This window comes from Sus scrofa, chromosome 3 (genome assembly GCF_000003025.6).
Source record: "Sus scrofa isolate TJ Tabasco breed Duroc chromosome 3, Sscrofa11.1, whole genome shotgun sequence".
Taxonomy (NCBI): domain Eukaryota; kingdom Metazoa; phylum Chordata; class Mammalia; order Artiodactyla; family Suidae; genus Sus; species Sus scrofa.
Window position 1 is genome coordinate 7,710,969 of NC_010445.4, and position 144,179 is coordinate 7,855,147.

The 144,179-nt window shown below is 43.4% G+C and overlaps 8 protein-coding genes, 1 long non-coding RNA gene and 1 pseudogene across 9 annotated transcripts; 5 read left to right on the plus strand and 5 right to left on the minus strand.

Annotated features, from left to right (window-relative positions):
- LOC100524140 (olfactory receptor 2AE1-like) lies at nucleotides 2,926-3,888 on the plus strand. The gene has a single exon (XM_003124329.2). The coding sequence runs from the start codon at nucleotides 2,926-2,928 to the stop codon at nucleotides 3,886-3,888; it is 963 nt and encodes a 320-aa protein (XP_003124377.2).
- On the plus strand, nucleotides 21,978-22,940 carry LOC100524490 (olfactory receptor 2AE1-like). The gene has a single exon (XM_003124330.2). It carries the CDS (start codon nucleotides 21,978-21,980, stop codon nucleotides 22,938-22,940), a length of 963 nt encoding a protein of 320 aa, XP_003124378.2.
- Nucleotides 27,191-54,853, minus strand: LOC102164877 (vomeronasal type-2 receptor 116-like). The gene is given in 10 exon segments (XM_021087971.1): nucleotides 27,191-27,294; nucleotides 30,022-30,370; nucleotides 30,373-30,917; nucleotides 35,763-35,765; nucleotides 39,008-39,163; nucleotides 53,094-53,143; nucleotides 53,454-53,497; nucleotides 53,662-53,754; nucleotides 53,875-53,928; nucleotides 54,674-54,853. Coding segments are annotated over 10 exon segments (1,578 nt in total).
- Nucleotides 57,296-58,292, plus strand: LOC100524855 (olfactory receptor 2AE1-like). Its single transcript, XM_003124331.2, has one exon. The coding sequence runs from the start codon at nucleotides 57,330-57,332 to the stop codon at nucleotides 58,290-58,292; it is 963 nt and encodes a 320-aa protein (XP_003124379.1). The 5' UTR covers nucleotides 57,296-57,329.
- LOC102165130 lies at nucleotides 63,984-64,891 on the minus strand (annotated as a pseudogene).
- Nucleotides 71,409-81,636, plus strand: LOC102165242 (vomeronasal type-2 receptor 116-like). Its single transcript, XM_013995403.1, is given in 5 exon segments — nucleotides 71,409-71,438; nucleotides 72,407-72,530; nucleotides 80,725-80,787; nucleotides 80,790-81,404; nucleotides 81,407-81,636. Coding segments are annotated over 5 exon segments (1,062 nt in total).
- Nucleotides 91,444-95,260, minus strand: LOC110259866 (olfactory receptor 2AE1-like). Its single transcript, XM_021086184.1, has one exon. It carries the CDS (start codon nucleotides 93,433-93,435, stop codon nucleotides 92,407-92,409), a length of 1,029 nt encoding a protein of 342 aa, XP_020941843.1. The 5' UTR covers nucleotides 93,436-95,260; the 3' UTR covers nucleotides 91,444-92,406.
- Nucleotides 104,220-126,619, minus strand: TRIM4 (tripartite motif containing 4). The gene is made up of 6 exons (XM_003124333.5): nucleotides 125,995-126,619; nucleotides 120,164-120,259; nucleotides 118,740-118,970; nucleotides 116,416-116,438; nucleotides 116,075-116,172; nucleotides 104,220-110,795 (listed from the first exon to the last, which is right to left on the minus strand). The coding sequence occupies exons 1-6, from the start codon at nucleotides 126,511-126,513 to the stop codon at nucleotides 110,212-110,214; spliced, it is 1,551 nt and encodes a 516-aa protein (XP_003124381.1). The 5' UTR covers nucleotides 126,514-126,619; the 3' UTR covers nucleotides 104,220-110,211.
- Nucleotides 126,686-128,686, plus strand: LOC110259868. Its single transcript, XR_002342269.1, has 2 exons — nucleotides 126,686-126,827; nucleotides 128,200-128,686. It is a non-coding gene; the product is annotated as an uncharacterized LOC110259868 (long non-coding RNA).
- On the minus strand, nucleotides 132,430-138,896 carry GJC3 (gap junction protein gamma 3). The gene is made up of 2 exons (XM_005674550.3): nucleotides 137,750-138,896; nucleotides 132,430-133,384 (listed from the first exon to the last, which is right to left on the minus strand). Exon 2 carries the CDS (start codon nucleotides 133,256-133,258, stop codon nucleotides 132,434-132,436), a length of 825 nt encoding a protein of 274 aa, XP_005674607.2. The 5' UTR covers nucleotides 133,259-133,384; nucleotides 137,750-138,896; the 3' UTR covers nucleotides 132,430-132,433.

A 144,179-nucleotide genomic window follows, 5' to 3' on the forward strand; every position in this document is an offset into this window, starting at 1 on the left:
GTCATGTCCTTTGGGTGGGAATTCCTGATGCCATATATTTAGTGTCCTCAACTGCCTTGGTTGACCTGGGTCCCCTGGGCTGGGGGCTGTTTTATCTCTCATGGATGATTCCTCTCTTCCCTCAGGATTGGCTCAGCTCAGGCCCAGTCTGTCCTCATTCGAGCCCCTTTATTCTTCCTGAGGAAACATTTGTGCTGTCAGGAAGGTGCTTATTCGAAAACCATCAGGGCCAGAACCAAATTCTTATTTTACCAAGTGGGAAAGTAGGAATGAAACTAAGAAGAATGTTCCCTCAAGTGACAGATAGAGCAGAAAATCCCCAACAGATTCTCCTTTGATTCTGGACTCAAGAGGATTCAGCAGGGATTAAATGGAGCTTCTTAACCAGGGAACATTAATGCAAAGGGTTCTGGCCCAAGCTCTCATCACTATTGTGGATGGAGAAGCAGCTGGATCTATGGTTAGAGGCAGAGGAGGCATAGGCAGGATTCAAAGACCCTCCAGTTAGAGGCTAAAGAAGTTCAATGAGTTAATCTGTCCTGAGGCATGCTGAGGGAGTGCAAACTCTGAACCTGCACACAAGAGCATCCCAGAATTCCATGCCTGGTTGCTCCTGGTGATGCTGTCAGGACAGAACGAGTGGAAAGAGTGGTGACTGGGTGGGACCCTCTGCTTCTCCACAGTAAATGGAGATTCCCAGGGTGAGGAAGGACGTCTGGTGAGCCCTCAGAAAAGCCCTGTTTGGATGTCCAGTAGCCAGGGTGTGAGGCAGTGGGGCTCTGTCCTGCCCTCTCTCTTCACGTCTATGCTTGTTCTCCCCACAAGCCTCTGCAGAGAAGGTTCCAGGTAAGGCACTGTTGGGGCTTGGGCCATTCCAGAGCCTTTTATTAGGGACAAGGGCATCCTCTGACAAGGTCAGCTTGCTCCTCAACCTTCACGTCACGGGTAATGTCAGGTTGCTCCTTGAGGGAAGCTGCCTGAGGAAACAGAGGAAAAAGTCCCTTGAGCGACACAACTCAGAATGGGATGTGAATAGTGGGAGGAAGGGAGATGGGACTCAGGTGATGGATAAATGTATGTTATGGAGAGTTCCAGAGAAAGATGGAGACTAATGAGAGAAGTGCCATTCCTTAATGGCAGCCATCAATCAAATGCATCTACCACCCAGTATCTGGCTGATTCTGCTGGGGATGGTGCCACAGCAGGGATCTGTGTTGGTCTCTGGGCTTGGCAGATGGGGCCCCAGCAGTGGCTGAGTGTAGACTGAGTGGACACCCATGGTCAGTGGAAGGTTCTGGTCCCACATAGAGCCTCCACCCATGCTGCCTGGTCACTGTGTTTGTGAGTCTATCAGCATCAATAGGAGTGACTGAGAAAGCGAGCACTTGATGTCCACAGATGGGTCAACACTTGGAAAGGGTGACTCATTCCATGGACAATAGTCAAGAGTAATTTCTTCCCTGTTTTTCTAACACTGTGTACATGTGCTTGGTTGTATGCTGGATAGTTCTAGTAGGCAGAAGGATGACTCTGTTGTGTTCATTGCGGGATCATGTGTGTTTTAAGGGGATGAGTACATGTGCCACCTTGACAGGAGATCATATTTGGTGGTGTTGTGATGTGTCACCTGGGCTAGGATGCCCATCATTTACCAGAACCCCTCTCTTGTGAGTGTCAGGTTAAAGTGGGCTCAGGGGAGATGCTCTGGAGTACTTCCAGGCAAGAATAGGTGCAGCCGTTCTTATCATTGATGACACTGCTGCTGATCTGCTTCTGATCTGCTGACTCACTTCCCTAGTGGGAGGTGGCTATGGGCCTGCAGTTACTCTACCTTTCCCTGGATCCTGCCGTAGATGCTCTGATTTCTGGGCCAGGAGTGTATGTTTAGACTCATTAAGCAGGGCCTCAGGGTGTGCAAGAGAACCCTGTCCCCAAGTCCAGAGGTAAGAAGGCACCTGGGTTTCAGTCTGCCTTGTGGGATTACCGGGCATGTCTGTGGGTTCCAGCCTGACCTTGATCCATCATCTCATTTTTCTTTTTAGCTGCACCCACTGCCTGTGGACGTTCCCAGGAGGGATCAAATCTGCTCCACTCCAACAACCAGAGCCACTGCGCTGACAATGCCTATTACTTAACCCTCTGAGCCACAAGGGAACTGTCTCACTGCACTTAATATCCATCTTTCCTGACTGGCTGCTTGCCCCATGGACTGCAAGTTCCAGCATCAGACACAAAGCTGACAGCCTTACACAGACCTGCTTAACCTGTTTTCACAGTCAAGTAAGGACAACTTTCTGCGCAAACCATTAAATGTGCATATATATAAATCTTTCAGTGGTTCAGCTTCTCTGGTTAAGCCCTGACTGATATATGAAATAATCTGAAAGATTACATTGATATTATATATAAAATTTAGAGTATGCATGCAAAGCATATGCATATTATGTACACTTATTAAAGACAATGATATATATACATGTGTGTCTATATAATTCTTCCTTAGTGAGGAGAGACTCTGTTTAGAAGTTTGGCTCTACATATTTTGGAACATCAGAGTGAACAGTGAGCAGAGAGAACATATACATGAACCGATATATGAAGTTCTACATTTTAAAGAACAATTATTTCAACAATTAGAGCTGTTGAATAATTAGTAATGGAAGAAAAATTTAAACCTTCTTTCAAAAATAAAGTCCTACTGTATAGCACAGTGATAAACGATAATAGAAAAGTTATGAAAAAGCACTTGAATCACTTTGCTATACAGGAGAAATAACACAACATTGTACATCAACTATAATGCAAGAAATTTAAAAGAATTCTTTCCTGCACCAAAAGATGCTTCTGTCAGGTTGGATGAACCCAGTATTTCCAATAGCACTTTGGTCCCCACTTCCTCTTTCCCCAGGGGCAGAGAAAGGAGAGATGGGGCAGAGGAATCAGACCTCCTCTCTGGCTGATTTCATCCTGGAAGGGCTCTTTGATGACTCCCCGGCCCACGCTTTCCTCTTCTCCTTGACCATGGTGGTCTTCCTGGTTGCGGTGAGTGGAAACACCCTCACCATCCTCCTCATCTGTGCCGACCCCCGGCTTCACACCCCCATGTACGTCCTGCTCAGCCAGCTCTCCCTCATGGATCTGATGCATGTCTCCACCACCATCCCCAAGATGGCCATCAACCACCTCTCTGGCACCAAGTCCATCTCCTTTGTGGGCTGTGCCACTCAGTACTTCCTCTTTTTGTCTCTGGGTGGAGCTGAGTGTCTTCTCCTAACTTTCATGTCCTATGACCGCTATGTGGCCATCTGTCACCCACTGCGTTATGCTGTTCTCATGAACAGAAAGGTGGGACAGATGATGGCTGTTATGTCTTGGTTGGGAGCATCAGTAAACTCCCTCATTCACACAGTGATCTTGATGCACTTCCCTTTCTGTGGGCACCGAAACATCCACCACTTCTACTGTGAGTTTCCAGCAGTTGTGCAGTTGGTATGTGGAGACATCACTGTGTATGAAATCGCCGTGTACATTGGTGACATCGTCCTGCTCCTTCTCCCCATCGTCCTGATTTCTGCATCCTACGTCTTCATCCTCCACAGTGTTATTCATATGCATTCAGCTGGGGGTAAGAGGAATGCCTTTGCCACCTGTAGCTCTCACCTCACTGTGGTTTCCCTCTGGTTTGGCGCCTGCATCTTCTCCTACATGAGGCCCAGGTCCCAGCGCACCCCATTGCAAGACAAAGTGGGTTCCGTGTTCTACACTATCATTACTCCCACCCTGAATCCTCTGATCTACACTCTCCGAAATAAGGATATAGCTAAGGCTCTGAAGAGGGTGCTGGGGAGAGAGATGATCACTCAAAACCCAAAAGTGCGGTTGCCCTGAGTGTGCAACAAATGGTTAAAGCTCCTTAAATTGTCCTCATTAAATTTCAAAGATTTTTCTAGGTACCCCACCCCTGATGACTACTGCAAACATGAAACGTTTAACAGACATTTCCAGTATTCAATCTTGGTCTCAGGGGTATTGAGAGCGTAGAGTACTAGAGTACCATAGAGAACTACCTTAGTTCATTTGAGCTGCCCTAACAAAAATACCATAGAATGGGATGGCTTAAACACCAAACACTCAGTTCTCACAGTTCTGGAGACAAAGAGGAAGGTCAAGTCATGAATGGTCTTGACACACTATAGTTTCTTTTGGATCTCATTTTGAAAGTGACCTTCTCCAAACATGGCTCCTTATGATCCTATTTAAAGCAGTATCTTCATTCTGTGTCCCCTGTTTGTACTTTGTGAACCTCATTTGCATGATTTGCACAATGTTTTATACTGTACTCCACTTACTGTTGGCTGAATTTGAATGAGAGTTTCAAGAGGGCAAGGGCCCTGCTATGATTGCTATTTCTCACTCAAGCCGGGAACCAACATGACATGACTTAATTGTGCACTATTTACTGCATGGATTAATAAGGGAAAATGGCCAAGCCTCCTTGCTATCTCAATTGACATGAATGATATTCAGTTGAGGGGAAACTGATTATATAAATAAACATTACAACAGATCCCTTAGTAAGAGTCATTTTCTACGATAGCCATGTATTACTCCCCTGTGAACTCAGGGATCTGACATCTCAGTGAACCGTCCTGGAGTCTAATGGGCTCAGGGATGCCAAAGTGATGGACAGATTTCTATTCCTATTTCTTGCTTCTTCTAGCTGTTAAACGCTTTGTTCAGCTTAGTGACCATCTTCAGAGGAGTAACACAATGTTTGGGAGCAAGGTTATGCTTTCTTTGACAGGCAGGTATTTTCCCTTTGAGAAAGAGCCTTTTGGCATCCTCAAGATGATGAGCTAAGATGGGCTGTTCATCATGAGCTGGGGCCATATTCACCACTAGCCCTCAGGTTGTATTTGCCTTGTAACACAGCACAATCAAGGAGAATTGATTTTTACAGAAACGATGCCTGGCTTGTTTTGGAAGGCGTAAGCGTGTTGACTAAACGGCTAGGTCTCCATCCCAGTCAGCAAGAGTTGGTCTTAGAGTTCCTGTTGTGGCTCATCAAAAATGAATATGACTCGTGTCCACGAGGATACAGGCTCTATCCCTGGCCTCGCTCAGTGGGTTAAGGATCTGGCATTGCCATGAGCGGTGGTGTAGGTCACAGCCAAGGCTCAGATCTGGCATTGCTGTGTCTGTGGCATAGGACACTGCCTACAGCTCCAATTCAAACCCTAGCCTGGGAACCTCCATGTTCTGGGAGTGCAGCCCTAAAGGGACACACACACACAAAGAGTTGGTCTTTACTCTGCTACCTCTCTCTCTAGTCAGACAAATATGGCCTTGTCAGGAATGCTATTAAGTTATTATAGAATGAAAGAGCCTAAGCTAAGTGGATGGGTGGCTATTCATGTATTATTTGCCAAAAATAAAAGAGGACAGTGTTATATCCCCCTGCCCTCTTGAGAAGAGATATAACTCTACATAATTGTAATCATTTTGATATATTCTGGATATTAATCTCCTATCCCTTTTTTTTTCTTTCTTTCTTTGGATGACTTGAGGCATATGGGTTTCCCTGGCCAGGGATCAGATCCAAGCCAATCTTTCACCTATGCCTCAGCTGTGCAAAGCCAGATCCTTTAACCCACTGTACTGGACAGGCATGGAACCTCTCAACCTGCATGCTAGTGAGGCAGAGACCCCGCTGATCCCACTCTACCACAACAGGAACTCCTATTAACCCCTTCTTTGACACAGGGATTACAAATATTTTCTGTCATTCCATAGGTTGCCTTTCACTCTGTTGATTCTGTCATTTAATAAAGGCAAGTTTTACAATTCTGCTACCTTCTCATTCATGTAGTTTTCGTTTAGTTGTCTGTGGTTTAGGTGTCATAGCCAAGAAATCTTTGTGAATGCACTGCCATGAAGGTTCCCCCTAGATTTTCTTCTAAGAGTTTTATAGTTTGAGCTCTTACATTAGGTTCTTGGTACATTTTTCGTTAAATGTTGTATATTGTGTAAGGTGAGGGTTCAACTTCATTCCACTTTCCATAGAAATCAAGTGGAATAACAGAAATAATTTATCTAAGGACGTGAAAGATTTGCACACTGAAAACTACAAAACTGCTGAAATAAATTAAAGGGATCTAAATGAATGGAAAGATACCCTGTGTTCATACATTAGAAGACTTAATATTGCTATATGTACACACACACATATAAACACACACATTATGTACAATGGAATATTATTTAATGATAAAAAAATTAGGATTTCTTTCCATTTGTGACAGGATGTAAAGAGCTTGAGGGCATAATGGTAAGAGTCAGACAGAGAAAGACTAATACTCTATGATATCACTTATATGTGGAACCAAAGAAAAAGTTTCTCAAATTTTATTTGTGTATTTATTTGGGCTGCACTTGTAGCATGTGTAAGAACATATGTCACAGCAGGGACCGAAGCTGCTGCTGTGAAAAGGCCAGATCCTTAACCTGCTGTGCCATAAGAGAATTCCAAAAACTCTCAACTTTCAGATACAGAGAACAGATTAGTGACGCCAGGGTTGGTGCTCAGGGTAGAAGAAATGGGTGAAGGTGATCAAGATTAAAACCTCCAGTTGTAAGGTAAATGGGTTTGAAGGATTTAATGTAGGGCATGGTGACTATAGTTAATCATGTAGAATTGTGTATTTGAAAGCTGCCAAGACAAAGGACTTTAGAAGTTCTTATAACAAGAAAAATATTCTATGTGAGGTGAATTAACTAAACTTAGTGTGGCAATCATTTTGAAATACACACACATAGCAAATCACTATGCTGTGCACCTGGAGGAATATAATGTTCTATGTCATTTATAACTATTAAGATAAGAAAACTAAGTCTCACTCTTTAACAAAAACAAACATCTGTTAACACAATCAGCTGCCACCACAAGCTTATTGAGATGACTATTCTTTAAAAAGCAGAGATTAGTAAGTGTTGGGAGAGATGCACAGACACTGCACTACTTGTGCACTCTTGGTGGGAATGTAAACTGGTACAGCCATCAGAGCAAACGTTTTGGTGGTACCCCAAAAAATGAATAATAGAATTACCTCGTGATCCAGAAATTGCACTTCTGGGTATATGCCCCAGAGAATTAAAAGCAGCATTTCCAAGAGCTATTTGCACACCTTTGTTCACAGAAGTGTAATTCACAACAGCCTAGAAGTGGGAGCAACTCAAGTGCCTGGTGATCGATGAATGCATAAACAAAACGTGGTACATGGACAAACAAAGGAATATGATTAAGCCTGAAAAAGGAAGAAAATTCTGACATATGCTACACATGGATGAACCTTAAGGAAATTATTTTAAGTGAAATGAAGTCTTCATCAAAAGACACATTCTGCTTTGTTTCTCACAGAGAAAGAAAGTAGAATGGTGGAGCCAGGGGATGGGGAGTTGTCCCATTCTTATAGACTTTTATTTTGAGAAGATCAAAAGGGTTCTGGAATTTGGTTGCACCATCGTATGAATGTACTTACTATGGAACTGTGCACTTAAATATGGTTAAGACGGTAAATTTTATATTATGTATCTTTGACCACAATATGAAACATTTATGTAAAATCTTAACGGGTTGAATACAGGTCACTCTCCTCATTAATGAGATATTTATTTCAATTAAAAAAAGATATAATCTGTTGGTGGGAATGTAAACTGGTACAGCCACTAGGGAGAACAGTTTGGACATACCTCAGAAACCTATACATAGAACTTCCATATGATACGCAATCCCACTCTTGGGCAACTATCTGGACAAAACTCTACTTAAAAGAGACACGTGCACCTGCATGTTCATTGCAGCACTATTCACAATAGCCAGGACATGGAAACAACCCAAATGTCCATCGACAGATGATTGGATTCGGAAGAGGTGGTATATATACACAATGGAATACTACTCAGCCATAAAAAAGAATGACATAATGCCATTTGCAGCAACATGGATGGAACTAGAGAATGTCATACTGAGTGAAATGAGCCAGAAAGGCAAAGACAAATACCATCATATGATATCACTTATAACTGGAATCTAATGTCCAGCACAAATGAACATCTCCTCAGAAAAGAAAATCGTGGACTTGGAGAAGAGACTTGTGGCTGCCTGATGGGAGGGGGAGGGAGTGGGAGGGATGGGGAGCTTGGGCTTATCAGACACAACTTAGAATAGATTTACAAGGAGATCCTGCTGAATAGCATTGAGAACTATGTCTAGATACTCATGTTGCAACAGAAGAAAAGGTGGGGGAAAAACTGTAATTGTAATGTATACATGAAAGGATAACCTGACCCCCTTGCTGTACAGTGGGAAAATTAAAAAATTATTAAAAAAAAAGATATAATCAAAACCCACCAACATACATTTTAGTGGAAAAAAAGAGATACTAGAAACATTTCCATCAAATCCAAGAATGCAAAGCTCACACTTTCTACTACTAGTAAGCATTATGTTAAAGACTCCCATTAATACAACTGTGAAGAAATAAGTATCTGGAGCAGGAAGAAACCTGTTATTATTTGGTATACCTTAGAATTCAAAATAATCAATCTAGAACTCATAGGAGAAAACCAGTAAGCTCAAAAAAGAACAACACCCAATACATTACTTAACAACGCAAATAACTACAGATGACTCATTAATATAATATATATAATAAAGTGTTAAAAAATAAAATGAAAAGGCTAGGATAAATGGAGAGTTAACCTGCATTCCTGAGTGGGAACTTTTACCACAGAGAAGTCAGTCCTTCTTCAAATTCATCTATGAAATCAAAACAATTCCAACCAAATGTTTTACTGTGTATTATGGACCTTACCAAGACCCTTCAAAAATTTTAGAAATTTATTATGAAAAACAAAATAACCACAAAGCAGCAGTACCAAAATACAGCTGTTATCAGCAGTCAGGACATACTATGAAATCTAGGAAGTAAAAAGAAAAGGCTATTCATTCAAGAAAAGAATCGATGAAAGAAGAGTTAGTGCAGAACAGAGATTTATATCCAGGGATGTAATGAACAGAACCAGGGCATTCCAAATCAAGGGAAAAAATGATGCCAGAACAGACAGGTACCCATGGCAAGGTGTGGGGACACAACTCTTCAAGGTTTTCTTTAATTTTCAGGCTTTCTAATTGTCTTAGGTAATACACACACACACCCCTCCTAGAATATTTATTTTCCCCCAGAGAGGTTTGCTCCTTAGTCTTTGGAGGATATTCCTCTCTGACCTGAGGAGGATATGATAGTACTTGGGGGCAAAGATGCACCCCAGTAACCCAGCACTGGAAGCCAAGGGGCAAAAGACCTCCACCGCCACTGTGACCTTCCCCTTGGAGCTATTGTACACAGGGAGGAATGTGATCCAGACACTACAGAACACCAGCATGCTGGATGTCAGTCAAGTGGTTTCATTGAAAGTGTTGGGCAGGTTCCTGGCCGGGAAAGCCAGGGTGAAGCTCAAGAGGGCCAATGAAACCCAGTATCCTAAGGAAAGATACAACATCATGGCAGAGCCCTTGTTGCACATGACAATCAGGGGGGCAGGCTCCGAATGTGCATCTATGTTCATGAAAGGGGGAGAGGTCCCCAACCAGACTGCACAGAAAGTCCCTTGAATCAGGGAGCAGATGGCAATGAGGGCACTGGGGGCCCCTGAGAGCAACCACTGCCACATCGTTCTCCCTGGGGTTGTGACCTTGAAAGCCAGGACCACAGTGATGGTTTTAGCCAAAGTGGTGGAAATGGCCACAGTGAAGATGACCCCAAAGGGCATTTGCTGGAGGATGCAGGTGGCAGTGTTGGGATGGCCAAGGAAGAGGAAGGAGCAGAGACAGCACAGGATGAGGGAGATGAGCAGGATGTAGCTGAGAGCCCAGTTATTAGCTTTGACTATGGGGGTGTCCCTGTGCTTCACAAAGACCCCAAGAGCCCCAGCTGTGAGCACAGGCAGACCAAGGGCTGTGCAGGCCAGGACCATCCCCAGAGGATCTCCACAGGCCAGGAAGGTCACCACCTTTGAGAGGCAATGGTCTTGGTCACTATTAGGGTACTGATCCTCTGCACACATTGCCTCATATCTGGCAAGAGAAGTGACGTGCCATTACCGTGGGTTCAGCGATTCTCATGAGCTCTTCACATACTCACATTTACCCAGATGACTCTAATTCAACAACAAATAAAGCATCAAATTTTTCGCAAAGAGAAAAATTCCAAGTTCATGATGTCTAGGTTCGCTTCGTATATCAAAGGCCAAGGAGCCCTAACAGCATCTGTTTTGTTGATATTCATCTGCCAGAGAACAGTTTTATTTTCTTTGAAATTGAAATGACAGGAATTCTCTTGTGGCTCACCTGGGTAAGAATCTGGTGTTTTCAGGGCAGTGGCTTGGGTCACCGCTGTGGTCCCGGTTTGGTCTCTGGCCCAGGAACTTCCATGTGCCATGGGGGTGATTAAAAAAAACTTAAATACAACCAAACATTTCACTTAAATATGAGCAGAGCAGGACATCCTCTGGGTTCATTCACTCAAAAGCAACCATCTATTGTCCACCTGCTATGACCCTGCTAATATCCCCGGTTTTGCAGGACCAAGATACACACTAAGAAGCTGCCCAATGACAGTATTTCTGCTATATCCACACCACTGAAAACCTCTGTCCTAGGCATGATCACTTTCACTATTGTTGTTCACTTTTGGGTAACTGAACAGTTACTTTAAAGGAATATCTTCCTAATGAGGCTCCCTGCCTTCTGCCTTGAATCCCTGTCATTATCATTTATTCGGTCACAGCTCTGAACACTGCTCTCATTTAAATACTTTGATGCTACTTTCTTGATTCAAATGCCACAATTATTCTCAAGTTCTTCTACAACATGATTCTCCACCATGAGCACCCATCAGAATCCTATGGAGGGCTCATTAAAACAGTTTGCTTAATCCTGACCCCTACCAGAATTTCTGACTGGGAAACCCAGAATTTACATTTATTTATTTATTTATTTTTGTCTTTTTAGGGTGTTACCTGCAGCACACGAGGTTCCCAGGCTAGGGGTCGAATCAGAACTGCAGCTGCCAGCCTACACCACAGCCACAGCAATGCCGGATCCTTAACCCACTGAGCGAGGCCAGGATCGAACCTGCATCCTCATGGATGCTAGTCAGATTTGTTTCCACTGAGCCATGAGGGGAACTCCAAGAATTTCCATTTCTAACACACTCCCAGGTCATGCTGATGCTCTTGGGATATGTAGGACACTGTGAGAACCAGTGTTCTAGATTGAGCCCAAACACCTATCCATGCAAAAAGTTCGGTAATTATCTACCTTCTAACTACTTCTCCTGCAGCATCTTTTTGTGGGGGGTGGGGAGGGGCTGCAGGGTAGAATCCAGAGGGTAAAGAAACAAACTTTAATGTGCACCTGTGATACTCCAGGAAATATGCTCACTAGAATATATCTACTCAATTTTCAAAGAACCTTGGGAGACAGGTGAATAGAAGCAATCTCTTTGCAGAAGAAAATAATTGAGGTTAAAGTTAAAGGGCTGAAGTAACTCATCTGAGATTGTGGGAGTAGTGGGAGCAGGGCTGGTATCTAGACTCATGACCAAGAGGCTGCATGAGGCTGAGGCAGATAGGTCACCAAAGGAGCAAAATTGAAGCCAGATTCTCTTGCAGGTGCCAGCCCTGCCCCAGCCTGACCCCAGGCACCTCCGTGAAGTTGTACCTCCAGCCCCTCACCTCCCTTACTGAAGTCCTGGCCCCACTCACGTTTGTCAGGTTCCAAAGCCTATGATCCTTCCCTCCCACACCTTGTCCTAGTTTTCATGTTCATCACAGCATTTGCTCATTAAAAAAACTCTCATTCCCTTAGAGTTACAGGGTTCAGAGAAATTTCTGTATTTCGATACGTTTTCTTGAGAGGAATTTCTCAAGATTTAATTTCAGAAATGTATCATGAAAATGAAAAACATAGGTCAATCTTATTTATGATACTCACAAATAAAAGTTAAGTAAAATCTTAGAACAGGTTAATCAAGTTCAGTAAAGAAAGAGCACATCACAGTCAATTAGCGCTTCTTAAATATTTTCAAACTGACAAACTTCAAAGAATATTCAACTTGGAGTCAGGCAGACTGAGTATACAATAGTCCAAATACTGCCAAGATATTTATAGTCCATCATACTAAACAAAACCAAACAATAAAATTCCAGAGCTTTCCTCTTAAAGATAGATGTGGTAATTCAAAGTGAGTGAAACGTACCTGGTTCCTGAAGGTTTCCTGGAATCCTCAGGTCTTGTCTGCACCTCGAGTCCTTTTGGGTGAGCAGCTTTTTGAGCCCCTTCCTGACTCCCAAGACCTTAAGAGACATCTCCCTTCAGCTCAACATGCTCCTGGATCGTGATACCTGTGTGTATCACAGGGGCATTCGCTTCTTCCTGGGACGTCACTTCCTCCCTTTCCACATGTGACTAATTATAAACCCCTGTCTCTAGATGCAGCTGGATTCATCTCACCTGAGTAGCATTCCTTGCCTGTGTAAGGCTTATGGATACCATAATGTCCCAGCACACCCCATGTTTATAATCTTGTTTTACACTTAATTGCCCTGTTTCTTTACATTCTGCTGATCTCATTGGGCCAGGGATGTTCAGGAACAGTGTGGTTTATTTGCAGGAGAATACGATAAGATTTGGAGATAGAAGTACTCAAATTTGGGCTCTTCAGCTTTTTAAGCATCTGATCTTATTAATTTGTTAAAAACGTATTCAATACCTGGAACTCATGCAAGAGGATGACAAAAGGCTTTCCATGGCATATTGCAGCATCATGTACCAAGCCACCTCAAGGCTTATTTATTTATCCAGCCAAAGGCTCCGGTTTGACTTTGGGATTTCCTATATCATTAGAGTTCAAACATGGTGAAGTTGAAGGTTAATCTATGCATCAGATGAACCAGTAGAAAGAGAATCCCCAAGAGCTGGTTTTATTGTAGCATATTACTCATTTTTCTCTCTGACATATGGCTTTTGTTGTAACATTCTTTCACTGATGTTCTATTGTCAAAAATGCTTTTACTGATGAACCATATACACTGTTTCACCAAAAGCCTTAGAAGGAGTTGTTTCAACATTAATGTATTGATTTTGCAAAAATCTTTGAGACATGTTGATTCCATATTTTTGGGAGTCATGTATTTACCTTTCCGGTATACTCACGGCAAAATGATAACGATGACAACAGCTAATCCCACAGGATTTTTTAAATGTAAAAAAGTGGGTATGTGGGCATATGTCTGCAACACAGTCTCGCCATCAATGGTACATACATTTCCCATTACTTACCTGGATGTGGCTACCGCATCTAATAGACACTCTACAAATGTATATTTGTGGAATACATTTACTATTGAATAGAAAGGCATTTCTTTGTTGAACAAGACTAAATCGTCAACAATGAGATGGGACAAAATAACCACATTTTTACCTTCAATAAGCCTGAATGTCTAGGGCTTGACACTGAAAAAGCTGTGTTTCAGTCCGTTTTTCTAACGCTGAGCTATGTAACTTTCTTTTGGCCTCACTCGTGGTGTGTGGAAATTCCTTGGCCAGGGATTGAACCCATGCCACAGCAGCCACCCAAGCCACTGCAGTGACAACATGGGATCCTTAATCCTCTGTGCCAAAAGGGAACTCCTCAACTATGAACTTTTTAAATTAAACTTTTTCTAAATTAAACTTTTAAAAAGTAAACTTCGAGGTAGTCGTAGTTGACATGCAGTGGTTGGCAAGATACAGGGAGATGCCGTGCAGCCCTCACCCACTTTTCCCTGGTAGTAACGTCTTGCAAAAAACTGTTTAACATGGGAGCTCCTGTAGTGGCTCAGCTGAAATGAATTGGACTGCTATCAATGGGGATTCAGGTTCGATCCCTGGTCTTGCTCAGTGGGTTAAGTATCTGGTATTGCCGAGAGCTGCAGTGTAGCTCGCAGACACAGCTCAGATCTGGTATTGCTGTGGCTGTGGTATAGGCCATTAGCTGTCTAGCCTAATTTACAATATGCCATAGGTGTACACCCCCCCAAAAAAAAAACAAAGGAAAAAAAACCACACAAAACTGTTCTGCATCAAAACTGGGATATTGACATCGTTATTAACTCACTGCTATAAACTCTATTTCTTTGCTGAAATTTTTTTCATTTGTTACAAACATGTTCATAATTACTCATTACACCTTTTTATGAAAGTGATGGTTGCTTTAAAATATTTCTTAGATAATTCTGACATCCCTGTGAGCTCACTGTCCCTGTCTATTGGTGACTTTACGTTTGGCTTGAGATCTTCCAGGTTCTTGTTATGGTGAGAGCTATTTGATGAAAACCAGAACATGTTGGCTATTTCGTCATCAGGCTCTGGATTTGATTGGAACTCCTGTTTTGTGTGGCTTCCTCTGACATTGCCCTGGCTGGAAAAGGGTGGGGACAAAAGAGGGGAGACCTCCTCACTTCTGAGGAGCTATGGGAGTGGTCTCCCCTCTAGGCCTCCAGGGACACCTCCCCTGCTTCCCTGTGGCTCTCAAGATACCAAGGGTGTGGTCTGGTATCTCTGGGGACAGCCCAGAGTCTCCATGTGGGGGAGGGGCAGCGTGCCTCCTTATGGCCCAGGAGGGGCAGAGCTCTAGTCACCCACCTGAAGGAGGGGCCTGGTTACTGCCCTTGCTGAGGACGACCCCACCTCCCCACTGGACCTGCTCGCACACCCCTAGGTAGGGGCCTCCATGGCGGGTCTGGCTGCAGCCTGGAGAGCCTGGGAGTCCAAGCTCCCTTCTGGCCCTTTCCTGGTGGGAGGCGTCAGGAATCTTCTGTGATGCTGGAGTAGAGCAGTGATCATCTAAAAGTTTTCTGTCCTGCCATGCTGTCCCTTTCCTTACTTGAGTTTTCCTATAAAATATAACGGGATCCCTTTGCTGGTAATGAATTTGTTTAGACTTACATTTTAGAATTTTTCTTTAGAGCAGACTTGTGTCCTTCTTGTAGTTTGTGAAACAAACAGCTTATACAGCTCAATAGTAGAAAAGAACAAATAACCCAATCAAAACCTTGTCAGAAGTTCCAAATAGACGTTTCTTTAAAGAAGACATTGAGATGTATAGGAGGCACATGAAAAGATGCTCAACATCTTAATCAGATTACTAGAGAAATGCCCATCAAAACTACAATGAGGTACAACCTCACACTGGTCAGGAAGGACGCCATCCAAAAAACTCCAAATAAAAAGTGCTGGTGAGGATGTGGAGAAAAGGGAACCCTCCCACACTTTTGGTGGGAATGTAAGTTGGTACAACTACCATGGAGAACAACACAGAGGTTCCTTAAGAAACTAAAAATAGAGCTAACCTGTGACACTGCAGTCCCACTCCTGGGAGAATAGCTGGAGAACGTCATATAAATCAAAAAGACACATGCAGAGCAATGTTCTATGAGGCACTATTTACAGTAGCCAAGACAAGGAAGCAAACTAAATGTATACCAACAGTAATGGATAAAGAAGATGTGGTATCGAAAGGAAAGAAATAACAGCATTTGCAGCAACATGGATGGACCTGGAAATTATCATGCTAAGTGAAGTTAGCCAGACAGTGAGACACCAACATCATATGCTATCACTTACATGTAGAATCTGAAAAAAGCACACAATGAACTTCTTTGCAGAACAGAAACTGACTCACAGACTTTGAAAAAATTATGGTTTCCAAAACAGACAGGTGGGGGGTTGGAAGGATGCACTGGGGGTCTGGGATGGAAATGCTATAAAATTGCAGAACAGAAACTGACTCACAGACTTTGAAAAAATTATGGTTTCCAAAACAGACAGTTGATGCAACTGACAAGGGCTTAATCTCTAGAATATACAAGCAACTTATACAACTCAACAGCAAAAAAACCAATCAATCAATGGAAAAATGGGCAAAAGACCTGAATAGACATTTCTCCAAAGAAGATATACAGATGGCCAACAAACACATGAAAAAATGCTCAACACTGCTGATTATAAGAGAAATGCAAATCAAAACTACCATGAGATATCAATTCACACCAGTCAGAATGGCCATCATTAATAAATCCACAAATAACAAGTGCTGGAGGGGCTGTGGAGAAAAGGGAACCCTCCTGCACTGTTGGTGGGAATGTAAACTGGTACAGCCACTATGGAGAACAGTTTGGAGATACCTTAGAAATCTATACATAGAACTTCCATATGACCCTGCAATCCCACTCTTGGGCATCTATCCGGACAAAGCTCTACTTAAAAGAGACACATGCACCCGCATGTTCATTGCAGCACTATTCACAATAGCCAGGACATGGAAACAATCCAAATGTCCATCGACAGAGGATTGGATTCGGAAGATGTGGTATATATACACGATGGAATACTACTCAGCCATTAAAAAGGATGACATCATGCCATTTGCAGCAACATGGATGGAACTAGAGAATCTCATACTGAGTGAAATGAGCCAGAAAGACAAAGACAAATACCATATGACATCACTTATAACTGGAATCTAATATCCAGCACAAATGAACATCTCCTCAGAAAAGAAAATCAATCATGGACTTGGAGAAGAGACTTGTGGTTGCCTGATGGGAGGGGGAGGGAGTGGGAGGGATCGGGAGCTTGGGCTTATCAGTCACAACGTAGAATAGATTTACAAGGAGATCCCGCTGAATAGCATTGAGAACTATGTCTAGATACTCATGTTGCAACAGAAGAAATGGTGGGGGGAAAAACTGTAATTGTAATGTATACATGTAAGGATAACCTGACCCCCTTGCTGTACAGTGGGAAAATAAAATAAAATTTAATATAAAAAAAAAAAAATAAAAAATAAAAAAAAAAAAAAAAAAAAAGAAGATGTGGTATCGAAAGGAAAGAAATAACAGTATTTGCAGCAACATGGATGGTCCTGGAAATTATCATGCTAAGTGAAGTTAGCCAGACAGTGAGACACCAACATCCTATGCTATCACTTACGTGTGGAATCTGAAAAAAGCACACAATGAACTTCTTTGCAGAACAGAAACTGACTCACAGACTTTGAAAAAATTATGGTTTCCAAAAGAGACAGGTGGGGGGTTGGAAGGATGCACTGAGGGTCTGGGATGGAAATGCTATAAAATTCTGTTGTGAAGATCATTGTACAACTATAAATGTCATAAAATTCACTGAGTGATTAAAAAAAAGAAGCTGCAAAAAAATGAAAATGTGGTATATTTAAACAGTGGACCATTACTCAGCCATTCAAAAGAATGAAAAAATTCCATTTGCAGGAACATGAATAGACCTAGAGATTAGCAGACTAAGGGAAATAAGCCAGACAAAGACAAATATCATATGATATAGCTTAAATGGGGAACTCTAATGAAAATAATACAAATAAACTTGTATACAAAACAGAAATAGACTCACAGACAGAAAAGAAAGTTATAGGTACCCAAGGGGAAAGGCGACAGGCAGGGATAACTTGGGCATTTGGGATTTGAATATACACACTACTGCATATAAAATAGATAATAAAGAAGGACCTACAGCATAGCACAGGGAACCCTCAGTATTCTATAACAACCTATATGGGAAAATAGTCTGAAAAAAAAGTATAGAACATTGAATCATCTTGCTGTACACCTGAAACTAACACATTTCATATCACTCTACTTCAATAAAAAAAACACATTTTTTAAAAGTAAGGAATAAAAGAAACATAGAAAATCAAGCTGGGACACCTAGAATTGTTTCTCTCCATGTTAAATGGCCCTTGCAGAAGATATTCCCATGTATTCTTCTCAGCCACCCTCCTCAAAACCACTCACTCCCCGGAGCCTACACTCAACCTTCAAGCGAAGCCCTTGGGGACATTTATCTCATGCACACAGCAAGTCTAATGGGCATCTCGAGGCATGGTTTCCAGAAGACATTCAGGATGTATCCCTTGCATAGGAATCCCCAATGCCATATATTTAGTGTCCTAAACTGCCTTGGCTGACATTGGTCCCCTGGGTTTGTGGCTGTTTTCTCTCTCATGGGGGAGTCCACTCTTTCCTTAGGAGTGGCTCAGCTCAGGCCCAGTCTGTCCTCATTTGAGACCTTTCATTCCTACTGAGGAAACATCCATGCAGTCAGGAAGGGACTGATTTGAAAAGCCAGTGCTAGAGCCCAATTCTTATTTTACAAAGTGGGAAAGGAGGACGAAAGCTAAGAAGAGGGTTCCTTGAGGGACCCAATACAGCAGAAAATGCCAAACAGATTTACTTTTGATTCTGGACCCATGAGGATTAAGCAGAGATTAAAAGGAGCTTCCTAAGCAGGGACAGTAAAGCAAAGAGTTCTAGTCCAAGCTCTCAAAGCTATTGTGGTTGGAGAAGCATCTGGATCTATGGTTAGAGGCAGAGAAGGCATAAGCATCATTCAAAGTCCCTCCATTTAGAGGCTAAAGAAGTTCAATGAGTTAATCTGTCCTGAGGCATGCTGAGGGAATGCAAAATCTGAACCTGCACACAAGAGCATCCCAGAATTCCATGCCCGGTTGCTCCTGGTGATGCTGTCAGGACAGAACGAGTGGAAACAGTGATGACTGGGTGGGACCCTCTGCTTATCCACAGTAAACAGAGATTCCCAGGGTGAGGAAGGACGTCTGGTGAGCCCTCAGAAAAGCCCTGTTTGGATGTCCAGTAGCCAGGGTGTGAGGCAGTGGGGCTCTGTCCTGCCCTCTCTCTTCACGTCTATGCTAGTTCTCCCCACAAGCCTCTGCAGAGGAAGTTCCAGGTAAGGCACTGTTGGGGCTTGGGCCATTCCAGAGCCCTTTATTAGGGACAAGGGCATCCTCTGACACTGCCAGCTTGCTCCTCAACCCTCGCGTCAGGGGTGATGTCAGGTTGCTCCTTGACGGAGCTGCCTGAGAAGACAGAGGAAAAAGTCCCTTGAGCGACACAACTCAGAATGGGATGTGAATAGGTAGATTGGCTGAGGGAGGAAGGGAGATGGGACTCAGGTGATGGATCAATGTATGCTATGGACATTTCCAGGGAAAGATGGAGACTAATGAGAGAAATGTGTGTGTTGGGGGGAAAGGATACAGGTGCCCGAGTAAAGGGAAAGGTGTGGAGTGTTGCCTGGGCTGCAGGGAACAGATGGAGTGTGGGGAATGTGGGCTCTTAGTCCACAGGGAGCTGAGTGTGAAATGACCGTGTGAGGTGACAGCCCAGAGGATGACCTGGGCTGCTTACATGTGGAGCAAGGTAAGGGATCATGCCTGCTCTCTTACTGGTCCAATGATACTCAAAAATTAACTCAAAAATTAAGTTATCTGGAGAGCTTCCATTCAGGCTTAGTGGAAATGAATCTGACTAGCATCCATGATGATGCAGGTTCAACCCCTGGCCTGCTCAGTGGGTTAAGGATCTGGCGCTGCCATGAGCTGTGGTGAGGGTTGGAGACATGGCTCCAATCTGGCTTTGCTGTGGCTCTGGTGTAGGCCAGTGCCTAAAGCTCTGGCTTGACCCCCAGCCTGGGAAACTCCATATGCCATGGGTGTGGCCCTAAAAAGACCAAAAAGAAAAAACTTACCTGGATGCAAGATGATCTAGACCAATGTTTTTGTAGAAAAATACAGAAGGATAGGCTGGTTATTTGGGGATCACTTTCCATTTATTTCCTAAGTTCAGTTTTGTCATAGAGATCAAGCTCGCATTCTGATCAGTGTTCTTGGGAGAATGTGATAAAGGGGAGACTGGCTGAGTAAATGTTATAATCCTAGTTGAAACACCCTGGCCCATAAATGGTAGGCTCCCAGTTACACCCAGGACGCATATCACATTCGTTCTCACGTTTGGTTTAGTATGTGTCTACTTGGCTCCCATGAACACCTCTATAATTCCACTTCAGGCCACTAGTTTCAGGGTTAGTGAGCGCTGGTTAGACTAGTGGATTCCCTGGGCAAGGGGCCCATCCCCACACGTGATGTGCTATGAAAGAAGCTCCTTAGTCAAAGCAGCTCTGTCTACACCATGAGGCTGAATCCAGGGTTCTGTATGTCCACAGGGGGTTGTTTGGCAGCAGAGCTGAAGGAAAGGGAGGCAAATTCATGTTCAGAGTGTGCAATCCATTGAGAATAAAGTAATTTCCCTTCCGTAATGGAAGCCATCAATCAAATGCATCTACCACCCAGTATTTGGCTGATTCCCCTGGGGATGGTGCCTCAGCAGGAACTCTGTGTTGGCCTCTGGGGTTGACAGATGGGGCCCCAGCAGTGGCTGAGTGTAGACTGAGTGGACACCCATGGTCCGTGGAAGTTGCTGGGCCCACGTAGAGCCTCCACCCATGCTGCCTGGTCACTGTGTTTGTGAGTCTATCAGCATCAACAGGAGTTACTGAGAAAGTGAGCACCTGACCTCCACAGATGGGTAGCTCTTGGAAAGGGGAACTCAGTCCATGGACAATGGTAATTTCTTCCCTGTTTTTCTTGACGGCTTGCATGTGTTTGGTTGTATGCAGGATTGTTCTATTAGGCAGAAGGATGACTTTGTTATGTTCATTGTGGGATCACGTGTGTTTTAAGGAGATGTGCACATGTGCCACCTTGACAGGAGATCCAGTCTGGTGGTGTTGTGATAACACCTCTCTTGCGAGTGTCAGATTAAGGTGGGCCCAGGAGAGACGCTCGAGAGTACTTCCAGGCAAGAAGGGGAGCAGCCGTTCTTATCATTGACAACACTGCTGCTCTTCTGCTGACTCACCTCCCTTGTGGGAGGTGGCTGTAGGCCTGCAGTTACTCTACCTTCCCCTGGATCCTGCCTTAGATGCTCCGATTTCTGGGACAGGAGTGTGTGTGTGTGTGTGTGTGTGTGTGTGTGTGTGTGTGTGTGTGTGTGTGTGTGTGTGTGTGTGTCTGTCTGTCTGTGTGTGTGTGTAGCCTCATGATCTAGGGCCTCAGGTTGTGCAAGAGAACCTGCCACCTAGTCCAGAAGCAAGAGGGGACCTGGGTTTCAGCCTGCCCTTGTGGGATTACCTGTCATGTTTGTGGTTCCAGCCTGACCTTCATCCATCACATTTTATTTTCAGCTGCAGCCACTGCCTGGGGATGTTCCCAGGCCAGGGATTGAACACGCATCACTCCAATAACCAGAGTCACTGCAGTCACATCGCTGGATACTTAACCCACTGGGCCACAAGAGAACTGTCTCACTACACCTTATATCCATCTTTTCTGACTGATGGCTTGCCCCAAGGACTGCAATTTCCCACACCAGTCCATTAGCCTTCCATAGACAGCTTACGTAGCCGAGAGTCAAGAAATGCCAACTTTCTGTACAATCCATTAAACGTGTACATAGATGTTTTCTACCTGTCCCAGTGGTTCGGCTCCTCTGGTTAAAATTTGACTGACATATATAAATATATTTACAATATTTATCTTCTCTCTTTTTTTTTGTCTTTTTGCCATTGCTTGGGCCACTCCTGTGCATATGTGGGTTCCAAGGTTAGGGGTCCAATTGGAGCTGTAGCTGCCGGCCAGTGCAAGAGCCACAGCAACATGGGATATGAGCTGTGACTGCAACCTACACCACAGCTCATGGCAATGCCAGATCCTTAACCCACTGAGCAAGGCCAGGGATCGAACCCGCAACATCATGATTCCTAGTCGGATTCGTTAACCACTGAGCCACGACGGGAACTCCTACAATAGTTTTCATGTAAAACTTCAAGTATACATGAAAAACATGTACACATATTTATACTTATAAAAGACAATGAGTATATACATATATGTGTGTGTCTACATAATTATTCCTTAATGAGGAAACTCTTTCCATTAGGACTTTGGTTGCAATGCCTATTTCCCATGGCAGAGAAAGGAGAGATGGGGCAGAGGAATCAGACCTCCTCTCTGGCTGACTTCATCCTGGAAGGGCTCTTTGATGACTCCCCGGCCCACGCTTTCCTCTTCTCCTTGACCATGGTGGTCTTCCTGATTGCGGTGAGTGGAAACACCCTCACCATCCTCCTCATCTGTGCCGACCCCTGGCTTCACACCCCCATGTACATCCTGCTCAGCCAGCTCTCCCTCATGGATCTGATGCATGTCTCCACCACCATCCCCAAGATGGCCATCAACCACCTCTCTGGCACCAAGTCCATCTCCTTTGTGGGCTGTGCCACTCAGTACTTCCTCTTTTTGTCTCTGGGTGGAGCTGAGTGTCTTCTCCTAACTTTCATGTCCTATGACCGCTATGTGGCCATCTGTCACCCACTGTGTTATGCTGTTCTCATGAACAGAAAGGTAGGACAGATGATGGCTGTTATGTCTTGGTTGGGAGCATCAGTAAACTCTCTCATTCACACAGTGATCTTGATGCACTTCCCTTTCTGTGGGCCCCGGAACATCCACCACTTCTACTGTGAGTTTCCAGCAGTTGTGCAGTTGGTGTGTGGAGACATCACTGTGTATGAATCCACAGTGTACATCAGCAGCATCCTCCTGCTCCTGCTCCCCATCGTCCTGATTTCTGCATCTTACGTCTTCATCCTCCACAGTGTCATTCACATGCACTCAGCTGGGGGTAAGAGGAATGCCTTTGCCACCTGTAGCTCTCACCTCACTGTGGTTTCCCTCTGGTATGGCGCCTGCATCTTCTCCTACATGAGGCCCAGGTCCCAGCGCACCCCATTGCAAGACAAAGTGGGTTCCGTGTTCTACAGCATCGTTACCCCAACCCTGAATCCTTTGATCTACACTCTCCGAAATAAGGACGTGGCAAATGCTCTGAGGAGAGTGCTGGGGAGAGAGATGATCACTCAAAACCCAAAAGTGCGGTTGCCCTGAGTGTGCATCAAATGGTTAAAGCTCCCTAAATTGCCCTTAGTAAATTTCAAAGATTTTTCTAGGGACCCCATCCCTGATGATTACTGCAAAAAGTTAGTGATGAACAAACATTTCCAGTATTCTAACCTCTCTCAGGTGGCTAGGCACTATAGAGAACTACCTTTGTCCATTCCAGCTGCCCTAACAAAAATACCATGGACTGGGTGGCTTTATTCATTTCTCACAGTTCTGGCAACTGAGAAGACCAAAGTCAAGTCTTGAGCGTTCTAATTTCTTTTGGATCTCATTTTAAAAGTGTCTTTGTCCAAACATGCCCTATGTAAAGCAGCATCTTCATTCTGTGTCCCCTGATTCTACCTTGTACTTTTATTTCCATGATTTGCATAATAGATTCTACTCACTGTCTGCTTTATTAGAATGAGCATTTCAGGAGGGCAAGGGCTCCACTTTGTTTGCAGTTTCTCATTCAAGCCAGGAACCAACATGACATGAAATAATTACACTTTGTTGCGTGGATTAATAAAAGAAAAGGGCCAAGACCTGTCTCACTATCTCACCTGACATTAAGGATATTCAAATAAGAGAGGGAAGAAATTACACAAATAAATAATAGATTGCTTGATAAGATTCATTTTCTGAGATAATCTGATATGCATCCCATGTAAATAAAGTGATCTGACATCTCCGTGAGTTGTCCTGGAGTCTGGTGGGCTGAGGGATGCCCAAGTGATGGGCACATATCTCCATCTTGTGTCTTCTATCACCTGAAAGTTTTGTTCAGCCCAGACACCATCTTCAGAAGAATAACACAGTGGTTGCAAGCAAGGTCATGCTTTCTTCGACAAGAAGGTATTTTCCCTTTGAGAAAGACCCTTTTGGCATCCTCAAGATGATGGGCTAGGACGGGCTGTTCGTCATGAGCTGGTGCTCTCTTTCCCACATAGCTCTCAGGTTCTGTTTGCCTTGACACATGCCGCAATCAAGGAGACTTCATTTTCACAGAAATGATGCCCGCCCTGTTTCTGAAGGCATAAGTGTGTTGTACAAACTGCTAGGTGCTCCAATCCCACTTAGAGAGAGTTGGTTTTTCCTCTGCTACCTCTCTCTCTCCACACACAACTAGGGCCTTGTCAGCAATGATATAAGATTAGTTCAGAATGAAACCACATAAGCTAAACAAATGGGTGCTTACTTATGTAATGCTGTTATCTGCCAAAAAGAAAGAGGACAGTGTTATATCCCACTGCCCTCTTGAGAAGAGATATAACTCTACATAGTTGTAATCATTTGATCTATTCTGGACAGTAACCCCTTACATATTTTCTCTTTTTTTTTGGACACCCCAAGGAATATGGGGTTCCTGGACCAGGGAAGAGACCTGAACTGCAGTTGCAATCGATGCCAAAGCTGGGGGTGGCCAAAACCTTTAACTCACTGTGCTTGGGTGGATTGAACCTATGAACCTGCCACCTGGCCCTAGAGAGACACCACCCATCATGCTGCACCACAGCAGGAACTCCTATTCACCCTTTATTTTATATAGCAGTTACAAATATTCTCTGTCATCCCTCAGGCTGCCTTTCACTCTGTTGATTCTGTCATTTAATGAACCCAAATTTTAAAGTTCTGATATATTCCCATTTATGTATCTTTAGTTTAGTTGCCTGTGGTTTTGGGGTCATATCCAAGAAGTGATGGCAAGTGCAGTGTTATGAAGCTTCCCTCTATATTTTCTTCTAAGACTTTTATACTTTGAGCTCTTACATTAAGTTGTTGATACATTTTCCGCTAAATTTTGTGTATGGTGTAAGGTAAGGGTACAATTGCATTCTACCATAGGAATCAAATGGAATGAAATATTTAGGAATGAACTTATCCAAGGAAGTGAAAGAGTTGCACACCACAAACTACAAAAGTGGTGAAATAATTTAAAGGGATATAAATAAATGGAAAGATCTCCTGTGTTCATAGATTAGAAGACTTATTATTGCTAAGACTGCGTTATTACCCAAAGTGATCTCCAGAGTCAATACAATCACTGTCTAAATCTCAATGGCATTTTTTTCAGAAATAGAAAAACCTATCTTAAAATTCACATGGAAATCAAGGGATCTAAGTAGCCAACACAATTCTGGAAATACTAAAACCAGAAGACTCCCGCATACTTATTTTGAAACTTATTACAAAGTTACGGGAATCCAAACAGTGTGATACCACCGTAAGTATGGATGTATAGAGCAATGGAGTAGAATAGAGACCTCAGAAGAAAAACGTCGCATGTATGTCCAGATAATTATCATCGAGGATACCCAAGATCATTCAATGGGAAAAGGACAGTTTGTTCAATAAATTGTGCTAGGAAAACCAGAAAGCCACATACAAAACAAAGAAGTTGGACCCTTACCTTATGCCATCCAACCAATAAGTTAAAATGTATCGAAAGCCTAAATGTAAGAGGTAAAACTATAAAACCCTTAGTAGAAAACACAGGGGAAACTTTATGAAAAGAGAGGAATATCCAGATTATGTAAAGAATGCATACAATTCAAAGACAATGGCAATAATTTAATTATTCCCAATGAAAAATGGTCAAAGGGAGTTCGCTTTGGACCCTAGCAGAAGTGAACTCGACTAGTATCCATGAGGATGTGGGGTGTATCCTTGGCCTCGCTCAGTGGGTTAAGGATCCGGCATTGCCATGAGCTCTGATGTAGGTCACAGACATGGCTCAGATCTGGCAGTGCTGTGGCTGCTGCATAGGCCAGCATCTGCAGCTCTGGTTCAACCCCTAGCCTGGGAAATTCCATATGCCACACTTGAAGTCCATCCCTCCCCCCTACCAAAAAAAGGCAAAGGACTTGCACAGACATTTTCCCAAACATGTTATACAAATGGCCAACAAGCAAATGAAAATGATGCTCAATGTCATTAATCATCTGAGGTATTATTTAAGAAAAATCATCTCACATTGACTTAATGTATTGAAAGTAAGACCCATAATGATAAACTTCTAGAAGAAAATATGTGGGATAAGCTCCGTGACATCAGTCTTGGCACTATGTTTTGAATAAGACATGAAAAAGAAGAAACAATGAAAGCAAGCATAAGTAAGTGGGACTACATCAAACTAAAAAGCAGAAGCTTTCCACAGCAAAGGAAACCATAAAAAAAGAGGGCATTCCCATCATTGTTCAGTAGAAATGAACCCGACTAGTATCCATGAGGATACACAGGTTCAATCCATGGTCTCCCTCAGTGAATTAAGGATCGACTGTTGTCGTCAACTGTGGTGTATGTTGCAGACAGGGCTTGGATCCTGTGTTGCTGTGGCTGTGGTGTAGGCCGACAGCTATGGCACTGATTTGACCCCTAGCCTGGGAACTTCCATACACTGTGAGTGTAGCTTTAAAGAAAAAAAAAAAAAAAAGAACAACCTAGAGCATGAGAGAAATATTTGTAAATCATATATCTGATATAGGTTTCATATCAAAAATATATGAGAAACACATAGAACTCAATCATAAAAAAGCAAACAATCAGAGTTAATATTGGACAGTGGACGTGACTAGACATTTTTCCAAAGACACCCATGCAGCCATGAGAAATGTGAAAATGTGCTCAACATTACTAATCATCGGGGAAATACAAGACAAAACCACAATGATATATCACCTCACATCTGTTAGAATGGCTCTTATCAAAGGGAAAAGAGATAAGTGCTGGGGTGGGGGGATGTGGGGAAAAGGGAACACTTGTGCACTCTTGGTGGGATTTCAATTGGTAAAGCTACTATTGAAAAGAGTCTGAGTATTCCTCAACTGAAAATAGACCCACAATATGACCTAGCAATTCCATCCCTCCGTATGTATTCAAGGAAGTGAAATCACTGTCTTGAAAAATGTATCTGCTGCCCATGTTGATAGCAGTATTATTTGTAACATCCAAGACAGGGAAACAACCTATGTATCTATCTACTGATGACTGGATAAAAAAATGTGGCACATATACCCAGTGGAATATTATTTAACCATAAAAAATTAGCAACTGTTGTCACATGTGGCAACATGGATGGACTGTGAAGGCATTATGGTGAGTGAAATAAGTCAGATGGAGAAAGACAGATATTCCATGATATCACATGTATGGAACCAAAAAATCCCTCTCAGCTTTTATCTTTTTTATTTCTCTGGCTGCACTTGTGGCATGTGTAAGTTCCCAAGCGAGGGTAGAACCCTTGCCCCAGCAGTGAACTAAGCCACCACAGTGACAAGGCTGGATTCCAAAGCTGCTGCACTACAAGAGCACTCTTGACTTTTACATACAGAGAACAGATCAGTGACTGCCAGAGTTGGCCCTGGGGGTGAGGGCAATGGGTGACAGTGATCACAAGGCAAAAACCTCCAGCTGCAAGGTCAATGAGTTTGAAGCATTTAATGTACGGCATGGCAACCATAGTTAATAATAGAGAACTGTATATTCAAAAGTTGCTAAGAGAATAGATTTCAGAAGTTCTTACAGTAAGAAAAATATTGTAAATATATGAGGTGAATTAAATAAACTTATCATGGTAATCATGGTGGATTATACACACATAGCAAATCATGTTCTATACTTGGAATGATACAATGTTGTGTGTCATTTCTATCTATTAAAACAAGAAAACTAAATCTCACTCCTTAATCAAAACGAACCGCTGTTAACACAATTAGATGCCACCACATGCTTATCGAGATGAATTTTCTCAAAAAAGCCGAGAGGAGCAAGTGTGGGTAGGGATGTGGAGAAACTGCAAAGCTTCTGCACTGTTGGTGGGAATGTAAAATGGTGCGGCCATCAGAGCAGACACTTTGGTGGTTCCTCAAAAACTTAAAAAGAGAATTATCCTGTGATCCAGAAATTCCACTTCTGGGTATGTGCCCAAAAGAATTGAAAGCAGGACTTCAAAGACATATTTGTACAGGTTTGTTCATAGCAGCATAATTCACAAGAGCCTAAAAGTGGAAGCAACTCAAGTGCCCATTGATGAATTAATGGATAAACAAAAGGTGGTTCATATATGTACAAAGGAATATCATTCAGCCTGAAAAGGGAAGAAAATTCTGACACCTGTGACATGTGGATGAACCTGACGGACATTATTCCAAGTGAAATAAACTATTCATCAAAAGACAGAGAGTTTATGATTCTACTTCTATGAGGTACCTCGAGGAATTCCTAGAGAAAGAAAGTAGAATGATGGAGGCAGGGGATGGGGAGGTGTTTCATGTTTACAGTTTTATTTTGAGATGATGAAAAGGGTTCTGGGATTTGTTTGCACTATCTTGCGAATATACTTACTACTGCTCTGTACACTTTAAAATGGTTAAGATGGGAATTTTATGTATATTTTATCACAACTTAAATAATTATGTAAAAACAATGTGCATTGAAGAAAGGGCACCCACGTCATTAATGAGGTACTTATTTCCATTAAAAAGAAGATGTGATCAAAAACCACAAATATATACCTTAGTGGAAAAAAAATAAGGAGTATTTCCACCAATCCAAGAACACAAAGCTCACAGTTATGACTACTATTAAGCAGAGTGTCAAAGGCTCTCATCAATGTAATTGGAATGAAATAAGTATCTAGAGTAGAAAAAACCTTGTATTATTATCCACATCTTAGAATCCTAAGAATCCTAGGATCTTTCGAATCAACTTAACAATTAATAGGAGTCCACTAGTAAGCTCAAAAAAGAACAAATTATACATTACTTAACAACCAAAATAACTAGAGATGACTCATTAATATAATAAGTATAATAAAGCATTAATAAATAAAATGAAAAGGCTAGGATAAATGGAGAGTTAACATGCATTCCTGAGAGGGAAACTTTTTTTTATTTTTTTTTTATTTTTTTTTTATTTTTTTTTTTAAATTTTATTTTCCCACTGTACAGCAAGGGGGTCTGGTTATCCTTACATGTATACATTACAATTACAGTTTTTCCCCCACCATTTCTTCTGTTGCAACCTGAGTATCTAGACATAGTTCTCAATGCTATTCAGCGGGATCTCCTTGTAAATCTATTCTACGTTGTGTCTGATAAGCCCAAGCTCCCGATCCCTCCCTCTCCCTCCCCCTCCCATCAGGCAACCACAAGTCTCTTCTCCAAGTCCATGATTTTCTTTTCTGAGGAGATGTTCATTTGTGCTGGATATTAGATTCCAGTTATAAGTGATATCATATGGTATTTGTCTTTGTCTTTCTGGCTCATTTCACTCAGTATGAGATTCTCTAGTTCCATCCATGTTGCTGCAAATGGCATGATGTCATCCTTTTTTATGGCTGAGTAGTATTCCATCGTGTATATATACCACATCTTCCGAATCCAATCCTCTGTCGATGGACATTTGGATTGTTTCCATGTCCTGGCTATTGTGAATAGTGCTGCAATGAACATGCGGGTGCATGTGTCTCTTTTAAGTAGAGCTTTGTCCGGATAGATGCCCAAGAGTGGGATTGCAGGGTCATATGGAAGGTCTATGTATAGATTTCTAAGGTATCTCCAAACTGTTCTCCATAGTGGCTGTACCATTTTACATTCCCTGAGTGGGAAACTTTACCACAAAGAAGTCAGTCCTTCTTCAAATTCATCTACGAAATCAAAACAATTCCAACCCAAATGCTATACTGGGTATTATGGAACTTGCCAAGACCTTTCAAAAATTTAAGAGGAAATTATTATGAGTAAACAAACTAACTGCAAAACAGCAACACCAAAATATAGCTGTTATCAGCTGTCAGGACATGCTATGAAATCTAGGAAGTGAAAAGAAAAGGGTATTCATTCAAGGAAAGAATCAGTGAAAGAAGAGTTAGTGCAGAACAGAGATTTATATCCAGGGATGTAATGAACATGACCAGGGCATTCCAAATCAAGGGGGAAAATGATGCCAGAACAGACAGGTACCCATGGCAAGCTGTGGGGAGACAACTCTTCAGGGTTTTCTTTAATTTTCAGGCTTTCTAATTGTCTTAGGTAACACACACATGCACCTCCTAGAATATTTATTTTCCCCCAGAGTTGGTTTTTACCCCTTAGTTTAGTCAGGGTATTTCTCTCTGACTTGAGGAGAATATGGCAGCACCTGGGAACAAAGATGGACCCCAGTAACCCAGCACTGGAAGCCAAGATGCAAAAGACCTCCACCACCACCGTGACCTTCCCTTTGGAGCAATTGTACAAAGGGAGGAATGCGATCCAGACACTACAGAACACCAGCATGCTGGATGTCAGCCACCTGGCTTCTTTGAAAGTGTCATGCAGGCTCCTGGTCAGGAAAGCCAAGGAAAAGCTCAATAGAGCCAAGAAAACCCAGTATCCTAAGGAAAGATACAACATCATGGCAGAGCCCTTGTTGCATATGACAGTCGGGGAGGGGTGGGGGCAGGCTCCGAATGTGCATCTATGTCCATGAAAGGGGGAGAGGTCCCCAACCAGACTGCACAGAAAGTCCCTTGAATCAGGGAGCAGATGGCAATGAGGGCACTGGGGGCCCCTGAGAGCAACCACTGCTGCATCATTCTCCCTGGGGTTGTGACCTTGAAAGCTAGGACCACAGTGATGGTTTTAGCCAAAGTGGTGGAAAAGGCCACAGTAAAGATGACCCCAAAGGGCATTTGCTGGAGGAGGCAGGTGGCAGTGTTGGGACGGCCAAGGAAGAGGAAGGAGCAGAGGCAGCACAGGATGAGGGAGATGAGCAGGATGTAGCTGAGAGCCCGGTTATTAGCTTTGACTCTGGGGGTGTCCCTGTGCTTCACAAAGACCCCAAGAGCCCCAGCTGTGAGCACAGGCAGACCAAGGGCTGTGCAGGCCAGGACCATCCCCAGAGGATCTCCACAGGCCAGGAAGGTCACCACCTTTGAGAGGCAATGGTCATGGTCACTATTAGGGTACTGATCCTCTGCACACCTCACACATTGCTTCATATCTGGCAAGAGAAGCAACGTGCCATTACCGTGGGTTCAATGATTCTCATGAACTCTTCACATATTCATATTTACCCAGATGACTCTAATTCAACAGCAAAAAAAGGAACAGCACAGAGAGAAAAATTCCAAGGTCACGATGTCCAGGTTCGCTTGGTCTATCAAAGACCAAGGAGCCCTAACATCTTTTACTGATGTTCATCTGCCAGAGAACAAGTTTTTTTTTTCTTTGAAATTGTGGGAGAGAGGACAAGATGGCAGAGGAGTAGGGGGACACGCTCGCCCTCTCCCACAAACACAACAAAAAAAGCACATCTACAGAATAAATGACTCGCACAGAACAGCAACCAATCGCTGGCAGAGGAACCTAAACTCCAATAACGGCAAGAGTTCGTGACATTATTGGGCATAACGGGAGAAAAGAGGAGAGTGAGAGAAGGTGAATCCAAGCGGGATGGGGGCTCCCGAAAGGGAACTGCAGAGGAGAAAGGGATCCCGCACCCTGGAAAGTCACCTACCGGCCAAAGATCAAACGAACCGGAGGAATCTCCAGATGCAGAGAAGAGTGTAGCAGTAAGTTGGAGTACGGAAAAACCGATCAAGAACCCAACGGACCATCTGAACACGGGCACAGTCACCAAAAATTGAGACGCCTGGGTGAGGGCTGGGCACCGAATCCTCGGCTCCAGAGGTTAGTCCCCGGGAAAGGGCCGGGGGACGCCTGGGTGGGGGCTGGGCACTGAGACCTCGGCTCCAGAGGTTAGTCCCCGGGCTGGGGGGGCGGGGCAGAGCGGAAACTGCTTGGGAGGTCTAGAAACCATTTGACAGGGCAGAGACTGCCTGGGAGACTAGAAAACAAAGCTGTCACAGAGGAAGGGAACAATACTCTAGGAGCGGGGAAGTGGAAAGCCACATCAGAGGGAACCTGGGAGAAGAGCCTGGTCTGCGCCCGTGCTGGGGAGGAGAGAGAAGAAGGGGTGGGTCCCCATAGAATACCCCCCACGCCACAGCAAGCTTACAGGCCTGCTAGCTAGCTGAAAGCTGTGCTTCCCAGTGCATCCCCTCCCCCCACCCCCGCCACCCCCTACGCTCTCACCGGACCTGGGGCTGCCTGCCATCCAGGAGGGCTGGCCTCAACAATTGCCTGAAGCCTACCACCACAGGGGCTTTCCCTGCACAAGCCTGCTTGCCCTTTGGAGGGGCTACACTTCTGCAGAGCAGCACCAAACACCACCAGCCCCCGAGAAAAGGCCTGCAGCCCAGAAAAGCTAGAACAAGCTTAGCCAGGCTGTGAATAGATCGACCTAATTCTCGGACGGTTTTTCTGAGTCAGGTTGCCCCGGGGAGAAGCCTCTTGGGTTTCCAACGGCCCTGCTACCTGCCCAAGCCCCCAGGGGATGCTCTAGTGGACCAGCTGCATAGGACTGCCAGCTCCAGGCAGGACCCCCTGCAGCCCAGAAAAGCTGCAACAAGCCTGGCCAAGTCGGGAAAAGATCTCAGACGGTTTTTCTGAGTCGGGCTGCCCTGGGGAGGAGCCTCTTGGGTCTCCAATGGCCCTACTACCCACCCAAGCCCCCAGGGGGTGCCCCACTCCTGTGAAATAACTGCTCAGCACCACCAGCACCCTGGAAGAGCCCCTGCAGCCCAGAAAAGCTGCAACAAGCTCGGCCAGACTGTGAAAAGATCCGCCTACATTCTCAGGCTATCCTTCTGAGTTGGGCTGCCCTAGGGAAGAGCCTCTTAGGTTCTCAGTGACCCAGATAGCTGCTCCAGCCCCCAGTGGGTGATGCACTCCTGAGGAGCAGCTGCCCAACACCGCCAACCCCCTGCAAGAACCCCACAGCCTAAAAACACCAGCGCAAGCTCTGCATGACCAAGTGAAATCTGCTACCATCGCGGTGTGGACCTCCCAGTCCTGTCTGCCCTCAGGAAGTCCTCCTTTGCTTCAAAGAAACACTGTTAGCCCCATCAACACTCCAGAAAAGCCACACTGCCTCAAAAAAGATTGACCAACAACGCCAGCCCTCAGGAAATATTCCACGGCAGTGACAAGGCAAACACTGCCCGATCACGGAGAGTACAACTCCCTCAGGAGAAAGAAAACAACAAGCAAGATGAAGAAGCTGAGAAACCACCCCCAGTCAAACCAACAGGAGAACTCACCTAAAACAGTCAACAATGAAACAGATCTCTGCAGTCTGACAGACCTGGAGTTCAAAAGAGAAATAGTGAGAATACTGAAGGAATTAAGAGACGATATGAACAGTAATGCAGATACCCTCAGAAAGGAACTAGAAAATATAAGGAGGAGCCAAGAAAAACTAGAACATTCATTTGCAGAGATGCAAACTGAACTAGGGGCAGTAAAAACCAGAATGAATAATGCAGAAGAACGAATCAGTGATATGGAAGATAGAATAATGGAAATCACTCAATCCGGTCAACAGACAGAAAACCCAAATCAAAAACTGGAAAGCAATATAAGAGACCTATGGGATAATATAAAGCGGGCCAATCTACGCATAATAGGAATTCCAGAAGGTGTAGAAAAAGATAAGGGAATGGAAAATATATTTGAAGAAATCATCGCTGGAAACTTCCCAATCTAAAGGATACTGGATTCAAGATACAAGAAGCACAGAGAGACCCAAACAAACTGAACCCAAACAGACCCACACCAAGACACATCATAATAAAAATGGCAAAAGTTAGTGATAAAGAGAGGATCCTAAAGGCAGCAAGAGAAAACCAGAATGTTACCTACCGGGGAACCCCCATAAGAATATCAGCTGATTTCTCTACAGAAACACTACAGGCCAGGAGGGAAAGGCAAGAGATATTTCAAGTGCTAAAAGGAAAAAATATGCAACCTAGAATACTTTATCCAGCAAGAATATCATTTAAAATAGAAGGGGAAATAAAAATTTTTCCCAACAAACAAAAACTTAAAGAATACAGCAACACAAAACCCAGGTTAAAGGAAATATGGAAAGGGCTTCTCTAAACCAAAATGAAAGGAAGGAAAGGGAAGAAAAAAGAAAAGAAAAAAAAAAGAAGAAGAAGAAGAGGAAGAACTAGGACTGAGGAAACCGCAATCAGAGAGCAGTCACTCAAATAAGCCAGCATACAGATTTAATCATGAACATGCTTCAAACAAAATAAAATTAAAAAGAAAAAAATAAAAGAGTCATCAAATCCATAAAATGTGGGCAAGGGATGTTAGGAGGTAAATAACCCTTTTTGTTTATATGTATGTCTCTCTTCTTAATTTTAATATAGTAATGAAGTGTTTGAACTTACAGGACCATCAGGCTAAAACACACAATTATGGGAAGGGGTTAGCATACTTAAAAAACAGGGCAACCACAAGCCAAAACCAAATATTGCATTTGCAAAAAATGAAAAAAAATACACTCAAGCAGATAATAACAGGAGACCATCCAACAAAAAAAAAAAAAAAAGAAAGGAAGAATGGAGAACCATAGAATCAACTGGAACACGAGGATCAAATGGCAATAAATAATCATCTATCAATTATCACCTTAAATGTCAATGGACTGAATGCCCCAATCAAAAGACACAGAGTGGCTGAGTGGATAAAAAGGCAAAAACCTTCAATATGCTGCCTACAAGAAACTCACCTTAGGACAAAAGATACATATAGATTGAAAGTGAAAGGGTGGGGAAAAATATTTCACCCCAATAGACATGACAGAAAAGCAGGAGTCGCAACGCTCATATCAGACAAAATAGACTTTAAAACAAAAAACATAAAGAAAGACAAAGAAGGACACTATTTAATGATTAAGGGATCCATCCAAGGAGAGGATGTTTCTATCATCAACATATATGCCCCAAACATAGGAGCACCCAGATACATACAACAAATATTAACAGACATAAAGGGAGATATTGATGAGAATACAATCATAGTAGGAGACCTAAATACCCCCCTCACATCAATGGACAGATCCTCTAGACAGAAAACCAATAAAGCAACAGAGATCCTAAAGGAAACAATAGAAAAGTTAGACTTCATTGATATCTTCAGGACACTACATCCAAAAAAAGCAGAATACACATTCTTCTCAAATGCTCATGGAACATTCTCAAGAATCGACCACATATTGGGACATAAAGCGAATCTCAATAAATTTAGGAGCGTAGACATTATCTCAAGTATCTTCTCTGACCACAATGCCATGAAATTAGAAATCAACCATGGGAAAAGAAATGAGAAAAAACCTACTACATGGAGACTAAACAACATGCTACTAAAAAACCAATGGGTCAATGAGGAAATCAAGAAGGAAATTAAAAACTACCTTGAGACAAATGATAATGAAGACACAACCTCTCAAAATCTATGGGATGCTGTGAAAGCAGTGCTCAGAGGGAAATTTATAGCAATCCAGGCCTTTCTCAAAAAAGAAGAAAGATCCCAAATTGACAACTTAACCCTCCACCTAAACGAACTAGAAAAAGAAGAACAGAAAAGTCCTAAAGTCAGCAGAAGGAAGGAAATTATAAAGATCAAAGAAGAAATCAATAAAATAGAGACTCAAAAAACAATAGAGAAAATTAATAAAACCAAGAGCTGGTTCTTTGAAAAGGTGAACACAATTGACAAACCCCTGGACAGACTCACTAAAAAGAGGAGAGAAAGAACCCAAATAACCAAAATTATAAATGAAAAAGGAGAAATCACAACGGATACAGCAGAAATACAAAAAACCATAAGAGAATACTATGAACAACTGTATGGCAACAAGTTTGACAATCTGGAAGAAATGGACAATTTTCTAGAATCTTACAGCCTGCCAAAACTGAATCAAGTAGAAACAGACCAACTGAACAGACCGATCACTAGAAATGAAATTGAAGAGGTCATAAAATCACTCCCTACAAATAAAAGTCCAGGACCAGATGGCTTCACAGGGGAATTCTATCAAACATATAAAGAGGAATTGGTGCCCATCCTCCTTAAACTCTTTCAAAAGGTTGAAGAAGAAGGAATACTCCCAAAGACATTCTATGAGGCCACCATCACCCTCATTCCAAAACCAGACAGAGAAAATAATTGAGGCTTCAAAGGCTGATGTAAGGCACCTGAGATCATGGAGGTGGTTCGAGCAGGGCTGGGATGTAGATTCAGGACCGAGGGGCTGAATGAGGCCAAGGCAAATAGGTCACCCAAAGGGGTGAAATTGAAGCTGGATTCTCTTTCAGGCACCAGACCTGCCCCTGCCTGACCCCAGGCGCCTCTGTGAAGGTATATGTCCTGCCCCTCACCTCCCTTAGTGAAGTCCGGGCCCCACTCACTCACTGTAGTCTGATTTGAAAGCCTATGCTCATTCTCTCATGCAACCTTTTGCTAGTTTTCATGTTCATCTCAACCTTTTCTCTTGAAAAGCTCTCATTCCCGTAGGATATCAGGATTCAGAGACATTTCTGTATTGTGATACACTTTCTCCAGAGGATTTTATCAAGATTTAATTTCAGAACTATATCATGAAAAGGGAAACCATACACCAATCTCATTTACAAAATACTATTAATAAAATCGGAATAACCTTTGGAATAAGTTAATCATGTTCATTAAAGAAAGACCATATCGCAGTCAATTAGGGCTTTTAAAATATTTTCAAACCAACAAATTTGAAGGAACATTCAATTTAGAGTTGGAGAATGGAGTCCAAAATAGTCCAAATACTGGCAAGATTTTTATATTCAATTATACGAAACAAAAGCAAACAATACAATTCATAAGCTTTCCTCTTTAGGACAAATTATGGGATGGGTCACAGTGAGTGAAGATTACCTGGTTCCTGAAGGCTTCACGGAATTCTCAGGTCCTGTCTGGACCGCATGGCCTTTTGGTGAGCAGCCCTTTGAGGTCCTTCATGACTACAAAGACCTTAAGGGAGACCTCCCTTCAGCTCAACATGCCCCTGTGTCCTCACACCTGTGAACCTCACACACACGTTCTCTTCTTCCTGGGACGTCACTCCCTCCCTTTCCCACACGATTAATTGTAAACACCTGTCTCTACACTGGCCTTGACTCATCTCCCCTGAGTAGCATTCCTTGCCTGTGTAAGGCTTATTGACTCCATAGCTCCCCAACATGCCCTATTTTTTATGTCTGTAATCTCATTTTACACTTTATTTCCCTTTTCTTTACATTCTGCTGATCTCATTAGGCTGGGGATGTTCAAGTACAGTGCGGTTTATTTGCAAGAGAATAAGATTTGGAGTAAGAAGTACTCAAATTTGGGCTCTTCCACTTCCTAGGGGTCTGATCTTATTAATTTGTTAAGAAATTATTCAATACCTGGAAACAAGGCAAGAGGATGACAAGTGCTTTTGGTGGCATACCCCAGCATCATTTACCAAGCCAACGCAAGGCTTAGGTATTTCTCCAGCAAAAGGTTTCTGTTTGACTTTGGGATTTACCATTTCATTAGAGCTCAAACACTGTGAAGTTGCAGTTTGATCTATAGATCTGATGAACCAGTAGAAAGATAATCCCAAAGTTTATGGTTTTATCGTAGCTCATAGGCATTTTCTATCTGACCTATCAATTGTGTTCTAACATGGTTCTCTTCATGTCCTATTGTCAAAAGTGCTTTTACTGGCGTTTCTGTTGTGGCTCAGTTCTAGCAAACCTGACTAGTATCCATGAGGATGCAGGTTTTATCCCTGGTCTTGCTCAGTGGGTTAATGATCCTGTGTCGCTATGAGCTGAAGTGTAGGTGGCAGGTGTGGCTTGGATCCTGTGTTGCTGTGGATGTAGTGTAGGTTGGCAGCTGCAGCTCCAATTCGACCCCTAGCATGGGGCACTCCATATGCTGCAGGGGGGACCCTAATAGCAAAAAAAAGCCTTTATTGATGAACAATATAAACCCATTTTGCCACAAGCCTTGGAACAAATTATATAAATGCTAATGTATTTGTCCCATAAAAATCTTTGATACATGTTTATTCCATATTTTGGGGAGTCATGGTTTACCTATTAAAAATATTCTCACGGTAAAATGGTCATGTTGATAACATCTGCTGACACAGATTTTTTTAATGGAAAAAAGCAGGTATGCAGGTATGCATCTATAACTCACTCTCCCAATCAATGCTAATTGCAGATCACATTACATCCTTGGACATGGGCTGTGCACCTAACTGACAATATATATCTGTTGCAGGCATACATTGTTGCATACAAAGGCAGTTATTCATTTGGCTAAATTCTCAACAATGAGATGAGACAAAAGAGCCACGCTTTTGCCTTCCAATTTGCTTTTTTTTCAGCCACATTAGATTTTTTTCAAGTCCTCAAAAGGTGGTAGAAACATACCATTTTAATTATTTTCTCCAAGGAAATCTTCCTCCCTTCATTCAGCTAATAACATGCTTATGTCTTTGACAACTCAGTAATAAACTTGCATCCTTTGTGGAAAATTTTCTGAACCCCAAAGTCATGTCAACTACTCCCCACATCTCTGTATTAGGCCCCCGTTCCTCATGGTCACTCCCCCATCTACCTCCCGTCCTGCCTCTGACCTAGCAGATCTCAGGGAGGGGTGAGCAACCAGGAAACCAGAATGTGTCCTCAGGCTATTGTATATGCTGGCCCCCAGCAGGAATACACAATGTTTTCCCACTTGTGAAACCACACAATTGATTTCTGGACACTTCCTTGAGTTATGAGTGGTGCCAGGCCCTGGAGAAAGGAAGCTGCATAAGATACAATGTTTAGTGTGACTGGGGTGTGCTTGAGAGAAACACAAGAAAACCAAGCTACTAACACTAACACATATTACCTTGTACAGTCACAACAAACATAGGTCTATTTGGGGCAGTCTTTTGAAAATATGGTCTTGAGAAGGTCATGCTAAGGGTCCCAAAGATGAGTAAGAATAAAACTAAGAAAGAAACATTCTTTCCTAAGGAGGATTACTAGCTTGAAGAGTGAAATTACTGAGTAAATGAAAGAAGACCTTGGATAATACTGTCCTATTCTAGGTCCTTCCCATTTGCAGGGACAAATAGGCATAGAGTGGAGTGGGTGAGGAGGAGAGTCCCCAGATCAGTACCCGTGGCATTGGACACCTCCTTCTCTGGGGAGCACATGCAGTCAAAGCAGCAGGCAGCCTTTCCCCACTGGGGAGCTTGCCTCCATCCAGGGCCACAGCTCCTGCTGCACACACAGTGAGGAGTCTCAAGAAATCCGAGGAAAGTCTTGTTAAAACCTGCACATGTGATCTAGTCCTGGGTCCCCAGAATGTTCCAGGGACAACCAACAAGTGTGAGTTTTAAAAAAAGCAGCCCATCTATTTCCTGGCCTGGATGCTTTTCTCTCCTGCATGAAGCTAACTCTACCGAATGTTAGAGGTAAAGTCTTGATTAGATGTATTTTCCCCCCATGTGTCAGGTACTAGGAGAGGACAACTATTCAAGGTGGAGGGAGCTGAGACCATTAATCGGGTTGGAAGTGGGAGTCTGTGCTACTTCTATTGAGCACGCAGAGATCACCAAGGGCTCATGGCCAGGATGTTCTAAAGAGCTATGTATCATCAATAAACCCAATGGCCTGCTCCATCAACTCTTCATGTATGGAAACATCTGGACCACCTGGAGCCTGGGGGGAAAATTGTCCTACTTTCACCTGAAGCCAAGTCCATCAGGACAGTTCCAAAAGTTGAGAATATCATATTCTTTCCCAGGGATTCTAAGCTGATCCAAAAATACCCAATCCCCAGCACTGTTGTTAAACTGGATGCTCTTCAGAAGAGGGTGGAGCTGGAAGGGATGTAATAGAGTGGAAGACAGAATTCTCAAGGGGATACAGGTGATCTGTTAGCTGCAGGACTTCACCAAGATTTTCATTCTTCTTCAACTTTAAATTTAAAAGCAGTTACTTCATTAAAAATCAAACGAGGTAATACCTACGAAAGTAACTTAAACTACAATTACAGCATGTATATATATATATGATACACATATTTAAATATTATGTAACAATTTTCTGTGTGTGTATATATACATAAATAAATTAATGAGATATGATATTTAAATCAGGTAGTATAGTATTAAACTCAGGCTGGGCACTTTGTTGTCAGACATTCATTGAGGAGGTACCTGAGAACATGAGAACCAAAAAAAATCTAGGGACAAAATTCAGAAAATCTTGACCACAGAGTCACATTCAGCCCCACCTAGCTGTCCTTAGTAATCTCTTTGAAGTCCACTTTACTCACCCTCCTGCACTTTTGGTGGTAATGCAAGCTGGTACAGCCACTATGGAGAACAGTATGCAGGTACCGTAGAAATCTATACATAGAACTACCATATGACCCAGAAGTCCCACTCTTGGGCATCTATCCAGACAAAACTTTCCTTAAAAAAGACACATGCACCTGCATGATCTTTGCAGCACTATTTACAATAGCCAAGACATGGAAACAACCCAAATGTCCACTGATAGATGATCAGATTAGGAAGATGTGGTATATATACACAGGCATAAAAAGCAATAACATAATGCCATTTGCAGCAACATGGAGGGAACCAGAGACTCTCATACTGAGGGAAATCCGTCAGAAAAAGACAAATACCATATGATATCACTTATAATTGGAATCTAATATATAGCACAAATGAACATCTCCACAGAAAAGAAAATCATGGACTTGGAGAATGGATTTGTGGCTGCCCGGGGGGAAGCAGAGGGAGTGGTAGGGATCAGGAACTTGGGGTTAATGGATTCAAACTATTGCTTTTGGAATGGATTAACAATGAGATCCTGCTGTGTAGCACTGAGAACTATATCTAGATACTTCCAATGGAGCATGACAGTGGGAGAAAAAATATGTATACTTGCAGGTGTAACTGGCTCCCCATACTGTACAGTGGGGAAAAAATTGTGTTGGGGAAATAACAATAAAAAGAAGGCATAAGAGAAAATAAAAGATAAATAAATTAATTACTTAATTAAATGTGGGAAAAAATAAGGAAGCACCGATTTCTAATGCCTCTGAAAACACTAGTGAAAGAGAACCTAATAGGACAAAAGCCCTCTCAGGCTACGGCTTCCTCACTCTGAGCTGGCACCTAGGCAAAGAGGCTAGGGACCATGCCTAATGCAATAGTAACAAGTGTGGATATTTCACCAAGGAAGGTGATAGTTAGACAAAATGAGGTATCTGCATGTATGACAGAGACCTCCTCCACAGGGATACTGTCCGTGAGCATCCTCAGCATTAACAGATGTCGGACTCTGCAGGAGAACATTTTCTGTAGCCTCTTAGCACTGCCCTCTGGACAGCGGCTGCAGTTCTGAGGATGCCACACATCCACACTGCTAGAACCGCCAGGGCAGGATGCGGGAGGGCAGAGGGTGACTGGGATCCCCATTCTCACCTGTGTCCTGGCCAAGAAGCAAGAGAAGAGGCATGGGGAGAGTTCTAATATGAGGTACCAAGGGAGGTGTGAGGGGCCAGAAGGGAAGAAGGGCTGAAGGAAGAACGATGGATTTCTGCCTCCACCTTGAAAGGAAAATCAGTCCATGGAAGGAGAATAAGTGAGAGGAGGATGAACAGTGGACACAGGCAGAAGGGGGAACGTGAACTCAGAGCACATTTGTTTCACTACCTGAAGCTTCAAGAGAGATCCTTCCTCACAATCACAGAAAATGAAACTATGGAAACTTGAAAGAGGAAAGAGAAGGAAAGGAAAAACACTTCACTGGAAAAGATACCCATCTCTGCCAGGAAGGTGTTGAAACATTCCAAAAATATTCTGGATCTTGAAAAAGTGAATAAAGTGAGGAAAAGCCACCAATGATCACATCTCCCTCCCTGCAAACACTGGGCTTCATTTTGGATAAGCAGCAGGGATCGTGTGAGCTGCACACAGACAGTGGAAAGAAAGTGCAGGATCAGAAAGCACCACATCAGAGAGATCATCGCGGAAACGTCCTGCAATGGACAACCCTCCTTCTTAGTCTGTGGTTAGGGAACAGGCAGAGCTTGGGGGAAGAACCCTGGGAAACAGAAGCCAAGGTTAAACCCCCCACTGTTCTGAGGAAATGCATTGGCAGGGGTGTCTTGGCCCATATGTAAGGCCAGGGTGAACACAAGGGCACCAAGACTACATACACGTCTCAAGGTCATAGGGGACACTGTCTAGGCCCCTGTTGTGATCAGAGACACAGCATCCCCTCCCATCAGCTGTAGGGCCTGGGGACCTCCTCTGTCCGGAGGCTGCACATCTGAGGCCTGGCTCAAGAGACAAACACCTGAAAAAATACATGTTTATGTCACCTACTCCAGCCCTAGTCCCTGTGATTTCATCAGAGCCCCTAGAGAGCATCTCCTAGGACTACCTCCTCTCCTTTTTTTTTTTTTTTTTTGAAGTGTGATTTTAAGAGTTTATTTCCACAAATTATCATTATTCCATACACAAGTGATCAATTTTTATTTTGAGCCCTGGAAATATGAAGTCATAGACATGTCAAGTTAGAAAACTACCACAAAGGACCATCCTTTCTGACACAAAGGGTCCTTTCATTGTGTCCAATGGCCAAGTCCACACAGAGATGGGTAGAGATTTCATGTCAGTGTTGGTGCTCATCTAAGGCAGTCCTCATTTCAAGCTCCCCAAATGCCAGGATAGAGGGGACCGTGGGGCTCTGCAGCCCTCTCATACTCAGGGCCCACAGCATCCTGACTGCACCCTCCAAGGCCTCCAAAATCCCCTTATCTTCCCTGTACTTTATGGTCACAGGCAAGAAGGATCACTCACCTTTTTTCTGTCTTTTGCCTTTTTAGGGCCACATCCACTGCATATGGAAGTGCCCAGGCTAGGGGTTGAATCAGAGCTGTAGCTGCCAGACTTTGCCACAGCTGCACAGGATCCGAGTCATGTCTGTGACCTATAGCACACCTCACAGCAACACTGGATTCTTAATCCACTGAGCAAGGCCAGGGATTGAACCTGATACTGGTCAGGTTCATTAAACCACTTAGCCATGACAGGAACACCAAAGACCATACAACTTTTCCTGTGGACATGGCTGAAGTCAGCTGAGTGTCATTCAACCTGACAAAGGATGAAAATTCTGAGACAACTGCAACTGCATGAAATGCCCCCACAGATTCACAAAGCAAAACTCTCCTCAGAATCCTGACTCCCCATTTAAAGATACGGCACTCCCAAACCTATGAGATGCAGCAAAAGCCATTCTAAGAGGAACATTTATAGCAATACAAGCCTACCCCAGCCCAATTTCACTGATGAACATCGATGCAAAAATCCTCAACAAAATACTAGCAAACCGCATCCAACAATACATTAAAAGGATTGTACATCATGATCAAGTGGGATTTATCCCAGGGATGCAAGGGTTCTTCAATATCCACAAATCCATCAGTGTGATACACCACGTTAACAAACTGAAGGATAAAAACCATAGGCTTCACGGGCTACAGGTGTGAAAGGCTACTTTCTTTGACCATAGAATACCAGACACTATCTGTGCAGGCTACTGGTGGCTGGGCACCTCTGGTATGGGCTAAGAGCAGGGACCTAAGTACAACATGGTGCCTTTTGTGTAGTCTACAGGCAGCGGGGACAAAACACCATAGCTGTCATCTCAGAAACCAGAGGGAGGCATGGCCTGCCACCACTAGGGGTCTGTGAACAGGCTCCACGTGCAGCCCCAGTCACCTCAGAGGTTGGCAAAAAAAGCACTGAAACAAAGCACCACCTGTTGTTGCTCTCACTACCCTGGGAATACGCCCAACCTGCAGATTCCACTGCCAAATGGTCCAGGCAGCACCCACACATGCTTCATCACTGTCCCTTCCCAGGGACCTGCCACCAGGAGCAGCCTGTGTAGCACCTCCTGTGTGGGCTCTGCAGGACAGGGTGCTTCTTGTGTGGTCTATAGCTGGTGGGGGCAAACCACCACAGTTATCACTGACTCCAGAGGTGGACATGGCCCACCACCACTAGAGGTCCATCAGCAGGCACCACTTACAGCCCTCGTCCCCTCAGAGGGCACCACAGAGGAGGGCATTGCAACCGAATGCCACCAGTTGTTGCTCTCACTCCTCTGGAAACCCACACACCTTGCAACCACCACTGTCAAATGTTCTGGGCACCATCTCAATTGGCCTGAGCCTCATTACCGCTTCCCAGAGCCCTGCAGCTAGGAGTAGCCTGTGCCACCTTCCTGCAGGTCCTTGCTACTGTCAAGAGCCCAGCAACCAGGCACTCACTACTAGCCCTACGCTTTCCCTCATTCTCCGTGCACACACATTCAGCACCCTGGGGATAACAGCCTCTTCACACTGAAGAAACAGACAGCAAATATCCCAACTGCAAAGCCAAAAATAAAGAGTAACCCCCTATAAAATACAGAGGGGCACTCTTGCATAGAAATAGCCCTCCAAGACTACAGCTTGGTTTCCCTAACCTCACAGAAAAAGAAAAAAAAAAAAAAAACAAGCAAAATGAAGAAGCTCAAAACCATTCCCAGTTAAAAGAACAGCCAAATTCACCTGAAGCAGTAAACAATGAAACACACCCCTGCAGTCTAATAGACTCTGAGTTCAAACGGGAGATGGTGAAAATACTGAAGGAATTCAGGGTGAATATGAAGGAATTAAGAACGGATATAGGCAGTGATGCAGATTACTTTAGAAAGGGACTAGAAAATACAAGGAGAAGCCAAGATAAACTAGAAAATTCCTTGGCAGAGACACAAACTGAGAGCTAAAGGCACTGAAGGGCAGATTGAATAATGCAGAGGAGCTAATTAGTGACTTGGAAGGTAGAATAATGGAAATCACCCCATCAGGACAGCAGACAGAAAACCAAATGAAAAAAACATGAGAGCAATATAAGAGATCTATGGGATAATATAAAGTGGGCCAATCTATGCATAATAGGGATTCCAGAAGGAGAAGGAACAAAAAGGGGATCAAAAATATATTTGAAGAAGTTATGGCTGAAAACATTGCAAATCTAACGAAAACAGACACCAATCTACAATAGGACAGAAGGTCCCAAACAAGTTGAACCCAAACAGACCCACACCAAGACCTATTATAACAAAAATGGCAAAAGTGAAAGAGAGGATTCTAAGGCAGCAAGAGCAACACAAAGCATTCATTATAAGGGAACCTCCATACGGCCATCAGCTGATTTCTCTACAGAAACACTACAGGCCAGAAGAGAGGGGCAAGATATATGCAAAGTTCTAAAAGAAAAAAAATTGCATCCTAGAATACTCTATCCAGCAAGAATATCATTTGAAATAGAAGGAGGAATAAATAATTTCTCCAACAAACAAAAGCCCAAAGAGTACAACAATACTAAGGAAGATGTGGTATATATTTACACAATGGAAAACTACTCGGCCATAAAAAAGAACCAAATAATGCCATTTGCAGCAACATGGATGGAACTAGGGACTCTCATACTGAGTGAAGTGAGTCAGAAAGACAAAGATGAATACCATAGGATATCACTTATAACTGGAATCTAATATCCAGCACAAATGAACCTTTCCACAGACAAGAAAATCATGGACTTGGAGAATAGACTTGTGGCTTCCTGGGGGGAGAGGGAGGGAGTGGGAGGGATCGGGAGCTTGGGATTATCAGATACAACTTGGAATGGATTTACAAGAAGATCCTGCTGAGTAGCATCGACAACTATGTCTAGATACTTATATTGCAACAGAAAAAATGGTGGGAAAAAATGTATACATGTAAGAGTAACTTGGTCCCCGTGCTGTACAGCGGGAAAAAAAAATTAAAATTAAAAAAAAAGAAAAAATGCTGGCGTTGATCATTTTGGACACTAAAATCACTAAAAGAGAAGCTAGATAGAATTGTCACATGTAGTCCATAGTGCATTTGTAGGTGTTCTTCTGTAACTTGTTTGGATCTAGGCAATGTTTATACTTTGTATCATTTAGTAATAAAAAAAAGTTAAGAAACTCAAAAAAAACCCCACAAGGAACAGAAAAACATGAAGATGTTAAAAAGGACTTCAAAATCATGGAACATGGGGATAGAATGTAAGAAAATCTAGACGCTTCTATTTAAGAATGTTTTTGAGCCAATATGACTATCAGGCTACAGCAAGCAGTTATAGGAAGGGGTTGACATGCTTACAAAACAGGGTAACCACAAATCAAAACCAAACATTACATTCACAAACACTGAAAAGTACACAAGAATAAAATAAATGGAAATCATCCAACTACAAAAAGAAAGGAACAAAGAAGACACATAGAAGCAACTGGAAAACAAGGTTTAACATGGCAATAAATGCATATTTATCAACAATGACTTAAATGTCAATGGACTGAATGCTCCAATCAAAAGACACAGAGTGGCAGACTGCATGAAAAAGCAAGAGCCTACAATATGCTGTCTACAAGAGACTCACCTTAGGTCAAAGGACAGATATAGATTGAAAGTGAGGGGACAGAGTTCCCGTCATGACCCAGTGGTTAACGAATCTGACTAAGAACCATGCGGTTGCGGAATCGATCCCTGCCCTTGCTCAGTGGGTTAACGATCCGGCATTGCCGTGAGCTGTGGTGTAGGTTGCAGACATGGCTCGGATCCCGTGTTGCTGTGGCTCTGCTGCAGGCCAGCAGCTACAGCTCTGATTAGACCCCTAGCGTGGGAACCTCCATGTGCCACAGGAGCGGCCCAAGAAATGGCAAAAAGACAAAAAAAAGAAAGAAACAAAGAAAGTGAGGGGATGGGAAAAGATATTTCATGCCAATGGAATACAAAAAAAAAAAGCAGGAGTTGCCATACAGACAAAATAGATGTTTTTATTACTCAATGAATTTATCACATTTATAGTCGTACCATGATCATCACAATCCAAAATCCTACAAAATAGACTGTAAAGGGAAGGCTATCCAAAAAGACAAAGAAGGACATAATTTAATGATAAAAGGATGCATTCAAGAAGAGGATAGTACAATCATTAACAAACAAGCCCCTGATGCAGGAGCACCCAGATACACACAGCAAATACTAACAGACATAAAAGGAGAAATTGACAGGAATACAGTACTACTAGGAGACTTTAACACCCCACTCACAGCAAGGGACAGATCCTCCAGGAAGAAAATCAGTAAGGCAAGAGAGATCCTAAATGACAACAGAAAACTTAGACTTGGCATTTTCAGGATCGTACATCCAAAAAAGTCAGAATATGCACTCTTTTCACGTGCACATGGAACATTCTCAAGGACTGACCACATACTGGGGCACAAAACGAACCTCAACAAATTTAAGAAATTATTTGGAAACTATTGCAAGTGTCTTCTCTGACCACAATGGCATAAAACTAGAAATCAGCCACAGAAAGAGAAATGAGAAAAAACCGAATTCATGGAGACTAAACAACATGCTACTAAAAAACCAATGGGTCAGTGAGGAAATCAAAAATGAAATTTAAAAATTCCTCAAGACAAATGATCATGAAGACAGGACAATGATCATGAAGAGTCAAAATCTATGGGATGTCAAACAAGCAGTGCTCAGAGGGAAGTTCATAGCAATACAGGCCTTCCTCAAAAAAGAAGACAAATCTCAAATCAACAACTTAACCTACCACCTAAAGCAAGTAGTAAAAGAATGAACAAAACCTAAAGTCAGCAAAAGGACAGAAATCATAAAGATCAGAGAGGAAAGCAATAAAATAGAGATTCAAAAAACAAAAGCATAGGCCCATATCTTTGATGAATATAGACTCTTGAAATTGAATATAGACTCTATAAATTCTCAACAAAATTTTCTCCAACTGAAACCAACAACATATCAAAAATATCATGCACCACGACCAAGTGGGATTCATCCCAGGTTCACATGCATGGTGCAACATACAGAAATCAATCAATGGCATATACCACATTAACGAAAGAAAGGTCAAAAACCACATGATCATCTCAAGAGATGCAGAAAAAAAGCATTTGACAAAGTTCAACATCCATTCATGATAGAAATTTTACCAAAGTGGGTCTAGAAGGAACATACCTTAATATAATAAAAGCCATTTATGACAGACTCACAGAAAATACACTATTCAATGGAGAAAAGCTGAACGCCTTCCTACTAACATCTGGAACAAGACAAGGATGCCCACTCTTACCACTTCTATTCAACATAGTATTGGAAGTCCTAGCCACAGCCATCAGACAAACAGCAGAAACAAATGGTATTCAAGTTGGAAGAAAAGAGGGAAAATTGTCACTGTATGCGGATGACATGATACTCCATGGAGAAAACCCTAAGGACTCCCTGCAAAAACTCCTTGAACTGATCAACAAATTCAGCAAAGTAGCAAGCTACAAGATTAATATTCAGAAGTCAGCTGCATTTCTGTATACTAGTAATGAAAGATTAGGAAAGGAATACAAAAATACAATACCTATTGAAATGAATTACCTAGGAATAAACTTGACCAAGGAGGTGAAAGAACAATAAAACATTAATCAAGGAAAATCAAGAGGATTCAAAGACATGGAAAGATAGTCCATGCTCCTGGGTTGGAAAAGTTGATATTGTAAACATGGCATACTACCCAAAGCAATCTACAGATTCAATGCAATCCCTACCAAATGACCCTTGACATTTTCCTCAGAACTATAACAAACAATCCAAACTTATATGGAACAACAAAAGACCCAGAATTGCCAAAGAAATGCTGAGGAACAAAAACCAAGCAGGAGCCATAACTCTCCCAGACTTCAGGCAATATGACAAAGCCACAGTCATCAAGACAGTGTGGTGCTGGTGCGAAAACAGACACGCAGACCAAAGGAACAGAGTGGAGAACCCAGAAACAAACCCAGACACCTACAGTCATTTAATCTTCAGCAAAGGAGGCAAGAATATAAAATGGGAAAAAGACAGGCTTTTCAGCAAGTGGTGTCGGCAAAACTGGACAGCTGCACGTAAATCAATGAAACTAGAACACACCCTCACGCCATGCAGAAAAGTAAACTCGAAATGGCTTAAAGACTTAAACCTAAGACAAGATTCCATCAAACTCCTGGAAGAGAACACAAGCAAAACATTCTCTGACATCAATCTTACAAATGTTTTCTTAGGTCAGTCGTCAAAGGCAACAGAAATAAAATAAAAAATAAACCAATTGGATGTGATCAAACTGAGCAGTTTGCACAGCAAAGGAAACTACATTTAAAAAAAGACAACTTATGGAATGGAAGAAAATAGTTTCAAATGATGCAACTGACAAGGACCTAATCTCTAAAACACACAAACAACGTTTACAATTCAACAGCAAAAAATCAAATAAGCCCAATTGAAAGAAAGCAAAAGACCAGAATAGACATTTCTCCAGAGACTGTATACAGATGGCCAACAAGCACATTTAAAAAATGCTCAACATCACTGATTATTAGAGAAATACACATCAAAACCACTATGAGTTACCATCTCACACCAATCAGAATGGCCATCATTAATAAATCCACATAAACTAATGCTGGAGATGGTGTGGAGAAAAGGTGGGGGACACTTTCGGTGGGAATGTAAATTGGTACAACCACTATGGAAAACAGCATAGAGGTGCATCAGAAAACTATAGAAATACCATATGACGCAGCAAGACCACTCTTGGGCAAATATCCAGACAAAACTTTCCTTAAAAAAGACACATGTGCCCACATGATCATTGCTGCACTATTTGCAATAGCCAAGACATGGAAACAACCTAAATATCCATAGACAGATGAATGGATTAAGAGATGTGGTATATATACACAATGGAATACTACTCAACCACAAGAAAGGAAAAAAATAATGCCATTTGCAGCAACAAAGGTGGAACTAGAGATTCTCATACTAAGTGAAGTAAGTCAGAAAGAGAAAGACAAACACCATACGCTATCACTCATATCTGGAATCTAACATATGGCACAAAGGAACCTTTCCACGGAAGAGGAACTCATGGACTTGGAGAACAGGCTTATGGTTGCCAAGGGGGAGGTGGAGGGAGTTGGATGGACTGGGAATCTGGGGTTAATAGATGCAAACTATAGCCTTTGGAATGGATAAGCAATGATACGCTCCTGTATAGCACTGGGAACTATATCTAGTCACTTGTGATGGAGCAAGATCGAGCATAATATCAGAAAAAGAATGTATATGTGTGTGTGTGTGTGTGTGTGTGTGTGTAGGTGTGTGAGAGAGAGAGAGGGAGACTGGGTCACTTTGCTGTATGGTGGAAAATTGACCAAACACTGTAGACCAACTATAATAAAAAAATAAAAATCATTATACAAATAAATAAAAATAAACATCATTTTTAAAAAATAAATCCAGTTCAAATCTTGTACTGTGAATTATGGAACTTGCCAAGGCCGTTCAAACAGACAGGTCTAAGAACAAACAGAAAATAACTGGAAAAGAGCAATACTGAAGAACAAGAAATGGTGTTGGGAAAACTGGACTCAGCTACACGTAAAAGAATGAAATTAGAACTTTCACTACCACCAGACACACAAATAAACTCAAAGTGGATGAAAGACCTAAATGTAAAACCAGATGCTATAAAACTCCTAGAGGAAACATCGGCAGAACACTCTTTGACATAAACTGCAGCAATATCCTTCGTGATCCACCTCCTACAGCAAAGGGAAGAAAAGCAAAAACAAAGCAAACTGGGACCTAGTAAAACTTCAAAGCTTTTGCACAGGAAAGGAAACCATAAGGGAAACAACAAGGTAACCTGCAAAATGGGAGAAAACATTTGCAAATGATGCAAACGACAGAAGATTAATCTCCAGAATATACAAACAGCTCATACAGCTCAATATTAAAATACCCAACAATCCAACCAAAAAATGGTCAGAAGAGCTAAATAAATAAATCTGTAATTTCTCTCAAGAAGTATACAGGAGTTCCCATTACGGTTCAGTGGGTTAGGAACCCCACGAGTATCCACGAGGATGTGGGTTCCATCCCTGGCCTCACTCAGTGGCTTAAGGATCTGGCATTGCCTTGAGCTGTGGCATAGGCTGCAGACACAGCCTGGATCCCACGGTGCTGTGGCTGTGGTATATGCTGGCAGCTTCAGCTCTGACTCAACCCCTAACTTGGGAACATGCATATGTTGCAGATGCAATCCTAAAAAACAAAACAAAACAAACAAAGAAAAGAAAGACATACAAATGGCTCGTAGGCATATGAAAAGGTGCTCAACATCCCTAATTTTGAGAGAAAGGCAAATTAAATCCACAATAAGGTATCACTTCACACAGGTCCGAAAAGACATCATCAAAAAGTCTACAAATACTACATACTACAGAGGAGGCAGAGAAAAGGAACCCTCCTACACTATTGGTGGCAATGTAAGTTGCTTCAGCCTCTGTGGAGAACAGTATGGAGGTTCCCTAAAAAACTGAAAAATAGAGCTACCATATGGTCCTGCAGTCCCGCTCCTGGGCACGTATCTGGAGAAAACCCTAAAAATCAAAAGAGACACGTACCCAAACATTCACTGCAGCACTGTTTACAAATCCCAAGACATGGAAGCAAATGTCTGACCCAAATGTGGGTCAGCAGATCAATAGATAAAGAAGATGTGGTGTATTTCAACAATGGAAACTTAGCCATAAAAAGAATGAAATAATGCCCTTTGCAGGAACATTAATGGACCTAGAAATTATCAGACTAAGTGAAATATGCCAAAGACACATATCATATGCTATCACTTATATGTGGAAGCATAATAAACATCATACAAATAAACATACACAAAATAGAAATAGAGACACAGACGCAGAAAACAGAGTTATAGTTGCCAAAGGGGTAAGATGGTGCAAAAGAATAAATTAAGAATTGGGGATTTACATATGCACCCTACCATATATAAAATAGATAATCAACAAGGACCTACTGCATAGTACAGGGAACCCTTCTCAGTATTTTATAAGAACACTTCCCATTGTGGCACAGTGGAGGCGAATATGAGTAGGGACCATGAGGTTGTGGTTTCAATCCCTGGCCTTGCCAGTGGGTTAAGGATCTGGCATTGCCGCAAGCTGTGTTGTAGGGTGCAGACTTGACTCGGATCTGGTGTTGCTGTGGCTGCGGTGAAGGCTGGAAACTACAGCTCTGATTGGACCCCTAGACTGGGAACCCCCATATGCCACAGGTATGGCCCTAAAAAGACAAATGACCAAAAAAAAAAAGAATCAAGGGGGGAAAATATGCTATATATATATATGCCATTGAATCACGTTGTTGTATACCTGAAACATAACATTGTATATCACTACACTTCATAAAGAAATTAATTCTTTTTTAAAGTGAGGAATAAATGAAAAAAAGAAAAACAAGCTAGGGCCTCCAGAAGTGCTTCTCTCCACAGTTCAGTGGCCCTTGGAGAAGATATCCCCATGTGATCTTCTGAGCCACACTCCTCAAAATCTCTCACTCCCCTGAGACTACACTCAAACTTCAAGCAAAGCCCTTGGGGACACTTACTCATGCACACAGCAAGTCTAATGGGCATCTCGAGGCATGGTTTCCAGAAGAGATTCGGGAAGTGTCCTTTGGGTGGGAATTCCTGATGCCATATATTTAGTGTCCTCAACTGCCTTGGCTGACCTGGGTCCCCTGGGCTGGGGGCTGTTTTATCTCTCATGGATGATTCCTCTCTTCCCTCAGGATTGGCACAGCTCAGGCCCAGTCTGTCCTCATTTGAGCCCCTTTATTCTTCCTGAGGAAACATTTGTGCTGTCGAGAAGGTGCTTATTCGGAAACCATCAGGGACAGAACCAAATTCTTATTTTACTAAGTGGGAAAGGAGGAGTGAAGTTCAGAAGATGTTCCTTAAATGACCACATAGAGCAGAAAATCCCTAACAGATTTCTTTTGATTCTGGACTCATGAGGATTCAGCAGGGATTAAATGGAGATTCTTAACCAGGGAGCATTAATGTAAAGGGTTCTGGCCCAAGCTCTCATCACTATTGTGGACGGAGAAGCACCGCGATCTGTCATTAGAGGCAGAGGAGGCATAGGCAGGATTCAAAGGCCCTCCAGTTAGAGGCTAAAGAAGTTCAGTGAGTTAATCTGTCCTGAGGTATGCTGAGGGAGTGCAAACTCTGAACCTGCATACAAGAGCATCCCAGAATTCAATGCCCGGTTTCTCCTGGTGATGCTGTCAGGACAGAACGAGTGGAAACAGTGGTGACTGGGTGGGACCCTCTGCTTCTCCACAGTAAACGGAGATTCCCAGGGTGAGGAAGGACGTCTGATGAGCCCTCAGAAAAGCCCTGTTTGGACGTTCAGTAGCCAGGGTGTGAGGCAGTGGGGCTCTGTTCTGCCCTCTCTCTTCACGTCTGTGCTTCTTCTCCCCACAAGCCTCTGTGGAGGAAGTTCCAGGTAAGGCACTGTTGGGGCTTGGGCCATTCCAGAGCCTTTTATTAGGGATGAAGGCAACCTCTGACATGGTCAGCTTACTCCTCTACCTCAGGTCAGGGGTGATGTCAGGTTGTTCCTTGATGAAAGCTGCCTGAGGAGACAGAGCAAAAATTCCCTTGAATGGGACTTGAACAGGACGGCTGCCTGTGGGAGGAAGGGAGATGGGACTCAGGTGATGGATCAATGTACACTATGGACATTTCCAGAGAAAGATGGAGACTAGTGAGAGAAGTGTGTGTGTTGAGGGAAGGATACAGGTGCCTGAGTAAAGGGAAATGTGTGGATTCTTTCCTGGGCTGCAGTGAACAGACGGAGTGTGGGGAATATGGGCTCTTCATCCACGGGGAGCTGAGTGTGAAATGACCGTGTGAGGTGACAGCCCAGAGGATGACCTGGGCTGCTTACATGTGGAGCAAGGTAGGGATCATGCCTGCTCTCTTACTGGTCAAATGATACTTCTAAACATACTCTCACTGGTGAGCTCTTCACTCTAAAATATAAGTTCTCTGGATGCATGATCATCTAGAAAGATATTTTCGAGAAAAACAGAAAGAAGGATAGGGTGGAAGTTTGGGGATCGATTTAGATCATTGTTTTAAGGTCTAGTGCCCCCACACAGATCAAGCTCTCATTCTGATCCGTGTTCATGGGAGAATGTGATAAAGGGCTGACTGGCTGAGTAAATGCTACAATTCAAGTTTTATTTTCCTGGCCCACAAGTTGAAGGCTCACCCATATACACAGGGCACCTACCTCATTTGCTCTCAAGTAAATGCTATGGCTGCTTTATCATGTGTTAACCTTTCTCCCACAAACATCTCTATCAGCTGCACTTAATCTCCAAAAAAAAGGCAACATCAAGTTTCCTTCCCAGTAACCTGATACAATTATTCCACGTTCAACCAAAAAACACGTCACATGCTTCCAAAAAGAACATTAAAAAAAAACCAACCCACTTCCCATAAAAAAGGTGAAGCTTGTTTCAATCCTGATTCTCCTGTCATAGCGTTTAACTTCAATGCTCAGCTATGCAGTTAACCATGTTCATATATCTTATGTTAGACAAGGGGGGACTAAGCAGAAAAAACTGGAAATATTTGGTAAATATATTTATACACAAAGTACTCATATATAAATAAGATGTGCCTATGACTGTATCTGGCTTGTTTCTGTATCTGGCTGCTCACATGGTCCTGGCTGGTGTTTCTATCTACCTTCTCTCACTGTCTATTCCATATTCCCATGGTCTGGAGTTGGTCATGGTTACTTGACCATGATTAGGGTGGGGAGGGACCCTATCTGTCATTCCTAGAGGATCTGGGCCATTGGCCGGCATGTCTGAATGGCACCTTTTTAATCCTTCATTGACGTTCACCGCAGCGCATTTGAGTAGAGCATGCAGCCTGAAGCTCTCCTGCACTCCAGGTCTGCTCGTCCTCATCCCCATTGTGCAGGAGCAACTCAGTTTCCCCTTGTGAGACAGGATCCACCACAGCAATTAGCAGAGTAACTTGCTTGGCTTGTTGAGTCAGAGATATGAGGAGCCCAGACTGGCAAGGTCTCAGTTCTCAGTGAGTGAAATCGTGCTGCCTGAGGAAGGTAACCCTTTCCTTGTAACTGAGCCCTATAAGCCAGAGCATAAAGGTGTGGAAGCAAAATTTTAACTGGTGAACCATAGTTAGACATTACAGGGAGAGAACTTGCTGCCATTGCCACTTCTTGATTCCTGATCCCGTGAACCCTTGCGACAGGAGAAACAGCACATAAAGGGAGCTAGAAACACTGAGGAGAGACCACATCCCCAGCAATGTGGGGTTTTGCCAAATATCTGCTGCTGTAACTGAGTCCTCAGAAGGCAGCCCCATTGCTCTACAAGCCACTAGTTTCAGGGTGAGGGAGCCTATGGCAAGGCCAGTGGATTCCTTGGGCAAGGGGCCCATCCCCACACTTGATGTGCTATGAAAGGAGCCCCTTAGACAGAAGCTGCTCCGTGTACAGCACGATGCTAAATAGAGCTTCTTGTATATCCACAGGGGGTTGAGTGGCAGCATAGTTCTAGGGAAGGGAGGCAAGTCCATCTCCAGAGTGTCCAATCCACTGAGAATAAAGTATTTTCCCTGCCTTAATGGCAGCCATCAATATAATGCATCTACCACCCAGTATCTGGCTGATTCTGCTGGGGATGGTGCCACAGCAGGGATCTGTGTTGGTCTCTGGGCTTGGCAGATGGGGCCCCAGCAGTGGCTGAGTGTAGACTCTGTGGACATCCATGGTCAATGGAAGGTTCTGGGCCCACATAGAGCCTCCACCCATGCTGCCTCGTCACTGTGTTTGTGAGTCTATCAGCATCAACAGGAGTGACTGAGAAAGCGAGCACTTGATATCCACAGATGGGTCAACACTTGGAAAGGGTGACTCATTCCATGGACAATAGTAAAGAGTAATTTCTTCCCTGTTTTCCTAACACTGCGTACATATGCTTGGTTGTATGCTGGATAGTTCTAGTAGGCAGAAGGATGACTTTGCTGTGTTCACTGAGGGATCACTCAAGGGGATGAGTACATGTGCCACCTTGACTGGAGATCCAGTCTGTGGCTGTTGTGATGTGTCGCCTGGGCTAGGATACCCATCATTTACCAGAACCCCTCTCTTGTGAGTGTCAGGTTAAGGTGGGTTCAGGGGAGATGCTCTGGAGTACTTCCAGGCAAGAATAGGTGCAGCCGTTCTTATCATTGACGACACTGCTGCTGATCTGCTTCTGATCTGCTGACTCACTTCCCTGGTGGGAGGTGGCTATGGGCCTGCAGTTACTCTACCTTTCCCTGGATCCTGCCGTAGATGCTCTGATGTCTGGGCCAGGAGGGTATGTTTAGACTCATTAAGCAGGGCCTCAGGGTGTGCAAGAGAACCCTGCCACCCAGTCCAGAAGGCACCTGGGTTTCATTCTGCCTTGTGGGATTACCTGGCATGTCTGTGAGTTCCAGCCTGACCTTGATCCATCATCTCATTTTTCTTTTTAGCTGCACCCACTGCCTGTGGACGTTCCCAGGAGGGATCAAATCTGCTCCACTCCAATAACCAGAGCCACTGTGCTGACAATGCCTATTACTTAACCCTCTGAGCCACAAGGGAACTGTCTCACTGCACTTAATATCCATCTTTCCTGACTGGCTGCTTGCACCATGGACTGCAAGTTCCAGCATCAGACACAAAGCTGACAGCCTTACATAGACCTGCTTAACCTGTTTTCACAGTCAAGTAAGGACAACTTCCTGCACAAACCATTAAATGTGCATATATATAAATCTTTCAGTGGTTCAGCTTCTCTGGTTAAGCCCTGACTGATATATGAAATAATCTGAAATATTACATTGATATTATATATAAAATTTAGAGTATGCATGAAAAGCATATGCATATTATGTACACTTATAAAAGAACATGACTATATACATGTGTGTCTACATAATTCTTCCTTAGTGAGGAGAGACTCTGTTTAGAAGTTTGGCTCTAGATATTTTGGAACTTCAGAGTGAACAGTGAGCAGAGAGAACATATACATGAACCGATATATGAAGTTCTACATTTTAAAGAACAATTATTTCAACAATTAGAGCTGTTGAATAATTAGTAATGGAAGAAAAATTTAAACCTTCTTTCAAAAATAAAGTCCTACTGTATAACACAGGGAACTATATTCTATATCTGGTGATAAACTATAATAAAAAATTATGAAAAAGAATCTGAATCACTTTGCTATACAGGAGAAATAACACAACATTGTACATCAACTATAAGGCAATAAATTTAGAAGAATTATTTTCTAGATCAAAAGATGCTTCTGTCAGGTTGGATGAACCCCAGTATTTCCAATAGCACTTTTGTCCCCACTTCCTCTTTCCCCAGGGGCAGAGAAAGGAGAGATGGGGCGGAGGAATCAGACCTCCTCTCTGGCTGACTTCATCCTGGAAGGGCTCTTTGATGACTCCCCGGCCCACGCTTTCCTCTTCTCCTTGACCATGGTGGTCTTCCTGATTGCGGTGAGTGGCAACACCCTCACCATCCTCCTCATCTGTGCCGACCCCCGGCTTCACACCCCCATGTACGTCCTGCTCAGCCAGCTCTCCCTCATGGATCTGATGCATGTGTCCACCACCATCCCCAAGATGGCCATCAACTACCTCTCTGGCACCAAGTCCATCTCCTTTGTGGGCTGTGCCACTCAGTACTTCCTCTTTTTGTCTCTGGGTTGTGCTGAGTGTATTCTCCTAACTTTCATGTCCTATGACCGCTATGTGGCCATCTGTCACCCACTGCGTTATACTGTTCTCATGAACAGAAAGGTGGGACAGATGATGGCTGTTACGTCTTGGTTGGGAGCATCAGTAAACTCCCTCATTCACACAGTGATCTTGATGCACTTCCCTTTCTGTGGGCACCGGAACATCCACCACTTCTACTGTGAGTTTCCAGCAGTTGTGCAGTTGGTATGTGGAGACATCACTGTGTATGAAACTGCCGTGTACATCAGTGACATCGTCCTGCTCCTTCTCCCCATCATCCTGATTTCTGCATCCTACATCTTCATCCTCCACAGTGTCATTCGCATGCACTCAGCTGGGAGTAAGAGGAATGCCTTTGCCACCTGTAGCTCTCACCTCACTGTGGTTTCCCTCTGGTTTGGCGCTTGCATCTTCTCCTACATGAGGCCCAGGTCCCAGCGCACTCCATTGCAAGACAAAGTGGGTTCCGTGTTCTACACTATCATTACTCCCACACTGAATCCTTTAATCTACACTCTCCGAAATAAGGATATAGCTAAGGCTCTGAGGAGAGTGCTGGGGAGAGAGATGATCACTCAAAACCCAAAAGTGCGGTTGCCCTGAGTGTGCGACAAATGGTTAAAGCTCATTAAATTGCCGTCAGTTAATTTTAAAGATTTTTCAAGGGACCAATCCCTGAGGACTGCTGCAAAAGTTAAATGTTTAACAGACATTTCCAGTATTCAATCTTGGTCTCAGGGGTATTGAGAGCATAGAGTACTACAACACCATAGAGAACTACCTTAGTTCATTTGAGCTGCCCTAACAAAAATACCATAGAATGGGATGGCTTAAATTCTCACAGTTCTGGAGACTAAGAGGAAGGTCAAGTCATGAATGGTCTTGACACACTATAGTTTCTTTTGGATCTCATTTTGAAAGTGACCTTGTCCAAACATGGCTCCTTATGATCCTATTTAAAGCAGTATCTTCATTCTCTGTCCCCTGTTTGTACTTTGTGAACCTCATCTGCATGATTTGCATAATATGTTATATTATAGTCCACTTACTGTTGGCTGTATTAGAATGAGAGTTTCAAGAGGGCAAGGGCCCTGCTATGATTGCTATTTCTCACTCAAGCTGGGAACCAACATGACATGACTTAAATTGTGCACTATTTATTGCATGGATTAATAAGGGAAAATGGCCAAGACTCCTTGCTATCTCAATTGACATGAATGATATTCAATTGAGGGGAAACTGATTATATAAATAAACATTACAACAGATCCCTTAGTAAGAGTCATTTTCTACGATAGCCATGTATTAATCCCCTGTGAACTCAGGGATATGACATCTCAGTGAACTGTCTTGGAGTCTAATGGGCTGAGGGATGCCAAAGTGATGGACAGATTTCTATTCCTATTTCTTGCTTCTTCTAGCTGTTAAACGCTTTGTTCAGCTTAGTGACCATCTTCAGAAGAGTAACACAATGTTTGCGAGCAAGGTTATGCTTTCCTTGACAGGCAGGTATTTTCCCTTTGAGAAAGAGCCTCAAGGGATCCTCAAGATGATGAGCTAAGATGGGCTGTTCATCATGAGCTGGGGCCATATTCACCACTAGCCCTCAGGTTGTATTTGCCTTGTAACACAGCACAATCAAGGAGAATTGATTTTTACAGAAACGACGCCTGGCTTGTTTTGGAAGGCGTAAGGGTGTTGAATAAACAGCTAGGTCTCCATCCCAGTTAGCAAGAGTTGGTCTTAGAGTTCCTGTTGCGGCTCATTTGAAATGAATCTGACTCGTGTCCATGAGGATACAGGTTCTATCCCTGGCCTCGCTCAGTGGGTTAAGAATCTGGCATTGCCATGAGCGGTGGTGTAGGTCACAGCCATGGCTCAGATCTGGCATTGCTGTGTCTGTGGCATAGGCCATTGCCTACAGCTCCAATTCAAACCCTAGCCTGGGAACCTCCGTATTCTGGGGGTGCAGCCCTAAAGGGACACACACACACAAAGAGTTGGTCTTTACTCTGCTACCTCTCTCTCTAGTCAGACAAATATGGCCTTGTCAGGAATGCTATTAAGTTATTATAGAATGAAACAACCTAAGGTAAGTCGATGGGTGGCTATTCATGTATTATTTGCCAAAAATAAAAGAGGACAGTGTTATATACCCCTGTCCTCTTGAGAAGAGATATAACTCTACATAACTGTTATCATTTTGATTTATTCTAGATATTAATCTCCTATCCTTTTTTTTCTTTCTTTGGATGACTTGAGGCATATGGGTTTCCCCAGCCAGGGATCAGATCCAAGCCACTCTTTCACCTATGCCTCAGCTGTGCAAAGACAGATCCTTTAACCCACTGTACTGGACAGGCATGGAACCTCTCAACCTGCATGCTAGTGCTGCAGAGACCCTGCTGATCCCACTCTACCACAACAGGGACTAGTATTATTCCCTTATTTTACATAGGGATTACAAATATTTTCTGTCATTCCATAGGTTGCCTTTCACTCTGTTGATTCTGTCATTTAATAAAGGCAAGTTTTACAATTCTGCTACATTCTCATTTATGTAGTTTTAGTTTAGTTGTCTGTGATTTAGGTGTCATAGCCAAGAAATCTTTGTGAATGCACTGCCATGAAGGTTCCCCCTAGATTTTCTTCTAAGAGTTTTATAGTTTGAGCTCTTACATTAGGTTCTTGGTACATTTTTAGTTAAATGCTGTATATTGTGTAAGGTGAGGGTTCAACTTCATTCCACTTTCCATAGAAATCAAATGGAATAACAGAAATAATTTATCTAAGGAAGTGGAAGATTTGCACACTGAAAACTACAAAACTGCTGAAATAAATTAAAGGGATCTAAATGAATGGAAAGATACCCTGTGTTCATAGATTAGAAGACTTAATATTGCTAAGATCACCTTCTTACCGCAATGATCTCCGAGTCAAGGCAATCACTATCTAAATCTCAACAGCATTTTTTTCAGAAATAGAAAAACCTACCCTAATATTCACATGGAATCGAGGGACCTACGTAGCCAATACAATTCTGGAAAAGGCTAAAACTGGAAGACTCACACGTCCTTATTTTGAAACTTACTACAAAATTATAGTAATCAAAAGAGTGTGACACTTCCATAATTATGGATGGATAGAACCATGGAATAGGATAGAGACCCCCAAAAAATAACCTCACAGGTGTGGCCAGATAATTAGCATCAAGGACACCAAGATCATTAAATGGGAAATGGACAGTTTTGTCACTAAATTGTGCTGGGGAAACCGGATAGCCACATGGAAAAGAAATGGTAGACCCTTACCTCACACAAACGATTGAGGGAAAAGTGTATCAAAAAGCTAAATGTAACAGGTAAAACTATAAAACTCTTAGGAGAAAACACAGGGAAAAGCTTCACAATAAGAGATTAATATCCAGAATATATAAAGAATGAATAGAATTCAAAGACGATGAAAAAAAATTAAATGGTTCCCAATTAAAAATGGGCATAGGACTTGCAAAGACATTTTCCCAAACAAGTTATACAAATGGCTTACAAGCACATGAAACGATGCTCAATCTCATTTATCCCTTGGGATGTGATTTAAGAAAAACCATCTCCTTTTGGATTAATGCATTGTAAGTAAGATCTGAAACCAAATATGTGGTATAAGCTCCTGGACGTCAGTCTGGACAATATTTTTTGAGTATGACACCAAAAGCAAAAGCAACAAAAGCAAACATAAACAGGTGGGACTGCATAAAACTAAAAAGCAGAAGCCTTTCATATCAGGGTAAACCATCAAAAAAGTCAACAACCTGGAGCATGAGAGAAATATTTGTAAATCATGTATCTGATATGGGTTTAATATCAAAAATACATTAGAAGCTCACGCAATAGCAAAAGCACAATAAGACTTAGAACTGGACAGTGGAACTGAATAGACTTTTTTTTTCCAAAGAAGACACCCACATGGCCATGAGGAATAGGAAAACGTGCTTAACATTACTAATCATCAGGGAAATACAACTCAAAACCACAAAGATATATCACCTCGCATCTCGGAGAATGGCCCTTATCAAGGAGAAAACAGGGAGTTCCACTGTGGCCCAGGATCCACGAGGATGTGGGTTTGACCCATGGACTCGCTCAGTGGGTTAAGTATCCAGTATTGCCTTGAGCTGTGGTGAAGCTCATAGACGTGGCTCAGATCCCATGTTGCTGTAGTTGTGGAGTAGGCCAGGAGCTGTAGCTCTGATTTGACCCCTAGCCTGGGAACTTCCATGTGCTACAGGTGCCACCCTAAAAATCAAAAAAAAAAAAATGTTATAAGGAAAGAAAAGAGAACACAGGTAAGTGCTGGGGAGGAGGTGGAGAAAAGGGAACACTTGTGCACTCTTGGTGGGAATATAAATTGGTAAAGCTACTACTGAACAGTGTCTGCTTATTCCTCAATAATTGCAAATAGATCTACAATGTGATCTAGCAATTCCAGTTCTCTGTGTATATTCAAGGGGGTGAAATCACTATCTTCAAAATGTGTCTGCCCACCCCCTCATGTTTACTGCAATATTATTTATAACATCCAAGACAGAGAAAACAAGTGTCTGTCTATGGATGAGTGGATAAAGAAAATGTGATATATATGTATATATATACATATATATACATATATATATACGTATATGTATATATATGTATATATATATATATGTACACACACATTATGATTAAGCCTGAAAAAGGAAGAAAATTCTGACATATGCTACACATGGATGAACCTTAAGGAAATTATTTTAAGTGAAATGAAGTCTTCATCAAAAGACACATTCTACTTTCTTTCTCACAGAGGAAGTGGACAGTGGAACTGAATAGACTTTTTTTTTCTCACAGAGAAAGAAAGTAGAATGGTGGAGCCAGGGGGTGGGGAGTTGTCCCATTCTTATAGACTTTTATTTTGAGAAGATCAAAAGGGTTCTGGAATTTGGTTGCACCATCATATGAATGTACTTACTATGGAACTGTGCACTTAAATATGGTTAAGATGGTAAATTTTATATGTATATTTTATCACAATATAAAACATTTATGACAATCTTAACGGGTGGAATACAGGACACTCCTCATTAGTGAGATATTTATTTCAATTAAAATATTTATTTCAATTAAAAAAAGATATAATCGAAAACCACCAACATACTTTTTAGTGAAAAAAAGAGATACTAGAAACATTTCCATCAAATCCAAGGACACAAAGCTCACAGTTCCTTTCTTTTTTTCTTTTCTTTCTTTTTTTTTTTTTTTTTTTTTTTTTTGTCTTTTTGCCATTTCTTAGGCTGCTCTCACGGCATATGGAGGTTCCCAGGCTAGGGGTCGAATCAGAGCTGTAGCCACCAGCCTACACCAGAGCCACAGCAACGTGGGATCTGAGCCATGTCTGCAACCTACACCACGGCTCACTGCAACACTGGATCCTCAACCCACTGAGCAAGGCCAGGAATCGAACCCACAACCTCATGGTTCCTAGTCGGACTCATTAACCACTGAGCCATGATGGGAACTCCCTCACAGTTCCTACTACTAGTAAGCATTGTGTTAAAGACTTCCATTAATACAATTGTAAAGAAAAAATTATCTGGAGCAGAAAGAAACCTGATATTATTTGCACACCTTAGAATTCAAAACAATCAACTTAGAACTAATAGGAGAAAACCAGTAAGCTCAAAAAAAACAAGAAACAATACACTACTTAACAACCCAAATAACCATTTAGAAAACATAACCAAAATTTAACCAATAAAAAGAGAAAGCTAAGATAGATCACCTGAATTTCAGAGTGGAAAACTTTATTGCAAAGAGGTCAGCCCTTCTTCAAATTAATCTTTGAAATAAAAATTATTCCAAACCAAATGTTTTACTATGCATTATGGAACTTGCCAAGACCATTCAGACAGTCAAGTCAAAGAGAAAATTGTTAAGAATAAACAGAAAATAACTGTAAAACTGCAATACCAGACAATGTTACCAGCTGTCAAAACATATTATGAAAACTAGGAAATGAGAAGAAGAGAGTATTCATTCAGGGAAAGAATCAATGAAAGAAGAGTGAGTACAGAACAGAGATTTATGTCCAGGGAAGTAGTTTACCAAAACTGGGGCTTTACAAATCAAGGGGAAAATAATGCCAGAATGGCTAGGTAACCACGTAAAGGTGCATGGAGGCAACTCCTCAACGTTTTGTATAAATTTTCAAACTTTCTAATTGTCTTAGGAAATAAACACAAACAAAATCTATCTAGAATATTTATTTTTCTCCAGAGTTGGTTTTGCCCCTTAGTCTTGTCAGGGTGTCCCTTTCTGACTTGAGGAGAATATGATAGCACTTGGGGGCAAAGATGCACCCCAGTAACCCAGCACTGGAAGCCAAGATGCAAAAGACCTCCACTGTCACTGTGACCTTCCCCTTGGTGCCATTGTACACAGGGAGGAATGTGATCCAGACACCAGCATGCTGGATGTTAGCACTTGGCTTCAGTGAAATTGTTGGGCAGGTTCCTGGCCGGGAAAGCCAAAGCGAAGCTCAAGAGGGCCAAGGAAACCCAGTATCCTAAGGAAAGATACAACATCATGGCAGAGCACTTGTTGCACATGACAGTCGGGGAGGGGCGGGGGCAGGCTCCGAATGTGCATCTTTGTCCATGAAAGGGGGAGAGGTCCCCAACCAGACTGCACAGAAAGTTCCTTGAATCAAGGAGCAGATGGCAGTGAGGGCACTGGGGGCCCCTGAGAGCAACCACTGCCACATCGTGCTCCCTGGGGTTGTGACCTTGAAAGCCAGGACCACAAAGTTGTTTTAGCCAAAATGGTGGAAACAGACACAATGAAGATGACCCCAAAGGGCATTTGCTGGAGGATGCAGGTGGCAGTGTTGGGACGGCCAAGGAAGAGGAAGGAGCAGAGGCAGCACAGGATGAGGGAGATGAGCAGGATGTAGCTGAGAGCCCGGTTATTAGCTTTGACTCTGGGGGTGTCCCTGTGCTTCACAAAGACCCCAAGAGCCCCAGCTGTGAGCACAGGCAGACCAAGGGCTGTGCAGGCCAGGACCATCCCCAGAGGATCTCCACAGGCCAGGAAGGTCTCCACCTTTGAGAGGCAATGGTCTTGGTCACTATTAGGGTACTGATCCTCTGCACACCTCACACATTGCCTCATATCTGGCAAGAGAAGTGACGTGCCATTACCGTGGGTTCAGTGATTCTCATGAGCTCCTCACATACTCACATTTGCTCAGAAGACTCTAATTCAACAGCAAAAAAAAAGGAACAAGACAGAGAGAAAAATTCCAAGTTCATGCTGTCTACTTTTTCTTGGTATATTAAAGATCATAGAGCTTTGTTAATCCTCATATGCCACAGAACAAGTTTTTTTCTTTGAAACTGGGAATTCTTTTGTGGCTCATCTGGGTAAGAATCTGGCATTGTTAGTGCAGTGGCTTGGGTCACTGCTGTGGTCCTGGTTTGATCCCTAGCCCAGTAATGTCCATATGCCACAGGTGTGAGCACAACAAAGAGGTAATTACATACAACTATTTCACTTAAATATGAGCAGAGTAGGACATCCTCTGGGTTCATTCACTCAAAAGCAACCATCTACTGACCACCGCCTGTGACCAAGCTGGTATCCCAGTTTTTGCAGATCTAGAGAGGACCAAGGCACACTCTCACTAAGAAGGTTCCCATTGACAGTATTTCTGCTATATCCACACCACTGCAAACCTCTGTCCTAGGCATCATCAATTTCACTATTCTCGTTCATATTTGGGAAACAGAATTGTTACTTTAAGGGAATATCTTCCTAATGAGGTTCTGTGCCTTCTGCCTGGAATCCCTGTCATCTTTCATTTATTCAGTCACAGCTATGAATGTTGCTATGATTTAAATACTTTGATATTACTTTCTTGATTCAAATGTCACGATCATTCTCAAGTTCTTCTACAACCTGATTTTCAATTAGCACCCATTAGAATCCTATGGAGGGCTCATTCGTTTTGCTGGAGTTTCTGACAGGGAAACCCAGAACATCCATTTCCAACACATTCCCAGGTCATGCAGATGCTGCTGGTATACGTAAGACACTGTGAGAATCACTGTTCTGGACTGAGTCCAAACTCCTAGCCATGCAAAAAGGTCTGTAATTATCTACCTTCTACCTACTTTGCCTGCAGTAGCTTTTTCGGGGGGGTGAGGGAGTAGATAGAATAGGAAGGCAAAGAAACCAACTTTAATGTGCACCTGTGATATTCCAGGCAATGCGCTTGATAGAATATATCTATTCAATTTTCACAGAATCTTTGGAGGTTGGTAGATAGAAGCAACTGCTCTGCAGAAGGAAATAATTGATGCCAAAAAGGCTGACATAATTCAATTGAGATTGTGGAGGTAGTGGGAGTAGGGCTGGTATCCAGATTCATGGCCAAGGGGCTGAATGAGGCTGAGAAACACAGGTCACCAAAGAGGCAAAATTGAAGCTAGACTCTCTTTCAGGTGCCACCCCTACCCCTGCCTGACCCCAGGCACCTCCTTGAAGTTGTACCTCCTGCATCTCACCTCCCTCACCAAAGTCCCATCTCCACTCACCTTTGTGAGATTCCAAATCCTATGATCTTTCCATCCTACACCTTTTGCTAGGTTTCGTGTTCATCACATCCCTTTCCCTTAAAAAGATCTCATTCCCTTAGAATGACAGTGTTCAGAGAAATTTCTGTATTTGATACTATTTCTTGAGAGGAATTTCTTAAGATTTTAGTTCAGAAATGTATCACGGGAGTTCCCATCGTGGCGCAGTGGTTAACAAATCCAATTAGGAACCATGAGGTTGCGGGTTCGGTCCCTGCCCTTGCTCAGTGGGTTAACGATCCGGCGTTGCCGTGAGCTGTGGTGTAGGTTGCAGACACGGCTCGGATCCCGCGTTGCTGTGGCTCTGGCGTAGGCCGGAGACTACAGCTCCAATTGGACCCCTAGCCTGGGAACCTCCGTATGCCGCGGGAGCGGCCCAAGAAATAGCAAAAAAAAAAAAAAAAAAAAAATGTATCACGAAAAAGAAAACCATGGACCATTCTCATTTATAAAATACGAATAAATAAAATTTAAGTAAAGTCTTATAAATAAGTTTATCAAGTTCAAAAGAAACAGCATATCAGAGTCAATTAGGGCTTTTAAATATTTTCAAGCTGACCAATTTCAAAGAAATTCAACTTAGAGTAGGGCAGAACTGAGTACACAATAGTCCAAATATTAGCAAGCATTTTACACTGAATTATACTAAACAAAAGCAAGCAATAAATTTCATGAGCTTTCCTCTTTAAGACAAATTATGGGATAGTTCAAAGTGAGTGAGAGTTACCTGGTTCCCAAAGGTTTCATGGAATCCTCAGGTCTTGTCTGCACCTTGTGCACTTTTGGGTGAGCAGCCCTTTGAGGTCCTTCCTGACTATCGAGACCTTAAGAGACATCTCCCTTCAGCCCAACATGCTCCTGGATTGTGATACGTGTGTGGATCACAGGTGAGGTATGCTTCTTTCTAGGACGTCACTTCCTTCCTTTCCCAGAAACACCTGTCTCTAGACTCAGCTTGATTCATCTCACCTGAGTAGCATTTCTTGCCTGTGTAAGGCTTATTGACTCCTTAGTTTCCCTACACACCCTATGTTTATATCTATAATCTCGTTTTACACTTTATTTCCCTTTTCTTTACATTCTGCTGATCGCCTTAGGCTGGGGATGTTCGGGAAGAGTGTGGCTTATTTGCAAGAGAAAAGGATAAGATTTGGAGTTAGAGGTATTCAAATTTGGGCTCTTCCACTTTTTAAGCATCTGATTTTATTAATTTGTTAAAAATTTATTCAATACCTGGAAGTCATGCAAGAGGATGACAAGCTCTTTCCATGGCATCCTGCAGCATCATTTACCAAGCCACCTCAAGGCTTATTTATTTATCCAGCAAAAGGCTTCTGTTTGACTTTGGGATTTCCTATTTGATTAGGGCTCAAACACTGTAAGGTTGCAGATTAACCTATACATCAGATGAACCAGTAGAAAGAGAAGCCCCAAGATTATGGTTTTATTGTAGCATATTACTCGTTTTTGTCTATGACTTATAAATTGTGTTCTAACACTATTTTGTTGATGTTCTATTGCCAAAAATGCTTTTACTGGTAATCAATATAAACTCATTTCACCTAAAGCCCTGGAAGCAGTTGTGTCAACACTAATGTATTCGTTCCACAAAACTCTTTAAGACATATGTTTATTCTGAATTTTGGGGAATCATGTGTTTGCCTTTCTAAAATCTATACTCACAGTAAAGTCAACTCAGGTTAAAATGATAATGATGATAACAGCTACTCCCACAGGTGTTTTTTTTTTTTAACGGAAAAAAGCAGGTATGTAGCTATGTGTCTGTAACACAGTCTCCCAATCAGTGCTATTAGCAGTTCCCATCACTTACCTGGTCGTGGCTACTCCATCAAATAAGCACCCAATATACAAATTCATGGAATACATATATCATTGAATACAAAGGCAGTTATTTGTTAAAGCTACCTAAATTATCGACAGTGAGATGGGATAAAGTAACCACAGTTTTACCATCAATAAGCCTAAATGTCCAGGGTTTAATTGACACTGAAAATGCCATGTTTTTCTAAAGCTGAGCTATGCATAATTATTTTTTTTTCCTCTTGGCCTCATTCACGGCATGTGAAAGTTCCTAGGCCAGGGATTGAACCCTTGACACAGCAGACACCCAAGCTGCTGCAGTGACAAGGGATCCTCAATCCTCTGTGCCACAAGGGAACTCCTAAGCTGTGTAATTTTTAAATAGAACTTCTATATTGAGGTTTTACATGCAGTGGTTGGCAAGATAGAGGGAGAGCCTGTGCAGCCTCCACCCACTTTTCCCCAGTGTAGCGTCTTGCAAAAACCTTTCAACATGGGAGTTCCCATGGTGGCTCAGCGGAAATGAATTGGACTAGTAACCATGAAGATACGGGTTCTCTCACTGGTCTGGCTTAAGGGCCCAGCATTGCTGTGAGCTGTGGTGCAGGTCGCAGATGCAGATCTGATCTGGCGTTGCTGTGGCTGTGGCAGTGGCTGGCATCTGTCTAACCTGGGAAATTCCACATGCCACAGGTGTGGCTCAAACCCACCCCCACCCCTGCCACCCCCCAAAAAAGAACAACAACAAAAAACCCACACAAAAGAGTTCAACATCACAGCTGGGATATTGACATAGCTATTCATTCATCACTATAAACTCTGTTTCTTTGCTGAACCTTTTTTTTTTTTCATTTGTTTCAAACATGTTCATAATTGCTCCTCCCAATTTTTTTATGATGGTTGCTTTAAAATATTTCTTAGATAACTGACATCCCTGTGATCTCCCTGTTACTGTCTTTTGGATGAATTTTTACATTTGGTTTGAGATCTTCCTGGTTCTTGTTATGATGAGTGACATTTGATGAAAACCAGAACATGTTGGCTATTGTGTCATCAGGCTCTGGATTTGATTGAAACCTTCTGTTTTGTGTGGCTTCCTTTGACATTGCCCTGGCTGGAAAAGGGTGGGGAACACTGCCGTGTTTCCGCCCGGGTGGGGACAAGTCCACATTTCCCACTCAGCCTCTGTGGGCACATGAGGAGAGAGATCTCCTCACTTCTGAGGAGCTATGGGAGGGTGACTTCCCACTAGGCCTCCAGGGACACCTCCCCTGCTTCCCTGTGGCTCCCAGGATACCAAGGGCATGGCCTGGTAACTCTGGCTCCATATGGCCCAGGAGGGGCGGAGCTCTAGTCACCCACCTGCAGGAGGGGCCTGGTTACTGCCCTTGCTGAGGAGGGTCCCACCTCCCCAATGGACCTGCTCTCATGCCCCAGGTAGGGGCCTCCATGGGGGGTCTCACTGCAGCCTGGACAGCTTGGGAGTCCAAGCTCCCTTCTGGCCCTTTCCTGGTGAGAGGGGCCACAGATATTCTGTGATGCTGGAGTAGAGCAGTGATCATCTAAAAGTTTTCTGTCCTGCCATGCTGTCCCTCTCCTTACTTGAGTTTTCCTATATAATGGGATCCCTTTACTTTTTATAAATTTGTTTTATGTTTGTACTTAAATTTTAGAATTTTTCTTTAGACCAGGCTTGTGTACTTCTTGTAGTTTATGACTAAATATTTTAAATGTGTAGCTATATTATTGGAATATTTTCTGGGGTAAAGTTAGTATTGTTATTACTTGTCTATGGAAAAGCTATGGTGTTTTGTGTACTAATTTAGATCCTTGACTTGCTACCAAATTGTAGCAAAAATGGTCATTTTTGTCTTTTTTATGTTTTATTTAGAGATATAGTTTTTCCTATTGTACAGCATGGTGACCCAGTTACACATACATGAACACCTTCTTTTTTCTCACATTACATGTTCCATCATATGTGACTAGACAGCATTCCCAGTGCTACACAGCAGGATCCCATTGCTATTTTTTTTTAAAACAAGCGTGTTTGAACCACATTGAAGAAAGTTTACTGCTTAATAACCTTCAATATCTTAAATGGGTTTTTCTCCCTAATTTCTCAGCTATGTAATTATTTTCTTTGAACCTATTTTTTGTTTTGTTTTGCTTTTTGTTTGTTTGTTTGTTTGGTCTTTTTGCCTTTTCTAGGGCCGCTCCTGCAGCATATGGAGGTTCCCAGGCTAGAGGTCTAATTGGAGCTGTAGCCACCAGCCTACACCAGAGCCACAGTAACGTGGGATCCGAGCCGTGTCTGCAACCTACACCACAGCTCACGGCAATACCAGATCCTTAACCCACTGAGCAAGGCCAGGGATCGAACCCACAACTTCATGGTTCCTAGTGGGATTCGTTAACCACTGCACTGTGACGGGAATTCCTGAACCTATTTTTTCTTATGGAGGAAATTTAGAATGAATTTGCCTGGTTTTAAATGAGGGTTCTGGCATTGTTATTTAAAATTTCGTTAAGCCTACTAATTTTTTCAGAATAGATTTTGCTATTTACAGAAATCTAAATACTTATTCTGTCAAATAAAGATAATGTTACATAGACAGGAGGAGGAGTCTGTTATATAGGAAAGAGGAAGGACCTGGAGTGTAGAAGAAATAAGAGGCATTAACTGGTGAATTCAGGAAAAATTATACTTCAGAGCCAGATGTGTGGACATAGGGAGAGTGATAGGTGTACTTTTGGTGCCAAATGTGTGAGAAGCCCTGGACATAGTAAACACTGGATCAAGCAAAGTGAAAAATCTCTTTTGTCAGGGCATGGGATCTATGGCCACCTGCTCTGTCAAAGACAACTCAGCTGGTGACAATGAAATTCTATACAGAAAAAGGCCAATAAAGCCAACACGAATTCAAAGTGAGCCAGTCAGCAGTCAAATTTGGACAGGGTCTTTGCTGAAAGGAAAGGGAGGAAAGAATTCAAGTTTCTTTAAAATGATTCACGTGCCCTCGTGTGCTCCAGAGAGCTCCTGGATCCACACCTGAGCTAACACTCAATTACCTGAGTAATAAGTCATATTTGTGCCATTTTTCTATGTCACGCTGTCATCACTGCCAGCAAGCAAACTGCAAGAGGCATGGAGTAGGAGTGAAGAACTCTGCCCATTAGCATTGTGGCTATTTGCCAGAGCTGATCACGTGAGACCAACTAATGCTTTTATTATGCACTGTGCTCTCACCATTGGCCTGAAGGTGAGTCGCCCAGAGTGTATAGAGAAGCCAAGGTTATGTTCCTTCATTTAATCAAGATATATATTATATCTCTCTGTAAGATCATTTCCACAAAGGCCACACACATGCCATTCCTCTCCATCTCTCCTCTCAAATCCCAGAAAAACTGAACCCCTTTCCTGTCTTTGGAAATGGCCAGCCACACCCAGGTCCAATCAAAGTGCAGCATCAACAAGACCATGTCAAGGGCCAGTGCAGTGTTTCTGGGGGCCACCTGATAGAGAGATGGAAACTGACTCCTGTCACTCAGGATGGGATCTAAAGAGCCATAGGTGAGCTAAAGAGGAAGAGAAATACATGATCTCACTTGAGTTGAGAGGCAGCCACATGGGGAAGGAATGAAGCATGACTACCAGCCCACCTAACGTCAGTTAACCCTTGACTTTAAGCTTGTAATGTGACTTGACTATGTCAATGCAATGTTATTGGATGTGACATAAACTTCAGGTGATAGTAGGACAATTTGTCCCCCAGGCTCCATGTGGTCCAGATGTTTCCATACATGAAGAGTTGTTAGAGTGGGCCATTGGGTTTAAAGCGGTTGGTTGGACACAGTTTCATTGCTGCATATTGATGACATGTAGCTCTTTAGAACAGCCTGGGCATGAGCCCTTGGTGACCTCCGCCTGCTCAATAGGAGAAGCACAGACCCCCCACTTCCAACCTGGGAAATGGTCTCAGCTCCCTGCACCTTGAATAGTTGTCCTCTCCTAGTGCCTGACACATGGGGGAAAATACATCTAATCAAGTCTTTACCTCTAACATTCGGTAGAGTTAGCTTCATGCAGGAGAGGAGAGCATCCAAGCTAGGAAATGGGTGGGCTGCTTTTTTAAAAATCACACTTGTTGGTTGTCCCCAAAACACTCTGGGGACCTAGGACTAGATCACATGTACGGGTTTTAACAAGACTTTCCTCGGATTTCTTGAGACTCCTCACTGTGTGTGCAGCAGGAGCTGTGGCCCTGGATGGAGGCAAGCTCCCCAGTGGGGAAAGGCTGCCTGCTGCTTTGACTGCGTGGACTGCCTGGAGAAGGAGGTGTCCAATGCCACAGGTACTGATCTGGGGACTCTCCTCCTCACCCGCTCCACTCTATGCCCATTTGTCCCCACAAATGGGAAGGACCTAGAATAGGACAGTATTATTCAAGATCTTCTTTCATTTACTCAGTAATTTCACTCTTCAAGATAATAATCCTCCCTAGGAGAACATATTCTTTCTTTTATTCCTACTCATCTTTGTGACCCTTAGCATGACCTTCTTTAATTATTATTTTTTAATAGTTATTTCCCCAATACAATTTTTTTCTACTGTACAGTATGGTGAGCCAGTTACACATACATGTACACATTCTATTTTCTCCCATTATCATGCTCCATCATAAGTGACTAGACATAGTTCCCAGTGCTACACAGCAGTATCTCATTGCTAAAAGGCAACAGTTTGTATCTATTAACCCCAAGCTCCCCAACCACTCCACTCCCTCCCCCTTGGCAACCACAAGTCTATTCTCCAAATCCATGATGATCTTTTCTGTGGAACGGTTCATTTGTGTCGTGTATTAGATTCCAGATATAAGTGATAATCATGTGGTATTTGTCTTTCTCTTTCTGACTTACTTCACTCAGGATGAGAGTCTCTAGTTCCATCCATGTTGCTGCAAACGGCATTATGTCGTTCTTTTTATGGCTGAGTAGTATTCCATTGTGTATATATGCCACATTTTCCTAATCTAGTCATCTGTTGATGGACATTTGGGTTTTTCCATGTCTTGCCTATTGTGAATAGATCTGCAATGAACATGTAGGCACATGTGTTTTTTTCAAGGAAAGTTTTGTCTGGATATATGCCCAAGAGTGGGATTGTGGGGTCATATGGAAGTTCTGTGTATAGATTTCTAAGATACCTCCATACTGTTCTCCATAATGGTTGTACCAGCTTACACTCCCACCAGCAGTGCAGGAGGGTTCCCTTTTCTCCACACTCCCTCCAGCACTTGTTATTTGTGGATTTATTAATGATGGCCATTCTGACTGGTGTGAGGTGGTATCTCATGGTAGTTTTGATTTGCATTTCTCTTATAATCAGCAGTGTTGAGCATTTTTTCATGTGTTTTCTGGCCATCTGTATATCTTCCTTGGAGAAATGTCTATTCAGGTCTTTTGCCCATTTTTCCATTGGGTGGTTGGCTTTTTTGCTGTTGAGTTGCATAAGTTGCTTGTATATTCTGGAGATTAAGCCCTTGTCCGTTGCATCATTTGAAACTATTTTCTCCCATTCTGTAAGTTGTCTTTTTGTTTTCCTTTGCTGTGCAAAAGCTTGTCAGTTTGATTAGGCCCCATTGGTTTATTTTTGCTTTGATCTCTGTTCCTTTGGGAGACTGACCCAAGAAAATATTCATAAGGTTGATGTCAGAGAATGTTTTTCCTGTGTTCTCTTCCAGGAGTTTGATGGTGTGACATAGAAAACACCAGATATGGAGTTCCCGTCGTGGCGCAGTGGTTAACGAATCCGACTAGGAACCATGAGGTTGCAGGTTCGATCCCTGCCCTTGCTCAGTGGGTTAAGGATCTGGCGTTGCCGTGAGCTGTGGTGTAGGTCACAGACACGGCTCGGATCCCGCATTGCTGTGGCTCTGGCGTAGGCTGGCGGCTACAGCTCCGATTAGACCCCTAGCCTGGGAACCTCCCATATGCCGCAGGAGCGGCCCAAGAAATGGCAAAAAGACAAAAAAAAAAAAAAAGAAAAGAAAACACCAGATATGACTTACTACTCGGTTCACTGAGTGTCAGCTCAGGTGTGGACCCAGGAGCTCCCTGAAGCACCCGAGTGCACATGAATCATTTTAGAGAAACGCAGATTCTTTCCTCCCCATCCTTTCTGCAAAGACCCTGTGTGAACTTGGCTGCTGACTGGCTCACTTTGAATTCGTGTTGGCTTTATTGTCCTATTTTCTGTTTAGAATCTCATTGTCACCAGCTGAGTTCCCTTTGTCACAGCAGCTGGCAGTAGATCCTGCACCCTGACAAAAGAGAACTTTGCTTTGCTTGATCTGATGTTTACTATGTCCAGGGCTTCTCACACATTTGGCACCAAAAGTACACTGACCACCACAGAGTTCTGCCTACTTTCTCTCCCTATATCCACAAACCTGGCTGCAAAATACAATTTCTCCTGAATTCACGTATTCACTTCTCTTATTTCTGCTACACTCCATGTCCTTCCTCTTTCCTGAGTAAAAGACTCCTCCTGTCTATGTAACATTATCTTTATTTGATAGAATAGGTATTTGGATTTCTGTAAACAGCATAATATATTCTGAAAGAATTCATAGGCTTAACGAAATTTTAAATAACAATGCCAGAACCCTCATTTAAAACCAGGCAAAATTACTCTAAATCTCCTCTGTAAGAAAAAAAAATGTTCAAAGAAAATAATTACATAGGAGAGCAATAGGGAGAAAACCCATTTAAGATACTGAAGGTTATTAAGCAGTAAACTTTCTTCAATGTGGTTCAAACACACTTGTTTAAAAAAAAAGACAAAAATGACCATTTTTTGCTACTATTTGGTAGCAAGTCCAGAATCTAAATAACTACACAAAGCACCATGGCTTTTCCATAGACAAGTAATAACAATATTAACTTTACACCAGAAAACATTCCAATAGCATAGCTACACAGTTAAAATATTTAGTCATAAACTACAAGAAGTACCCAAGTCTGCTAAAAAGAAAAATTCTAAAATTTAATTATAAATGTAAAACAAATTTACAAACAGCCGTGTCTGTGACCTACACCACAGTTCACAGCAATGCCAGATGCTTAATCCACTGAGACTGAGCGAGGCCAGGGATAGAACCTGCTTCCTTATGGATTTGTTTTGGCTGAACCACAAAGGGAACTCCCAGGACAGAAGACTTTTAGATGGTCACTGCTCTACTCCAGCATCACAGAATATCTGTGGCCCCTCTCACCAGGAAAGGGCCAGAAGCGAGCTTGGACTCCCAAGCTGTCCAGGCTGCAGTGAGACCCCCCATGGAGGCCCCTACCTGGGGCATGAGAGCAGGTCCATTGGGGAGGTGGGACCCTCCTCAGCAAGGGCAGTAACCAGGCCCCTCCTGCAGGTGGGTGACTAGAGCTCCGCCCCTCCTGGGCCATATGGAGCCAGAGTTACCAGGCCATGCCCTTGGTATCCTGGGAGCCACAGGGAAGCAGGGGAGGTGTCCCTGGAGGCCTAGTGGGAAGTCACCCTCCCATAGCTCCTCAGAAGTAACGAGGTCGCCCCTCCTCACGTGCCCACAGAGGCTGAGTGGGAAATGTGGACTTGTCCCCACCCGGGCGGAAACACGGCAGTGTTCCCCACCCTTTTCCAGCCAGGGCAATGTCAAAGGAAGCCACACAAAACAGAAGGTTTCAATCAAATCCAGAGCCTGACAACACAATACCCAATATGGTCTGGTTTTCATTAAAATATCACTCATCATAACGAAAACCAGGAAGATCTCAAACCAAATGTAAAGTCATTCAGCGCACAGTAAGAGCAAGATCACTGGGATGTCAGACTTATCTAAGAAATATTTTATTTTATTTATTTATTTTGTCTTTTTAGGGCTGCACCCATGGCATTCAGAGGTTCCCAGGCTAGAGTTCCAATCAGAGCTATAGCTGCCAGCCTACGCCAGAACCACAGCAACTCCAGATCCAAGCTGAGTCTGCGACCTACACCACAGCTCACAGCAACGCTAGATCCTTAACCCACTGAGCAAGGCCAGGGATCCAATCCACAACCTCATGGTTCCTAGTCAGATTCATTTCTGCTGCACCAAGACCAGAACTCCCTTTTTTTTTTAAAGAAATATTTTAAAGTAATTATCCTAAAAAAGCTATAAGGTGCAATTATGAACACATCTGAAACAAACAAAAAAAAAGGTTCAGGAAAGAACTGGTGTTTATAGCAGTGAATAAATAGCTGTGTGAATTTCCCAGTTGTGATGTTGAACCATTTTGTTTTCTGTGGGTTTTTTTTTTTATTTGTTTGTTTGTTGGGGTGTTTTTGGAGGGGCACTCCTGTGGCATGATCATATGGAATTTCCTAGGCTAGACAGCTAACGGCCTACACCACAGCCACAGCAACGCCAGATCTGAGCTGCTTCTGTGACCTACACCACAGCTTACCACAATGCTGGATCCTTAACTCACTAAGCAAGGACAGGGATAGAAGCCACAACTTGATGGATATTGCCCAATTCGTTTCCACTGAGCCGCCATGGGAACTCCCATGTTGAACCGTTTTTGCAAGATGTTACCGCTGGGGAAAAGTGAGTGAAGTCTGCGCCGGATCTCCCTGCATCTTGCCAACCACTGCATGTCATCTACAATTTCCTCAAAATTAGAAGTTTAAATTAAAAATTACATAGCTGAGGATGTGGTGGTGCAGAGGATTAAGGATCCCATGTGTCACTGCAGTGGCTTGGGTGGCTGCTCTGGCATGGGTTCAGTCCCTGACCCAGGAACTTCCACATGCCATGAGTGAGGCCAAAAAAAAAAAAGAAAAAGTTACATAGCTTTAGAAAAACTGACCAAAACATGGCATTTTCAGCGTCAATTAAACCCTAAGCTTATTGAAGGTAAAAGTGTGCCTATTTTGCCCCATCTCATTGTTGATAATTTAGTCAGTTTCAACAAATAACAGGCTTTGTATTCAATAATATATGTAATCCACAAATATATAGTGAGTGACTATTAGATGTGGTAGCCACGGCCAGGGAAGAATGGGAACTGCCGATAGCATTGATTGGGAGATTGTGTTACAGATACATACCCACATACCCCTATTTTTCCGTTAAAAAAAAATCCTGTGGGAGTAGCTGTTAACATCATTATCATTTTACTGTGAGCATAGGTTTTGGAAAGGTAAACCCAGGACTCCCAGAAATATGGAATAAACATGTTGCAAAGATTTTTGTGGAACAAATACATCAATACGACTGCTTCCAAGGCTTTCAGTGAAACGGGTTTATATAGATCATCAGTAAAAGCATTTCTGGGAGTTCCATCATGGTGCAGTGTTTAACTAATCTGACTAGGAACCATGAGGTTGCGGGTTCCATCCCTGGCCTTGTTCAGTGGGTTAAGGATCTGGTGTTGCCATGAGCTGTGGTGTAGGTTGCAAACGCGGCTCAGACCTGGCGTTGCTGTGGCTGTGGTGTAGGCCAGTGGCTACAGCTCCAATTAGACCCCTAGCCTGGGAACCTCCATATGCCACAAGTGCGGCCCCAGAAAAGACAATAATAATAATAATAACAATAAGGATAATAATAATAATAAAAGCATTTTTGACAATAGAACACCAACAAAAGGATGTTAGAACACAATTGATGTGTCAGAGGGAAAAACGAGTACTATGCTACAAAAAAACATAATCTTGGGGTTTTTCTTTCTACTGATTCATCTGATGTATAGATGAACCTGCACCCTCACAGTGTTTGAGCTCCAATCAAACAGGAAATTCCAAAGCCAAAGAGAAGCCTTTTGTTGGATAAATAAATAAGCCTTGAGTTGGCTTGGTAAATGATGCTGCCGGATGCCACTGACATGGCTTGACATCCTCTTGCATGGTTTCCAGGTACTGAGTAATTTTTTAGAAAAATGGGTAAGATCAGACCCTGAAAGAGTCAATAATCCCAAATTTGAATACTTTTTTTTTTTTTTTTTTTTTTGCTTTTTAGGGCCACACCTGTGGCATATGGACGTTCCCAGGCTAGGGGTGTAATCAGAGCTACAGCTGCCGGCCTACACCACAGCCAGATCCTAGCCGCATCTCCAACATACACCACAGCTCACAGCAACGCAGGATCCTTAACTCACTGAGTGAGGCCAAGGATTGAACCTGCAACCTAGTCGGATTCGTTTCCACTTCACCAAGATGAGAGCTCCAAAATTTGAATACTTCTAACTCCAAATCTTATCCTATTCTCTTGCAAATAAACCACACTCTTCCTGAACATCCCTGGCCCAATGAGATCAGCAGAATGTAAAGAAAAGGGAAAGAAAGTGTAAAACAAGATTATAAACATGGGGTGTGCTGGGAAACTATGGTATCCATAAGCCTTACACAGGCAAGGAATGCTACTCAGGTGAGATGAATCCAGCTGCGTCTAGAGACAGGGGTTTATAATTAGTCACGTGTAGCAACAGAGGACGTGACATCCCAGGAAGAAGCGAATGTCCCTGTGATACACACAGGTATCACAATCCAGGAGCATGCTGAGCTGAAGGGAGACACCTCTTAAGGTCTTGGGAGTCAGGAAGGGGCTCAAAAAGCTGCTCACTCAAAAGGACTTGAGGTGCAGACAAGACCTGAGGATTCCAGGAAACCTTCGGGAACCAGGTAAGTTTCACTCACTTTGAACTACCCCATAATTGGCCTTAATGAGGAAACCTGGAGAATTTTATTGCTTTTGTTTAGTATAATTCAGCGTAAAATGTTTGCCAGTATTTGGACCTTGTGTACTCAGTTCTGACTGACACGATGTTGAATATTCTTTCAAATGTGTCGCTTTGAAATATTTAAAAAGCCCTAATTGACTGTGATGTGCTCTTTAATGAAACGGATCAATTTTCTAAGATTTTATTTAAATTTTACTTTTTTGTATTTATAAATGAGATTGGCCTATGGTTTTCTTTTTCGTGATACATTTCTGAAATTAAATCTTAAGAAATTCCTCTCAAGAAAAAAGTATCACAAGACAGAAATTTCTCTGAACCCTGTAATTCTAAGGGAATGAGAGCTTTTTAAGAGAAAAACGTTGTGATGAACATGAAAACTAGCAAAAGGTGTGGGAGGGAATGATCATAGGCTTTGGAATCTGACAAATGTGAGTGGGGCCAGAGGTACAACTTCACAGAGGCATCTGGGGTCAGGCAGGGGCAGGGCTGGTGCATGAAGGAGAATCTGGCTTCAATATCACCCCTTTAGTGACCTATCTGCCCCTTGGTCCTGAGTCTAATACCAGCCCTGCTCCCACTACCTCCAGAATCTCAGATGACTTATGTCAGCCCTTTAAGCCTAAATTCTTTTCTTCTGCAAAGCAGTTGCTTTTATCTACCTAACTCCCAAGATTCTGTGAAAACTGAATAGTTATACTCCATCAGGCACATTGCCTGAAGTATCACACATGCAGATTAAAGTTGGATTCTTTAGCCTCCACTACGCCCACCCCGCAAAAAGGTACTGCAGGAAGGGAGGCAGAAGGTAGATAATTACAGAGCTTTTTGCATGGCTAGGAGTTTGGATTCAGTCTAGAACAGTGGTTCTCAGTGTCCTACGTATACAGCATCAGCAGGACTTTCGAACGTGTTAGAAATGGAAATGTGGGGTTTCCCAGTCAGAAACTCTGGTAGGAGGCAGGATCTAACAAACTGTTTTAAGGAGCCCTCCATAGGATGCTAATGGGTGCTCATGTTTGAGAATCACATCGTAGAAGAACTTGAGAATAATTGTGGCATTTGAATCAAGAAAGTAATATCAAAGTATTTAAACAAGAGCAATGTTCACAGCTGCCTGAATAAATGATAGATGACAGGGATTCAAGGCAGAAGGCAGGGAGCCTCACTGGGGAGATACTCTGTTAAAGTAACTGTTCGGTTACCCAAATCTGAACCATAGTGAAAGTGACCGTGCCTAGGACAGAGTTTGCAGTGGTGTGGATATAGCAGAAATACTATCAAAATACATGAAGTGAGGGTGTGTCTTGGTCCTCTCTAGATCTGCAAAGCCTGGGATATTAGCTGGGTCACAGCAGGCTGACAATAGATGCTTGCTTTTCAGTGAATGAACCCAGGGCATGTCCTACTCTGATCATATTTAAGTTAAATAGTTGGATGTAATTATTTTTTTGGTCCCACATGGCATATGAAGTACCAGGGCCACAGCAGCGACCCAAGCCACTGCACTGACAATGCCAGAGTCTTACCCTGATGAGCCACAAGAGAATCCCTGTCATTTCAATTTCAAAGAAAAAAAAACTTGTTCTCTGGCATATGAACACCAACAAAACAGATGCTGTTTGGGCTCCTTGGCCTTTGATATACCAAGCAAAACTAGTCAGCATGAATTTGGAATTTTTCTCTCTGTCATGTTCTTTATTTGCTGTTAAATTAGAGTCATCTGGGCAAATGTGAGTATGTGAAGATCTCATGAGAATCACTGAACCCACGGTAATGGCACGTCACTTCTCTTGCCAGATATGAAGCAATGTGTGAGGTGTGCAGAGGATCAGTACCCTAATAGTGACCAAGACCATTGCCTCTCAAAGGTGGTGACTTCCTGGCCTGTGGAGATCCTCTGGGGATGGTCCTGGCCTGCACAGCCCTTGGTCTGCCTGTGCTCACAGCTGGGGCTCTTGGGGTCTTTGTGAAGCACAGGGACACCCCCATAGTCAAAGCTAATAACCAGGCTCTCAGCTACATCCTGCTCATCTCCCTCATCCTGTGTTGCCTCTGCTCCTTCCTCTTCCTTGGCCGTCCCAACACTGCCACCTGCATCCTCCAGCAAATGCCCTTTGGGGTCATCTTCACTGTGGCCGTTTCCACCACTTTGGCTAAAACCATCACTGTGGTCCTGGCTTTCAAGGTCACAACCCCAGGGAGAACGATGCAGCAGTGGTTGCTCTCAGGGGCCCCCAGTGCCCTTACTGCCATCTGCTCCTTGATTCAAGGGACTTTCTGTGCAGTCTGGTTGGGGACCTCTCCCCCTTTCATGGACAAAGATGCACATTCAGAGGCTGCCCCCCTGATTGTCATGTGCAACAAGGGCTCTGCCATGATGTTGTATCTTTCCTTAGGATACTGGGTTTCCTTGGCCCTCTTGAGCTTCTCCTTGGCTTTCCTGGCCAGGATCCTCCCTGACACTTTCACTGAAGCCAAGTGCTGACATCCAGCATGCTGGTGTTCTGTGGTGTCTGGATCACATTCCTCCCTGTGTACAGTGGCACCAAGGGGAAGGTCATGGTAGTGGTGGAGGTCTTTTGCTTCTTGGCTTCCAGTGCTTGGTTACTGGAGTGCATCTTTACCCCCAAGTGCTGTCATATCCTCCTCAGGTTGAAGAGGAATATCCTGCCAAGACTAAGGGGCAGAACCAACTCTGGGGGAAAATAAATATTCTAGGATGGTGTGTGTGTGTGTGTGTGTGTGTGTGTGTGTGGTGTGTGTGTGTGTGTGTGTGTGTGTGTGTGTGTGTGTGTGTGTTTGCTAAGACAATTAGGAAGCTTAAAAATTAAACAAATCTTTGAAGAGTTGCCCATACACACCTTCCCATGGGTACCTAACTATTCTGGCATCATTTTTCCCTTGATTTGAAAGGCAGCCTCGGTTATGATAAATTACATCCCTGGATATAAATCTCTGTTCTGCGCTCACTCTTCTTTCATTGATTCTTTCTCTGAATGAATACCTCGTTCTTTTCACTCCTAGATTTCATAACATGTCTTGACAGCTGATAACAGCTGTTTTTCAGTATTGCTGTTTTGCAGTTATTTTCTGTTAATTCTTAACAATTTTCTCTTTGACTTGACTTTCTGAATGGTCTTGGCAAGTTCCATAGTGCACAGTCAAACTTTTGAATTGGAATCATTTTCATTTCATAGATTAATTCGAAGAAGGACTGTTGTCTTTGCAATAGTTTCCCACTCAGGTATGCAGGTGATCTCCATTTATCTTAGCTTTTTCATTTTATTTGTTTAAGTTTTATTTTCTGAATGGTTATTTGTGTTGCTAGGCAATGCATTGTTTCTTGTTCTTTTTTGAGCTCACACGTTGTCTCCTATTACTTGTAAGCTGATTTGTTTGGTTTTTAAGGTATGAAAAATAATAGGAGGTTTCTTTCTGCTCAAGATACTTGTTTCTTTACAATTGTTTTAATGAGAGTTTTTAACACTGTGCTTAATAGTAGTAGGAACTGTGAGCTTTCTGTTCTTGTATTTGGTGGAAATGTTTCTAATATGTTTTTCACTAAAATGTAGATTTGTGGTTTTGGATCACATCTTTTTTTGTGCTTTTTATTTTTTTTAATTTATTTTTTATTTTATTTTTTCCCGCTGTACAGCATGGGGGCCAAGTTATTCTTACATGTGTACATTTTGTTCTGTTGCAATATGAGTATCTAGACATAGTTCTCAATGCTACTCAGCAGGATCTCCTTGTAAATCTATTCTAAGTTGTGTCTGATGAGCCCAAGCTCCCGATCCCTCCCACTCCCTCCCTCTCCCATCAGGCAGCCACAAGTCTTTTCTCCAAGTCCATGATTTTCTTCTCTGTGGAAAGGATCATTTGTGCTGGATATTAGATTCCAGTTATAAGTGATATCATATGGTATTTGTCTTTGTCTTTCTGACTCATTTCACTCAGTATGAGAGTCTCTAGTTCCATCCATGTTGCTGCAAATGGCATTATGTCATTCTTTTTTATGTCTGAGTAGTATTCCATTGTGTATATATACCACATCTTCCGAATCCATTCATCTGTCGATGGACATTTGGGTTGTTTCCATGTCCTGGCTATTGTGAATAGTGCTGCAATGAACATGTGGGTGCACGTGTCTCTTTTAAGTAGAGTTTTGTCCGGATAGATGCCCAAGAGTGGGATTGTGGGGTCATATGGAAGTTCTACGTATAGATTTCTAAGGTATTTCCAAACTGTTCTCCATAGCGGCTGTATCAGTTTACATTCCCACCAACAGTGCAGGAGGGTTCCCTTTTCTCCACAGCCCCTCCAGCACTTGTTATTTGTGGACTTATTAATAATGGCCATTCCGACTGGTGTGAGGTGGTATCTCATGGTAGTTTTGATTTGCATTTCTCTTATAATTAGCAATGTTGAGAATTTTTTCATGTGTTTGCTGGCCATCTGTATATCTTCTTTGGAGAATAGTCTATTCAGGTCTTTTGCCCATTTTTCCATTGGTGGATTGGTTTTTTTGCTGTTGAATTGTATAAATTGCTTATATATTCTAGAGATTAAGCCCTTGTCAGTTGCATCATTTGAAACTATTTTCTCCCATTCTGTAAGTTGTCTTTTTGTTTTCTTTTGGGTTTCCTTTGCTGTGCAAAAGCTTTTCAGTTTGATTAGGTCCCATGGGTTTATTTTTGCTCTAATTTCTATTGATTTGGGAGACTGACCTGAGAAAATATTCATGATGTTGATGTCAGAGAGTGTTTTGCCTATGTTCTCTTCTAGGAGTTTGATGGTGTCCTGTCTTCTATTTAAGTCTTTCAGGGAGTTCCCGTCGTGGTGCAGTGGTTAACGAAACCAACTAGGAACCATGAGGTTGTGGGTTCAATCCCTGCCCTTGCTCAGTGGGTTAAGGATCCGGCGTTGCCGTGAGCTGTGGTGTAGGTTGCAGACGTGGCTTGGATCCAGCATTGCTGTGGCTCTGGCGTAGGCTGGCAGCTACAGCTCCGATTCCACCCCTAGCCTGGGAACCTCCATATGCCGCGGAAGCAGCCCAAGAAATGGCAAAAAGACCAAAAAAAAAAAAAAGTCTTTCAGCCATTTGGAGTTTATTTTTGTGCATGGTGTAAGGGTGTGTTCTGGTTTCATTGCTTTGCATGCAGCTGTCCAGGTTTCCCAGCAATGCTTGCTGAATAGACTTTCTTTTTCCCATTTTATGTTCTTGCCTCCCTTGTCAAAGATTAATTGACCATAGGTGTCAGGGTTTATTTCCGGGTTCTCTATTCTGTTCCATTGGTCTGTCTGTCTGTTTTGATACCAGTACCACACTGTTTTGATGACTATGGCTTTGTAATATTTCTTGAAGTCTGGGAGAGTTATGCCTCCTGCTTGGTTTTTGTTCCTCAGGATTGCTTTGGCGATTCTGGGTCTATTGTTGTTCCGTATAAATGTTTGGATTGTTCATTCTAGTTCTGTGAAAAATATCATGGGTAATTTGATAGGGATTGCATTGAATCTGTAGATTGCTTTGGGTAGTATGGCCATTTTTACAATATTGATTTTTCCAATCCATGAACATGGAATATCTTTCCATTTCTTTACATCTTCTTTGATTTCTTTGATTTGATTAAAGTTTTATAGTTCTCAGCATATAGGTCCTTTACCTCCTTGATCAGGTGTATTCCAAGGTACTTGATTTTGTGAGGTGCAATTTTAAAAGGTATTGTATTTTTGTATTCCTTTTCTAATATTTCATTGCTGGTATACAGAAATGCAACTGACTTCTGAATGTTAATCATATCCTGCTACTTTGCTGAATTTATTAATCAGTTCAAGCAGTTTTGGGGTTGAGTCCTTAGGGTTTTCTAGGTATAGTATCATGTCATCTGCATACAGTGACAGTTTTATCTCTTCTCTTCCTATATGGATGCCTTTTATTTCTTTTGTTTGTCTGATTGCTGTGGCTAGGACTTCCAAAACTATGTTGAAGAGCAGTGGTGAGAGTGGGCATCCCTGTCTTGTTCCAGATATGAGTGAGAAGGCTTTCAGTTTTTCTCCATTGAGTATTATATTTGCTGTGGGTTTGTCATAAATGGCTTTGATTTTGTTCAGGAATGTTCCCTCCATACCCACTTTGGCGAGGGTCTTAATCATGAATGGATGTTGGACATTGTCAAATGCTTTTTCTGCCTCTATTGAGATGGTCATATGATTTTTGACTTTTCTTTTGTTAATGTGGTGTATGATGCTGATTGATTTGCATACGTTGAACCATCCTTGTGAACCTGGGATGAACCCAACCTGGTCATGGTGTATAATTTTTTTGATATGTTGTTGGATTTGGTTGGCTAAGATTTTGTTGAGAATTTTTGCATCTATATTCATCAAAGATATTGGCTGATAGTTTTCCTTTTTGGTGTTATCTTTGTCTGGTTTTGGAATTAGGGTGATTGTCGCATCATAGAATGTCTTTGGGAGTATTCCTTCTTCTTCATCCTTTTGAAAGAGTTTAAGGAGGATGGGCACCAGATCCTCTTCATATGTTTGATAGAATTCACCTGTGAAGCCATCTTGTCCTGGACTTTTATTTGTAGGGAGTGTTTTTATGACCTCTTCAATTTCATTTCTAGTGATTGGTCTGTTCAGTTGGTCTGTTTCTACTTGATTCAGTTTTGGCAGGCTGTAAGATTCTAGAAAATTGTCCATTTCTTCCAGATTGTCAAACTTGTTGCCATATAGTTGTTCATAGTATTCTCTTATGGTTTTTTTTTTTCCCACTATACAGCAAGGGGGTCAGGTTATCCTTACATGTATACATTACAATCTTATGGTTTTTGGTATTTCTGCTGTATCCATTGTGATTTCTCCTTTTTCATTTATAATTTTGGTGATTTGGGTTCTTTTTCTCCTCTTTTTAGTGAGTCTGGCCAGGGGTTTGTCAATTTTGTTCACCTTTTCAAAGAACCAGCTCTTGGTTTTATTAATTTTCTCTATTGTTTTTGAATCTCTATTTTACTGATTTCTTATTTGATCTTCATAATTTCCTTCCTTCTGCTGACTTTAGGTCTGTTTTGTTCTTCTTTTTCTAATTCGTTTAGGTGGAGGGTTAAATTGTTCAATTTGGGATCTTTCTTCTTTTTTGAGAAAGGCCTGTATTGCTATAAATTTCCCTCTGAGCACTGCTTTCACAGCATCCCATAGATTTTGAGAGGTCGTGTCTTCATTATCATTTGTCTCAAGGTAGTTTTTGATTTCCTTCTTCATTTCCTCATTGACCCATTGGTTTTTTAGTAGCATGTTGTTTAGTCTCCATGTAGTAGGTTTTTTCTCATTTCTTTTCCCATGGTTGATTTCTAGTTTCATGGCATTGTAGTCAAAGAAGATACTTGAGATAATTTCTATGCTCCTAAATTTGTTGAGGTTAGCTTTGTGTCCCAACATGTGGTCGATTCTTGAGAATGTTCCATGAGCATTTGAGAAGAATGTGTATTCTGATTTTTTTGGATGTAGTGTCCTGAAGATATCAATTAAGTCTAACTTTTCTATTGTTTCCTTTAGGATCTCTGTTGCTTTATTGGTTTTCTGTCTAGAGGATGTGTCCATTGATGTGAGGGGGGTATTAAGGTCTCCTCTGATTGTATTCCCATCAATTTCTCCCTTTATGTCTGTTAATATTTGTTGTATGTATCTGGGTGCTCCTGTATTTGGGGCATATATGTTGACGATAGTAACATCCTCTCCTTGGATGGATCCCTCAATCATTAAATACTGTCCTTCTTTGTCTTTCTTTATGTTTTTTGTTTTAAAGTCTATTTTGTCTGATATGAGTATTGCAACTCCTGCTTTCCTGTCATGTCTATTGGAGAGAAATATTTTTTCCCACCCCTTCACTTTCAATCTGTATGTATCCTTTGTCCTTAGGTGAGTTTCTTGTAGGCAGCATATTGGAGGTTTTTGCCTTTTTATCCACTCAGCCACTCTGTGTCTTTCGATTGGAGCATTCAGTCCATTGACATTTAGGGTGATAATTGATAGATAATTATTTATTGCCACTTTGAGCCTCGTGTTCCAGTTGATTCTATGGTTCTCCATTCTTCCCTTCTTTTTTTGGTTGGATGGTCTCCGGTTATTATCTGCTTGAGTGTTTTGGTTTTTTTCTTCATTTTTTGCGAATGCAATGTTTGGTTTTGGCTTGTGGTTGCCCTGTTTTTTAAGTATGCTAACCCCTTCCTATAATTGTGTGTTTTAGCCTGATGATCCTGTAGGTTCAAACACTTCATTACTACATTAAAATTAAGAAGAGAAACAAACAAAAAATGGGTCTATTTATTTCCTAACATCCCTTGCCCACATTTTATGATTTTGATGACTCTTTTTTTTCTTTTTAATTTTATTTTATTACATCTTTTTTTAATTGAAATAAATATGCCATTAATGAGAAGAATGCCCTGTATTCAACCCAAGTTAAGTTCTTTACATAAGTGTTTTAAATTGTGATAAAATATACATAATAGAAAATTTACCGTCTTAACCATTTTTAAGTGCACAGTCCCATGGTAAGTACATTCATATGATGGTGCAACCAAATTCCAGAACTCTTTTCATCTTCTCAAAATAAAAGTCTGTAAAGATGGGATGACTCCCCAGACCCTGCCTCTACCATTCTATTTTCTTTCTCTGTGAATTACTCTAGGTACATCCTAGAAATAGAATCATAAACTACGTCTTTTGATGAATAGTTTATTTCTCTTAGAATAATTTCCTTAAGGTTCATCCATGCGTTTCAGCACATGTCAGAATTTGTTTCCTTTTTCAGGCTGAATAATATTCCTTCATTTGTCTTTGTACCATGTTTTGTTTATCCATTCATTGATCAATGGGCCCTTGAGTTGCTTCCCCTGCTAGGCTGTTGTTAATTAAACTACTGTGAACAAAGACATACACATACCTCTTTGAAATCCTGCTATTAATTTTTTAGGGCATGTCCTCAGAAGTGGAATTTCTGGCTTACAAGGTAATTCTCTTTTTAATTTTGGAGGAACCACCAAATCGTCTGCTCTAATGGCTGCACCATTTTACATTCCCACCAAGAGTGCACAAGCATTCCAGTTTCTCCACATCCCTACCAACACTTGCTAGTCTCTGCTTTTTTAATAATAGTCATCTCAATAAGCATGTGGTGGCATCTTATCATGTTAACACTTATTTGTTTTTATTAAAGAGTGAGATTTAGTTTTCTTGTTGTAATAGATATAAATGACACATAACATTTTATTACTCCAGGTGTACAGCATAATGATTTGCTATGTGTGTATAACCCAAAATGATTACCACATTACCACAGTAAGTTTAGTTCATTCACGTCACAGAGTTAGAATGTCCTTCTTGTTATAAGAACGTTAAAAATCCTTTGTCTTAGCAATTTCAAGTATAAAATTCTCTATTATTAACTACAGTTGCCATGCCATACATTAGATCCTTCAAACTCATTGACCTTACAACTGGAAGTTGTTACCTTTTGATCACCTTCACCCATTTCCCCCACCCCAGAGCCAACTCTGGCAGTCACTGATCTGTTCTCTATATCTCAGAGTTGAGAGTTTTGGGAGTGCTCTTGCTGTACAGCAAGTTAGGAATCTGGCTTTGTCACTGCTGTGGCATGGGATCAACCCTGGCCTGGGAACTTACACATGCTACAAGCGCAGTCAAAGAAATAAGAAAAATAAAAATAAAAGCTGAGAGGGTTTTTTGGCTCCATATATGTGACATCAACAGTATTTGTCTTTCTCTGTCTGACTTATTTCCCATAGCATAATGCGCTCAAGTTCCATGTTGTTGTCACATATGACAAAAATTCCTAATTTTTTATGGTTAAATAATATTCCACTGTGTATATATGCCGCATTTTCCTTATCCACTCCCTCACCCCCAGAGCCAACTCTGGCAGTCACTAATCTGTTCTCTGCATCTAAAAGTTGAGAGTTTTTAGAGTGCTCTTGCAGTACATACGTAGACACTTAGGTTGTTTCCCTGCCTTGGATGTTATAAATAAGACTGCAATAAACAGGGGTAGCAGATACATTTTCAAGATAGTGATTTCACTTCCCTGAATGTATACCCAGAAGTGGAATTGCTAGATCATCTTGTAGGTCTACTTTCATTTATTGAGGAATATTCAGATTCTTTTCAACCGTAGCTTTATCAATTTACATTCCCACCAAGAATGCACAAGTATTCCCTTTTGTCCACATCCTCTCCAGCACTTATCTCTCTCTCCTTTGGTAAGAACTATTCTAACAGACGTGAGGTGATACATCATTGTGGATTTGTCTTGTCTTCCCTGATGATTGGTAATGTTGAGCACATTTTCACATTCCTCATGGTCACATGGGTGTCTTTGGAAATACGTCTGTTCAGCTCCACTGTCCAATTTAAAATCTGATTGTTGGCTTTTTTGTGATTGAGTCCTGAGTTTTTCATATATTTTTGATATTAAACCTATATCAGATACATGATTTGCAAATATTTCTCTCATGCTCTAGATTGTTCTTTTTTTTTTTTTTCTTTAAGGCTGCACTCACAGAGTATGTAAGTTCCCAGACTAGGGGTCAAATCAGAGCCATCTCTGTCGGCCTACACTACAGCCACAGCCACAGCAACGTGGGATCTGATCTACATCTGTGACATATACCACAGTTCATGGCAACACTGGATCCTTAACCCACTAAGTGAGACCAGGGATTAAGCCCATGTATCCTCATGGATACTAGTCAGGTTCGTTTCTGCTGAGACATGATGATGGGAACTCCCTCCCTTTTTTTTTTTTTGATGGTGTCCCCTGCTGTGAAAAGCTTCTGCTTTTTAGTTTGTTGTAGTCGTAAATGTTTGCTTTTGTTGTTTTTGCTTTTCATGTCATATTCAAAAAATATTGCCAAGACTAATATAAAGGAGCTTATCCCATGTATTTTCATCTAGAAGTTTATCATTTTGGGTCTTATTTTCAATACATTAAGCCAATTTCAGATGATTTTTCTTTAATCATACCCCAGATGACTAATGACATTGAGTATCTTTTTAATTTGCTTGTTGGCCATTTGTATAACGTGTTTGGGAAAATGTCTGTGCAAGTTCTTTGCCTTTTTTTTGGTGGGTGGGGGGTGCAGGTGTGGTATATGGAAGTTTCCAGACTAGGGGTTGAATTGGAGCTGCAGCTGCTGGCCTATGCCATGTCTTCAACCTATACCACAGCTCATGGCAATTGCAGATCCTTAACCCACTGAGTGAGGCCAGGGATCCAACCCACATCCTCATGAACCTCTTAGGCAGGTTCATTTCTGCTGAGCCACAATGGGAACTCCCTTTGCCCATTTTTCTATTTCTGAAAAAAAAAATGCCATTGAGATTTAGGTAGTGATTGCTTTGATTCCGGAGATCATGTTGGTAATAAGGTGATCTTAGCAATACTAAGTTTCTAATCTATGAACACAGGAGATCTTTCCATTTATTTACATCCCTTCAATTTATTTCATCACTTTTGTAGTTTTCAGTGTGCAAAGCTTTCACTTCCTTGGATAAGTTAATTGCTAAATACTTTATTCCATTTGATTTCTATGGTAGGTGGAATGAAATTGTACCCTTACCTTATACCATACACAAAATTTAGCTGAAAATGTATCAAAAACCTAATGTAAGTGCTAAAATTATAAAACTCTTAGACGAAAATATAGGGGGAAGCTTCATGACACTGTACTTGAAATGATTTCTAGGATATGACACCAAAACCACAGGCAACTAAACTAAAAATACATAAATGAGAATGTATCAGAAATTTAAAACATGTGTTCATTAAATGACACAATCAACAGAGTGAAAGGCAACCTAGGGAATGATGGAAAATACTTGTAAACACTATACAAATAAGGGGTTAACAGGAGTTCCCTCTGTGGTGTAACACCATGGGTGGTGTCTCTCTAGGGCCAGGAGGCACGTTCACAGGTTTGATCCCTGCCTAGCACAGTGAGTTAAAGGTTTTGGCCTCCCCCCGCTTTGGCATAGATTGAAGCTGCAGTTCAGGTCTGATCCCTGGTCTGGGAACTCCATATGCCTTGGGGCGACCAAAAAAAGAAAAAATATATATAAGGGGTTAATGTCCAGAATATATCAAAATGATTAAAATTATATAGCGTTATATCTCTTCCAAGAGGTCATAGGGACATACCACTGTCCTCTTTATTTTTGGCAGATGACAGCAATACATGAATAACCACCCATCAAGGTAGCTTGGGTTGTTTCATTCAGAAATAATCTTAGAGCATTCCTAACAAGGCCCTAGTTATGTGTGGAGAGAGAGAGGTAGCAGAGGAAAAACCAGCTCTAATTGGAATTATCTAACTCTCTCTAGAAGTTTATTCAGGATATTTATGCCTTCAGAAACAAGCCAAACATCATTTCTGTGAAAATTAATTCTCCTGATAGTGGCAGGTCACAAGGCAAATACAAACTGAGGGCTGTATGGGAAAGATAGCACTCAGATCATGAGAATAGCCCATCTTAGTTCATCACCTTGAGAATGCCAAAAGGCTCTTTCTCAAAGGGAAAATACCAACTTGTCAAAGAAAGCATAACCTTGCTGGCAAACACTGTGTTATTCTTCTGAAGATGGTCCCTGGACTGAACAAAACTTTTAGCTGATAGAAGAAGCAAGGCAGAGAAATTTGTCCATCACTTGGGCATCCCTCAGCCCACCAGACTCCAGGACAGCTCACGGAGATGTCAGATCGCTTCATTTACATGGGATTCATATCAGATTATCTCAGAAAATGAGTCTTACCAAGCGATCTACTTTATTATTTATAAATTTCTTTCCTCTCTTCATTGAATAACATTCATGTCAGGTGAGATGGTAAGACAGTCTTGGCCCTTTTGTTAATCCATGCAACAAACAGTAATTATTTCATGTCATGTTGGTTCCTGGCTTGGGTGAGAAATAGTAAACAAAGTAGAATGCTTGCCCTCTTGAAATGCTCATTCTAATAAAGCAGTCAGTAAGTAGAATATATTTTGCAAATCATGCAAATTAGGGTTACAAGGTAGAATCGAGAGATGCAGAATGAAGATGCTGCTTTAAACAGGGTCATCAGGAGGCATGTTTGGACAAGGTCACTTTTTAAATGAGATCCAAAAGAAACTAGAGAGTGTCTAGAATGTTCCAAGACTTGACCTTGGTCTTCTCAGACTCCAGAACTGGGAGAAATGGATGTTTGTTGTTTAAGCCACCCAGACTATGGGTATTTTTGTTAGGGCAGCTCAAATAGACTACAATAGTTCTTTATGGTGCCTAGCTGCCTGAGACCAGGTTAGAATACTGGAATGTTTGTTAATCACTATAATTTTGCAGTAGTCATCAGGGATGGGGTCCCTTGAAAATTCTTTGAAATTTACTGAGGACAATTTAAGGAGCTTTAACCATTCAACGCACACTCAGGACAACCTCTCTTGAGGATTTTGAGTGATCATCTCTCTCCCCAGCACTTTCCTCAGAGCCTTTGCCACATCCTTATTCCGGAGAGTGTAGATCAGAGGATTCAGGGTGGGAGTAACGATGCTGTTGAACACAGAACCCACTTTGTCTTGCAATGGGGTGCGCTGGGACCTGGGCCTCATGTAGGAGAAGATGCAGGCACCAAACCAGAGGGAAACCACAGTGAGGTGAGAGCTACAGGTGGCAAAGGCATTCCTCTTACCCCCAGCTGAATGCATATGAATAACACTGTGGAGGATGAAGACGTAAGATGCAGAAATCAGGACGATGGGGAGCAGGAGCAGGAGGATGGTGCTGATGTACATGGTGGATTCATACACAGTGATGTCTCCACATACCAACTTCAAAACTGCTGGAAACTCACAGTAGAAGTGGTGGATGTTCCGGTGCCCACAGAAAGGGAAGTGCATCAAGATTGCTGTGTGAATGAGAGAGTTTACTGATGCTCCCAACCAAGACATAACAGCCATCATCTGTCCCACCTTTCTGTTCATGAGACCAGCATAACGCAGTGGGTGACAGATGGCCACATAGCGGTCATAGGACATGAAAGTTAGGAGAATACACTCGGCACAACCCAGAGACAAATAGAGGAAGTGCTGGGTGGCACAGCCCACTAAGGAGATGGACTTGGTGCCAGAGAGGTAGTTGATGGCCATCTTGGGGATGGTGGTGGAGACATGCATCAGATCCATGAGGGAGAGCTGGCTGAGCAGGACGTACATGGGGGTGTGAAGCCGGGGGTCGGCACAGATGAGGAGGATGGTGAGGGTGTTGCCACTCACCGCAATCAGGAAGACCACCATGGTCAAGGAGAAGAGGAAAGCGTGGGCCGGGGAGTCATCAAAGAGCCCTTCCAGGATGAAGTCAGCCAGAGAGGAGGTCTGATTCCTCTGCCCATCTCTCCTTTCTCTGCCCCTGGGGAAAGAGGAAGTGGGGACCCAGGTGCTGTCGGAGTCTTTCCTCATTAAGGAAAATTATATGGACACACACATATGTATGTATATACTCATCTTCTTTTATAAGTACATGCTTTTCCTGTACACTCAAGATTTTATATGAAAAAAATTATAAATACATATCAGTCAAGGTTTAAATAGAGAAGCTGAACCACTGGGAGATTTACACAACATATATGTACACATTTAATAGATTGTATGGTAACTTGGCCTTACTTGACTCTGGGGGCTGGGTAAGCAGTCTGTGGAATGCTGATGGACCAGTGTAGGAAATTGCAGTCCATGGGGTAAGCCATCAGTCAGGAAAGATGGATAGAAATGGATGGTAGTGGGAGAGTTCCCTGTGGCTCAGTGGGTTAAGTATCCAGTGATGTGGCTGCAGTGGCTCCAGTTATTGCAGTGACTCGGGTTCAGTTCCTGGCCTGGGAACATCCCCAGGCAGTGGCTGCAGCCAAAAATAAAATGATGGATCAAGGTCAGGCCGGAACCTACAGACATGACAGGTAATCCCACAAGGGCAGACTGAAACCCAGGTCACTTGCCTCTGGACTTGTTGGCAGGGTTCTCTTGCACTAGCTGGGGCCCTACTTAATGAGGCTAGACACACACTCCTAGCCCAGAAGTCAGAGCATCTAAGGCAGGATCTGGGGAAGACAGAGTAATGGCAGGCCCACGGCTGCCTCCCACCAGGTAGGTAAGTCAGCAGATCAGCAGCAGTGTCATCAGTGATAAGAATGGCCGCTCCCCTCTGGCTGAGAGATCTTCCTGAGCAACTTTCCCTGGCCCACCTTAACCTGACACTCACCAGAGAGGTGTTCTGGTAGATGAGGGGCATCCTAGCCCAGGTGACACATCACAACAACACCAGACTGGATCTCCTGTCAAGGTGGCACATGTACACATCTCCTTAAAACACACATGATCCCACAATGAACACAACAAAGTCATCCTTCTGCCTGATATGACCAAACACATGCAAGTATTCATAGAAAAACAAGGAAGAAATACCCATTACTGTTGTCCATGGACTGAGTCACCCTTTCCAAGTGATACCCATCTGTGGATGTCAGGTGCTCACTTTCTCAGTCACTCCTGTTGATGCTGATCAGGCAGCATGGATGGAGGCTCTACGTGGGCTCAGTGACATGGCCTTCCACTCACCATGGATGTCCACTCAGTCTACACTCAGCCTCTGCTGGGGCCCCATCTGCCAACCCAGAGACCAACACAGAGTCCCTGATATGGCACCATCCCCAGCAGAATCAGCCAGATACTGGAGTGGTAGATGCATTGTATTGATGGCTGCCATTAAGGCAGGGAAATTACTTTATTCTCACTGGATTGGACACTCTGGAGATGGATTTGCCTCCCTTTCCTTCAGCTCTGCTGCCAAACAACCCCCTGTGACATACAGAACCCTGTATTCAGCCTCATGGTATACACAGAGCTGCTGTGACTAAGAAGCTTCTTTCATAGCACATCAAGTGTGGGGATGGGCCCCTTGCCCAAGGAATCCACTAGTCTTACCAAGCGCTCCCTCACCCTGAAACAAGTGGCTTGAAGTATAGTTATAGAGGTGTTCATGGGAACCAAGTAGACACATAACAAACCACAGTACGTGCTTGAGAGCAAATGAGATATGCGTCCTGGGTATAACTGGGAGCCTTCCAATTATGGGCTGGGGTGTTTCAACTCCAATTATAACATTTAATCAGCCAGTCAGCCCTCTATCACATTCTCCCAAGAACACTGATCAGAATGAGAGCTTGATCTCTATGGTGAAACTGAACTTTAAAAAAAATCTAGAGTGGAGTTCCCATCGTGGAGCAGCGGAAATGAATCTGACTAGGAACCATGAGATTGCGGGATCGATCCCTGGCCTCTATCAATGGGTTAAGGATCCAGCATTTCTGTGAGCTGTGGTGTAGGTCACAGACGCGGCTTGGATCCCGAGTTGCTATGGCTCTGGCATAGGCCAGTGGCTACAGCTCCGATTGGACCCCTAGCCTGAGAACCTCCATATGGGGCAAGAGCGGCCCTAGAAAAGACTAAAAAAAAAAAAAAAAAAAAAAAGACAAATTAATTAATTAATTAATTAAAATAAAATAAACCTAAAGTGATCCCCAAATGCCTCCCTATCCTTCTGGGATTTTTCTCCAAAACATCTTTCTAGATGATCATGCATCCAGATAACTTATATTTTAGAGTGAAGAGCTCACCACTGAGAGTATGTTTAGAAGTATCATTTGAGGAGTTCCCATTGTGGCTCGGTGGTTAACGAATCCAACTAGGAACCATGAGGTTGCGGGTTTGGTCCCTGCCCTTGCTCAGTGGGTTAACGATCCGGAGTTGCCCTCAGCTGTGGTGTAGGTTGCCGACTCGGCTCGGATTCCCCCGTTGCTGTGGCTCTGGCATAGGCCGGTGGCTACAGCTCCGATTTGACCCCTAGCCTGGGAACCTCTATGTGCCGCAGCAGCGGCCCAAGAAATAGCAAAAAAGACAAAAAAAAAAAAAAAAAAAGGAAGAAGTATCATTTGACCAGTAAGAGAGCAGGCATGATCCCTACCTTGCTCCACATGTAAGCAGCCCAGTTCATCCTCTGGGCTGTCACCTCACACGGTCATTTCACACTCAGCTCCCTGTGGATGAAGAGCCCACATTCCCCACACTCCCTCTGTTCACTGCAGCCCAGGAAAGACCCCACACATTTCCCTTTACTTGGGCACCTGTATCCTTCCCTCAACACACACACTTCTCTCACTAGTCTCCATCTTTCTCTGGAAATGTCCATAGCGTACATTGATCCATCACCTGAGTCCCATCTCCCTTCCTCCCACAGGCAGCCTTCCTGTTCACATCCCATTCTGAGCTGTGCCCCTCAAGGGACTTTTTCCTCTGTCTCCTCAGGCAGCTTTCATCAAGGAACAACCTGACATCACCCCTGACCTGAGGTAGAGGAGTAAGCTGACCATGTCAGAGATTGCCTTCATCCCTAATAAAAGGCTCTGGAATGGCCCAAGCCCCAACAGTGCCTTACCTGGAACCTTCTCTGCAGAGGCTTGTGGGGAGAACAAGCATAGACGTGAAGAGAGAGGGCAGGACAGGGTCCCACTGCCTCACACCCTGGCTACTGAACGTCCAAACAGGGCTTTTCTGAGGGCTCACCAGACGTCCTTCCTCACCCTGGGAATCTCTGTTTACTGTGGAGAAGCAGAGGGTCCCACCCAGTCACCTCTCTTTACACTCGTTCTGTCCTGACAGCATCACCAGGAGCAACCATCTGCATGGAATTCTGGGATGCTCTTGTGTGCAGGTTCAGATTTTGCATTCCCTCAGCATGCCTCAGGACAAATTAACTCATTCAACTTCACTAGCCTCTAACTGGAGTGGCTTTGAATCCTGTCTATGCCTCCTCTGCCTCTAATGACAGATCAAGGTGCTTCTCCGTCCACAACAGTGATGAGATCTTGGGCCAGAACCCTTTACATTAATGCTCCCTGGTTAAGAAGCTCCATTTAATCCCTGCTTAATCCTCATGAGTCCAGAATCAAAAGAAAATCTGTTTGGCATTTTCCGCTCTATTGGGTCACTCAAGGAACCCTCTTAGCTTTACTCCTCCCTTCCCACTTAGTAAAATAAGAATTGGGCTCTAGCACTGGCTTTTAGAATCAGTCCCTTCCTGACTGTACAGATGTTTGACGGAAGAGGGGATTCATCCATGAGAGATAAAACAGCCCCCAGCCCAGGGGACCCAGGTCGGTGGAGGCAGTTGAGGATACTAAATATATGGCATCAGGGATTCCCACCCAAAGGACACATCCTGAATCTCTTCTGGAAACCATGCCTCAAGATGCCCATTAGACTTGCTGTGGATGAGATAAGCGTCCCAAAGGGCTTTGCTTAAAGTTTGAGTGTAGGCTCCGGGGAGTGAGAGATTTTGAGGAGTGTGGCTCAAAAAATCACATGGGGATATCTTCTCCAAGGGCCACTGAACTGTGGAGAGAAACAATTCTAGAGGTCCTAGCTTGATTTTTTTTTAATTCCTCACTTTCTATAAATTTTTTATTGAAGTAGAATGATATAAAATGTTGTGTCTCAGGTGTATAGCAAAATGATTCAATGGTATATATATTCTTTTTCAGATTATTTTCCCACATAGGTTATTATAGAATACTGAGGAGAGTTCCCTGTGCTATGCAGTAAGATAATCCTTGTTGATTATCTATTTTACATGTAGTAGGGTGTATGTGTAAATCTCAAACTCCTAATTTATCCCTGCCCACCACCTTTCCCCTCTGGTAACTATAACTTTGTTTTCTGTCTGTGGGTCTATTTGTTTTTATATGCTTATTTGCTTTATTTTCATTAGATTTTCACATACAAGAAATATCATATGATATTTGTCTTTGGCTTATTTCACTTAGTCTGCTAATCTCTAGGTCCATTCAAGTTCCTGCAAGTGGCATTATTTCATTCTTTTTAATGGCTGAGTAATATTCCACTGTTTAAATATACCACAACTTCTTATACATTAATCTGTTATGAACATTTAGGTTGCTTCCTTGTCTTGGCTATGGTAAATAGTCCCATATAGAACATTGTTGTGCGTGTATCTTTTTTATTTTTATGGCTTTCTCCAGATGTGTCCAGGGGTGGGACTGCAGGATCACATGGTAGCTCTATTTTTTTGTTTTTTAAGGAACCTCCATATTATTCTCCAGAGTAGCTGAACCAACTTACATTCCCACCAACAGTGTAGGAGGGTTCCCTTTCCTCCACATCCTCTCCAGATTTATTATTTGTAGATTTTTTGATGATGCCCTTTCTGACCAGTGAGGTTGTACCTCATTGTAGTTTTGATGTGCAATTGTCTAATAATTAGATTAAGATGTTGAGCATCTTTTCATGAGCCTACTAGACATCTCTATGTCTTTAGAGAAACATCTACTTGGATCTTCTGACCATTTTTTTATTGGGTTATTGGGTTTTTTTAATATTGAGCTATATGAGCTGTTTATATATTTTGGAGATTAATCCCTGTCAGTTGCATCATTTGCAAATATTTTCTCCCAGTTTCCTTTGCTGTGAAAAAGATTTTAAGTTTAATTAGATCCCATTTGCTTATTTTTGCTTTTATTTCCTCTGCTTCAGGAGGTGGATCAAGAAAGATATTCTTGCAATTTATGTCAAAGAGTGTTCTGCCTATGTTTTCCTCTAGGAGTTTTATAGTATCTGGTTTTACATTTAGGTCTTTAATCCACTTTGAGTTTATTTCTGTGTATGGTGTTAGTGAAAGTTGTAATTTCATTCTTTTATATATAGTTGTGTCCAGTCTTCCCAGCACCAATTATTGAAGAGAGCACCTTTTCTCCATTGTATATTCTTGCCTCCTTGGTAATAGATTAATTGACCATAGGTGCATGGGGTTTTTTCTGCGTTTTTTTATCCAGTTTCATTGATCTATATTTGTTTCTGTGACACTGCTACACTGTGTTGATTTCTGTAGCTTTGTAGTATGGTCTGAAGTCAGGGAGCCTCTGTTTTTCTTTCTCAAAATTGCCTTGGCTATTTGTGGTCTTTTGTGTTTCCATACAAATTTTAAAATTTTTTGTTCTAGTTCTGTGAAAAATGCAGAAGTTGGAAGTTTGATAGGGATTACACTGAATCTTTTGGTTGCCTCGGGTAGTATAGTCATTTTGACAATACTGATCCTTCCAATCTAAGAACATGGTGTATCTTTCCATCTGTTTGTGTTATCTTTGATTTTTTTCATCAGCATTTAGCTCCTTTCCATCTATCCTTTTGGAAGACAGTCTGAGAAAGATCTGATCTCTGTGGTCCACAGGAGCCTGTGGAGGGTTTCCCCATGTGCCATATCATACACAAGAAGTCAAACCATTACCACCAGTATCACCCATCCTTGCTGTTGGTCATACTGCAATCTTCTAGACTACACTGATAGGTGAAAAGTTTTCAGATACAGAAGTAAAAAAAAGTGGTGTATCTGTACATCTTATTTACTCCCATGTCCTTCTCATACCCTACTCTTCCTCTCCATTAAAGGATCTCCTGAGCTATTCTTTGGTTCTGGATCTCAACTTGGATACTAAAATGTCTTACTTCACTGAGTTTATCTTGTTTATTCTTTGAGTAGATTCACTTCATCTTCATTTTCTTCAAAACATCTGTCTAGCGATTTACTTGGTACCCTTGTTCTTGCCGGAATATAATCTCTCTCCATTTAAGGCAGTTACGGCATTTACATAATGCATTATTACTTTGACTGATATTTGATGGTCATCTGCTATGTGCCAAGCATACTGTGTCCAGTGACAAACAAGCAAGTATTGTCCCTTCCTCTGGGAGACCTAGAGATAGAGTAAATAAACAAATATACTATTACATAGTACAGGGAGGGAGGGAAGGAGGAAAGGAGGAAAATGGAAAAAAAGAAAGAAATGGAGATGGAGGGAGAAGGAAGGAAGAGGAGCAAGTTCTAGTAAATTTTATTCAAAACAGAATGTGATTTCTTAGAAAAGTAAGAGAGTATCATGATAAAATTTACATGTTTTACACCTCACACTACATGATGTATGTTGGTGGATCTATATTACTGGGTAACAATGGAGGCCAGGTGGCCAATTATGAGGCTGTTGCTCCATCCAAGGAAAAGAGAGTCGTGTTTTGGACTGATTGTAGAAGTGAATAATTTCAAGACATTTTGGGAGGGTGTCATTAACCTAGTCAAATGATTGATACAACATGAAACATTGAGCAAAAGGGGATCTCATAACAGGAAACTAATAAAACTGCTTTAATAAAAACAGATGATTAAGAGTACCATGTAAAATTATTTATGAAAGATTCAAGGACAAAAATATACAACTTTCTTAAATTTCAGAACTATTAAAAGGCAAAGATAATAGTTACATATAGAAATATTTTTTATATAGAAATATTTCTAGGAGTTCCCGTCGTGGCGCAGTGGTTAACGAATCTGACGAGGAACCATGAGGTTGCAGGTTCGATCCCTGGGCTTGCTCAGTGGGTTAACGATCCGGTGTTGCCGTGAGCTGTGGTGTAGGTCTCAGACTCAGCTCAGATCCTGCGTTGCTCTGGCTCTGGTGTAGGCGGGCATCTACAGCTCCGATTAGACCCCTAGCCTGGGAACCTCCATATGCTGCGGGAGCCGCCCAAGAAATGGCAGAAAGACAGAAAAAAAATTTTTTTTAATAAGAGCAGAAAGCCTATGAATACAATATGGCAGAATTCAGGACAAAGATAACCTGAGTATTAATAAATATAAATGGATTTAACTCATTTCTCACAGAAAGAGGTTTTCAAATTAGGTCACCAAATAATATTGAACTCGATATAGTATAAAAGAATGGATCTCTTTTTAAAAGTTTAGCATAATTTTTTCATTATTCTAAAAATTAAAATATAGAGCTAAATGAAAATTGTTAAAAAAAATAAAGGACTTTTATCTCATCATCTGAAAAATTAGAATTTAATTTCAAATGCATGGAAGACAAGGGAATATTATAATGCTAAAAGGGCAGTCTCTGAAGTGTATATAGTGAAAACTAAAATCCGTACAAGACTGTAAAAATGGGTGCAATCTATAATGAAGATACAGCAGTTATGAAAATGTAAACACTGACACAGCAGGAACATTGAATAAAGCAGATTATAGAAACTATAAGGAGAAACAGAAATTCATTGGAGGAAGAAAACTTCAATATACCTCTCTGTGTGTAAGAAAGATTTAAGTGGACAAAAACATAACGACTGAAAAGAAAGAGATACATAACCAACATAATCAGTAAGATACCTCTCATTGGTCCACGTGTTGGCATAATTAAGCAAGCAAAGGATTATAGGGCCATAGACACTGAGTTCAAATCCCCATTCTACTACTTACTGGCTAGGTGATCTCAGGCAAGTTATTTCAACCACCTATGATTACGTTCTCTGTTTAAAATGACAATAAAAATAATGTATACTTCATAGGGTTTTGTGTGAATCTGATGCGTCAGTATATTTCAAGCACACAAGGTAGTGCCATAATGCCTCCGTAAGTGCTACCTTACGTAAGAGTAAGCCAGTCTTATCCACTAGAAATGTATACTCCACGAGACCAGTGGTTTTTCTTCTTTTGTGTTTTTCTTCACTGACACCTTCCCAATGCCTTAAACAAAATTTGAATTGTCTGACCACACGAAACTTTATATAACCACATTACCAAGAATGGTTAGGAAACAGACCAGAAGTTGAACACATTTGTTTGGATTCCTCTGATCATAGAGACATATCATAATTCACTTTATAATGGTGTATGTTACACAATAAAGTTATGTAATTTAAATAGAATATGACAAGTATTCATGTACTCAGGAATTCTAATTAAATGAAACATACTGTATAGAGAAAATCGAATCAGAACAAGAGGGAAGGAGAAGATTTGAGTGGGAGGAAAAAAAATCCTTTTCTAATTACTTAAAACATACATGTAAGGACTTCTGCTTTCTGACCAAGATGGAGTAACATAGGGTGGGGGGGTGTGCACAGATTTTTCCTTTCTGCCTACAACAACTTAAAAACTGCACAAAATGTATGAAATAACAGTTTAAGACACTAGACATCAGACCAGAATAGGACAGTGATACCTGAAATTTGGGAGAAAATGAGATGAGCCCTACAGTGTCTTACATTCTTATCTTTAGAGTTTTCAGGCTGCAGTGTTGGGAGAAAGAAGCCAGATACAGCCAAACCACTTCCCTGGGTTGAGGAGGAAGCTGAGTATCTGCGAAGGTCAAGCTTACTGGAATTTGCAGGGCAGAATAGTGAAGAAAAGAAAGCTGCTTAGGAGTTTCCTCTGTGGCACAGTGGGTTAAGAACCCAACTGCAGCAGCTCTGGTCACTGCAGAGGCATGGGTACAATCCCTGGCCCACTGCAGAGGGTTAAAGGATCCAGTGTTGTCGCATGGGTTGCAGCTGAAACTTGGATTCAATCCCTGGCCCAGAGATTTCCATAGGCCAGGTATGCAGACATTAAAAGGAAAAGAAAAGAAATCTGCACAGAGAGAGAAACCAGAGGAACGCAGGAGCTCCCCAGGTAGTTAGCAGAGAACTGATCAGCGCATGTGCTTGATGAAACCACTCAAGGCTAAGGAAAAGAACTACCTGGACCTGGGTCAGGCCAGGAACAGTGCTTGTTCCCACCAGCCAAACTGTAAAACCCAAACTGGAGGACTGGCCGTAATACTCTGAAGTCTTGCCTCAATAGTGAGGAAGAATTAGACCTAGACTGAACCCTGCTATGGTTCTGCCTAACAAATCCTAAAAGCAAAGTCCAAAAGGATCAGATTCCCAATAACTACATTTCAGAATAAAGCACATGAATATTTGCAGGAATATAAAATTATCCAGGAGTTCCCTCATGGCACAGCAGGTGAAAGATCCAGCACTGTCACTGCTATGGCTCTGGTTACCGTTGTGGCACAGGTTGGATGCCAGGCCTGGGAAATTCCGCATGCCACAGGCGTAGCCAAAAAAAAACAAAAAACACAAATATCCAACACACAAGATAAAATGCACTGTGTGTAGTAATCAACAAAAAATAACCAGGCATGCGATTAACCATGATGAACAGAAAAAGCAGTGACTTGAAGTCTACTCAGAACTGATACTCAATAGACGATGTGAGCTATTTTAGTGATTATGTTGGTGAGATCAGACAGAAGACAAAGACATTAAACACGTATTACAACATATTCCACATGTTCCCAGTGCTAGAGGCAAGATCAAACATGTTAATAAAGACAAAGAATATAAAACAGATACAAACACACATACACACAAGTATTTCTAGAGTTGACAACTACAACGTCTGAAGTGAAAACCACCCTAGAGGAATGAGCAGCAGATTGAACACTGCAAAAGAAAATACTGATGCATGAACACACAGCAATCGAAACTTTCCAAAATAAAAAGATAGGGGGAAAAAATCTAAAAAATTAATGAACAGTATCTGTGAGCTTTAGGACAGCCTCAAATGTCCTAATATATACACATATAATTGGAATACTGAAAGAGAGGAGACAGAAGAGATAGAGAAAATATTTGAGGAAATAATAGAAAACTATTAACTAAATAAACCTAATTGACACTTAGAGAACACTCCAGAATAATACACATTCTTAAGTGCACATTCGGACAGACCATATTCTGGCCCATAATAAAGCATAAATAAATTTAGAAAGAATTTAAATCATGCAAAATATTTTCTCAGAACACAATCAGAAATCGTAAGAGAAATTCCTCCAAATACATGGGACAATCCCGACTATATGGAAACTAAAGAGCATACTTCTAAATAACCCATTGTCAAAGGATAAATCAAAAGAAAAACAAGAGAGTATTTTGTTTAAAACACCCTGAGGTAGAGTTCCCGTCATGGTGCAGAGAAAATGAATCCAACTGGTATCCCTGAGGATGCAGGTTCGATCCCTGGCCTCGCTCAGTGGGTTAAGGATCCAGCGTTGCCGTGAGCTGTAGTGTAGGCCGCAGTCGCATCTCAGATCCCGCATTGCTGTGACTGCGGTGTACGCCGGCGGCTACAGCTCCACTTTGACCCCTCGCCTGAGAACTTCCAACTTCCATATGCTGCCATCCAAACAGCTGTGAGTTTTGTGCCTTTGACTTGCATTTCCCTGATGACTAGTCATGCTGAGCACCTTTTCTTCTAACTGTTGGCCATTTCTACGTCTACTTTGGAAAAATGTCTATTCAGATCCTTTGCCCATTCTTAATGGGGTCATTTAATTTTCAGTATTGAATTATAGGAGTTCCTTATATATTTTGGTTACTAACCCTTTATCAGATCATGGTTTGCAAATATTTTCTCCCATCCCATAGGGTGTCTTTTCATTTTGTGGATTGTTTCCTTTGCTGTGCAGAAGCTTTTTCGTTTGATAATTTTATTGCCTGTGCTTTTGATGTCATATTTAAGAAATCATTGCCAAGGCCAATTTCAAGCTTTTTCTGTATGTTTTCTTCTGGGAGTTTTATATTTTCAGGTCTTACCTTTAATTAGTTAAACCATTTTGAGTTGATTTTTGTGTATGGTGTGTGATACAGATTTGATTTCATTCTTTTGCACGTGGAGATCCAGTTTTCCAAAAACCACTTATTGAAAAGCCTTGTAAATTTCCCCCACTGTGTATTCTTGTCACCTTTGTTCAAGAATAGCTAACCAAAATGTCAAATTTATAAATACTTTTAAAGGACACAGAGCATTGTAAAGATCCAATAGCTTAAATAAAATAAAAATTTTAAATAGTTTATTAAATCAAAAGAAGGTAGGAAAAGAGTAATAGAAGAAAAAAAGGGCAAATTTTTAAAAACCAAGTTGACAGATTTAAACTCAATGACATTAAGTATAAATGGACTAAAGTCTTTCACTACACATGAAGTGATATACTGTCTGAAAGTAGATTCAGATTTAAAGCCAGAGATTTTTACAAGGGAAAAAGAAAAAAGACCTGAAAGTGTGTACCCTGCTGAGAAACAAAAATGAGATGACCTATCGGCGAGCCTTCTGTAGGTCTACACCATGACACCAATGATGGTACAACTGTGACGAAGAACAGAGAAGCTATACTTTCAGGTTTATTCAGAGGACCCTCGTCCCTTTGACTCTGGAAACCCTTCCCACTTCAGAATCACCTACCTCCTGCATGCTTGCTTTTAACCCTGGAAACGGCCCAGGTTACCCAGAATGAAAAGCTAAACCCTCTGCATCCAGACTACAGAGAAACTCTGATTTTTTTCTCTTTCCTCAGAAGGTCTCTTGGCTATTTGAACGTAGCCTATAGCTTCTAAGTCATTGGCATGGGGATTCTATAACAATTATCTTTCCTAACATTTTTCAACACACCAGATACAAGTAAGTATTTAAAGCATTCACAGTAATCATGTGTTGGGTGTTTGCTGCATGCCTAGGTGAAATGTTTGACAACCATGGAATAAGGACTGGGAAGCAAGCTCAGAGTGTTAGAAAGTCTTTCCCTACCACATGAAATAACATAATCTTTGAAGGTAGATTCCGATTTCTCAAAATGTACATTGTAAATTCTAGGGCAGTGACTCAAGAGTTTTTAAAAGAAGTGTAAATAATAAGGAAATGAGATAAAATGAATTTTACTTTTTAAATAATAAAACTAGAGAAGACAGAAAAGGGAAAAAAGACACAAGAAATAAAGCTAATGGAAAACAGCGAGCAAGGCAGTATATTTTAATGCAACTATACAAACGGTAACTTTAAAGATGAGTGGGTTTAGAATAACAGTTCAGAATTTACAGGCCGTACAGGAAAAAACCAAGACCCAACTATATGAAGTGAAATTAGTCAAGCTTCTTCTTCAGAGAAACAGAATCAATAAAATAGTCACTGGCCATTGGCTCATGTGATCATGGAGACCAAGAAGTTCCACAATCTGCAGAGAGCTAGAGAACCAGGAAAGCTGGTGGTTTAATTCAGGCCAAGTCTAAAGGCCTGAGAACCAGGGTTGCTGATGGTGAAAGTTCCAGTTGAGATCCAAAGGCCCCAAAATTGGAGACCAATGGGGGAAGTCCCAGTCAAGCCTAGAGATCTAAGAACCAGGAGCACAGAAGTCCAAAGGCAGAAGATGGATATCCTCGCTCAACAGAGAACATATGTGCCCTTCTTCTGCCTTTTTGTTCTATTCAGGGTCTCAACAGACTGGATGACGTGTACCCACACTAGGGAATGGATTCAAATGTTAACCTCTTCTGGAAAGCCCCGCACAGACACATCCAGAGGTGTTTCATCAGCTCTCTGGGCATCCCTTAATCCAGTCAAATCAACACATGAAATTAACCATTATAGAGCTCTGTAAGAAAGCTATGTTAATATTATAAAAGAAAGCTTCCAGTTTCAGCTCCAACATGTAAAGAATTGGGAGATCATAACTTACTTACATCCTTACAAGAAAAAGATAACTGAAAATCAGTGGCTTTTCTTGGACCCATCAGAGAACTGAGGTTTAATGACAAACTGCCACCCGAAAATCTGGATACACAGGCACATTTGCAGAGTTGAAGCCGAGTCTGCTCAACATGGAAGCCAAGTCCACTGGAGCCAACAACCAGTTGAAATACTTAAACGGTAGTTGTGATGAATTGCTGAAGGTTGAGGGTGGGCTAGCTTAAAAGTAAGGAACTTAGAGGGGCTTCAGTATTGGGGTAGTTGCATAGTTTCACGGGTTTTACCTCCAGGAACCCCACCAAAGTCCCAGAGTGAAAAGCTGAGAAACCTTATGACTCTGGCAGGGAGGGGAAGAACAGAAAACCCTGAGGAAAAAAAAAAAAATGTGCCTGTGTTTTCCTTAACAAAAGCCTGGTCTCCAGGGGAAGAGACTTCAGCAGAACCTAATCCAGGGCCACACAGAACGGGTGGCTTAAAGCATGTGCCCACCAAGTTTGGGGGCTGTGGGCCCAAATCTAGGTTGAAATGTGAGACGGTCAAGATCACTTCAAGAAAGTGCAAGGCAGGAGTTCCCGTCGTGGCTCAGTGGAAACGAATCCGATGAGAAACCATGAGGACGCAGGTTCAATCCCTGGCCTCGCTCAGTGGGTTAAGGATCCGGCGTTGCAGTGAGATGTGGTGTAGGTCGCAGACGCGGCTCGGATCCCAAGTTGCGGTGGCGGTGGCATAGACCGGCGGCTATAGCTCCACTTGGACCCCTAGCCTGGGAACCTCCATATGCCATGGAAGCGGCCCTAAAAAGACAAAAAACAAACAAAAAAGAAAGTGCAAGATAAACAGTGGTTGTCAAACTGTCTCCTGGAGAGTCTTCACTGCTGGTGAAATAAACTTGAGAAAAGCTGAATAAATACCCCTCCTAAAGAGTTTTTTATCACACTGAGTAAAAAATTCAGAGAAACTAAGGAAAATAGGAAACTATGACACATCTCTTAATCCCATTTGTACATCAGATGTATTAGAGGAGTTGATTTTTAACAAATATGACACCTGGGTCCCACCCCATACCTGAGGAGGTGAGAGAGGGTCCAATATCAAGCCCCTAAAAGAGGCAAAGAAGCATTAATCAGATGGGTAAAGTGCGAAGAAAAATTTTTTTTCTCAGATGCAAGTTCTTGGCAATAAGAAGCAATGAAGGAAACCAGAATGTCACCTCAAAATATGCCTCTTTGATATAAAAATTATTTTGAGCTGAAGGCATTTATGACGCAGCAAATCCAGACATCCTAAAGGCAGAATACAAACTCCCCCTTCACCGGAGACTCACTCAGCCCAAAGGCAGCGCCAGAAGAGCCTGCTGCTTTCCTTGCATAGATTTCCCTTCCCAGTCTGCAACCCCTGGAAGCCTCAAACTGCCTTCCTGTGTCCTCACACTTCTCCACACACCTATATTGTTCTTTGTTGAAGATGCAAAGGAAAGCCAGAACTCTTCACCACTGCTTTAAGTCTTCATTGTATGTTTCTCCTGGATGATGTGTGCCATGTGCATTGATAAAACTGTTTTTCTCATTTAATCTGCCTTTTTGTTAGCGTCCCAGCTAAAAATCTCAGGGAAGTAGAAGGGACCTTTTACCTCTCCTACAGGAGTATGAAGGCTTTTGCTTTAAGAGGGAAAGGTTTGGAATCAACTTCCATGACAGAAAACGTAAAGGAAATGCCAGGGCTGAAAGGATCAAGTTTTGTTTACCCAGCAGCTCACAAAGCCTCCCCGAGGTCAGACAGCAAAGACTCTGTAGCAGAACCAATCAACCTGGTTCGACACCCCCCTACCCCCACCCCCGACGACGGAAAAGTAGAGGAAATGCACTGGTGAGTTTCCCAAGGACTGGAAATTAACAACATAGGTACTGCCAACAAAAAATTAACAAGTCCATCTAAGAAGTGGGAAATTTGATTTGAGTCAAATTTGAGGATAACCTGGGATGAGCATCTCAGAAAGGCCTGAGATGCCTGTTAGAAGCGAAGGCAGGTCTATGTTTTTGGAGACAGAAGGCTGTACATGAAAGGATGTATTATTGACCGTTTACACAATCCAGATCGAAGCACCAAGTGACTCCTTATCAAGAAGGAATGCTATCTTTAAGGAGTTGGCCTGATGCTGGGGGCCTGGTGCCCTTCACGGCTGAGCAGGTGTGCCTGCTAATAGGGGAGGTTCGGTTGATGCATGAGATACACAAGGCACAGAGTGGGCAGGGAGAGAGGAGGCCAAAGGGCAGGAAAAATTTTTGTTAAACTTTTTGTCTTGCCGTCATATATGAGTTTAACCTCACCGTACTGAAGGAACGCCTGGGGCTGCCATCACAAAGTACCATGAACTGGGTGGCTGAAAGCAAGGGAGAGATGTTGTCTCACAGTTCTGGAGCCCAGACGTCTGAAATCAGGAGGTTCTTGGCTTGTGACAGCACCTCTCCCGCAGTAGTTCCGTGTGCATGTATGCGTGCGGACAGCATTCCCTCTGGGGATAAGGCTCCTCGTCACGTTGGATGCATGACTTTATAACCAGAGAGAAACAGTCACCGTCTTTAAATAACTACCCAGTGACTGTCACAATCCTCTAAATGCATACGTTCTAGAGCGGGAAGGTGAGCAAAAAATATACACAGGATAACAACATGGAACAGAGTTAAAACCCGAAATGCAGATGCTGGTGAGTGAGAGTCAGCATTCCAAATGCTCACAGGTACACGTGGAGGAGAAAAGAGCAGAGGCCCTCATCTCAGACAGACCTGGATTCAACAAGCCAGCTGGGCAGTACGGCTAGAGTTATGCTAAAGGTGTTTTCTCCTTTGTAAGGACAGGATTTTAATGTCCACTTCACTGGGCGATTGGAAGTCATGCAGAAGCATTATGTGAAGAGGCTAACAGTGGGTAAATACTTGAGTGTTTCCCAACGTTTCTGCCCTGGTGTTAATGGCCCCGTGCACACAATACATGAACTTGACAAAGGCAGAGCACGACGAGCCCTTGAGGGCAGAGACATGGTCGGGCAGCAGCACAGGCAAGAGTAAAGAAAGTCTGCCTTGATTCTCTAACCTAGGCAAGGAAGGGACCTCAGTACTTACTGGAAAGAAGAGGAATTACATGCCTGAAAAAAAGCAATGCTATCAGTCTGTCCAATTTCAGAAAAAAGTGAGCTGTCCACCCTGTGGGCCTGCAACACTGGTCAGGACACTTCAGACGGCAAGTGACCAAAACGTAAGTAAAACTGCCTTCTACAAAAATGGAGCAGTAATCTCATGCAATAAGAAATCTGGGATCTGGGCACTCCAGCCATTTCGTGCGGCCAACACTGCCCGCGCCTCCTTCCTCTCATCCTCCCTGCACTCCTCTCAGTTCCAGCAGAGCTGCTGACGGCAGGAGAGGGGCCGTGTGTCTCACTGGCATCCCTTTCTAAGGGCTCCATGACCTTCCCTAGAAGCCCCTAGGAGACTTTCTCACTAACTCGTTGGCCAGAACTACATCACATGGGCCTGAAGCACCCAGAGAGTGTACAGGGAGCAGTTCAATTGGAAAGAACCAGAAGAAGTGAGAAGCGGGCCAGCGGCTCCTGGAAAGGTGCCCGGCAGAGTCCCCACATCTGTGACGGCACAGGACATCCAGGGAGCCGAACAAAACAAGAAACTAGAATCTGGACACCACCGATGCACCACGGAGGGTGCATGTGTGTGGGGGCTGAGGGCCAAAGGGGAGGTGTCCTGGGCCGGGGAAGGACAGCCTCACTTCCCACCCGTCACCGGTGGGATGAATAAAGATGCTAATGGGCTCAACCAAAAAAATGGCCGGAGGTTGGAGACAGGGCAGGAGAAAGTGTGCAGGTGCTCCCCCTCCGCGGCGCTGTAGAAGGAGACTTCCCCGGCCCCCTGATCTAGGAAAATGCCCACCCCGTGGAGAGCTGGCTCCCGCTTGGTGGGACTCGCAGGGGGCCTTGTGAGGGGCCGAAAGCCAGCAGAGCTCCAGCAGATGGCCCAGATGCCCACAAACGGGGACATCTCGGAGTCCTCCGTCACCTCCATGACGTCCTCCCGACACACCCCCACCGCGACCTCCAGGTCACCTCGGTTCTCAACTTCCCAGTAGTATTTTCCCAAAGTGAAAACATTTTGTCCCAAAACACAGGGCAGGTGCCGAAACCTCTCCACAAAGCCTGCGGTCTTCTGATGACTCCTCCATCCAGCCAAGTAGCTCCAGGCGGTAGTCAACGGCCAAGAGCCGGCTGCTGCTGCTCCATTTTTCATGTATCTCCCTTCCTGGGAGAAGACAAGTTTGGGGTGAGCTGTGTCCAGAGCGGGATTTACAGGCACTGCAGAGAAAATGAGAGCTGAGCCGTGAAAGCCTTCCACCAACCCTCCCCCAGAAATGCCTGGCCCTCCCAGCTTCAGTGCCGTCCCTCTCATCCCACCAAGTGCTGTTCCGGATGGGTCTTGCCGCTGATCCTCAGCTGGGCCCAACAGACCAGAGCAGGGCCTTCAGCAACCTGAAATCTTCATTTCTCTGCTGCTCTAAAAGACCGAGGCCCAGAAGGTGGGGAGCCCATTACTTCACGGCCCCCCGTCTTCACTATCAGCATAAAATGTGCAGAACCCGTAAGAGACGCTGCCTTGTTGAATCAGGTGCTTCCTACAGATGCACGCAGAGGTCGCATGAACAAGGACTCCTTACTGGTTCTTTCACCAGGCACATCCGCAAGCCCCCAGCAGGTAACTCAGCATCTAAATCAGGGCATCCTGCATCCCCTTCCATCCCTCGGGACTAATCCTCCCTCACACGCGGACGACTGGTTTTCTGTGTTCTCTCCCTCCAGCCAAACACACCTGGAAACCCTGGCGCTGTTGGATCCTTCTCCCCCTCCGGCCCTGGCAGCTGATGACCCACCAAGTCCCACCCAGTCCACCGCCCAACCGCCACCACTCAAGTTCTCCCTCGGCCCTCTCACCGCCCGTCTTTGCTCAGACCTTCAGCACCTCACTTCCTGCCTCCGAATTCGCTCCCTTCCCATGCTCTCCATGGCTCTTTGGTTTGTTGTGTGTTTTGGTTTGGGGTTTTTTTTTTTTTAACGAAATAGATGTTAGATTTTGACAAAGGTTTTTTGTTTTTTTTTTCTGCATCTACTGAAGTGATCAATTAGTTTTCTTTTATTTGCTCCTGTTACACTGATTTGCACATGTTAAAAACCAAGTCTGATTTTCTGTGCTAAATCCCATTTGGCTGTGATGTAACACATTGTTGAATTCGATTTGCTGAAATTTTCTTTAGAATTCTTTGTTCATGAGCGATATCGACCTGCAGTTCTTTTCTCTTGGAATCTCTGTCTGATTTGGGTATCAGGCTAATGCAGGCCTCATAGAACAAATGGGGAACAGGCTCTTCAATTGCTTATTAAGAGACTCTGTAGAAGAGGTATTTCTTTAATGTTTGGGGAATTCACGAGTGAAGCCATTTGGGAAGGTTTCTAACTATAACGTGAATGTCTTTAATAGAAATAAGCTTATTCCAGTTATCTGTTTTTTTCCTGAGTCAGCTTGGTCTATGTTGTCAGATTTATCGGCATAAAGTTGCTCATAATATTCCCTTACTATCCTTTTAATGTCTCCAGAAGCTGCAGCGATGGTGCCTCCCTCACTCTTGATACTAGTCATTTATGTCTTCTCTTTCCTAGTCCCTCTGCGTAAAGCACATGGATAAAGCTGATATTCTCAAAGAAACAGCTTTTGGTTCCAACCATTTTTTCTGTTGTCTTTCTATATTCTATTGCAACGATTTATGCTGATTCTTATTACTTCCATTCTTCTGCTTCTCTGGGGATCTGCTCTTCTTTTTCCAGCGTCGTAAGACAGAAACTGATGTCACGGATTTAAGAACATTCTTCTCTTCCAGTGAGGTGCTTAGCATTAGAAGGTTCCCCACGAGTACTGCTTCAGCTGTAGCCCACAAGTCTGACATGCTGTGTTTTCCTTTTCATTCAGGTCAAGGTACTTTTTAATTTCCCTATTGATTTCACCTTCAATTCATGGGTTATGGACAAGTGTGTTATTTAGCTTGCTAACATTTGGGGATTTCTCAAAGATTTGTTTGTCTACTGACTTCCAATTCAAAGGCACTGCGGTTGGAGGACAGATTCTGCACGGCTTGAAGCCTGAGATATGTCTCGTGGCCCTCGCTGTTCTACCTGGGGAAATGTTCTATGTACTACTCAAAAAAGTGTATTCTGCTATTGTTGGGTGGGGTAGGCATGTTAATGGTGAGGTCAAGTTGGTTGCCAGCGTTATTTTAATTTGGGGGTTTTGGCCGTGCCCCCGGCATGTGGAAGTCCCAGGCCAGGTACTGAACCTGCATCACAGTAGTTATAAGGCCAGATCCTTAACCTACTGAGCCACCAGGGAAGTTTTTGGTTGACAGTGTTATCCAAGATGATTCACAGTGTTATTCAGTCGATTATCCTTGCTGCTCTTCTGCCTACTTGTTATAAAAATTATTTTAAAAAGACACTGAAAATCCCAGCTATAACTGTGGATTTGTCTATTTCTCCTTGCAGCTCTATTAGTTTTTGCTTAATACGTTTTGAAGCTCTGTTATTAGGTGTATAAATGTGCGGCACTGTTATGTCCTGGTAAACTGACCCCTTTATCATGAGGAATTGACTTTATCTCTGGTGATATTCTTTGCTCTGAAATCTATATATTTATAACACCACTCTAAGTTTCTTTTCACTGTTTGCATGGCATATCTTTTTCCACTGTTTTACTCTTCACACATACGGGTCTTGATGTTTAAGGTCTGTTTCTTGCAGCATAGAGTTGGTCTTGCTTTTTTAACCCAGTCTAACCAATCTCTCCCTTTTGAGGAGGATATTCAGACCATTTATACTTAATATGATTCTTAGTATGACTTCTGTCATCTTAGGTTTTCCATTTGTCCTATTCGTTTTTCCTCTTTTTTGCCTTCTTTCTGATTAACCAAGTACGTAGTTTTATGATTCCACTTTATCTCCTCTGTTGACTTACGAGCTGTCATGTTTTTGGCGGTTGCCGTGAGGTTTCTAACACACACCTTTAACCTGGAAGCCTGTCTTCCAGTGCTTCCTATACCTCTTCACGTGTCAGAGCTGTAGCAGAGGTGACTTCCATTCCTCCCCCCACCAATCATGCTATTACTGTGCATTTTACTTGTAAATATGTTGCTAACATAAAAATACGTTATTTTCTGTGTTTAAACATCAGTTATGGTGTTCGTCAGGATTCTCCAGGGAGAAAGAATGAATGTGATGTGTGCGTATGTACAGAGAGAGAGTAGAAGGAACTGGCTTATGTATTATGGTGACTGGCAAGTCCAGATCCACTGACGTGACAGCAGGCTCGAGACCCAGGGAACACTGATGTTCCAGTTCAAAGGCCACCAGGCAGAAAGAACCAAAGCTGCAGATGGAGTCCAATTGCCTCTACCGGCAGTCTACTGTAGAGGTCCCTCTTGATCAGGAGAAGGGCAGCCTTCTGTTCTAGTCAGGCCTGTAACTGATGAGAGTAGGCCCACCAGCTTTGCGGGGGGGGGGGGGGGGGGGGCGCCAAGCTGCTTTACTTAAGTTTCCTGATTTAAATAGTAACCTTGTCCAAAAACACTCTCGCAGCAACACCCAAAATGATGTCTGGCCAAAAATCTGGACACCTGGTGCCCCAGTCAAATTAACACATAAACTAACCATCCCTATTACCTTTTAATGCGATTTAAATAACGACAAAAGTATGTATTTCTTTTTTATTATTTCAGAAGATCCTTTACTCCTTTGTATAGACCTGACTTCCATCTGGTATCACTTGCCTTCTGCTTGAAGGACTTCCAGTAACATCTCTTGCAGTGCTGGTCTGATTAACTCTTCCAGTTTTTGGATATCGGCAAACATCTTCGTTTCACTTTTGAAGGGTACGTCTGTCAGGAATTAAATTCTGGATTAACAGCTTTTGCCTTCAGTCCTTTAAAGATTTTGCCCATTTGCATGGCTTCCAGGGAGTAACGTGGCATCATTATCTTGGTTCCACTGTTAAGTAACATAGCCTCTTACACTTGTTGCATTTGAAATTTGTCTTTATCACTGGTTTTGGTGGCGTTTTCATCATCTTTCTCGTGCTGAGGATTCTTGGAGTTTCTTAGATCTGTGCACTCACAGCTTCCATCAAATCTAGAAAGCCGCTGGTCATTGCTTCCTTAAATGTTTCTCCTGCCTCATCCCCATTCCACTCCTCTTCTCCAGGGAGCCCAGCTACCGCACAGAAGGCTGCAGGCAGTCGTCCGGCAGCTCGCTGATGCCATTTCCACTGGTTCAGGTTTCTTCCTGTTTCATTCTGCATCGTTTCCAGTGCTCCACCTTTTCACGTTCGTGAAGCTCTTCTTGTACACACTGTCTCATCCCCTGTTAAGCCCAAACAGTTCATTCTTCGTCTGTCACCACAGCTTTCATCTCCAGAAGTCGGACCTGGGATTTTTTTTATATCTTCCATGCCCCTATAGGCCTCTTGACAAAATAATTATAACTGTTATGTACGTCTGTGCTTATTCTAAGCATCCAGCTCAATCCTGGGTTGGTTTCAGTTGATGAGTCTCCTCATCGTGGGTCGTGTTTTCCTTTTTACCTGCCTGGTAATCTTTGACTGGATGCTAGACACTGATTTAACGTTGTTGGATATTCTTTTTTCTTTTTTTTTTTTAATTCCCATCAATCTTCTTGAGCTGGGACCATCATAGGGCTCACCTCATCTCACACTTCCCATGGGTCACGGCCCACTGCCTGAAGTCCAGGGTTTTACAAAGTGTTGGTTCTTGTGGTTTGTGTTTGGGGTTATTTTTAACTCAACGAAGTCTCAGGCAAAAGAGTAAAGCCAGTCGCTGTCACTTCATTTGAGCTGGAAGCGGACGTCCACACGTGGTTCCGAAGCAGGGACGGGACCTGAGAGCTGAGTGCAGAGCTTTACAGCCTGTATGGGCCTTGGCACTTGCCCGAGATCCACAAGGCTTATCTGCAGTGTGTCCTACACCTCAGTTCCTGCCCCCCACAGGCGCCTTAGGGCTGAGTCACACCAGACACCCTCCCGCTCCTTCTCCACACCTTGGCTCAGGCTGCCGCCTCTGCCTGGAAGAGGATACCCTCATTTTCCACTTGGCAAACCCCTAATCATCCTTCACATCCCTGAACAACTGTCCCCTCTGCTGTGAAAACCTTCCGACCTCACCCCCAACAGAGGCCCTCCTCTGTTCTTCCGTTACTGTTTTACTCACAGCACAAAGAACACTGGATCCTACTCTAGAACAGTAAGTGACATGTGTCTGTCTCTCCAATTTGCATACGTATTCTCGGGAAGCATAAGCCTTTTTCTTTTTGTTGCACCACTCCCTTCAAACACACAGTGTGTGTTAAGTGGATGTCTCTTGAATGAAGCTATATCCACGTATCCCTAAGGAGCTGGTACCATTTTCCTCACCCTCCTGTCAGCTCATGCCCTGTTTTCTCTTTCCTTTCCAGACTTCTCCCATTGTTCCTTCTCTGACTTGAAAGATGTCTAGGGAGCTCCAACCCGCCTGAAGTGTGCTCACCTTGGAATCGCTTCAGCAGCTCCTTCACCATTGGAAGCTGACACACAGTCTTCACATGCAGAACTTCAAGGGAATAGTTGACGTCCTGGTTCTCACACCTAAGAAAAGTCCAGAAGGCTGCTCTTAGGAGACAACTAGGACCGCCAAGACCCCCAACTCCCACCTGGAGGTCCCAGGCCCAAAGCTCAGACTGCTTCTCTCCCATTCCTCCTGTGGCCAGAGCGACGAGTAGGATTCCTCTTCCATCCACAGCCCCTCACGCCAGGGCCCAGGTTGAGCCCAGGCCTTGTTTCCACTCTCCCCATTTACTCAGGCCTCCAGACGAAAGCAAGAGCGCGTACCTGGTCAACACATCTTTTGGATTCTGTGAAGAAAGAAATAAGTAAGTCATATACCTTCCCCTTGAGATGTGTCACTCACTCCGTAAGCAGGCATTTTTCTATCAGTGTCACACATGACCTCACGTTGCCAAAGCCAATGGATTAACACAACATAGTCTTTTCCTCATGGCTCAGTGGGTTAAGAAACCCAACTAGTATCCATAAGGATGCAGGTTCGATCCCTGGCCTTGCTGAGTGGGTTAAGGATCCACCCAACCATGAGCACCAGTATAAGTTGCAGATGCAGCTCGGATCCCATGTTGCTGTGCCTGTGGCATAGGCTGGTGGCTGCAGCTCTGATTCAACCCCTAGTAGGTCAAAGACAAACCTCAGATTCTGCACTGCTATGGCTGTGGTATAGGCCAGCAGCTACAGATTTGATACAACCGCTAGCCATATGCCGTGGGTACAGCCCTTAAAAGCAAAAAAAAAAAAAAAAAAGAAAAGAAAAAAGAAAAAAAATTTCGGATCTCTTGTCGTGGCTCAGTGGTTAACAAATCTGACTAGAAACCATGAGGTTGAGGGTTCGATCCCTGGCCTCAATCACTGGGTTAAGGATCTGGCGTTGCCATGAGCTGTGGTGTAGGTTGAAGACACGGCTCAGATCCTGCGTTGCTGTGGCTGTGGCACAGGCCAGCAGCTACAGCTCAAATTGGATCCCTAGCCTGGGAACCTCCATATGCCACGGGAGCAGCCCTAGAAAAGACAAAAAATACATAAATAAATGTTTTTAAAAAAAATTTCTGCCATCATTAGTAAGACTACAGATAACAAATGCTGCAAAGGGTGTGGAGAAAAGGGAACCCTCCTGCACTGTTGGTGGGAATGTAAATTGGTACAACCACTATGGAGAACAGTATGGAGGTGCATCAGAAAACTAAATCTGAACTACCATATGACCAAATCCCACCCTGAGCATTTATCCAGACATAACTTTCATTGAAAAAGATACATGCACCCCTATGTTCACTGCAGCACTGTTCACAACAGCCAAGACATGTAAACAACCTAAATGTCCAAAGATAGATGAATGGATTAAGATGTGGTACATATACACAATGGAATACTACTCAGCCATAAAAAAGAACAAAATAATGCCATTTACAGCAACATGGATGGAACTAGAGACTCATACTGAGTGAAGTAAAAAGAGAAAGACAAACACCACATGATGTCACATATATCTGGAATCTAACATATAGCACAAACAAACCTATCTACAGAAAAGAAGCAAACTCACGGACATGGAAAACAGACTTGTGGTTGCCAAGAGGGAAGTGGGAAGGACTGGAAGTTTGGGGTTAGTAGACACAAACTATTGCTTTGGAGAGGATTAGCAATGAGATCTTGCTGTATAGCACAGGGAACTATAACTGATCACTTGTGATGGAACATGATGGAGGATAATGTGGAAAAAAAAAAAAAAGAAAGTAGGGAGTTTCCATCGTGGCTCAGTGGTTAACGAACCCAACTAGGAACCACGAGGTTGCTGGTTCGATCCCTGGCCTTGCTCAGTGGGTTAAGGATCCGCATTGCCATGAGCTGTGGTGTAGGTCGCAGACGTGGCTCGGATCCCACATTGCTGTGGCTGTGGCACAGCTGGCAGCTGTGGCTCCAATTTGATCCCCAGCCTGGAAACTTCCCTATCCCTTGGATACAGCCCTAAAAAGCAAAAAAAGAAGAAGAAAGACAAAAAATTTCTTAAAAACCACTGATACAAAATTTTGGACGCAGCAAAATTTGGTTGTGATGATTGGTGTACACCTGTAAATGTAGTAAAATTCATTAAGTGATAAAAAATTTTTTAATTTTTTAAATTTAAAAAATTTTTAAAAGTCATCCATGTAAGAAAAAATGGCTAGGGAAGCGTTCCAGATTAAAGAAAATTAAAGAGAAAAAAAAGGAAAAAATTTCTTAAAAACCGTTGATACAGTTGTCCACTTTGTGGTTTTATGTCTGCTTTGTTTTGTGGTTTTAACTAAGAATGACAAACATATACATAAGATGAATGGAAGAGTCTTAGCTGTGCTTTGTGTCCTGGATAAACTATTAGACCAAGAGAATCTAAGTATCGCATGTCACGTTATTTGCCTTTGAATGGTGAATCTCTGCCTCTTTAATTGTGTGATGACAATGATACCACAAACAGCAACAGAGGGAAACCATGCCTTCTCTTAAACCCACTCACCAGGAAGGACATGCAGCTCTAGAGACAAGAGGGAGCTGGGGGAGTGATGGCCAGGAAAACCCCGCAAAGCTGGCGACCCCGTCTCCCAGCCTCTCACCTGAAGCAGCTCCAGCTCGGGGCTCTGGCTCTTCTCCTTCACCTCTGAGATGAGCTGCTTCAAGGCACTGACCATCTGACTGAGCCTTAACGTCTTCTCTCTCTGTTTCTTCTTCGTCTCTTCTTCTTCTTGGCTCAGTCTCTGAAGAAACAACTGCTCTTCCTCAGTCAGGAAGAGACGCAGCTTTGCGAACTCCGCGCTGAGTCTCAGGCGCTGATTCTTCATCTTCTCCTGCAGCCCCAGGAGAGGTGCTCAGTCCTTGCTCTGCCCGCCCCTGGTGCCTAGATTCCGTGCACACGACTCCCCCCAACTCCAAGATCCTTCCATCCCAATCGCCTCCTCCAGAAAAGCCCCTGCCCGCCCCCTACAAATTTCCCCTTCTCCTTTCTCCATACCGACCTGACACCTCGGTCCTAGTCTTCAGAGTCTTACTTCATTCTTCCTAACATTTGAGTCTCTACTGCGGATAGCAATGCCTTGCTTGTACACGTTTTGAAATTATCTGTTATTATTTTTATTTAAAGCAAAGGTGATTTGCAATGTTCTGCTAATTTCTCCTACAGAGCAAAGTGACCCATTGCACACATAAGGCCATCAGGTGGCATGTTCTTAGTTAGCCTTCCCGGATCCTTTCAGGCTTGAATACTTTTTAAACTAAAATGCATCTGCACATCTATTATTGCGTTTAGCTCTCACAACACCTATCATTTAGTTAAGTCTTTCTCTTTTTTTGCTTTTTTAGGGCTGCACCCGTGGCACATGGAAGTTCCCAGGCTAAGGGTGGAGGTCGAATTGGAGCTACAGCTGCTGCTGGCCTGTACAGCCACAGCAATTCAAGATCCAAGCCACATCTGTGACCTACACCACAGCTCACAGCAACGCCAGATCCTTAACCTACTGAGCGAGGCCAGGGATCGAACCCGCATCCTCATGGCTACTAGTCAGGTTTGTTACCACGAGCTATTTAGTTAAGTCTAAGATGTGCTTGTGTGCGCCCATGTCATGCCATCCACCCAGACTAGCATCTCTGGAAGCAAGATCCCCTTTGCTTTCCCCAATGCCATGGGCCCAAATCAACTCCAACCTAGGGAGCCAAGTGGGAAAGAAAAGGGCATGACCCTTGAGGTAAGAGGATGAAGTGTATGGAACTCAAGTTGCCCAGAGCCACAGGTCAGTAGAGAGTTACCTCCTCTTCTAGCCCCTTATCTACAAGGGGCCTGACAGCTGCTGAGACCCTGCAAGCTCCTCCCAGCAAAACCCAAAAATACCCAACCGGGAGCTCCCTGGTAGCTCAGCAGGTTAAGGATCTGGCATTGTCACTACTGTGGTGCGAGTTCAATCCCTGGCCCAGACCTTCGGCATGCTGTAGGTGCAACCAAAAAAGAGAGAGAAGAAAAGACATACCCAACCACATCTACTGTTACCTTCCACTCTGCAGTATTCTTCATCTCCAAGTCCTGCAAACCAATGGCTTTCTCCAACTTGGCCGTCAGATGACACTGAGCCTCCAGAAGTTTTCCCTGCCAGCAGAAACACATCTAAGCAAGAAATCATCTCCAAGTATCTTCTTTGTTCAAGAGCTAAAAGTCACCTAATCCAAACAGAGGCTGACGTTAAGAAAATGCTGAAGACGACCTCAGGCCAAGCATAACTATTCTGGTCTCAAATCATCATAACAATATGTACAGTTTGCCTATGAAGTAGAGAAAAAACTAGAAATTATTTCAAGCATTATATCTACCTGGCACAGGCATAAGAGTAGAAGAGAAAAAAGGTCCTGTCTTTTTGAAGAGCAAGTGGTAGGATTTACTGAAATTTAAAATGTGCATAATCCTATTTATGATAATAATATCCAACAAAGACTAGCAAAACTACGATGTATAGGAAGGTTCACTGCAGCATCACTCATCATCCATCAGCGGGGACTTATTACGGTATACTGATATGCTCCATCAATTTTGGGTAGCGCTCTGTATACTCACATGCTAAATTAAAACTGGGCTGTAAAACAACATATAGTGTAGAATTCTGTTTTGAAAAGAATATACGTATGTCTGTGCATGTCTGCACGTTTGTATTTGAACTGAAGAAAATCTGGAAGGATATGTGCCTAAGGAGTATGAGCACTGCTTATTTCAGGGGATGGGAATGGCTTGGAAGTTGGAAGCGGAGAACCAGAAACTCTATAAATTTCTGTTTTGTCGGAATTTCTACAAGAGGAATACATTCTTTTTTTAATTTAAAAACCCAAACAAGTTATTTTTAAAAATTGAGTCCATTAGGAGTTCCCGTCTTGGCTCAGCAGTTAACAAACCTGACTAGCATCCGTAAGGATGCAGGTTTGATCCCTGGCCTCGCTCAGTGGGTTAAGGATCCGGCGTTGCCATGAGCTGTGGTGTGGGTCGCAGACGAGGCTCGGATCCCATATGGCTGTGGCTATGGTGTAGGCCAGGAGTTACAGCCCCAATCCGACCCCTAGCCTGGGAACCTCCATGTGCCACAGGTGTGGCCCTAAAAAGCCAAAAAAAAAAGGGGGGGCCCATTAGAATCAACAAAGTAGGCAGCAGAGGGGCAGCACTTAATAGCAGAATGTATAACAGCTGTCCAGGCAGCTTCTTTTGCTAGAGGTCACTTGCATCTCCTTTTGGCTGCCGTTTTTGAGTGTCTACCACTACATAGCTGCTAGACCACCACACAACAAGACTGACCAGAGCAGTGCCACCTCAAACAACATGGATGGATTTTACCAACCTAAGGCCAAACAAGAAATCAAGCCCAAAACAGAAAACAGAAACATTCTGCTTGGCTTCTGTAACAGGCAAACATAAGCGATGCTTACAGAAGTCAGAGCAGGGGTCACATTTGAGGTGGGAGTGTGTCAAGATTGGGGTAAGGCATGAGGAAAGATCTGCAGGTACTGGCAAGTTCTCTTTCCTGAGCTAGTTGCTGGGGTATCCTGGATGCTCACTTTGTAAAAATACATCCCACTTATGCTCAGATCTGTGCACTTTTCTCTATGTATGTTATCCTTCAATAAAAAAAATATATTTATCAAAGCTAAAAAAAAAAAAAATAGCAGAATGTCAGGCATGACCTTAGAGACAGAGGCAGACTGGTCAAATATATTACTGTCAAATCTGATGTATGTGTGAAGCCTATAATGAGATAAACAGTTCCTCTGAATGCTCTAAGTTTTCACCTTTGTTTGCTAATAAAAATAAATGTATTTTGGAGTTCCCGTCGTGGTGCAGTGGTTAACGAAGCTGACTAGGAACCATGAGGTTTCGGGTTCGACCCCTGGCCTTGCTCAGTGGGTTAAGGATCCGGTGTTGCCGTGAGCTGTGGTGTAGGTCGCAGATGCGGTTCAGATCCCTCATTGCTGTGGCTCTGGCGTAAGCGGGTGGCTACGGCTCCGATTAGACCCCTAGCCTGGGAATCTCCATATGCCGTGGGAGCGGCCCTAGAAAAGGCAAAAAGACAAAAAATAAATAAATAAATGTATTTTAAATAGAACTTTCCAATTTTTAAAAGCCCTTAACAATTCCAGTATGTATGAATTATCCTGTTCCATCATACCTAAGTCTTTTTGTATCCTGCCACAGAAAGCATCTTAAGAGGGCTCCTGAGTAAACTTAAGAACTCTTCTGGGAAGATTAGAAAACTTCTTCTTCCCTGCAGTAACAGAAATCGCCACAAGGTGGCAGGAGGGCAACACCGAGCATTTCAAAGCTGGTTAGGGTACCAGTTTAAAAAAATCACTTTCTCTTCATTTAACAGACAATTGTGCGTATATAAAACAAAAATAAAAGAGCATGCATTTATAGAATGAAGACGTTTGTTGACTTGTGATAAAGGAGTTCAAATGACATTAAACTTCAAATCAGGTCTGAGTTTCAGACTAGACCTTCACAGACTAGCTATGGATCTGTGATTAAGTCAGCCTCACCCATCTCCTGGGTGGCAGCTTCCTTACCTAGAAGATGACACCTGGATGGGATGGTCTCTTAAACACCATCCCAGCTCTTAGGTTCTGTGAATTTCAGTCGCTGTAACCTCCACATCTAATCAAGGCAGGTAGGTCTGCCTCCAAAATACACATCAAATCTGCCTACCTGCCGTCCCCACTACTATCTCCTAGGTCAAACCACCATCACCCATTGTCTAGACAATGACAGCAACCTCATGACCAGTCTCCCTACTTCCAATCTGGTCCTTCTCCCAGCCATGTCCAAAGAGAAGCCAGAATAACCTTCTAAAAACCAGTCAACTCATGTCAGTCCCCTGCTTAAGATTCTCCATTGGCTCTTCTCACCACCAGGAAAATGCAAACACATACGGTCCAACGTAACCCCTCTCGCCTGCATCTCCCAGCTCATCTCATGCCACCTTTCCCCTTGCACGTGATGCACAGATCTTTCCCTTCCATATAGACGTCCTGCATCGTCTCAGCCTCAGGGTCTTTGAATCTGCTGTCCGGCTGTGACCTTCTCTCCACAGTTGCCGGATGGCTGAGTCCTTACCCATCAAGTCTCAACTGAAATGTCATCTCCTCAGAAAGGCGATCCTGTTATTAAAGCCCTGGTCACTTCTCTGGCGTGGCAGCTGATTTCTTCACAGCACATGTCGCCAACTGCATTATTTTATTTCTTGGTCTATCGTTTACCTCCTACCCTTCAGCTTGCCTAGACGATAAGCTCCATGGCTTTTTCACCACGGTATTCCCAGTGCTGGGTCTGGTACGGCAGAACAGCGTCTGACACAAAACGGGTGGCTCAAGAAATATTGGCTAAAGGTACGAATAGTAATGCAGGGATCAGCTCCCAGAGTCAGCAGACTAAACACTGGCATGAGGGAAGGAAGAGCTGTGCTTGGAAGCTCTTTTTCAGGCAAACAATTTCCCCCCTGAAATTTACAAAGCTATTTCTCTTTCTGTTTTCTTTTTCTCCCCATCACCAATGACTGTTGAAAACAACTTCTGCTCTGAAAGATTTTTTGAGATTTCTTTGTGAAGGTCTTAAGATGCATGCAGGTCCATGGTTCTCTATCCTATCTGTACATTCGAATCACCTAGTGAACTCTGAAAAATGCTGCTGCCCAGAGCCCCACAGACTGAATCAAAACCCCAGGTTGGGGGCGCGGGGGGGGAGCAGTGGATAATATTTCTTAAAAGTGCTTCCAGGTAGTCCCAATATGTGTCCTTTATCCCTGGTGTGGCCCAAGAAGCAAGGAGAGTGGGCTGGGAATGCATCAAAGCAGGTTTCCTGGATGCAGGGCTCGGGGGCCCAGATCCTAAGCAGAAGCACCTAGCACACTGTCTGCGGGCTCGGGTGTGAGGAGAGGATGGGAGACGGTTTCCACGGACTTAGGCAACTCCAAACGTCTAAGACATGGGGCACCCATCTGAGTAAGTGCTGGTAGCAGGATGGTGGAAATGGTAGCTCCACCCTGAGCAACCTATTGCTTTTCTGGCCAACTTGGGGTGGGGGTGGAGGCGGAGGTGGGTAAACAGAGCAGTGACAAGCAGAGGAGGGTCAGAAAGGTGAGATACTGAGGAATTCTGCCTCATGACCTGCCTTCTAAACACCTGGCCAGTCAGCCTCATGACACTCCACCCGCCCTTACCTGCGCTCTCCCTACCTGTCGGCCCATTTTAGTGAATCCTGAAATCCCACCTCTTCCAAGAAGCCTTCTCAGCTAAAACAAAAGAACTGCTCATGTCCTCCCCCGCCTGGAAATCCTTCCATGACTCCCCAACCCCTGAAAGAGAAAGCTCGGTCTTTTTAGCGTGGTGGAACAAGATCCTCCGTGACACGGCCCTTGCCTCTTTCTGCAGCCTCAACTCCTGCCCTCCTCTCTCCCGTGGGCCCCACTCCCAAACATCCTCTGGTTCCCTTACTTTTCACATGCTCTTCCACACTGAATATGCTGTTCCCTTGGCCTGACAATCCTCTCCCCTACCTTGCTGTTCACATCCTTCAAGGATGAACTCATGTTTCACTTCTCTGGGAAGCCTCGCCTCACCCCTGTCTGATCGCACTAACCTCAAACCTTCTGTGGGCTGGTACCAACTCGCATACAGTAAGCATCAGTAAAGATGACTGACTAAAGAAACGAATGTACCCCTTCTAGTCTAACCGCACCTGTTTCCTGTTTGCAGTCAGTTGATAAAAAACTGTACAGCGTTTGACAGTTTACAATCCACTTTAACTTGTCATGAAATTCGTGTATTCAGCAAGTACTTACTAGATACCAATTCAGATGGAGACCACTGGAGTGACACCGTCAGTAACGGAAGGGGGTGGGGCTACTCTGGAAAGGATGCGCAAGGAAGGTCTTCAAGCTAAACTCTAAAAGGATCTAAAGGATGGGAAGTACGGGTAGAGAGAGAGAACAGGCTTGAAACAAAAGCAAGAAGGCCAACGTGGCTGGAGTAGCGTATGACACACTGATTTATTTAACCGAAGCTTCTTAACCCCTAAGATGGGAAGACCAGATCATCTCCAAATTCTAACACTCATTTTCCCAACTGATGAAAGAAGTTAGTTCACAAAATCCTGACCCATCCCCTCAGCCAGGCTTTTCTCAAATCCTCCGTGGTCTATGATATTTGCAGGTATAAACCATATCGTCCAATAGAGCAACCTCAGCCACGGGAGCATCTGAAATACCGCTAGTCCCAATTGATGTGTGCGGTCAACGTGAAGCAAACACAGATTTATTTCAAAAACCTATCATGAAAAAAAAAGTAAACGATCTCACTGATAATTTTTCCTATCAGTTAATACCGAGTGATAATATTTTGGAAAAGAGGGTTAAATAAAACATATTATTTATTGCTCTTCCCGTGGTTTTTCGTCTGCTTATCTTAAAAATTCTCTTAATAAAATGTTACTGATGTAGTTGAAAAAAATATTGAAATTAACATCACCTGCCTCTTTTTACTACTGAAAAACACTTTAGTAGCATGCGTGGCTCGTGTTTTTTGTTTCTATTGGACACCACTGGTATATAACCTTCTACAATGTTTGTCTTAAACTCCAGGAGGCCAGTCCCTTGAAAATTCTGCAAGGAGGACTACACCCCCCTCCCAATCCCTGTTTTAACTCCAGCCCGGAGATCGGTGAGTAGCTTAACTTTTTTGAGCCTGGGAGGGGGCCACGGGGGCGTTTCATGCTTCCAGCGGCAAAAGCGGCCACCTAGTGTAAACAGTACAAGTGCCCACGCAATTCCGGCAACCCTGCAACGGCCGGCTCACCCGGTAGCTCTGGAAGGCCTCGTCCATGGGGGCCATGGTGTGGGCCTGGTGCTCCTGGGACTCCCTGCACACCATGCACATGAGTCGCTGATCGTCCTCGCAGAAGAGCCGCAGCGGCTCCCCGTGACGGTCGCACAGCCCGCGGGACGCGGGGCCCTCGCGCCGGCGCCGCGCCTTCTGCGCCAGCCGGGCCAGGGCCCAGTTGGGCCGCAGCGCAGAGGGCGTCGACGGCCGCCGGCACTCGGGGCAGGGAAACTGGTTGCAGCCCTGCGCCAAACCGCGGCGCAGGCAGTCGCGGCAGAAGTTGTGGCCGCACTCGATGGACACCGGGTCCTCGAAATAGTCCAGGCAGATGGAGCAGCTCAGCTCCTCCTGGAGGTCCTCGGCCTCCATGCTGCTCCTCTGACCCCGATCCGGGGGCGGGGTCGGAGGAAAGGCCGGCAGGCTGCAGGCGGGCCCCCGAAGCCGATGGCCTTCCGACCTGCGGCCGCCGCCTCCCGCCGAAGGGCGAAGTGCCATCTCTTCCTGGGACCGGGATCCAGGCGGGGCCCGGGGACGGGGAGGAGGTCCTTCCCGGCGCGTCTGAGGGGGGCCGAGCGCGCGCACGGCAGGTTTCCGCACCCCGACGGCGCGCGGGGCATGTCGGGAGGGCGCGCCCCCACCGGGCGGACAGTAGAGATGCGGAAGCCCCCCCTCGGGAAGCCTAGAGAGGAGGCGAGGACCTCAGGTTTGCCGAGCGCGCGGCTGTGAGGCGACCGCGCAGCTGCAGCAGCAGCTGGTGGGGCAACGTGGGGAGGCGCTGGTGAACTTCGCTAGTCCTTCAGGTTTGCGAGGTGAGGTCAGTGTTGGCCGGCCGCTCCGGACGATTTAGGTTCTGACTTCCTAGGCGAGGTGCAGCTTATGGCCTGAAGGATTAGGAGGATCGGGGGCATCCCCTTAGGCTGGCTCTTCCTGAAGTCTCCCTTTTATCGTTCAGCCTCATTCTCCAGGAAAGGAATCTGTTCTCGTCCTCGAACCCCCGAGGTCTAGTTGAATTCCTAAAAAGGCAGGATTTCCTGATGCCCCCACGAAGCCCACCAACTCTCCAGGGATTCGAGGAGCCGGGCGAACAGGCCAGCTAAGTTTCGGAGGCGAGCGAACAGAAAAAGGAGTGTTTAGCCCCCACGACGTAGTAGGGAGCTTTCTGATCGCCTTGCCACCCTGATTTCCCTCTCTTTCTTCCATAGCGTAGGAGATAGAGGCAGCCCATTCTCACCATGGGGCACACTCGCCCAGTGTAGATAGACGTTCTAATAGTTAAGTTAGGGGGAAGAATCTAGGGTTAGACGGTCTTCCTCAGGTTTGAGACTTCCCACCAGTATTTAAGCGGTTCAGCGCCCAGGAGGTCTAAAGGACTCTGGGTGATCTGCCAGGAGTGGCTGTCGTCTAAGATTCTGGGAGGAAGCAGAGCCTGTAGCTGCTGCTGCTGGTGGTGCTGGAGCAGTTCCTGATCCTCCTACCTGAGAAGACTAGGACCACGTTGTCAGAGCAACACTCTAAGAGTGGTGGGAAGGAAATCAGGTGTTTTAAGTGGAAGTGCTTAAGATTCAGATGCGTAGATGCATTGTCTTTTGGTACCCAACTTGAACCACTTGCCATCCCATGTGTCATCCATTGAGCCTTTCAACAAACAATATGCTTGCCTGTTTCACAGTGTTATCTGTTTCTCTCCAATGGATTTTTATCTTGTGTTTCTGAGGTGTTTTTTTTTTTTTTCTTAAATTCTTCGCACTCTGTTCTGTTTCTTATGAAAGAAATTTTTAATTCTTCTTGTGTCCCCAAATCAGATACTGCCTTTCCCATAATATGCTGATTAGGGGATTTGAAAAAGGAGCGCTTGGGGGTCACTGTTTTGGGGGTTTGATGAAGGTTCCACAGAATGGCTATGTTTAAATGTTTAAATTATGCATCCGATAGCTGTGTTTTCTTTGTAAATTGGAATACTATACTGAGAAGAAATCTGAGTCTTCATATAGACCAAGCAGGAAGAGGTACTCTTATCGGTTATTGACGTTTCCCATGAGTGTTTTACTGCAAGTGTCTATATGTCTATATGTCTGCCTGTGTATTGAAGTATATCTTCTAATGTCTTTGTTTTCAATGCTGCCATACTCCTGAAATGAACATCCTTCTCTACTGAAAATGTTGTGGCTCCTGAATTGACAGCTTTATTCATTTGGAATTCATATGGCATTTCAGGGGATGCCAAGTGGCCAATCTTGAGAAAGAAGAACAAAGTAGGAGAACACACACTTCCCAATTTCAAACATTATTACAGAGCTACAGTAATTAAAATGTAGTACTGCCATCAGAATAGACATATACATCAATGGGAATCAAATTGAGAGTACAGCAACAGTGCCGTACAGCTACAAGCAATTGGTTTTCAGCAATGGTGCCAAAACCGTTATATGTAGGGAAAATTAGCCTTTCAACAAGTGGTACCGATGCAACTGGACATCCACATGCAAAAGAATGAAATTGGACCTTTAGATCATTCCACGCACAAAAGTTCATTCAAACTCAATCAAAGACCTAACATAAAGCTAAAACTATAAACCTCTTGGAAAAATGGGTGTATTCTTCACAGTCATGGATTATGCAATGATTTCATAACTGTAACACCAAAATCATAAGCAGTGAAATAAAAAAATTAGCAAATTCAGTTTCATCAAAGTGTAAAACTTTTGTGCACTGGAGGACACCGTTAATGAACTGAAAGACAATCCACTGAACAGGAGAAAAAATTTGGACTCATACCTCAGATAAGGATCTAGTATCCAGAATGCATGAAGAACTCAACAACAAAAATACCAACAGCCCAATTTAAAAATGGGCAAAGGATTTGAGTAGACGTTTCTTCAAAGAAGCTATACAGATAGTCAATAAGTACATGAGAAGATGCCTAATGTCATCAGTCATTAGGGAAATGCAAATCAAAGCCACAATGAAATATCACTTCACCCACTAGGATGGCTAGAATTTAAAAGTCAAACTGGAAAAATGTGGGTAATGTGGGTACGTTGGAACCCATTTGTACACTGCTCCTGGGAATGTAAAGGAGTAATTAGTACAAATGCTGTGGGAAAAAAAAGGTGTGGCACTTGCTCAAAAAGTTAAAGTGTTACCATATGTGCTCCAGAAATTTCACTCCTAGGTATCTACCCAAGAGAAATGAAAACCTATGTTCACACAAAAGCTGGTGTTCACAGCACCATTTTTCATAATAGCCCCAAAGTGGAAATAATGCAAATGTCCAACTGAAAAATGAATCCATACAATGTGGAAGAGCAATACAAGGAATATTCATTCATAAAAGGAGGAAAGTACTGACACGCCACAACAGGGATGAACCTCAAAAACATCATGCCCAGTGACAGAGCCAGTCACCAAAGACCACGTATTGTATGATTCCATTTGGATGAAAAGCCCAGCCTCGGAAAATCTATTGAGACAGAAAATAGATTCATGGTTGCTTTTCTTTGGGGGTATAGGGGATTAGGGGTAATAGCTAAGTATTGTTAGGGTTTCTTTTTGAGTTGATTAAATGTTCTATAAGTGTTCATGCTGGAGTTCCCGTCGTGGCTCAGTGGTTAACGAACCCAACTAGGAACCATGAAGTTGTGGGTTCGATCCCTGGCCGTGCTCAGTGGGTTAAGGATCTGGCATTGCCGTGAGCTGTGGTGTAGGTTGCAGAAGTGGCTTGGATCCTGCAGGGAGCCGAGAAAATGCAGGGACTCAAAAAAAGGAACTTGCCTGATAGCAGAAAAACCTGAAGGCAGGTTCTTAACCAAGAAAGGGAGCCCACCCAACGGTACAAGCCGAAGGTGGGCTTCTGGTCAGGAAAAAAGCTCACCTGAACGGTGCATGCTGAAGGTGGGCCTCTGGTCAGGATGAAAGCCTGCCTACACGGTACAAGCCAAGGGCAGGCCTCAGATACACAGCTCTCACTTTGATGTTGATGGGGAAGAATTGGGGCTTTCCTGGGAAAACAATTTCCATGTTTGCACTGGAGAACATGGATTGTTTCTCGGGTGACCTAATCTTTCCTGTTGTTTTATTTGTTATTCAGTTTTTCTCAGTCTTTCCTGATTATTTACTTATTATTCTTATTTCACACTCTTATTGTTCTGTGGTGATTTGTGACTTAACAAAATTACAACAATAGTATAATAAAAATTTCATCCTGAAGGACTTTTCCCCTATTTGAATCCAACTTAGTTAAAACATAGTGTTTATCTATTAACTAGTTATATAGTAACTTTAGAGTTAGGATTTTAATGAGGTCCATAGAAGTTAGCCATATCTTATCCAAAAAACCTAGCTGTGAGTTTTGTCTTTGATTTTAAAAGCTTTTTAGTGATAGCTAGTTTAATTAAGTTGGTTTATATTTACTTACACTGTCTCCCTGCCATAACGCTTTGAAGATAAGCACCAGTCTACAAACAAAGTTTGTAAATGCTAAATTCTTGTGTTTTATGGCCTCTTCAAAGTACTCACTAAGTTCAGTTAACATAGAGATCTTAAAACAGGATGCATAGCTGCTATACCATGTAATAGTTAACCAATGTACTTTTAACACTGTGATGTAATCTGTAGTGAAAAACTGTCTATATAATCAACCACTGTTGCCAATAAAATGCGAGCAGTCCAGCGCCCTGAAAGAAGGGACAAAGAGGCTGTCTCCGATACAAAAGCCGACGTCCATCCATCTTCTTTGGGAAAAAACCTAGGCTCACTGGCCTCTGGCAGGATCCCGTGTTGCTATGGCTCTGGCGTAGGCCGGTGGCTACAGCTTCGATGGGACCCCTAGCCTGGGAACCTTCATATGCTGCGGGAGTGGCCCTAGAAAAGGTAAAAAGACAAAAATAAATAAATAAAATAAAATAAAATTGTTCATGCTAACGGATACAAACTCTGTGACTATACTAAAAGCCATCGGATTGTATACTTTAAGTAGGTGAATTATATGCTGTGTAAACTATATCTCAATAAAGCTATTTAAAAAGCAACGCCATCAAGGAGGAACTCAGAATGATGCCATTTGCTTTTTTTCTGTCCTTGGTCACTTGGCTGGGTCTTGGCTATGACAGATAGGAGATTCTTTAAGAAACTCTGGGTAGCAGAAAGAAAAAATGATTTTTTTACCTGTTTTTCTTGGAGAACCAAATAGCTTTCCTTGGGAATGGGCCTTCGTCATTCACTTGGGATTCGGAGGAGAAACCAAAACTAGGCAATGCTCTTTGTTGAGCATTTAAGCGGGCAAGGAAGAACTGGGAAGAGAGGTGTTTCCATGGAAAGGTGGAAGGCGAGGATGCTCTTTGAGAGAAATGACTGAGGGACTCCAGAAAAGAGAAGCCTCTGCTGAATCACACTGTGATATGACTGTCCCTTACGGTTGCCCCTGAATCAGCAGTAGGACTCTGCTGTCTTTTCTGTGTGGTATTGAGGAGTATGAATTTTAAAAGTAGGGACTTGTTCCCCCTCCCCAACATGAATTGCTTCTGTGCTGGAAACAGTGGAGCCACTGCCATGCCCAAAGCAAAAAATGAGGACTGAGCAAAAATCAGAACTGTCAGTGGTCCAGGGGTCGTAAGCCTCTAAGTGCACAGTAATCGCCCTAAAGAGTGGAGCTGGGTGTTAGAATACATTGACTCTCTATATACAAGGACACTGGGTTCCATATGCCTGGAAGGCCAGAGTTTCTGAAAATAACATACGCTGTGGGGCTGAGGACATTCCTAGGTTACAGAACTTGGAAGGTGGTGGTGGGGAGCAGAAAATGTGTCATTCAGACAGGAAGGAAGACTGTCCTCAGCAATAGGAATGTCACCAACAGTGGTCGGTGTTTCCTGCGCAAGACCGCGAGAGGTACAGTTTTACAGAGGCTTGCTGGCTGACACTGGAACCAAGACCATGAAAACTGCGATGCTGACACCAGGGGATGCTGGTGAGAAGGCACAAGCAGGAGCTCTCCAAGAAAAAGCTTCAGACAGCATGGCCTCCCCCATGGCTCCTAGATATGCTTCAACAGCCTCTAAGTTGCCGTGGAGATAAATTCCCACCCACTGGACCCTGGGAAGAAGATCCAGTCATTGAGTTTCCTTCAGAGGTGAGCCAGGTGGCTTTGTAACTCTGCAAAATAGAGAATCAAGCCGAAGCTGAGACTTTCTAAGTGGGAAGAGACCAAAATGGAAGGGCTAGAGGTACAACCGACGGAGCATTCTGGTCCTGGTTCCTTGGAAGGAACCTTCAAGTTGACGGGGATAGCAGCGGGGAGATGGGTTGGGAGCAGTGGTCAGAACACATCTGCCTGGAACCTGGTTTTCTACTTTGTACCTCGCGGCCCTGAACTTCCCCGAGAGCAGGGACCTGCCGTGGGAGGGGATGGGGCTATTCGTCAGGGGCAGGTAGAAGGAGGCACATCAGCGCCCCTTGCACCTGCTTCTCGAGGCTGTTCTTTGGTCCCCACTGCCGGGGAGGTACCAGTTGGTTCCTTGTGCCTTTTGGAGCTCCCTGAAGTTGGGGAGTAGTTAGAAGAGGGAGACCTGTGCTTCCAGGCCTTCCACAATCTCCCCAGGCCCAGGAGCACCAGCTCCCAAAGAGTGAACAGAAGACAGAGCCCGGTGGTCCCAAACATGGTCCTTAGGAAGATGGTCTTCTCAGAGGGGCGAGGCAGCGTACAGCTGATACTGCCGAGGCACGGCTCCCGCCGGCAGGTGACAGAGCTGGGCATCCTGAACCCGTACAGATGGTACTGCCCCCCCAAGGCCGCCCCCTCCAGGGCCAGCCGCACCCCCAGCTGTGCCAGGTAGGCCCAGAGCAGCCAGGGGCTTGCAGCCCCCAAGGCATCTCCCCTCTCCCCCGCTTGGCAGGTCAGGGTCTCCTCTTCCTTCTTCCCCTTTTCTGATTCTTCCCAGCGCCAGATCACGTGATACAGAAGGAGCCCCATGTAGAGGGCGCTGGGCACAGCCACCAGGGTGACCTGGAAGGCCCAGAAGCGCAGCGGGGAGAGAGGGTGGAAGGCATCATAGCAGGCAGCCTTGCAGCCCTGCTGCTGGGTGTGACACACGAATTCGCTCTGCTCGTCGCCATAGACCCCAGGCCCAGCGGCGGCCAGCAGCACCAGGCGGAATGCCAGGAGCACAGGCAGCAGGAGGCGCCCGACAGGGGTGGAGTACCGGCTCTCCTCCACCACCAGCCGCCTCAGGAACCTGCCACACATCCTGCTGTGAGCAGAGGCAGTGGTGAGGGTGGGCGAGCCGCCGTTGTCCTTTAGCAGCTCCGGGGCACCTCCTCACTCCTGATCCAAGGATGGGTAAGGCAGGCTTCCTTCCTCCTCTCCTAGGACCTGGTGGATCAAACACCAAGAATTTGTGCCTTTTTATAGTTAATGGAATCATCTATGTAAAATATTCATAGGACGTGGCGTGGCCGTCTTACCTGTCCCCGCTCCTGCACTGCGGGAGTGGAGAGGAACTCCAGGCATTTGGGTGGTGTTGGGGGCATTCAGGGTCGGTCTTTGTCTGTCTCTTTCCCTCCCTCCCAAAGGCTAAATAATCAGAGACCAGAGTGCCCCCAAAACTGTTGTTCCTCCCGGTGATGGCTGCCCAGTCTGGTGCTACGGTCATTGTCACCTGAAGGAAATCAGTGCTGACCTTGGCAGGGATGTGTGTTCCTTGGTCTGCCTGCTCTTCTCCGGCTCCAGGCCCTCAGGCGCTCACAGGTTTGTCAGTCTGGCCTCTGCTTCCATCGCAGAGGTGAGACCGAGATGAGGTTGGTTGGGGGGCCGGATGGGGATCCAGTGAGCAGAGTGAGTGTCAAGGCTTCTTCAGTCTTATGTTCTTTAGACCTAACCAGCTTAGGAAAGGAGAATGCCTGGGAGAAAATCCTGCAGGATCTACCCTATGTCATGTAACGGGGTGCGGGCCAAAGCCAGAGCTGAGTGGCTAGAAATACAAAATTGGACTCTTGCTTTGTCACTGCGCCCTGGGCAGTGTCCTCCCTTGTGTCCCCATGGTCAAGGACAGGCTTCAGAAATTCTTCACCCCTCTGGACAAAGTGCCAACATGCTACAAGCCCAGTTACCATCTCCATCCCTGTGCTCAGCAGCCCTCCCCAGTGCCCAGCTGCTCTTTCCGGCCCTCCCTCCACAGCCCAGGCTGCTTCCCCTCACTCTCAGAAGACCAGGCAAACCTCTCACTCCAGAGAAAATAGATTCTTCCATATAAAACCCTGCGTCTACTTCTTCTCTTCTCTTCTTAGTCACTTCCTACTCTACAGCTTAGGGAAAGAAGCATCTTTCCCCTTCTCCAAGGCCACGCTCTCTTTCAAATCTGTGTCTTGGGTTGCTCTTTCCAGCTTCTTCAGGCATTTGACCCCCAAATTACCTTGCCTGTCATTCAGACCCTTCTTGTTTCCTCTCTGACCTTGAACTTGCTTAGGTTTCTTCCTGTTAAGTCGAATAATAATAACTTGAATTTCTAAGGTAACATGACAGCTCATTTATCTTGTATCAGTTTCCCAATTTTAATACCTGAGAGATGCACAAAACAATTTAAAATGGGTATTAGTGTTTGATTTCTCTTGTGGTGCAGCAGGTTTAGGATCTGGCCTTGTCACTGCAGCGGCTTGGGTCACTGCTATTGTGCAGTTTCTAGCCCTGGCCCAGGAACTTTCACAGCACACAAACACAGCCAAAAAAAAAAAAAGGCCATGTGCCAAAACTTAGGCAAAAGTGTCACTTTCATGCAATTGAAAGGGATGGATTTAGATGCTTCTAAGGTCAGTTAACCAGAGAATTATGTCACCACTGTCCCCTAACAGTGAAAAACCATATTTTGAGGCACTAAGAATCAGAGTCTGAACCTCTGCCTGCCCCTCAGTCCCTGTGTTTCCTCTTCATCATAGACTGTGAAAACTCTAAAGTATATCAGGCTGCTGGAAATTTTATTCTCTAAAATTGGGTTAAAATGTTTAGAAGAAATATATTTCCATCCTCTAGAAATATGCAAACTTGGTCCCATGATTAAAGATGACAGATTGAAAATAAAGATTTACCCCTTCTCATCCTCAAGACGCCTCAGAAATGAGAGTAAGTGAATCTTTAAGTGTGTACACCCATTACAAATAGAACAGGAGGCGGATCACCATTTTGATCTTTGAAAGCAATAGGCCAGATTCTGGAGGAAATTAAGTCAGGGCACTAGAAGGCATATTGGGTAATTCTTCCAGAATCCAAAGGAAGAAGATGAATAATTGATAATAATAAAAAGTAAGTAGATAAGGGACAAAATCTGTTTCCTAGTTTGGAAAATCAAGACAATAAAACAAAATCACTAGTTTACTTTTGGGATGAGTTAAGTGCCTGGGAAAGAAGTGGTTTCTCGGTAAATGTTTCCGTTTTGCTTGGTGAGAGATTGAGCTCCACAGAGGACCAAAAGAAAGGTCAAGTTTCAAGGCTAGTCCTGGGTTTCTCAGCCTGGGCGCTACTGACGTTTAGGCTGGATCGTTTAGGGCTGGATCATTTTGGTTTGAGGGAAGGAGAGATGCTGTTGTGGGCGCCGAGATGTTTAGCCGCATGTCTGGCCTCCACCCACTAGATGGCAGTAGCACACTGCGCCCCTCCCACAACTCTCTCCAGACATGGCTCAGAGTCCACGGGTGTTCACCCCTGGTTGAGGGGTTAGGGTAGCCCTTGACCGTCCCCGCTCCACTCTTGGCTTCAGTTACCAGCTCTGTAAAGCAAGAAGTCTGTACCAGAGCATCTGGAAAGGGATTCTGTAGGGCGTGATAACCAGCCCATTTCCAGGCTGGTTGTAGATCCTACTCTGAGGACACCTGCAGTCCCCTTCCAGCCTCATAAGTTTTTGTTTTTGTTTTTGTTTTTTTTTTTTTGTCGTTGTTGTTCTTTCTTGGGCCGCTCCCGCGGCATATGGAGGTTCCCAGGCCAGGGGTTGAATCGGAGCTGTAGCCACCGGCCTACGCCAGAGCCACAGCAACGCTGGATCCGAGCCGCGTCTGCAACCTACACCACAGCTCACGGCAATGCCAGATCGTTTAACCCACTGAGCAAGGGCAGGGACCGAACCCGTAACCTCATGGTTCCTAGTCGGATTCGTTAACCACTGCGCCACGACGGGAACTCCCCAGCCTCATAAGTTTAAAGGGTCCCTGTGCTGCGGGGGCAGGGGCTGGTGGGAGGCGTCTCTGCGGGTTTCTGCCCTGGCTTTCCTGCGAGTCACCAAACTAAAGGCTAATTCGGTAAATTCTCAAGTCTTGCTCTCAGCCTCATCTCATTTCAAAGCGAAGGCCCAGCACGCCGTAGAAACGTTGCCAGGGCGACCCCAGCAGACCTGGATTTTAACTCAGAGCAGCCTTGTCAAATTCTGAGGGTTTGGAGTTTGAGGGTTTTCCCGAGGCCCGCTCCCTTGAGTCTTCTCTCTCGGGCCCACCCCAGACCCGTAGCCAGACACGCAGTTGTCTGAGGGGTGCTCAGAACCAAGCTGAGGTCTCCAGAGCTCACGGCAGAGGTTCAGGGGTTTGGAAGGGAGCCAGCGGAAAAAGCAAGACAAGAGGGCTCGCCTGAGAACCCCTGCGGTCGGAGCTCCCCTCCGTGTAACTTTGCCCCTCAGCTGTTATCACAAAACAGCGCTTATTCCACACACATTGCAGGACCTCGAGGGCACAGACGATAAATACCGCCTTCCTCTCCCAAGTCAGCCAGGGTTTCCTATAATCCAGAGCCTAAGCACGGCTGGCCCTCCTCCCTCATCTCCTGCTTCCCTGGGACACCGTGGTGGCTCCCATCTGCCCCAGCTGTCCCCAAGCCACCCATTGTAGTCTCTGAGACCCGCATCCTCCTCCCACAAATGCATCTGCAGCTTTGCCCACAGGGGGCCAAAGACCCCAAGCCAAACTTCAAGACCAAGGGAGCAGAGGGCTCAGCGTCGTTGGGGAAGCTCAAGGGACAAGGCTCTGACTCTAGGAGTAGAGAAATAGTTTGCAAATCAACTTGTTTGGGAGGGAGTTGGCAGGATCTGCACCCTGTCAAGATTTTAGAAGCAATACCCGACAAGCTCAAGAGTTGGGAGAAAAGAGTTTCTGCTGTGGCCCGACGGGATTGGGATCAGCAGCCACTCTGCAACACCAGGACTCCAAGTTCAATCCCAGGCCCAGATGTCACCTTGCCCCAGCCACAGTGTAGGTCCCAACTGCAGCTCAGATCTGATATCTGGCCTAGGATCTCCGTATGCTGAAAGCCTAGAGTTCGAGGGGATTTTCAAATATGGAAACAATTTTTTTTAACTCTATCATTATATTAAGAATTTTTCTAAGCATCTCTTGTTCTCTGGGAGAAAATTTTCAGGATCCCATTGGTGGCAGAATCCAGCCCAGAGAGTTAAGGTGTGAGGGAAGGATATCCACTGAGGACAGAGCTGGACCCAACTCCCTGCCCCCATCGCAACCCCCCTGGCCTGGAAACCATTCTAGACCTTTCACTCAAAGTGTGGTCCATGGTGCAGCCACCCTGGCATCACCAAGTGTGCAGAGCCCAGGTCCCAGGCTTAGCAAATGAGGTCTGAATTTTAATAGTAACCCCAGGGCATGGGTGTGTGCTTTAGAGCTGCAGGTGCCAGTCCAGAGCCTTGGGCAGCCCCACCACCGCTACCCCAGGGCCCGAGCCAGCCCGGCTTTCCTCGGCAGAAGCACTCACCTGGCAGAGCAGAAGCACCAACAACAGGGGAAAGAAGCCGAGAGGAGAGTCCTCAGGCTGGAGCCTGCAGGGTCCCAGCTCTCCCCCAGGCCTGCCTCCCACTCCTTCCCCCTCCCCTTTTCATTCCTGGCAGCCTCAGTGCCAGAGAAGAGAACTGCAGCCAGAGGGGCAGGCAGCCTTGAGGCTGAAGAATGGGCTCTGGAGAATAGCCCTGTTGTGGAGGGTGAGGGGTTTGTCTTCTGAGTGCACTTTCAGATCCTCTGTTTCCAGTGGCGAGGCTTGCAGGCAAGAGTACATAGAATTCCCTCAGGCTGGAGTTCCCAGTGTGGCTCAGCGCTAATGAACTCAACCCGTATGCGTGAGGATGAGGACGTAGATTCAATCCCTGGCTTTACTCAGTGGGTTAGGATCCGGCATTGCATTGCCGTGAACTGTGGTATAGGTCTCAGACCTGGCTTGGATCCAGTCTTATTGTGGCTGTGGCGTAGGCCAGCAGCCGCAGCTCGAATTCACCCTCCAGCCTGGGAGCTTCCATATGCCACGGGTGCAACCCTAAAAAGACAAAAGAAAAGAAGTATCAAGGATCTGCCCTCGGCACAACGGGCCTCTGCTCCCTGCTCCCTCAGCCATGCAGGGAACCCAGCCCCTCCCCACCAGGCCCAGTGAGAACCATCCACCCCCCACCCCCCAGAGAAGCCTTAGAGAGTGGGAGGGGCTGAGCTGGACCAGCAGGGGTTGGGAGGGTGGGAGAGTAACTCACCAGCAAGGGCTGAGGGTCTGTTGACTCTTGACTGCAACAACCCCCTTCCCCTGCCAATGTTATAACTTCAAGGAGGAGATGGGGTGCGAGCCTCAGTACCAGATACTGCCCCCCAGGATATCCGGGTGCCATTATTGTCTCGCATTTAATATTGTTGTGGAGAAGAACAAGTCCAGATTGGCAGTCTTCCCCTTTCAAGTGATTTGATCTTTTTTTTTTCTCTTTTTTTTTTTTTTTTTTTTTTTTTTCCTTTTTAAGATTGAAGGGGTAGGCGTCAAATCAGTCTGAGCTGCAGCTGCAGGGCTGCGCCACAGCCACAGCAACACTGGATCCAGATCTGTGCTGCATCTCTGACCTATGCTGCAGGTGGCGGCAGCACAGATCTTTAACCTCCTGAGCGAGGCCAGGGCTTAAACCTGCATCCTCAGAGACACCATGTGGTCCTTAACCCAGTGAGCCACAAGGGGAACTCCAGTCATTTGATTTTCTTTTTACCTTTGAAGCCTATTCACTCTTCTGGAGGACACTCTTCCGCAAGATGTAAAATAACCTCGCACGGGCACTCTGGGCATGTGCACATCTGGTCCACGGGAAATGCTGATGTACCCTTAGCGCCAGCTAGCTGGGGGCAGACAGGCCGTTTCCAGCGCAGCCACACCTCCTGTTCACCTGCGGGATGTCCTGTCTCCTGCCTTTTTGAGTCAGGAGTCAGCACGCCGGAGCCCCTCTCAGTAGGCATGAGATGCAGGAGGCAGCCCCCTCCTCACCCCTTCCCTTGGGGAGAACTACCAGCACATCTCTCTACAGCGTATCTTCTCTCCAGAGTTAATCCTCTGTCCCTCTAATGTCCAACACCTCTGCCCTTTCCTACACCTTAGGTGTGGGTGTGGAGTTGCAGAGCGACATAACTGGTATTTATTTGGTTTTTCCTTTGAAAGATTGCATCTCAGACTAATGAATCACTTCAAGGTTCTTTCATGTTGTAACATCTATCAGAACTTTATTCCTTTTTAAGGTTGGCTGATATTCCATTGTGTGCATATAGGTGCCACGTTTTGTGTGTCCATTCATCCGTTGATGGACAGTTGGGTGGTTTCCACCTCTTGGCCATTGTGAGTAATGCCACCATGAACACAGGCATGCTAAATTTTCTTCTTGAAATACAACCTTCGGTTGGGAACTGTTAGGGATCAACTCTCTCTTTCTCTTCTTCTTTTTTTTTATTAAGGTATAGTTGATATACAATATTATATGTTTCAGGTGTACAATACACAAATAGTGATTCACAATTTTTTTTAATGTTGGCCACACCGCAGCCAAAGATCAAACCCACACCACAGCAGTGATCCAAGCTGCTGCAGTTGCATCACCAGATCCTTAACCTGCTGTGCCACAAGGGAACTCCATGACTCACAATTTTCAAAGTTTATATTTCATTTATAATTATTATAAAATATTGGCTCTTGGAGTTCCTACTGTAGCACAGTAGGTTAAGGATCTGGCATTGCTGCAGCTGCGACACAGGTCGTGTCTGCAGCACAGATTCAGTCCCTGGCCCAGGAACTACCATCTGCTATGGGTGTGGCAAAAAAAATAATTGGCTATATTCCCTGTGTTGTACAATATGTCTTTGTAGCTTATTTACTTTGTACATAGTATTTTGTACCTCTTAATTCCCTACCCCTATTTTACCCCTCCCCCCTTCCCTCTCCCCACTGGTAACCATTGATTTGTCCTCTATGTCTGTAAGTCTGTTTCCTTTTTGTTATATTCACTAGTTTGTTGTATTTTTTTAATTCCACATATGTGATATCATCTACTATTTATCTTTCTCTGACTTATTTCACTTAGCATCATGCCCTCCAAGTCCATCTATGTTGTTACAAAATTTTATCCTTTTTTATGGCTGAGTAGTATTCCATCGTGTGTGTCTGTGTATACACCACATCTTCTGTATTTATTCATCTGTCAATGGACACTTAGTTGGCTTCCCTTTCTTGGCAGTGTAAATAATACTGCTATGAATGTTCAGGTGCATGTATCTTTTCAAATTAGAGTTTTCATTTTTTTTAGATATATACCGAGTAGAAATGCTGGATCATATCGTAGTTCTATTCTAGGGCTACTAGGGTTCCCTTTTCTCTGCATACCTGCCAACAATTGTTAATTGTGGTCTTTTGGATGAAAAGTCATTCTGATGGGTGTGAGGTGACATCATATTGTGGTGTTGATTTGCATTTTCTGATGACCACCAATGTTGAGCATCTTTTCATGTGCTGTTGCTTGTATGTCTTCTTTGGGAAAATTCTTTGAGTCTTCTGCCCATTCTTTAATCGGGTTGTTTGGGGTTTTTTAATGTTGAGTTGTATGAGCTCTTTATATATGTTGGATATTAACCCCTTATGGGTTATACCATTTGCAACTATTTGATCTCATTCAGTAGGTTGTCTTTTCATTTTATCAATGATGTCTTTTGCTCTGCAAAAGCTTTTGTGTTTAATTAGGTCCAATTTGTTTATTTTTGCTTTTTTTTCCCCTTTGTTTCAGGAGACAGATTGAAGAATATTGCTATGATTTATGGCAAAGAGTGTTCACCTGTGTTTTCTTTGAGGAGTTTTATGGTTTCCAGTCTTACATTTAGGACTTTAATCTATTACTATTTATATAGATTAATATAATAATATATAAATAGATTAATCTATAATCTATTTACTTTTATGTACGGTATCAAGGGTAAACTCATGTGATCCTCTGTCATCTTAAAATGCTTTCATTTTGGAGTTCCTGTCGTTGCGCAGTGGTGAACGAATCCGACTGGGAACCATGAGGTTGTGGGTTCGATCCCTGGCCTTGCTCAGTGGGTTAAGGATCTCGCGTTGCTGTGGCTGTGGTGTAGGCTGGTGGCTACAGCTCCGATTGGATTCCTAGCCTGGAAACCTCCATGTGCCACCGGAGTGGCCCAAGAAATGGCAAAAAGGCAAAAAAAAAAAATGCTTGCATTTCCTCCTCAATCATGAATTGTTATTTAATTGGGCATAAAATTCTAGGCTGACAATTATTTTCCTTCAGAACATTAAAGATATTCTTTAATTGCTTTCTACTCTCTAGTGGGTGTAAAATCTGATTGACAATCCTTTATGCAGTTGCCATTTACGTCTCTAGTTGCTTTCAAATTTTTATCTTTGTCTTCGGTATTTATACTTTTATCGCAATACGTCTAGTTACGAGTTTGCTTTTAAATATCCTACAATGGTCACATCTGTTACTTTTAACTTGAAAACAATTGGATGGCATTTATTTCCTATCTATAAAGGCATTAATTTCCTATATATACAATTAAAGAATAATTTTATTTTACATATTTTATTCATTTATTTTTTGTCTTTTGCCTTTCTAGGGCCACACCCACGGCATATGGAGGTTCCCAGGCTGGGAGTCTAATCAGAGCTGTAGCTGCCAGCCTACACCACAGCAGTGCCAGATCCGAGCCACATCTGTGGCCTACACCACAGCTCACCATAGCACCAGATCCTTAACCCACTGAGTGAGGCCAGGGATTGAACCTGAATCCTCATGGGTGCTAGTCAGATTCATTTCCACTGAGCCATGATGGGAACGCCAAATATAATTTTTAAAGATGAAAACTCATGTACTCACCACTGATATTAATAAATGGAATAGCTTAAGTGATTCTGTTTTGTGTCTTTTAAAAACTTTATTCTCCCAACCTTCCAGAGTACCCATCTTCATAAAATTTGTATTTATCATACCTTTACTTTTCTTTATATTTTTAACACATATCTACTTTGTTAAAAATGTTTTTCAATGTTACCTGCTTTTACTTTTTTTATGTGTAGTGGGATTATATAGTTCTGTGACTTCCTATTTGTCTCTGTGCTGTATATTTTAGACTCATACATGTTAATATGGGTATGAATATAAGTAATGCTCATGCCTGCAGTTGCAGCCCATTCATTTTCACTGCTGTGGAGTCCTTCATTGTTTAAATTTACCGCAGTTATTTGTGTGTTCTCATATTGATAGATGCTTGGGTGGTTTCTGGGTGTTGCTATTTCACCGATGTTGTTATAACCATTCTTACACATTTCTGCATCTGCCAGAAATGTACAAGGTTTTCTTTAGAGTTTTCATCTTTGAAGAATTTCTAAGCTATACGTTATATTTGGCTGGCATATACCCAAGCCTATAAGGCATCATCCAACAGCTTTCTATGATTGCGCCCATTTGGATTTTAAGTTGTGTTTTTCTGAGTATTAATGCCGTTGATCCACTTTTCATATGTGTGGGTATCATTTGTGCTTCCTTTTCTTGCCTGTAGTAGACTGGATAAGGCCCCCCAAGATATCCACATCCCGACCCCCGGAACCTGTGACTGTTGCCTTATGTGAAAAGGGGATGTGGGATTCCCTGGTGACTCAGCGGGTAAGGACCTGGCGTTGTCACAGCTGTGGCTCGTGTCACTGCTGTGGCTCAGGTTCACTTCCTGGCCCAGAAATGTCACATGCCGCAGGCATAGCTTAAAAAAGAAAGGAAGGAAGGGAGGGAAGAAGGAAGGAAGGAGTCAAAAAGAAAAAGGGACTTTGTGGATACAATTAAGTTAAGGATCTTGCCATGAGGACATTATCGTGGACTGTCTGGATGTGCCCCGTGCAATCACAGAGTTCTTTATAAGAAAGACGCAGGAGGTCAACCAGTACAGTGGGAGGTGGGATGGCAGAGGCAGGAATCTGGAGTGATGCATGGAAGGGGCCATGAGGCATGGAATGCAGGTGCCTCTAGAAACAGGAAAAGGCAAAGAAACAGATTCTTGCTCCTGAAAGCTTCACAAGGAACACAGCCCCGCCAACATCTTGATTTTAGACTTCTGACTTACAAAACTGCAAAAGAACACATTTGTGGGGTTTTTTGGGGTTTTTTGTTTGTTTGTTTTTGTCTTTTTGCCATTTCTTGGGCTGCTCCCGCAGCATATGAAGGTTCCCAGGCCAGGGCTTGAATCAGAGCTGTAGCCACCGGCCTACACCAGAGCCACAGCAACGCAGGATCCAAGCCACGTCTGCAACCTACACCACAGCTCATGGCAACTCGGGATCCTTAACCCACTGAGCAAGGCCAGGGATCGAACCCGCAACCTCATGGTTCCTAGTCGGATCAGTTAACCACTGAGCCACAACAGGAACTCCACATTTGTGTTGTTTTAAGCTACTAAGTCTATGGCAATTTGTTAAAGCAGCAGTAGGAAATCAATAGAGTGCCTGTTCTTGACTTTTCTTTTACTTAAGGATTTGTAGGAGTCTTCTATATTTTGCGTATATTTTTCTTTGGTCAGATATATATATGTGTATATATATATATCTGCATTTTTGTCTTTTTAGGACTATATATATATATATATATATATATATATATTTATATATATATATATATACACACATATATATATATGCATTTTTGTCTTTTTAGGACTACACCCAAGGCATAGGGTAGTTCCCAGGCTAGGAGTTGAGTTGGAGCTGCAGCTGAGGCCTATGCCACAGCCACAGCAATGCCAGAACCAAGGCACATCTACAACCTAACCGCAGCTCACAGCAACACCGAATCCTTAACCCACTGAGCAAACCCAGGGATCAAACCTGCATCCTCATGGTTACT

What these genes read in the sequence shown, in the direction of transcription:
- TRIM4 (XM_003124333.5), bottom strand. Translation starts at nt 126,513, where the DNA reads ATGGCACTTCGCCCTTCGGCGGGAGGCGGCGGCCGCAGGTCGGAAGGC. An exon ending in AGGCCTTCCAGAGCTACCGG is followed by an intron (nt 120,260 to 125,994) that starts GTGAGCCGGCCG and finishes TTCTGCTGGCAG; the next exon opens with GGAAAACTTCTGGAGGCTCA. An exon ending in GCTGCTGAAGCGATTCCAAG is followed by an intron (nt 110,796 to 116,074) that starts GTGAGCACACTT and finishes TTTTCTCTGCAG; the next exon opens with TGCCTGTAAATCCCGCTCTG.
- LOC110259866 (XM_021086184.1), bottom strand. Translation starts at nt 93,435, where the DNA reads ATGAGGAAAGACTCCGACAGCACCTGGGTCCCCACTTCCTCTTTCCCC.
- LOC100524490 (XM_003124330.2), top strand. Translation starts at nt 21,978, where the DNA reads ATGGGGCAGAGGAATCAGACCTCCTCTCTGGCTGACTTCATCCTGGAA.
- LOC100524855 (XM_003124331.2), top strand. Translation starts at nt 57,330, where the DNA reads ATGGGGCGGAGGAATCAGACCTCCTCTCTGGCTGACTTCATCCTGGAA.
- GJC3 (XM_005674550.3), bottom strand. Translation starts at nt 133,258, where the DNA reads ATGTGTGGCAGGTTCCTGAGGCGGCTGGTGGTGGAGGAGAGCCGGTAC.
- LOC100524140 (XM_003124329.2), top strand. Translation starts at nt 2,926, where the DNA reads ATGGGGCAGAGGAATCAGACCTCCTCTCTGGCTGATTTCATCCTGGAA.